The sequence below is a fragment of the Malania oleifera genome, chromosome 10 (genome assembly GCF_029873635.1).
Source record: "Malania oleifera isolate guangnan ecotype guangnan chromosome 10, ASM2987363v1, whole genome shotgun sequence".
Taxonomy (NCBI): Eukaryota; Viridiplantae; Streptophyta; class Magnoliopsida; order Santalales; family Ximeniaceae; genus Malania; species Malania oleifera.
In genome coordinates, this window is record NC_080426.1 from 92,356,508 (window position 1) to 92,500,686 (window position 144,179).

At 36.1% G+C, this 144,179-nt stretch overlaps 1 protein-coding gene across 2 annotated transcripts; it reads right to left on the minus strand.

Annotated features, from left to right (window-relative positions):
* Positions 1-52,946: 52,946 nt before the first annotated feature.
* Positions 52,947-119,520, minus strand: LOC131165989 (biotin carboxylase 2, chloroplastic). Of its 2 annotated transcripts, none has more exons than XM_058124192.1 (17): positions 119,222-119,520; positions 119,000-119,101; positions 117,658-117,983; positions 103,651-103,792; positions 101,082-101,180; positions 100,902-100,958; positions 91,942-92,013; positions 70,978-71,067; positions 66,239-66,298; positions 57,905-58,090; positions 57,697-57,789; positions 57,532-57,613; positions 56,706-56,812; positions 55,733-55,808; positions 55,123-55,169; positions 54,959-55,021; positions 52,947-53,231 (listed from the first exon to the last, which is right to left on the minus strand). In XM_058124192.1, exons 2-17 carry the CDS (start codon positions 119,084-119,086, stop codon positions 53,175-53,177), a joined length of 1,644 nt encoding a protein of 547 aa, XP_057980175.1. In that variant the 5' UTR covers positions 119,087-119,101; positions 119,222-119,520; the 3' UTR covers positions 52,947-53,174. The 2 variants fall into 2 exon arrangements, with proteins under 2 accessions (XP_057980175.1, XP_057980176.1); XM_058124193.1 differs by having other exon boundaries at positions 119,045-119,101; positions 119,222-119,516.
* Positions 119,521-144,179: the final 24,659 nt, after the last annotated feature.

Below are 144,179 nucleotides of genomic sequence, written 5' to 3' on the forward strand. Positions count from 1 at the left end.
GCCAGCAAGGGTCAGTCACCTGGACAGTTAAAAAGCTATTTTTCAATTTGTTTCCACAATCTTTTGTGCTCTTTTATGCTCGTCAAAATACTTTGAAACTCTTCAAAAATATTTTCTAGGGTTTTTGAAAATATGATCTCTAAGTCAATGATTTATCTTAATAAGCTTCAAAGATTCCATATTGACTTTTGAATGAAGTACTTACATAAACACTTTCTTAAGACTTAAAACATTCTAAGCTCGGAGTCTTCATGTTTGTCTTTTGTTGAGTTCATCTTAACTTGGAGCTTCAATACTCTTTTAAGCTTTCATTAAATCATCTTTGAATCCATGTTTTCATACTCTTTAAGTTTTCATTATTCAACTTGTCCTTAGAATGTAATCTTTCAATAAGGCTTGTAATCACTTAATCTTGAACTCATATACTTGATTCCTGAAACATCATCCCTTTAATCAAAACATGTTAAATACCCTTGATTTATTATCACCAAAATAAGATAAGTATGCCATGTTAGGCCAACAATCTTTCCCTTTTTGATGATGACAAATAAAGAGCAAAAAATTGAGTGAACCTTAATAAGGTTCCCCCTTACAATAAGCATACTTTTAACAATATTTGGAAAGTAAGATAATCATTCTTATGATGGTATATCAAGTAATATCAAATTCAGTTTCAGACTTCATGTAAGTCCATTTTTCAAGGTCAAACAATAATATATGTCTGAACTGTGCCATATTCATATATGTCATAGGTTTGTCTCAGTTTTGCTTAATAATTCTCCCTCTTTTGACATCAATCAAAAAGAGATAAAGTAATAAGAGTATGCATACTAAGACAAATATTAGATTTAAGCACAAAAATAGAGAATACCATGTGCCATGTAAGAATTAATAAGTCCTAAACATAAAAACATGACATATTAATAACAAGCTTTCAAAGAGATAAGCAATACAAGCAATAAGCAACAAAAGAACTCACAAAGCTGTTTTTAATACAAATTCTAAATAGTCAAATAAATCTAAGCATTCCCAGCATCATCATCAAACTCATCATATTTTCCTTCTTCTTCATCTTCTTCTTCACTTTCTTCAGAATCAGCTTCCATTGGAGCCTTTCCACGTGAAGAGGAAGTGCTGGTCATATGCTGCTTAATTTGGCCAAGTCTCTGGTCTAAAGAAACATAGTTTTCCTGAAGAGTGCTATAGTTAGCATGTATTTCTGTACTAAATTCTATGAACTTCTAATGATAAGACATAAACCATGAAGGTGCATCAAGCAGTGGAGCTGATTACTGAACATGAGGTGGAGCTGGTTCAGCAGCTTGTCTCAGTGGTCTCCGTCCTCTTAGAAACCAACCTTGCTCGTGTTTCGCGTATCCCATTTGCTTCAAAGTTGTGGACCTAAAATGATCATATCTAGTCCATTTGATGAATAACTCAGTGGGAGTGGTGACATCAAGATAAGCAAAGAGCTAGTTTAGAATACCACCATATGGAAGAGTAACTCGTCGAGAGTCCAATCTTGTCCACATCCATTTCAGAATCAAACTTGACAAGTTGAGTTTCTTTTCTTTCAATAAGCACCACATGATGAAGTAGTCGACGTAAGACATATAATCATGTGATCCAACTTGGGGTAAAATATTGTACGTGATAATTTTCTAAAGAATTTGCACTTGGAGGTTCAAATTTTTATACTAAGGAGGAGTCCTAAATTGGTCTGGCTCTTCAACAATAGTTAATGGTAGGAGTTCCTCAGGGGTAAAACCTTGGTCCATGATCTAATTTTGTGCAAATGCAAGACACTCGAAGTCTCCTTGGCCAATACGAAGAATGGGGACCAATGTTTGCAGAGTTATGCCAACTTTCTTTCCTCTAGCTTCGGTAGTGAGTATTGATTGTCGTTGAACCATGTTTACATAAAAGAGCTTAACAAGATTGGGATTTAGTCCTTTCGCTTGATATATCACAAAATTCTTTCAACCTATCTCCCTAAACATAGGTAGGATGTTTGGAAATTCCAACTCAAAGAACGTTGTATCAATGATCTTACCAAGTATTGGTTCAGTGGTGCGAAGATGATTTCGATATCGTTGTTTGGCTTAAGGAGCAACAAGTCATCAATCAATATTTTCATCTTCCTTTCCTGAAGAAGCACCACGGTTTGTCGTATTCTTTGTTCATGGCATTTTGATGGATGAATGATGAATAAAACCCTAGAAACCCGTAGGTAGGAGATGTGGGAAGATAATTTCCACACTTTGATTGAAGGATTTTAGGTTTGAAATCAAGGGAGATCAAAGATAAATGAGTTTGGGTGAGTTGATGGAACAGGGTCAGTTGACTAGAATGAAGAAAGTCAGGGTTTCGCGTTGGGAATATTTAAAGTGTCGTAACTTCAATTGACTAGGGTCCCTGAGTTCAATCACCTGACCTTTAGAGAAATTGAATTTCTTTAAGTCAGTGGCTTGTCATTCAACTGTGGTCCTAAGCCCAGTCGCTTGACCTCACTAAATTTTCAATTTCTTTTCTGTCACTTATCTTGTATCCTTCCTAAACCACCTCCCTACTGTGTAATAGGCCAAGTTCTCTTCTTATTGATATAAACCTATCTTCTGGAAGAGGTTTGATAAAAATATCAGCCCATTGGTCACCTGTATTCATGAATTCAAATAAGATATCTTCTTTTTGTACATGATCTCTTAGAAAATGATGTCTTATGTCCATATGCTTGGTTCTTGAGTGTGATATCATATTTTTTGAAATATTTATAGCATTGGTATTATCACACTTTATAGTTATAGCATAGTATTCTAAATTAAAGTTTTTTAATTATTGCTTCATATAGAGTGTTTGTACACAACAACTACCTACTGTCACATACTCAGCTTTAGTAGTAGATAAAGCGACAGAGTTTTGTTTCTTAGAGAACCAAGATACAAGAGATCATCCTAGAAAATGACAAGTACCACTTGTACTTTTCCTGTCAATCTTACATCCAGTGTAATCAGCATCTGAATAACTAATCATCTCAAATTTGGTATCCTTAGGATACCAAAGTCCTAAGTTAATAGTACCCATTAAGTATCTTAATATCTTTTTTTATGGTTATTTGATGAGACTCCTTAGGAGCTAACTGAAATTGTGCGCACATGCACATGCTAAACATTATATTCGATCTACTAGCTATCAAATATAACGAACTTCCTATCATACCTTGGAAGTATTTCATATCAACTGGTTTTCCTTTTTCATCCTTATCAAGACTTATGGAAGTACTCATTGGATTTCTTGTAGGCTTGCTACTTTCCATGTCAAACTTCTTAGGCATGTCCTTTATATACTTTGATTGATTTATGAAAGTTTCATTCTTGGCTTGCTTAATTTGTAGTCCTAGGAAGTAGGTCAATTCTCTCATCATGCTCATTTCAAATTCCTCTTGCATACATTTTTCAAATTCCTTACATAAATCGTTATTTGTAGCACCAAATATGATATCATCCACATAGATTTGGATAATGAGCATATCTTCTTTCTTAGATTTTATAAATAAAGCGTTTTCAACCTTTCCACTAGAAAATCCTTTTTTTCTAGTAAGAATCCACTTAACCTCTCATACCGAGCCCTAGGAGCTTGTTTCAACCCATATAAGGTTTTTGTTAATCTAAACACATAATCAAGGTTATGAATATCCTCAAAACCTAGAGGTTGTGCCACATAGAATTCTTCATTTATAAAACCATTTAGGAATGCACTCTTCACATCCATTTGATAAAGTTTGAATTCCTTGTGAGATGCATAGGCTAATAGCATTCTAATGGCCTCCATTTTAGCTACAGGAGCAAATGTTTCATCGTAGTCTATTCCTTTTTCTTGGTTATATCCTTGAGCCACAAGTCTAGCTTTATTTCTTACCACAATACCATTTTCATCCTTTTTATTCCTAAATACCCACTTTGTTCCAATTATTGAATGATCATCCGATCTAGGAACTAATTTCCATACTTTATTTCTCTTAAATTGATTTAACTCTTCTTGCATAACAACTATCCATGAATCATCACTTAAGGCTTCCTCAATGTTCTTGGGTTCTTCTTGAGATAAAAATGCATAATGATTACATAGATTCTTCAAAGAAGATCTAGTAGATACACCTCGTGAGGGTTCTCCTATGATTTGAAATTTTGAATGGTCTCTTACAAATTTCCAATCTTTAGGTAATTCATAATTTTCTATAGGATCATCATTTGAAGTGAATTCAGTTTTCTCTTATATTTCTTCTATGATTTCTAGGTCTTCTGGTTTTTGTGTAGCATCAGCTTTAACTTCTTCAACATTTATTGTTTTAGTGAATGGATTTTCCTCATCAAAGGTTGCATGTATAGATTCTACAATTGTAAGGGTTCTTTTATTATATATTCTAAATGTTTTACTCTTTAATGCATATCCTAAGAATATGCCTTCATCAGATTTAGCATCAAATTTCCCCAAATCATCTTTATCATTTAGTAAAAAACACTTGCATCCAAATACATGAAAGTAAGATATGTTAGGCCTTCTACCTTTCCACAATTCATAGGGAGTTTTTTTTTTTTAGGCTAGATCTTATGGATATTCTATTTATCACATAGCATTCGGTATTTACTACTTCGGCCCAAAAATACTTAGGTAGCTTATGCTCATTTAACATGGTCCTATCCATCTCTTGAAGAGACCTATTATTTCTTTCAACAACCCCATTTTTTTGTGGAGTTCTAGGTGCTGAAAAATTATGATTGATTTCAATTTCATTATAGAATTTTTCAACATCTTTGTTGTTGAATTCTCTTCCTTGATCACTCCTAATGTTTGAAACACCATATCCTTGTTTTCATTTTGAAGCCTCTTGCACAAGTTTATTAGCATCTTGCATGCTTCATCTTTGAAGGCTAAGAAAAGTACCCAATTATCTGGAGTAGTCATCAACTATGACAAACTCATATTGCTTTCCTCCTATGCTTTGTATTCTAGTAGGACCAAATAAGTCTAAATGAATAAGTTCTAAGGGTCTACTAGTAGACATATGTTTCCTCTTTTTAAAGTTTGTCTTAATTTGCTTCCCAAGATGGCAAGCATCACAAATTTTATCTTTTATGAATCTTGTGCTAGGTAAACCTTTGACTAACTTCTTTTTAAATAGGTTTGATAACAATTCCATACTTGCATGTCCTAGTCTTCTATGCCAAAGCCAACTGGCTTCATTCATGGCAGCTAAGCATGTAACTTCTTAAGAAATTAAATTTTTGAAGTTTATACAATATACATTTATAACTCTATAAGCAATGAATAAAATTTCATGTTTTCTTGGATTTTCAACTATTCATTTATCTTGTTTAAAGATTACGTCAAACCCCTTATCACTTAGTTGAATTATACTTAAAAGATTATGTTTTAACCCATCTACTAGCTAAACATCATCTATAGTTATGGAAGGTTCTTTACCTATTTTTCCAATTCCGATGATTTTACCTTTAGTGTTGTCGCCAAAGGTGACATAACCTCCATCTTTTTGCATTAGGGTAGTGAATTTTGTTTTATCTTTAGTCATTTATCTTGAACACATGCTATCCAAGTACCACTTGTCCTTTGATGGAGTGGTCCTAAAGCATACCTCAGCATTGTGAGCCATGAAGCATATGTTTGCCACTTCTTGTTCACTTGATTCGTTCTCTGATTCACTTAAGCTTGTATCATCCCATGTAGCTTTCATTGCCTTCTTTTTCTTCTTCTTGTCTTTCTTCGGTTGTGGACAATTAGGTTTAATATGTCCAACCTTTTTGAAGTTATAACAAGTAGGAGGTTCATTCTTGGTTTCCTTTTTATTTGTTTCTCCTTTATCAGCTTTTGATCCTTTAAACTTCCAAGGGAAATTCTTGTTCTTTTTGAAAAACTTTCCAAGTCTTCTAGTAATGAAGGGTAGTTCATCATCATCTAATTCATTGTTTTCGTCTTCACCACTAGAGTTTTCTTTGGCGGCCTTAAGAGCTATTGACTTCTTATTCTTGTTATTTTCATAATTTCTTTCATTTATTGTCATCTTATACTAGGATCCAATCAATTCATCAAGAGAAGTATTTTTCAAGTTTCTTCCTTCTGTGATTGTTGTGGCCTTAGGTTCCCATATCGGAGGAAGTCCTCTAATTATTTTTCGAATCATTTCATAAGTTGAGTAATTTTTCCCTAAATCATTTAAGGAATTTATTATATGAGTAAACCTAGTATACATGCTAGTGATATTTTCATCCGAGTTCATCCTAAACGCCTCATACTCGCTTGTGAGCATGTCGATTCTACTATCTCTAACATCACTGGTTCCTTCATAAGTTACCTCTAGTTTGTCCCATATTTCTTTTGCTAATTTACATGTCATGGCCCTATTAAACTCATTTACGTCCAAAGCACAATATAGTGCATTCATTGCACTTAAGTTTACTTGCAGCATTTTAAAATCAATGTCGGTCATCTCTTTTTCTTCTTTAGGCACTTCTTTGCCATCAACAGTTTTAGTAGGGAAGTGGTCACCATGTGTGACAACTTTCCATGCTTTCCAATCCATGATTTGTAAATAGATTCTCATTATTTGTTTCCAAAAGGTATAGTTTACACCGCCGAAAATAGGAGGTCTAGTTGAGGATTGACCCTTAGCAAAAGGAGACATACTTAGGTGTGCCATAAAGATCTTTATATAGCTTCTAATTAAGATTTTCTATAACCCAGCTCTGATACCAATTGAAAAGGAAGGTGTACTCCCAAGGGGGGGTGAATTGGGATTTTTAAAAAAATTTCTTTATAACCTCTTTTATTAATTCTTTTTCAATTCTTTTTAGTTTCAGCAATCAAACATATATAGTTGATTTGAATTTCAATCAAAAGTTCAGCTGAGAATTATTTAAGCTATAAATCCTTTATGAATGAGAATTCCAAATTGAATACTTTGTAGGTTTTTCAAGACTTCTTCTAGCACTTTAAATCATCACCCAATAAACCAATTCAATCAACCAAGATGAGCTTCACAATACGAAACAACATATCAATTCCAACAATGCTTCCAAGATTCAGCTTTTGAATATGATAACCCACTCAACAAGATAAGCTGGATTTCAATATGAAAAGAAATAAAGAATTCAACCAAGCTTCCGAAACTCAGAAATTAAATAAACCACTTTCAATATTAATGAGCTTTGGTATATATCAATTAACGAATTAATGTGTCTTGGGTGTTAATCAATCAATGTACTCCCTTATGGTTTCCGCAATATGTATTGATCAACCAATGTACTCCCTTTCTGTTTCCGCAATTCCCAAAAGCAAATTAATTTTTAGAAATTTAATATCCAATCCACACATTTTAAGTGTAACAAACCGAAAATTTTGCTATATATTTTTTTCCATATATTAAACTCTAATACCATGCTTAATATCCCGACCCTAAGTGGGTACCGGGCTGACCTATTCATCACATATATCTACCATGCAGCGGAATCATACACATAATATCCTAGATACAATACCAAAGTTCTAAAATTGCCATAATTACATACATATGTCCTCAAAATGTTATCCAGCCCATAGTAAACCAAAACATAACTATATATATGCATGTCACTAATACTTACTTCAAAACCAAACACTATCTAGACTCACCCCGAAACCTCCTAAGCTTGATTTCTTGTATTCTCTAAAATATTAAAATATTATTGGGGTGAGACACCTCCCAATAAGAATGAACATATTATTATCAGTGTGTGGCAGATGAGTTATTGCTTAAGCAAAACATAGCCATTAATTTAACTTTAACTAAAAAGGCATCTATATATATATCAAATCTCATACCTATACAACTTTAAATACACATTTCTTATCAAGCATACTTTTAGCTAAATAAATAATTCTATTTTCGTAAATCTACGTATATGTATTTTTGTTGACTTAATTGGTCATATCCCATTTCGATAATGACAAATACATTGGTTCTAATGTTTGCCTTGAGCTTGCATGTAGGTTCACTCTATGCATGGAATTGAAAAGAACATTATATCATGATGGTGTATGGTGAACTCAAGGAAGATTGAAGAATACTATGCTTTATTTGTAATTGTAATTTGTATATTATTCATGTTAGACTGTAACGCTATGTGGTATGTAATAACTGCATCATGCATGATAGGACTCTATACTTAGGATACCTTAGATTGACCTTAGGTTCTCACACTTAGTGCACAAAACCCCACTATAGTTCATATGTCATCAAGGGTAAAATTAAAATCATGTAATAGACCTTAGGGTAAAATCATAAGGGCTTCGGGCGACCGAACCAGGCAAGTCAAATTGCCTCAGTCGACCGAACCATAGACTAGTCAAATAGTTAACCTGACTTCAGGTGACCGAACTCAAAATAACTTGTGTCCACGGGCGACCAAACTTATGCCCTTACTTTTTCCAACAACTAGGGTGCCCGAACAACACGTTCAAATTACCCCTGGGTGACTAAATGTTCAAGTTTGCCAAACCGAACTTGAGTCCAAGCGACCAAACCTCGAACATAATGGAAAATCGCCTCGGTCAGCAAACCAAACCCCCATTCAGCCACTCGAACTTCAAAAGTTACCTTTTCCTATTGTGTCTATTCAGGCAACCGAACCTATGGCTCGGTCGATCAAAACTCTCGGGTTGGCCAAATTTTTACCACAGTTAATTGGGGGTAAAATAGGATTAATTTCTTAAACACATTTAAAATATTTTTAATAATTCCTTGTATCTCCCAAACGGTTATAATTTTGGCATTCTCTCTCTCTCTCTATATATATATATATATATATATATATATGGGTTCATTTGCAAAAATTAAGGGAGATTTAGCATTTTCAATTAGCCAAAAATCCTCTCAATTTTCAAGTGCATATTTTTCACATACAAAGCTCATACACTCTTTGTTTGTCATTCCTTTGATAAATCCAACTTCCTAAGAGTGTTCTTGAGTGATTCCAACTTGCATAAAACTCTCTTTGTGTTGATTGCTTTGTTGTCTTTATTAAGAGTTTTTGCTAAGGTGTTTCCCCCGATTTAGCTAATAAATCTTTGCGTGGGAAAACGTTCGTAGCTGGTGAGTCTTTGCATCATTGTTGCCAGACACATCAAGTTTGTGTATTTTTTATTTGCAAAATATTTTTCACAAGCTTACTTATTTTCAAATATCTCTTGAGCTATTATTTTGAGAAAATCATTTTTGAGATATTTTGAATACACTTGTTGGAACTCTTTGAAACTTGTTGTGATTGATTTACATTAATACTTTGTTTCAAATATTGTTTGAAAATACACTCTAGGACTTAATTGCACATTAGCATCAGATTGAGTGTTTAGCACACGTTATTGGCACTAAGCATATTTACTATCATCTGTGCGTGTATATTTATCTGGATTATATTGTGGTACATATTTGCTTGTTAAAAAGCACTTTACTCGTACCTAAAATTTGTATTTCATTGATTGTATTCTAGGCATGGATCTGAAGAGGGAGACTTGCCCTAATAAAAGTCCCGAATTGGCTTTGACCCGGTTAGGAAAGCTAGGTGCACCATCCTGGTAAGGTGTTGTATTCAGTGTCGCTCCACCCGTGAAGTGAGCCCTAGAGAAATCATTATGCTTGTGAGCCAAAGCGGGGATGTAGGCTTGATTGGCCAAACCGCATTATCATATTTGGTGTCAATTTTACATTTCTTGCATTATATTCTACTTTGTGCTTGATTTAATTTCCTTGCTAAATATACTTTATATCTTATTGGCACAGTATTGCATTTGATTGGGAAATACCAAAATTGCATTGTATGTGCTGAAAGGTGATTAATATATGGTATCTGCAATTTCATATATACTTAGAATGCCCCTAGGTTGTGTAATAGTACTGCTGGATTAGTTGAACCTAGGAGGAAATTTTTTAGTCTCCAATTCACCCCCCCCCCTCTTGGGATTGCACCAAAGTCAACAATTGGTATCAGAGCCTTGTTACCTAAACTTAATTGTTAGTTTGTAAAAAGATCATGATGGCTCATGTTGGTGCATCCCCTTCGTGTGAGGGAAGGTTAGTCACAAACTCTCTAGTATTTTGTGGTGAAAATTTCGTTGTATGAAAATTTAGGATGACTGTATTTGTTAAAGCTTAAAATTGGAGGTTCTGGAAGGTTATTGATTAGGGAGATAGTATACCAGCAAAATTCATTGATTGTGTTGATGTTCCCAAGTCTGAATTTGATTTGAATGATAATGATAGGAACTTAATGCAAATAAATTTTGATGCCATGAACACCTTGCAACATGCTTTAGATTCTAACGTTTTGCATGAAGTTATGGCATGTAACAGTGCTAAAGAGATATGGGATGTTAGCTTTGGTGTATTCCTAAGAGGGGGGGTGAATTAGAATTTAAAAATTTATCACCTAGGTTAAACTAATCTAACAGTAGTACATTCACAACCTAGGGTCTGTCTATGCAGTTCCAAATGCGCATATAGATACAACGTGCAAAAATTAAAATCATGTGCAACATTCACCAATTATAACATACATGTATGATAAATATAAAGAGCAGAAATATAAACAAGGCACACGATATGTTATCGGGGTTCGGCCAACTATGCCTACATCCCCGCCTCTAACTCGCAAGCCCAAGGATTCCACTAATGCTCACTTAAAGGGTGGAGCGGCACTGATTACAACCAGGTCAATTACCACAGGGCTGACCTCAACCTTAACTAGGTCAATTAAGGGGTTGACCTCAACTAACACGCCTTACCAGGATGGTGCACCTAACTTTCCTAATCAGGTCAAAGCCAATCTAGGACTATTTCAAAAGGCTAGTCTCCCTCTTTAGGCTTGTGCCTGGAAATACAACAGTATTTGAAATACAACGAAATGGTACAGTGATTATGCTTTCGTGTAAAGCAGATGTGCACCCAGATACGTGCAGTATACTTAATCAATCAAATGCACATTAACAATGTAGGTAAATATAAGCTCAGTGATGTGTATCTTTGTGCAAACAACACTCAACTAGATATGATAACAAGTATGCTCAAGAGTGTTCTAAGACAAGCTATATCTTTGAAATAATTTATATCAAATCTTAATAGCAAATAAGGGTTTCAAAATGCTAGTCAAACAATCAAACTAACTCAAAATATTTTCCTTCAATGTAATGAGCTCAAGAGTAGTTTGAAAACTATTATAACTTGTAGAAAATATTTTTGAACAACAAAATCAAAGCCATGGGAAACTTGCAATAACAATGAAAATATCCTAAACTTGCTAGTTTATCCCAACACAAGATTTATAGTATGAAAATCTGTGGGATAAACCTAAGCTAAACTCCCCAAAAACAATATCTCAATCACACAAGCATACTGGGAGTATTAGCAATACTAGTATAACCAATATACTCTCACAACACTAAAATGTATCAAGGGAATAGAAATTTGAGAGTATTTGGGTAAGAATAGGATTTTGAAATAGAGAAGATTTTGTTAATGATTTTATGCTAATCTCCTGCTAATCCTCACAAATGAACCCATATTTATAGACAAGGTTAAAAATATAACTGTTGGGACCTATTGGGTATTCTTAGAAAAGTTTCAAATAGCTTAAACACAATTAACCCAACTTAACCCAAATTTACCATGGTTAAAATATTTTAACCCTCCGAGGTTCGGGTGGCTGAACCTTGGTTCGGTCACCCGAACAAACTCAGTCAGAAAAGCCATCTTTGAAGGTTCGAGTGGTTAAACCTTGGTTCGGTCACCCGAACAGACTCAATCAGAAAACCCACCCTTGAAGGTTTGAGTGCCCGATTCTGGGCTCGGTTGGCTGAACCAAAGACAGAAACTCTCTGTCCACGGTTCGAGTGCCTGAAGCTGAGTTCGGTTAACCGAACCAGCAAGTTTGGTCGCCTGAGCCTCTTTTTGAACGTAAACTGTCAGTCACCCAAGTAGTTGAAAAGTGCCCTGACAGGCATTCCAGTGCTCGAGGAAGGTACGTTCAAAAAAGGTTCGGGTGCCCAAAGACCAAGTCAACATGTTGACTGGTTTAGTCGCCCGAGCCACTTTAAACAACATAGGTTCGATCGTCCGAAGATGGGTCAAACTGTTGACTTCTCAACAATTCGGGCACCCGAGGTGATTTGTTCACCTGGGGTTCGGTCACCCGACCTCACACATTTTATGCCTATAAAGTTCATTTTCACTTTGATTAATTCCTCTAATATGTTAAATGATATGGGGACTATTTTGTGCATTTTGTGTAGGGACCTAAGGTCTTTTCAAGTATGCCAAAAAACCTAGCGTCAATCGACCTTCGGTCGACCAAAGGATGCCCTAAGGTCATTCGGTCTCTATGGTTAGTCTATGGCATTCCTGAGCTTACACACCTACATGCATGACATGCAGAGATTATTATAGACGGATATACCTAGTTACTATTATAGACCTAGTGAAATGAAATATAGATTACAACAATTAAAGAATTCTTCAAGGCCTTTAGACTTTGAGTCTTCATATGCCATTAGTTGATCTGCAAATTATATACATGCACACAAACTCGAAAGTCATCAAATACCAAGAGTATTTGTCATTATCAAAACTGGGTGTGACCTATAAGGTCAACATGGAAGGAACTTGAAAAGAGATATGGAGGGACTACGCAAGAAAAGGCGATCACTCCTTGTGACTCAAGCTTTACGGATCTTGAAGGAGAAAAATGGTGCTTTATTAACCGAAGATGAGGTAAATCTGTCTCCTTCTACTTTAGTAGATAATCTAGGTAATGATTCATGTGATATGTCTAATGATGCATCTGATACTGAATCATGTGATAGTTCTGGTAGTGAAAGCATGCCTACTTATGAAGAACTGCAAATTGAATATGTTAGGAATCATAAGTCACTTGTTAAAGCAAACAAAAGATATACTGCATTGAAAGACAAGTGTGAGGCATCTTTGAAAGAATGTGAGTCAAAAGTTCTTGTTGAAAGTGAAAATGGATTAAAAATCAAACAGTTAGTAAACAAGAATGAAAAGTTGGAAAAAGAATTGAATGTTGTAAGATCTCAAACTTCAAGTGATAATAATAAAGTTCTTCTCATTGCAGAACTTGAATGTAAAGCAAACAACATGACTAAAGAATTTGTGAAATTACAAGATGTTTGCAAAGGTCTAAAGAACTTAAAAATGCAAGATCTGGAAAAGAAAGTAGAATACCAAGCTAAGATCATCTATACGTACACTAGAGGCAAGGACAACTTTAACAAGTTGTTAGGTTCACAAAAGATGACCTTAGATAAGGAAGGTATAGGATATAGTGGAGTTAGAAATAGAAAGAGGAAGAATTTGTACATGGGGTATTTCGTGAGAGAGTCTGATCATTATTCTAGTACCTCTTCCAATCCTTATACCCATACCTATTTTTCATTATGTAAAAAAAGGGGGCACACTAAGTTTGATTGCCCATTCAAATGGAAAGGGGTCAAAATGAAGCAAGTGTGAAGAGTCAAAGAAAAATCTGATTCCATCTCTCCTTTACCTAATCCATCTCTCCTTGACCCTAAAAATAATCCGAGTGTCAATAGGTTAGAATAGGGGGACTCCATAATCCTTAGGTCATGTATCTGAATCATAGGGGGTCATGTTATATGAGAAAAAGTCAAAAGTAGAAAAGCTGACTAGGTTCGGTCAGTTGAACATTTTCAGCTTAGACCATTCGGTCAACCGAACATGAAAGTTGACCAGCCCATTAACCACTTTCAAGCGCCTAAACTTTTCAGTTAAAAATTGGTTTGGGCCACCGAACATGGTTCGACTAACCGAATGGATTTTCAGGAAACTGAATCTTGGTTTAGCCAACTGAATTGAAATGAACTGCTAGCGAGGGTAATAAGATCAAGGGCTTGGGAGAGCAACTGAACGAATAGCTATGCATCCACAAACTATTAGTGGACCTATTTCTCTATTGTGCCCTCTACTTTTGTGAATCTATCTATAAGCCATACGGTACCATCTTCCCTTGCTCTCTTTTGATAAGTTCATTCAGGCTACTGAGCGTTGGGATATGAAAAAAACTCTTGAGATTCAGCCAACTGACCCAGTGTTTAGCCAACCGAACAGACTCAACTTCTGGGGTAACTATTATGGTTCGGGCATCCAAACCGCAGTCTATATATATTTCTGCCCGCAAAACCCGTTTCATTTTCTCCATTTTCTAGAGAGCTTTCTTGGGTTTTCTCTTTTCCTGCAGTTCCCTACACATATTCCAAGCCTAGTTTTCCTTAGAAAACCACTTCTAGCCATATCTAGGGATCGTGTATGAGTTGAATCCGGCATTGCTCTTGAGCAATGGTTTATTTTTCCTAAGAGAAGAATCAAATACAAGAAGGTCTTCCAGCTCAAGGAGCCTATTTTAGGTAAAGTTCTCGACATTGGATTTGTGCAGACTCATTTTAATAACGTACTTGAAATGTTTAAATATTGTTGACCTTATAGGTCATACCCGGTTTTGATAATTACAAATACTTGTTGTATTTGACAGCTATCTAAGGATATGTGCAGGTATATAGTTGGTAAATCAAAATGAAGGCACATAAAGTAGAGCTTGAAGACCCTAAAAACCATATTTGTATTGTACTTTAAATTCATTTTATGTAATGCGGGTCTGTAATAGTAAGTAGGAGAAAAATGGACTGTAATAATCAAATGCATTGCATGCATGATATGATAGGTAAGTTAAAAAAAATACCAAGAATGACCCTAGGATCCACATGCATGCATAAACATATATGCTTATATGAATAGGATGAATGTATAAGGGAATTGCAACTGAAATGCATTAAAAATGCATGTTCGGTTGACCAAATCGGCATGAATAAAAACATTCGGTCGATCAAACCGGTTAAAGGTCAACATTTTGACCATAGCTTGACCGACCGTACCGTGCCAAGCTCATACAACTTGGTCAACCGAACTCCCACCGGGTCAATGTTTTAACTCCTCGGTCGACCGATTAGATTTATACGGGCAACGCTCTGGTCGACCAAACCCCCACATAGGAGAATCCAACATTTTGACCATAGCTTGGCCGACCGTACTGTGCCAAGCTCATACAACTTGGTCGACCGAACTCCCATCGGGTCAATGTTTTAACTCCTCGGTCGACCGATTAGACTTATACGGGCAACGCTCTAGTCGACCAAACCCCCACATAGGAGAATCCAACTGCCCGATCGACCTAACTACCTAGTTCAAAATCACCTGGTCTACTGAATCACGCGGAATTGAAAAAATCGCCCTTGAGACCCTTAGTCTAGTTGACCGAACTCTCAGTTCATTTTTTGCATGGTCGACCGAACTTTGTCCCTTGGTTAACTGTTCCTTAAGTCCAGTCAATCAGTGCTCTAGGCTTGGAAAATTTTTTTACCGTGGTTAAATTTTTTAAACAGGGTTAATTGTGCTAAAATGTTTTAAAACAATCCTAATAATACCCTATGTGTCTTGGACGGTTATAATTATTGGGTAGTTTATATATACCCTCTCATTTGAAAAGATTAGCACCTAATTAGCAATCTTGATTAGCAAAAATTCTCTGAAACTCAAAATCTCCTATACTCATTTCCAAGCCTCCTACACTCACTCTTACTACTTCTTATTGCTAAAATCCTCTTGTAAGTGTGCTTGAGTGTTATTGTCAATAGGCTTTTTCTCTCTCTTGCTTGATTAATTGAGATTATTTTCTTGCAGAGCAAAGCATTAAGTTTTTCCTAGGAGATTTTATTAATAAGTCTTCCTTAGGAAAAACTTCATTGAAATTTCGAGTACTGCATCTTCATTGCAATATCTCAAGGAGTTCACATTGTATTTTGATTGCTAAAAATATTTTTCAAATCATCTTCAAATATCTCGTGTAGTTTACTTTGAGAAATATTTGTTGAGATATTTGTCCATGTGCTAAAAGATCTTTGTAGCAATATTCTTTGATTGGTTTTATCATTTTGAACTCAAAGATCAAATAACTTTTTCAAACTAAATCTGAATATCTCTTGAAGTTTATATTTTGAGAAAAATATTTTTTGAGATATTTAAACTGTGCTAAGGATCTTTGTTTGTGCATTGTGATTGAGATCATTATTTTGACCCAAAGATCATATCATTTATACCCTCACCCACTGATTGCAATATTGGCATAAATATTTGAGAGTAGACATTTAGACCATATTGAGCTTACTTCATCATATCATTCGGTGGTGTATTGATTAGATTGATACACAATCTGCTTAGATAAGAAGCATTCTTGTTGTACGCAAATTTGTTTAAGAAATATGTTGTATTCTAGGCGTGGTCTGAGAGGGCAGTAATCCAGTTCGGTAAGGATTGTTTGTAAAGGTTGAGGTGCTTGTTTGCCAAGGTGGGGATGTAGGCGGTTTACTGAACCTCGATAACATTTCTAAGTGTCATCTCTTATTTATCGCTTTCTAGTGCATGCTTGGTTAATTTTATTTTGAAATTTAATTTTTCCTACATATTTAAATTGATTTAATTTATTTGCATTAGATTGACCATAAGGTTGTGTAATGCTGCTATTAGGGGATTAACCTAGGGCATTAATTTTTGAAAATACCAATTCATCCCCCCTCTTAGGTTCACAGTAAAGCTAACAACTGGTATCAGAGCCATGTAGTATAGACTCAATAGTTATTTTGCAAAAGATCTTAGATGGCTCATAGCGCCATGACCCCTTTCCATAAGGGACCATTTGCCACACGACCTCCGATTTTCAGTTGTGTTAATTACACCTTCTAGAAATAAAGAATGCGCATGTACCTTCAAAATATAGATTAGAAGGTGTGGAGGATCATCTCTAAGGGAAATTATGTTCCTATGAAAATAGAGGATGAGACTAGGGTTCCTAAAACTGAGGAAGAATATAATGATGATGATGTGAAAGTCGTTAGTTTGAATGCCACTACTATGAATAATTTATATTGTGGTCTTGATGTGAATGAGTTTAATAGAGTAATGGCATGTGCTACTGCAAAGAAATCTAGGATAAATTAGAAGTCACATATGAAGGCACTAGGGATGTAAAAGATAGTAGGATAGATATGCTAACTAGTGAGTATGAGGCTTTTAGGATGAATGTAGGTGAGTCCATTCAAAGTATGTACACCAGATTCACACACATTATAAACTCACCACATGCATTAGGTAAGACCTATCCTACATATGAGCTGATTAGAAAGATCCTTAGAGGCTTGCCTCCTATTTAGGAAGCTACGACCATTTTTTAGGGTAGAGACCTTAATGCCATGACTCTAGATAAATTGATAGGTTCCCTGATTACCTATGAATTAGCTATAAATTAGATATAAATGAAAGACTCAATGAAGATAATAGGGCAAAAAATATGACTGCATTGAAAACTTCCACTAATACATCTAATGAATGCAGCGAACCTGATTCTGAGGATGATATGGCCATGCTAACTAGAAAATTCAGCAGATTCTTCAAGAAGAATAGAAAACCATACAAAAGATATAGGAAGTCTGCATCTAATAAAGGAGTGTCAAGTAAAATAAAGGATAAGTCAAATGCTCCTACATGTTATAACTGCAACAAGGTTTGGCATATCAAGCCAGATTGCCCGCTACTGAAAAAGGATGCTAGGAAAAAGAAGAAAGCTATGAAATCAGGAACTTCATGGGATAAATTAAGTAGCAGTGACTCAAACTCAGACCGTAGCGACTTAAAGGTTGCTAATCTATGCTTGATGGCACATGATGATGAGGTATCGTCTTCTTGCTCTTTATCTTCATATTATTCTTCTGATGATTGTGATTCTGATTGCATGCCTACATTTAGAGAATTTCAATTTGAATATATTCGTGTATCTAAACTATTGAATAAAATGACCAAAGAAAATGATGATTTGAAAAAGAAATGCGAAAATTGGTCAAAATTGTTTGGAATTGCAAAAACCTCTCATGCTTTGATTTTGAAAGAAAAATATGTGACTATTGCTGAGCTTGAGAGGAAATTGGAGGATAGCTCCAAAATTGTTTTTAAATTCACCGAGGGCAAATGCAATTTAGAAAAACTACTTGGTGCCCAAAGAAATTCTCCGAGTAAAGAGGGTCTAGGTTTTAATGGCATTGAAAATGTTATACGACCTAATCTTTACTTGAGACATTTCACACGTGAATCAAAATCTTAAATCCTACGTAAAGATCCTAAGTGTAGAATGAAATGTTTTAAATGCAAACCAATTAGCCATATTCAGTTTGATTGTCCACTTAGGAATAAGCATGTGAAAATTAGAAAGGTGTGGGTAGTTAAGGGTGATCCAGTCACTAACCACCATGGACCCAATAGAATTTGGGGACCATCGTTAGCCACTTAGTCTATCTTGCAGGTGTACTTGAGATCATCCTCCTCCCAGGACATGTGGTACCTGGATAGCGGGTGCTCACGGCACATGACTGGCGACAAGGCAAAATTTGTGTCAATCATTCCCAAGGATGGAGGTATATGACGTTTGGCAACAATGCAAAGGGACGCATCATTGGAGTAGGTAAGGTCGGTAAGGATCCTTCCCTAGTTATTGATAATGTTCTATTAGTTGATGGCTTGAAGCATAATTTATTGAACATAAGCCAATTGTGTGATAAAGGATATAAGATTTCATTTGAAAATGATAAATGCATAGTTGAAAATAAATCATATCATAAAATTCTTTTCACTACAGACTAGCATGAAAATGTATATACTACTACTTTTGACAATTTTAGCTTCACAACAAGTAACTTGTTTTTCTACAATAAATGAAGCTAGTTGGTTATGGCATGGGCACTTAGGACACGCTAGCATGGACTTATTATCAAAACTAGTAAAAAAAGATTTAGTAAAAGGCTTGCCTAAAACACCATTTGTGAAAGATAAAATTTGTGATGCATGTCAAATGGGCAAGCAAACAAAATCAAGCTTTAAGAAAAAGAAATTCATATCTACCACTAGACCACTTGAAATGCTTTACTTAGATTTATTTTGTCCTAATTCAGTGCAAATTCTAGGTGGAAAATCTTATGCTTTTGTGAGTGTTGATGATTATTCTAGATTCACATGGGTGTTGTTTCTCTCACATAAAAATGAATCATGTGAACTGTTTACCAAGCTATGCAGGAGAATTCAAAATGAAAAAGGCTATAAGATAACTCACATAAGAAGTGATAGAGGCATTGAATTCAAAAATGATGGCATAGAAAATTATTGTGATCTAGAAAGCATATCACATAACTTTTCTGCACCTAAGACTCCTCAACAAAATGGTGTGGTAGCAAGAAAGAATAAATCATTACAAGAAATGGGTAGGACAATGCTAAATGAACATGATCTACCTAAATATTTCTAGGCTGAAGCAATTAGTATAGCATGTTATGTAATGAATAGGGTTCTGATCAGACCATCTCTTAATAGAACACCCTACGAAATCTGGAACGGCCATAGACCTAATATTTCCTATTTTCATATGTTTGGCTGTAAATGCTTTGTGCTTAGGGATAATGAGCATCTAGGGAAATTTGATTCTAAATATGATGAAGGCATTTTCCTAAGTTATTCTTTTAATTGTAAAGCATATAGAGTATTTAATAAGAGAACTCTAACTGTCATTGAGAATATTCATGTTGTATTTGATGAATCCAATCCATTTTCTAAGAAAAATGATGAAGATGACATTGACATTAGAAAATGCTTAGACAAGTTATCCATTGAAAACAATGCAAGTAAAAATTCAGAAATTAATGATAAATCATCTGAAGATAATATCAATGACAATGAAATTTAGGAGTTGCCTAGGGATTGGAAACTCATTAGGAACCATCCTATAAATCAAATCATAGGTGAACCATCTCGTAGTGTAGCCACAAGATCTTCCTTGAAGAACCTAGTGAGTCATTCTACTTTCTTGTCCCAAGAAGAACCTAAAAATATTAAAGAAGCAATAAAGGATGTGTCTTGGGTGAGGTCCATGCAAGAAGAACTCAATCAATTTGAAAGAAGCAAAATGTGGACCCTAGTTCCTAGGCCTAATGATCATACAATTATAGGAACCAAATGGGTATATAGAAATAAGAAAGATGAGAATAGGGTAGTAACTAGGAATAAGGCTAGACTAGTTGCTGAGAGTTATAATTAGGAAGAGGGAATTGATTTTGATGAAACCTATGCTCCTGTTGCTAGGATGGAAGTCATTCGTATGTTACTTGTTTATGCCACTTTTAAAAACTTTAAATTGTTTCAAATGGATATTAAAAGTATTTTTCTAAATGGCTATATTAATGAGGAAGTGTATGTAAAACAACCACCTGATTTTGAAAATCATAAATATCCAAATCATGTATATCGGTTGTCTAAGGCCTTGTATGGTTTGAAACAAGCTTCTAGAGCTTGGTATGGGAGGCTTAGTGGTTTTCTTCTAGAAAATAAGTTTACCCATGGCAAGATTGACACCACACTTTTCATCAAATCTAAAAATGATGATATGCTCCTAGTTCAAATTTATGTTGACGATATCATTTTTGGAGCAATTAATGATGAGTTGTGTAATTAGTTTGTCAAATGCATGCAAAGTGAATTTGAAATGAGCATGATGGGTGAGCTTAGTTTCTTTTTAGAGCTGCAAATTAAACAAGCTGAATATAGAACTTTCATATGCCAATCCAAATATGTTAGGGATTTGTTAAAGAAATTTAACATGGAAGATGGCAAAATTCTTGGTACTCCTATGAGCTTTTTCATTAAGCTTGATAAATATGAATAAGGAATCACTGTTGATGTAAAATTATATCATGGCATGATTGGGAATCTCCTATATCTTACTGCTAGTTGACCTGATATCATGTTTAGCGTATGCATGTGTGCTAGGTTTTAGGCCCCTCCTAAGGAATCTCATTTATTAGTAGTTAAACGAATCCTTAGGTACCTGGTTGGAACCATAGAGTTAGGCTTATGGTATCCTAAGTTTACTACTTTTGAGATTATGAGTTATACAGATGCTAACTTTGCCGATAGTAAGGTTGATAGGAAAAGTACTAGCGGCACTTGTCACTTTTTAGGACAATCTCTCATTTCGTGGTTCTCCAAGAAACAAAACTCAGTTGCCTTATCCACAGCCGAAGCAGAATATATTGCGGCTAGAAGTTATTGTGCTCAAACTCTTTATATGAAACAACAACTTGTGGACTTTGGATTGCACTACGATACAGTCCCGATTAAATGTGAAAATACTAGTGCAATCAACATCTCCAAAAATCCTATCTCACTTTCATGAACAAAACACATTGAGATTATACATCACTTCCTTCGTGATCATGTGTAGAAAGAGGATGTGGCTCTTGAGTTTGTATGCACTAGTGAGCAGTGGGTGGACATTTTCACTAAACCACTTCCAGAAGATAGGTTCATACAAATTAGACGTGAACTAGGTCTCATGCATAGTAGAGATGCTTCCCAAATATTTCATAGTTTTCATAAACTTAAGGGGAGCTTTCTTATAATTTCAAAGTCTAGCAATTAATATAACAACTGGTATCTTTCATTGGCTTGGACTTTATGAAATTGGTTATGTTTTGCAATGCACAATTCCCATATCTACTGCATGATGATGATTGTATTTATGTTTTATGTATTGATCATACTGAAACTGTTTAAGTTGAGTAATTGTGGATAAACTGTTAGATCTTAAAAAATCAAAACAAGTTTTTTTATACAGGATTTTTTTTTTTTTGGGAAATGCCCTATTCTCAAACGGCATGCTGCCGAAATTTTTAAAATTCCCAAACTTATCTTGTATACTAATGATTTATACCCATTGCCTAAAGTTATTACTTTCATAGCCTTTTTTGTTGTTGCCAAAAGGGGGAGATGGATAAGAGGCAAAAATTGGGTTAGTACTTAAGAAAAATTATTTGCATTAACAAACTTTTATATAATGCATATTGTTAGGGGGAGCCTTCTAAGGCTATACCCACTTTTTGCATGGTGCATTTGTCATCATCAAAAGGGAGAGAATGTTAACCTTATAGGTCACACCCGGTTTTGATAATGACAAATACTTGTTGTATTTGACGGCTATCTAATGATATGTGTAGGTATATAGTTGGCAAATCAAATGATGGCACATGAAGTAGAGCTTGAAGACCCTGAAGACCATTTTTTTGTTGTACTTTAAATTCATTTTATGTAATGCGGGTCTGTAATAGCAAGTAGGAGAAAAATGGTCTGTAATAATCAAATGCATTACATGCATGATATGATAGGTAAGCTCAAAAAAAGACCTAAAATAACCCTAGGATCCACATGCAGGCATAAACATATATGCTTATATGAATAGGGTGAATGTATAAGGGAATTGGAACCGAAATGCATTAAAAATGCATGTTCGATCGATTGAACTGGCATGTATAACAACATTCAGTCGACCGAATCGGTTAGAGGTCAACATTTTCACCATAGATCGGTCGATCGTACCATTCCAAGTCATACAACTTGATTGACCGAACTCCCACCGGGTCAATGTTTTGACTCCTCAGTCGACTGACCAGATTTATACAGGCAATGCTCTGGTCGACCAAACCCCCACATGGGAGAATCCAACTGCTTGGTCGACCTAACTACTTAGTTCAAAATCACCTGGTCGACCGAACCTCGTGGAATTGAAAAAATTGCCCTTGAGACCCTTAGTCCGGTCGACCAAACTCTCAATTCATTTTTTGCACGGTCGACTAAACTTTGTCACTTGGTCAACCGAACCTCAAGTCCAGTCGACCAATGCTCTCGAGTTGAAATTTTTTTACCGCAGTTAAATTTTTTAAACAAGGTTAATTGTGCTAAAATGTTTTAAAATAATCCTAATAATACCCTATATGTCCTAGACTGTTATAATTATGGGGTAATCTATATATACCCCCTCATTTGAAAAGATTAGCACCTAATTAGCTATCTTGATTAGCAAAAATTCTCTAAAACTCAAAATCTCCTATACTCATTTCCAAGCCTCCTACACTCACTCTTACTACTTCTTATTGCTAAAATCCTCTTGTAAGTGTGCTTGAGTGTTATTGTCAATAGGCTTTTGCTCTCTCTTGCTTGATTAATTGAGATTATTTTCTTGCAAAGCAAAGCATTAAGTTTTTCCTAGGAGATTTTATTAATAAGTTTTCCTTAGGAAAAACTTCATTGAGCTTTTGAGTATTGTATCTTCATTGCAATATCTCAAGGAGTTCACATTGTATTTTGATTGCTAAAAATATTTTTCAAATCATCTTCAAATATCTGGTGCGGTTTACTTTGAGAAATATTTGTTAAGATATTTTTCCATGGGCTACAAGATCTTTGTAGCAATATTCTTTGATTGGTTTTATCATTTTGAACTCAAAGATCAAATAACTTTTACAAACTAAATCTGAATATCTCTTGAGGTTTATATTTTGAGAAAAATATTTTTTGAGATATTTAAACTGTGCTAAGGATATTTGTTTTTGCATTGTGATTGAGATCATTATTTTGACACAAAGATCATATCATTTACAAACTCACGCACTGATTGCAATATTGGCATAAATATTTGAAAGTATACATTTAGACCACAATGAGCTAAATTCATCATATCATTCGGTGGTGTATTGATTAGATTGGTACACAATCTGCTTAGACAAGAAGCATTCTTGTTGTACGCAAATTTGTTTGAGAAATCTATTATATTCCAAGTGTGGCCTGAGAGAGCGGTAATCCAGTCCAGTAAGGATTATTTGTAACGGTTGAGGTCATCCCTGTGTTAATTGACTTGGTTTTTTAGGTTCCGCTTCACCTATTAAGTGAGCTTTATAGTGGTAATCCTTGTTAACCCCTATAACATTTCTGGGTGTCATCTCTTTTTTACCACTTTCTGGTGCATGTTTGGTTAATTTTACTGTGCAATTTAATTTCCCTTGCATATTTAAATTGATTTAATTTATTTGCATTATATTGACCATAAGGTTGTGTAATACTATTGTTCGGGGATTAACCTAGTGCATTGATTTTTGAAAATACAAATTCACCTCCCTTTTGGGTTCACGGTAAAGCTAACAAATATCAAGGATGGTACGAGCTCATCAATTACTAGCCTAGAGAGATATAACCCATTCTTGTCCATCTATTTTATGCAAACCTTGAACAGGATGACTATGGATGCTACTCCCAGGTCTTTGATACTAATCTACGGTTTGATGACGGGTATCCAAGCGTGGCCCGAGGGGGCGGTAATCTGGCCCGGTAAGGATTGTTTTTAAAGGTTGAGGTCAGCCCTGTGCTAATTGAGTTGGTTGTTTAGGTGCCGCTCCACCTATCAATTGAGTCTTACAGTGGTAATCCTTGTGCTTGTTAGCCAAGGCAAGGACGTAGGCAGCTTGCCGAACCTCTATAACATTTCTAGGTGTCATCTCTTATTTACTACTTTCTGGTACATGCTTGGCTAATTTTATTGTGCAATTTAATTTCCCCTGCATATTTAAATTGTTTCAATTTATTTGCATTAGATTGACCATAAGGTTGTGTAATACTGTTGTTAAGGGATTAACCTAGGGCATTAATTTTTAAAAATACCAATTCACCCCCCTTTCGAGTTCACGGTAAAGCTAATAAATATCAAGGATGGTACGAGCTCATCAGTTACCAGCCGAAAGGGATATATCCCATTCTTGTTTGTCTATTTTATGCAAACCTTGAACAGGACGACCAGGGATGCTACTCCCAGGTCTTTGAGACCGATATACGTTTTGACGATGGGTATATAGTCGATTCCCTCAATATCCAGAGAGGAGATTTTGACTACCCTGACTCGGTCTCGACTTGGATTAATGAGCATGAATTAATTGTGAGTACGTTTGTTAATCTTGTGATGACTAACCATGTGGTTGATCTTAGTCACACCCCCAGCTACAAGTCGCTAACTCTAGAAGCTAAAGTTGTGCACCCCCTGATCTCCTACAATATCTTGCCGAAGTTTGGGTCTAGGGATCATGTTTCATACCTAGACTACTTCATGATGTGGTGCCTCTTTATAAGGAAGAAGCTGGACTTGCCTAGACTGATCCTAAAGTGGATGTTTGGGAAGACCGTGGGCAAGAGGATTATTCTACCATACGGGGGCATCCTAACTAAGATTTTTGTTAGAGAGAGAGTCACTAGGACTCCGTATGTAGTATTGAAGAAGATAAAGGGCACAGACACCTTCTCCTCTACTACCCTAAAATTGATGGGTTATAAGATGATTGGCAACATGTGATTGCCAACCATACCCGAGAGAGGACCAGCGCCTCAGGAGGTTCCTCAGGAGCAGCTCCACGTGCCATCCAATGTTGAGATTATGGCAGCCATCACTAGTCCCACTGCATCCTTTGGTGAGTTTAAGACTTCTATCTAAAGCGAGATTAGGGAGTAGGCCTCTTCATCCCAGGTGAGGCATTCTGAATTTTACGCCGAGTTCTCAGAGTTCCAGTCTATGGTAAAGGTGAACTTCCACATCCTCGGTGAGCGCCTGAGGGAGATGAATGATGAGGATGATACTGAAGAGCAGATGGATGACTCACTCTAAAAATGAGCAGCTCGGAAATTATCCCAAGTATAGGAGTTCTGTCATGTAATATTCAACTCAAAGGCTAGATCATCTCCTCAAGGAATGCGATTTAATCTCAAATTTTACGTTCTCCAATCGAAAATAAAAAGTCATTGAACTTAGTTCAAATTTGGATTTTTCAAGATTGTTTGAGATTTCTTTTGCCAAATTAAACAAACATGCAATTTAAACTCTAAAACCTTAACACGCGTTGAATTAAATAACAAGAAACGGAAATCCTACGTCTAATCAGGAAGGAATTTATACACGCATTTAAAATTCAGAATAAAACTAAAAATAGTAACTTTAACACGTCACTTACAACACGCAATAATAAAACTCAATCAAACACAACGCGAACAATAAAAATCGAACCTTTAACAAAATTAAAAACTTGAATCAAAATCAAATTTAAACGCAAACAAGAACTCAATAAAATTTAACGCTTTAACAACTTAAACGATAACTGAACATGATTAAAATAAGAACTTTAATAAGACTAACCCTAAACTAAATCGAACTTCAACAAAATTTAATTTTAAAGAGAACAACTAATTTAAATTCTAAAAACAATAACATTTTTTTTCTTTTTCTTTTTTTTTTTTTGTATTTTAGAAGATTAAACTAGACCAAAATTTAGGCTATTAAAATTAATTCAAGCACAATTAAATCTAATAGTAATACTAACTAAGAAGGAAGGAAATTAAATACTTCAAAAATAACACCCAACAACGTAATAATTAAAACTTTAAATAAATTCGACAAAGGAAAAAAAATAGCAATTATTCAATTCTCTAAAAGTATTGAAAAAAAACAAAAAAAAAACTAAAGAAACAAAAAAGAAAGGAAAAAGAGAGAGAAAGTGAAAGAGAGAGAGAAAACTGAGTCGTGGGTATGGATACTGCAGCAGAGAGAGGCTAGCAACGGCTACTAGTTGCAGGAGCACAAGGAGGCTGGCAACGGCAATCTTCGGGTCCCTAGAGCAGTAGCGGCAATGGCTCACGGCTGTGGTGTGGCAGAACTGTAGGTAGCCGTAGGGCTTCGAGTGGCTGGCTTCTCGACTGGGATGGCTAGGGAAGAGGAAGCTAGCCGAAGTAAGGACTGAGGAAGCTTCAAGCCTTTTCCAGCTTCAGCAACGCAATTAGACGGCAGCCATGGCAGCAACAGGTAACAGGCCAGAGGTTTCGGGCGCTGGCTGGTAAGGCTAGGGAAAGGAGAGAGTAAAGGAGAGAAAGAGAAGGGAAAGGGAAAGAAGAAGGAAGAAAAGGAAAAGGAGATAGAGAGAAGGAGAGAAGAGAGGAGAACCAAGAGTGTTAGAGAGAAAGGGAGGAAGAGAAGGAAAAGGGAGAGAGGGGGTTCGAATTGGCAACAAAGCTGCTGGGAGTTTCAGCAGCGATGATAGCAGGGAGAGTTTGGGGTGCAGGGAGAAGAAAAGTAAGGGAAAGGGGAAAAGTAAGGGAAAGGGAGAGAAAGGAGAAGGAGAGAAGAAAGGGAGCTGAGAGAGATCAAGAGCAAGGGAGAAAGAGAGGGGTTGCTCATTTGAAAAAAGAAAAAGAAGAATTTATAGAAGAATAAGAGAAGCCCTATGCCCAGCCACGAGACTCGGCTAAGAGGACATGACTCGGCTGCATGGCCGAATCACATCAGGATTTTATATGTATTTCTTTTCTTTTCTTTTTCTTTTTTCTTCTTCTTTTTATTTCTTTGCAAATGAGACCAATCTTGACCCTGCTAGAGCCCATTTCTCTCAAAGTTCAAAACACATAAGTTGTATATAATCTTCTCATCTTTCTCCAGAATTTCGAATCATCTCAATTAGAGCTCGAATGCAAAAGTTATGTGTAAATTACAAACTGATGCAGGTTTTAGCTCTCGATAATTTTTCTGCAATAAAAAAATACCAAAAATTCATAATTTGCTCAATAAAACCCAGAGATTATAAATAAGATACAATGTTAAAATATTGAGAGTAATTAGGTATTTAATTAAAAAAAATAAGCTCCAATGCATAAATTAAAAAGTCTAATTATGTAGTTTAAGCGTGTAATCGCACCCCCCAACTAACGTTTTGCTAGTCTCTAGCAAATAACGTGTGTTGACTCTATGAGTCCAATCCGATTTTTGATAATGACAAATCACTTGATATTTGATCTGTGCATTGAGTTTGTGAACAGGACTTATATTAAGCATGCACGGAAAGATAACGAGACATGAATGCTATAAAGTAAAGCTTATACATATTAGAAAGTACCATGGAACTCAAAGAGTATGAGAATCAAGATGCAAGCGGCAAAGTTCAAGAATGTCTTGGGAATGGGTATTTAGAACTCATGTATCTTCATTTTCATATGATTTAATTTGAGGCTCAACATAACTTAGAATGATTTTAGGATTCATACATTTCATGTATATCACTAGGGAACCTTCATGGGCTTATAAATGTTTTTGAAATCATGGAAAATATGTTTTATAAAAGGCCCAAGAAAAAGAGCAAAACATTTTCTAAAATTAGAAAAAGGAAATAAAAAATTTGGACTTCAGTAGCCTGACCTTCACTTTAGTAGCCTGAAGAATTTCTTCGGTAGCCTGAAGATTAAATTCGGTCGCCTAAAGAATTAAATGGGAAAGACAGAACCTGGCAGAGGTACCTCGGTAGCCTGACCTTGGAACCTTAGGCGCCTGAAGTTGACACTTAAGGAGCCTGAAGTCGAGTTCGGTTGCCTAAACTCGCGGGAAAGCCTAAAAATCAGTTCTTTATTAAAAAGACATGCGAGGTATCTTATTGATCCAATGGCTGAGATCAATTATAAGGGTAATATACTATATATTATGAATATCTAAACCCTAGAAGAGATAGAGACACACAAGAAAGAGAAGAACACACCTTGTTGCAAGTTTGTTGATTATCTACTCTTAGTACTATTCGTTTGCCTATACATCAATCTCATATCTTCAAAACTTGGGCAAATCAATTCATATTAACAAAGGGAACTTGTTTACTCTACAGTACTTCAATCTAGTATTAAGGTTTGATCTTTCAAGTTATTAGTCTTGTGATTTTTGCATATCATCTCATTGTTTGTTTCTTGACTAGTATTGAAAAGTATTGATCTTGAGTGTGCTTTTCGTACAAAAATTAATTTTCTAAGAGATCATTACTTGAGAAAGTTTATCTAACTTGGTAGATTAAATTTTGGTTCAAGAGTATATAAATATACATATATTGTCTCAAAGGGCTTCTTATTGAAAAACCTAGTTTTTGATTAAAAGAGTGATCTTGAAAGTATCTTTATATATACCAAGCCTTTTTAAACAAGATCATTATTTGTTTTATAGTGTGTGACTCATTGAAAGGTTTGATTCAAGTGTGTGGTTTCTAAAAGGATCTATCTTTAGATACATTAGAACTTGATTTAATATCCTCGATACTTATAAATATAATTTTAATTGAGGGATATTTTTCTGCAAATTAATATACTCAGTTTTGTGGTTGAGTACTTGAAATAAAACTTTGAGATTTTGATTGAGTGTATATTCAAGACAAAGTTTTTGCCAACAAGTTCACTTCAATTATATAAGTGTGCATTTTTTGCAAAGTGAACCAAGAACCCTAGATTATTCCAAAAAGTTTTGAATTTATATTTACTTGAAAGTTTTGGTTAAAAAGGGATTTGTGTGTTGAGGCAAATCATACATAAAACAATTTTATCGTTTTCATTCATTCACGAGCTTCAAGTTATATCATATGTCAATGTTTTAGGAATTTGAATTGTACTCACCAGCTTTTGTTAGAAGCATTGCTTTTGAGTGTATTTTTCCAAATTCTATTGTATACACGGTTCGGTGTGTGAACCGGTGTGAGAGGAGAGAGCTGTATCTCTTGTAAGCAGCGGAGTAGGAGGAAGTTGTACATTTTGTAAGCAGCGGATTGTAAGGGAAGCTCTGTCCCACTTTAAGGAGCAGGGTTAGTGAATCCTTGAGTGGTTGCTCAAGGCGAGGAAGTAGGCCAAGTAGGCTGAACCTCGTAAAATCGTGGTTGCATTCTTTCTTCCCTTATCTTCTTATTTTCCACATCATATTTCAATTTCTTGCTTGCTTGTGTATGTTGAATAATTTCACACCAACTTGATAAGTGACTAGTTAAACTTAGATATAGGAATTGATTGGTAAATAGGTTTCAAATATTTTTTTAAATACCCAGTTCACCCCCCCCCCCTCTTCGGATTACACCTTAATCAACAACGTGAATGAATTCCAAGGCGGTATCCACAATAACTAACTCCAGCAAACATATAATTATTGCCCATGCAACACAACCATACTGTTTCACATACAGGAATATAATTGAATTTCACACAAGCTTGTTCAATTCAATGCACACAACTCTAAAGCACCTCACTCATGCAAGTTTCATCATTATATAACACTTAAGAACAGTATACTCGCATGAAGTTAACCAACGGTACAATTCAGAGTTAATGCGGTCATATGAGTTCAAGTATAAACAGGTGAAATCTCGAGGAGTGTGTGATGTGTGTGACTTATTACACCTAAGATACCAGTGGACACCTACAGAATGGTCATTTTGACTCGGCCTAACTAGTATACCCTCAAAAACACTCAAAAGGAATGTGTTCGCTCATCATATGTGAGGAGGAGTGTCGCAATCAAATATCCCACATATTGCAAGGAACAAATGCTAAATATATGGAGTGGACTAGTCTGAAAATGATCTAGTCTATCTATGAGGTGTCGGGTCCTTCACCCTAGTATCTTCTCACATACTCGCCATGTCCAACCGAGACCACCCTAGATCAACTTATTCACAAACTTGGCATGAATACATCTGAGGCATTAAACGATTAAAGAATCTTCATATGTGGAGAACATGTGTCGTGTCCTTGACTTTTTATGGTATTTTTGTGGAGCTGGCATTAGCATTTCATTTCATGTGCATTTATATTCTTATTCTTTCTTCTGCTCATTCATCAATTTCTGTCTTTTATTGATCAATTAGGACAATCATTACACTTCTTTTGTTGTCTTCATACCATCTATAGGAATTAAGCTCGAACAGTGGTCCATGAACTAAGTCTATTTCTAGGGGTGGTTCAGCTTTCACATGTTGAGTAGGCTACAAGACCTAAGTTTCTATCTCTCCACTAGATGTCACCTCTAGGCTAGCAAATCAAAAACAAAGGCTAGTGTACAAAGAATCACCTAGAAGAAAATAAAATCGAGTTTCGTGAACTCTGATTTAATGTTAACACTCAAAAGGGTAATAAATAGCTCAAGGATATCTTAAAAGGTGTCATAGTCACCACAGGTGTTCTCTCAATACTCACAAGGAACCCTAAGGGCTATGAATCACATGAATGTGTCTATTCAGCCTCATGAGAAGTCATGTAAAGTTATATAGCCAAATTAATACGAGTGTACTACCAATCAATTTTTCATGGAGTTACAAAGTCACATAAAGAGAAACTACACATAAATGGCTATATGCAAGTATGTGATGGGTATAAGTTAGTGTTCATCATGGCATAGTTGTGTAATTCCTCAATGCTCTTTCTTTCTTTCTTTCTTTATTTTTATTTTTTTAATTTTTTTTAATTTTATATAAAACTCAGCAAATAGACATGCATAGTGTCACATGCAAATTGTTACCCCCCAACTAAATTGGAACATTGTCCTCAATGTGAAAGCATAGGGGAGATAGAAAAGATGTGCACGAGAGAAGTAGAGCATACCTGGGCAAAGAAGTAATGGAAAGAAAAATTGAACTACAAAAAAATGTACCTAAAAATTAACTAAAAGTAAAATAAGGTAAAACAAAATGAAAATAAGGGTAAGAAAAACATCACAGTTGTCTAGCGAAGGCTCTAGAGGAATTTTGTCTGGTGGGTGCAGGTCTATACATTGAACTAGCAGGTCTCCAAATTTGAGCCACCATAATGAATCAGTCTTCATACCAGCACGAAAATCAGCCTCAAATGAATTAATAATCTTCAAAATACTAGACACTGCGTGTGCAGATTGACTTTCTTGTTTTAACAAGAAAGGATCTTTATTCAACATATTTTTTAGTAAATTTACTTCTTTACAGACTGGTTTTTTAGGAAAAGTTGTTGGAACAGTTACTTTTAGTTCTTCAGAAGTATTAGCATTGAAAGTTTTACCTAGTTCCTTGAAAACTAAACATTCACTATTTTGCTCACCCTCTTTATCAGGTGTACCAATCATCTTACTACTGGGAGATTTGCTTCAGCATTGGACTCCTTGACATTTATTCTAGTCAAGAGTGACGGTTCCATGGCTACCAAACTCTGAGGATAAGGTACCACACGTTGGTACTCCTTATTAGTATCAGCCTTCTCATTAACTGACTGTCGCTTCCTCTAGTTTTTCTGTGACTTCATCTGTCTCAACCGTAACTTCAGGTGTCGGGACAACTGATTGTCTGTCGATGATCATCTTAGGTTGGGAAACTTTTTTCCCACTTCTCAAAGTAATGACAGCCTTCGCAATCTCAAGAGAAACATTATGTATTTTTCGTTGTTGCTTCTGGTGTTCTTCAGAACTAAACTGAGGTTCCACTGGAAATTCCTCTTTTTCTAAGTTATCCAACTACATGCTTATCACATTAACAGTGTCCCACAATTCATTTATATCATGAGTATACTAATTTATTTGAATTTGCATAAACTACTAGAAGGCATCCTCAAGAGACATCCCTACTAGAGCAGGTGCTACATTAGATTGAAATCTTGACGGCGCACAACTCTGAGGGATCTGTTGTGGCTGGTACTGAGGCGGAAGAGTGTCTGGGTGATATGTTGGCTCATATGTATCTCTGCCACTGATTGTACTTATAGGTTGTACTATCATGGGTGCTTGATTGTATCATGTATTCCATTGTTGGACACTTTCATCTAGGTAATCAAATAATGATAGCGCCTGATCCAGTTCCTTGCTGAAGAGTTCTTCATTGCACATGGTCTGGACAAAGTGCTTGCAATCAGGAGTAAGAGCTGTATAGAAACAATTAACTAACCTCCATGATTCAAACCCATGATGTGGACAAGTACTTAGGAGATCCTTGAATCTCTCCCAACAAGCCCGAAAAGTCTCGTCACCCTGCTACACAAACTGAATGATCTATTCCTGCAAACATTGAGTTCTCTGTGAGGGTCACCTATGCAGAAATTCATGCTCCTTATCAGCCCAATTAGAGATAGAGTGAGGTCTCAAAGAGTTAAACCACATCTGCGCCCTATCCTTCAAAAAGGCAAGAAATAAACGCAGTCTAGTAGATTCATCAGTTCTAGCACAAGAAAAAAAAAATACTGCAAGTCAACTCGAACTCCGTTAGGTTCCGATAAGGGCACTCAGATTCCGCCCCGTAGAACTAAGGTAGCAATGACTTCCACCCACACTGCATCATGAAATTAAGTTCGTCATTAGGTAAAGTAATGTAAGATGGTGCAGCGATGTATTGAAGCTGTAGAAAATCCATAAGCGTGTGTGGTGCAGGTGCAGCCAAAATTTTTTTTCAAAGCTGAAATTTTGTTTTCTTTTTTTTTTCTTTTTTTTTTTCTTTTTTTTTTTCTTTTTCATGAGACTAATTAAAATGATAGGAAAAACACTAATTTGAGACTAAGACCGACATTCCCCAACAACGGCGCCAAAAAATTGACTCTCTCTAAAAATGAGCAGCTCGGAAGCTATCCCAAGCATGGAGTTTTGTCGTGAAATATTCAGCCCAAAGGTTAGATCGTCTCCTCAGGGAAAGTGGTTTAATCTTAAATTTTACATTTCTCCAATCGAAAATAAAAAGTCACTAAACTCAATTCAGATTCGTGGTTGTTTGAGATTTCTTTTGACAAATTAAACAAACATGCAATTTAAACTCTAAAACCCTAACACACGCTGAATTAAATAACAAGAAACAGAAATCTTGCGTCAAATCAGGCAGGAATTTAAACACGCATTTAAATTTCAGAATAAAACTAAAAACGGTAACTTTAACACGTCACTTAAAACACGCAATAATAAAACTCAGTCAAACACAAACGCGAACGATAAAAATTGAACCTTTAACAAAATTAAGAACTTGAATCAAAATCAAACTTAAACACAAATAAGAACTCAACAAAATTTAAAGCTTTAACAACTTAAACGATAACTGAACACGATAAAAATAAAAACTTTAATAAGACTAAACCTAAACTAAATTGAACTTCAATAAAATTTAAATTTTAAAGATAATTTCTAAAAACAAAAACATTTTTTTCTTTGTTTTTTTTGTATTTTAGAAGATTAAACCAAACCAAACTTTAAGCTATTAAAATTAATTCAAGCACAATTAAATCTAATACTAATACTAACTAAGAAGGAAGGAAATTAAATACTTCAAAAATAACACCTAATAAGCGTAAAAATTAAAACTTTAAATAAATTCGACAAAGGAAAAAAAATAACAATTATTCAATTCTCTAAAAGTAATGAAAAAAAAAACTAAAGAAAGAAAAAAGAAAAAAAAAAAGAGAGAGAAAGTGAGAGAGAGAGAGAGAGAGAGAAAACAAAGTCGTGGGTATGGATGCTGCAGTAGAGAGAGACTAGCAACAGCTACTAGTTGCAGGAGCACGGGAGGCTGGCAGCGGCGATCTTCGGGTCCCTAGAGCAGCAATGGCGATGGCTCACGGCTGTGGTGTGGCGGAACTGCAGGTGGCCGCAAGGCTTTGGGTGGTTGGCTTCTCAGCTGGGATGGCTAGGGAAAAGGAAGTTGGCTGAAGCAAGGATTGAGGAAGCTTTGGGTCTTTACCAGCTTCAGCAACACAACTAGACGGCAGCCATGGCAGCAACAGGCAACAGGCCAAAGGTTTCAGGTGCTAGCTAGTAAAGTTGGGAAAAGGAGAGAGTAAGGAGAGAAAGAGAAGGGAAAGGGAAAGAAGAAGGTAGAAAAGGGAGAGGAAATAGAGAGAAGGAGAGAAGAGAGGAGAACCGAGAGTATTAAAGAGAAAGGGAGGAAGAGAAGGAAAAAGAAGAGAGGGGGTTCGGATTGGCAGCACAGCTACTGGGAGTTTCAACAGCGATGACAGTAGGGAGAGTTTGGGGTGTAGGGAGAAGAAAAGTAAGGGAATGGGAGAGAAAGGAGAAGGAGAGAAAAAAGGGAACTGAAAGAGATCAAGAGCAATGGAGAAAGAGAGGGTCTACTCGTTTGGAAAAAAAAGAATTTATAGAAGAAGAAGGGAAGCCCTACGCCTAGCCACGAGACCAGACTAAGAGGACCCGACCCGGCTTCATGGTTGGGTCACATCAAGGTTTTATATGTATTTTTTTTTTTCCTTCTTTCTTCTTCCTTTTATTTCTTTGCGAACGAGGCCAATCTTACCCTCCTGAAGCCCATTTATCTCAATGCTCAAAACACAAACGTTGTAAATAATCTTCTCATATTTCTCTATAATTTTGAATTGTCTCGATCAAAGCTCGGATGGAAAATGTATGTGCAAATTACAAACTGATGCCGGTTTTAGCTCTTGATAATTTTTTTGTGATAAAAAAATGCCAAAATTCATAAATTGCTCAATAAAACCCAGAGATTATAAATAAGACACAACGTTAAAATATTGAGAATAATTAAGTATTTAATTAAAAATATAAGTCCCAATGCACGAATTAAAACGCCTAATTACACAGTTTAAGCGCATAATCAATGGACGTGAGCGGCGATGAGGAAGGGCCTGATGATGGAGAGGCTTAGAGGAGGTTTTAAGGATCAGCTCTTATCCATCTTATCTTTTTCATACATACATTTGGGTCTGTAATAACTATACAGTTTTTATTTTTGCTTTTCTGCTTTACATTCTCACCACACTCACACACAGATTCTTATATTTACGATTTTGTGGTGATTGGTTTCAGTCTATATATGATGGCTTGCATGCATGGTTTTTTAGGTATATGTGATTATTATGTTTTCCTGATTGATGCCTCTTACATGGCAGATGCAGTTGATGAGTATTGTCTGCTGGTAGAAATGTTAGGTTCTCGCATGCTTAAACTGGATGATATACCGTTTGCTTGAATCTTTTTAAATGCAGGTCTTTATGGGAAATGTCATGTTTACAGACGGCATGCTACCAACTTTTCATCTGACGTTTCCCAAAATATTCAAACATTTGCCAAAATATTGATGGATGTGCATGCAAAATATGTTTTTCAATTTTAAATTACATGCTCTTCGCTCAAATTAACTTGAAACATTTGAATCTTGTGCATGTGTTTAAATCTTTTACTAATCATTAGACTTGAATGGCATCAGATTGATGCAAAATTATTGAGATTCATATGATGTATTCAGTTTTGTTATATGTAGGTTTCCATGGGAAAAGCTGTATTTTTAGACAAAATGCTGCCAAAATTTTTGTTCAAATTCACTACACACATTCAATGTTTTTATAAAAACTGAACATTTTGAACTTTGGTTGTGTTTCTAGAACATCATCTTTTATGCATCATGAATATTTTCAGAATGATCTGTTCTAACTTACTTCAATCTTTTTGCTGAACTTAAACTCTATATTTTGTGGTAAATTGTATCCCGAAAACACTTTTTGATTATTTAAAAATGGGGATTTCTTTTAAAGGTAAATTTGCATGAAATGATCTTAAAAGATAATCTTTTGTCATGCTTTGTATTTATAAATTTCTAAAAACACTTGTGTCATATGCTCAAGTTGTAAGAATAAAGATAATGCACAATCTAAGGGGGAGCCACTTCATTTAGAAATACACGGCTCTGAAATATTAAATGTTATCTCACAAATATCACTACTATACTCTATATCTTGTGGGAATGTGTTTCAGCTATAGTATGTTGCATGATTGTATCATTATTTGCGTTGATCAATACTAAACTATTTGAGTTGTTGGATGTAAATTGTTGTATATTATTTGTTGAGCTCAAACAGGTTACTTAGGTACAGATATTTTTGGGAAAATACTATATTTTCAAATGGCATGCTACCGAAATTTTCTAAAAATATTCCCAACCATATATTGTATTTAAATGATTCATACTTAATGCCTTGCCTATATACTTCCAATTTATTATAACCCTTTTTGCTGTTGTCAAAAGGGCGAGAAGAGGCAAAATTGGGTGCATTGGGTACATTAATTATAATTGAACTTTTAATTATCTTTATGCATATAGTCAGGGGGGGCCTTTCTTAGCTGTACCCACTTTTGCATAAAGTATTTGTCGTCATCAAAAATGGGGAGATTTTTTACCTAATTGGTCATATCCCATCTTGATAATGACAAATACATTGGTTTTAATGTTTTCCCTGAGCTTGCATGCAAGTTCACTCTACGCATGAAATTGAAAAGAACATTATATCATGATGGCGTATGGTGACCTCAAGGAAGATTGAAGAATATTATACTTTATTTTTAATTGTAATTGTATATTCTTCATATTGTACTGTAACGCTATATGGTCTGTAATAACTGCATCATGCATGATAGAACTGTATGCTCAGGATACCTTAGATTGACCTTAAGTTCCCACACTTAGTGCACAAGACCCCATTATAGTTCACATGTCATCAAGGGTAAAATTAAAATCAAGTAACAGAACTTAAGCTAAAATCATAAAGGCTTCGGGCGACCAAACCAGGCAAGTCAAATTGCCTCGGTCGACCAAATCTTGGACTGGTCAAATAGTTGACCTGACTTCGGGCAACCGAGCTCAAAATAACTTAAGTGTCCACGGGCGACCGAACTTATGCCTTTATTTTTTCCAACAACTTGGGCACCCAAACCACACGTTCAAAATAGCCTCGGACAACCGAATGTTCAAGTTTCGTAAACCAAACTTGAGTCCAAGCAACCGAACCTCGGACAAAATGGAAAATCACCTCGGTCAAAAAACCAAACCCCCATTCAGCCACTCGAACTTCAAAAGTTACCTTTTCTTGTTGTGTCTGTTCGGGTGACCGAACCTATGGCTCAGTCGATCAAAACTCTCAGGTTAGCCAAATTTTTACCACAATTAATTAAAGTAAAACAAGATTAATTTCTTAAACACATTTAAAATATTTTTAATAATTCCCTATATGTCCCAAACGGTTATAATTTTGGCCTTCTCTATATATATATATGGGTTCATTTGCAAAAATTAAGAAAGATTTAGCATTTTTAATTAGTCAAAAATCCTCTCAATTTTCAAGTGCATATTTTTCACAGAAAAAGCCCATACACTCTTTGTTTGTCATTCCTTTGATAAATCCAACTTCCTAAGAGTGTTCTTGAGTGATTCCAACTTGCATAAAACTCTCCTTGTGTTGATTGCTTTGTTGTCTTCATCGAGAGTTTTTACTAAGGTGTTTCCCCCGATTTAGCTAATAAATCTTTGCGTGGAAAAACCTTCATAGCTAGAAAATCTTTGCATCATTGTTGCAAGACTCATCAAGTTTGTGTGTTTTTTATTTGAAAAATATTTTTCACGAGCTTGCTTATTTTCAAATATCTCTTGAGCTATTATTTTGAGAAAATCATTTCTGAGCATTTTGAATACACTTGTTTGAACTCTTTGAAACTTGCTGTGATTGATTTACATTGATACTTTGTTTCAAAGATTGTTTGGAAATACACTCTAGGACTTGATTGCACATTAGCATTAGATCGAGTGTTTAGCACACATTATTGGAACTGAGCATATTTACTATCATCTGTGCATGCATATTTATCTAGAATTTATTGTGGTACATATTTGCTTGTTAAGAAGCACTTTACTTGTACGTCAAATTTGTATTTCATTGATTGTATTCCAGGCGTGGGTCTGAAAAGGGAGACTTGCCCTAGTAAAATTCTTGGATTGGTTTTTACCCGGTTAGGAAAGTTAGGTGCACCATCCTCGTAAGGTGTTGTATTCGGTGTCGCTCCACCCGTGAAGTGAGCCTTAGTGGAATCCTTGTGCTTGTGAGCCAAGGCAAGGACATAGGCTAGATTGGCTTAACCCTGATATCATATTTGGTGTCAAGTTTACATTTCGTGCATTATATTCTACTTTGTGCTTGATTTAATTTCCTTACAAAATATACTATTTATCTTATTGGCACGGTATTGCATTTGATTGGGAAATACTGGAATTGCGTTGTATGTATTGAAAGGTGATTAATATATCGTATCAGCAATTTCATATATACTTAGACTGCCCCTAGGTTGTGTAATACTGCAGTTGGATTAGTTGAATCTAGGAGAAAATTCTTTAATCTCCAATTCACCCCCCTTTTGGGATTGCACTAAAGTCAACAATTTTCACATCGAAATTTCCGTACTAAGCATACCTCCCCCTCCGACATCAGTACAAACTTCATAACATAATTTTTGTACTGAGCATACCTCTTCCACTTGCATCAATATAGACTTCATAACATAATTTTCGTACTGAGCATATCTCCCCTACCGGCATCAATACAAATTTCATAACATAATTTCCCTACTGAGCATACCTCCCCTACCGGCATCAGTACAAACTTCATAACATAATTTTCATACTGAGCATACCTCCCCCACCGGCATCAGTACAAACTTCATAACATTAATTTTCGTACTGAGCATACCTCCCCCACCAGCATCAATACAAACTTCATAACACAATTTCCGTACTGAGCATACCTCCTCCACCGACATCAATACAAACTTCATAACACAAATACCACAGTATTCCCAACTAATCAAGAAATTAGTATAATATCACAACTTTCATCGTATAAGACCATATAATGCTATTTATAAATAAAACAGTAACATGTTCTCATTTTCACAATTTGGCATAACCACGTACATTCTCTATATACAAATATAACTAAGTATAAAATCACAACTCTGTATATATTCATAATTCAGTATAAAATCCATACTCAGTATAAAATCACATTCTTGTATAAAATCACAATTTCACATGTAATCTCAGTATAAAAACTGTCTTTTCATTTCTCATTATAAAAATGTCATGGTGTATAAATCACATTTCCATAAAATCATTACCATTTCACCATATAATACCATAAAAATATTCTAATTCAATTATGCAATAAAACATATTATTCTCATGCCACACGATTTAAATTATAATTTCGGAATACTGTAAACTACCCGAGGAAAATATATTTTTGTTGAAAAATATTATTAAATCAACTTCCAGGGTTTACTCAACTCAAACACCTAGTTTCCCAAAAATATAATAACTCATAACATAATTATCATATGCCTGAATATTCCAAAAAAATTATATATATCATTTCTGTAATTAAATATTACGAATTAATCGATGAATTTTCTAAAAATACCTTATATAATCTATCCCCTTACCTGATTCGCGGAAAAATGCCTACAGGGATCCTAAAGTTGTTGTTGTGGCGTTAGCACAAATCCTTGTATTCACATACCCTAGTTTAACCAACTCAACCTCGGAATAATTACTATCCTAACATCTCTAAGCTCATACGCTCCCGTTAACCGATTAAATTCTAAAGAAAACGCGGGTATGATCCATTTCCCATATTTAAATTTAATTTTTAACATATTTAAAAAGACCAATATGATCAAATCTCCGCAGTTTAATCTAATTGTAAAATATCTCAAATCTAATCTAATCTCATCCTTGCAAGTTAATTTAATTACAGAAATATTCCCAAAACCTCAATCTACTCAAATTCCTACAGTTTAATTTAACTCCAAAAATATTTCCAAAATCATATACTCGAATTTAATTAAATTTTTTAAAACAATAGACATAGTTTGTACTCCACACCTTATTCCAGGAGTGGTACCTAAAAAGCCCAAATCACAAATCCACTCTGATTAAAATAACGAGGATGAAAGCTGGGACTCTAATATCGCGTCTAATTGTCAATTTAATTGAAAATCTGAAGAGAAATTGAGGATAAAGAGAGGGAGTTACCTTATCCATAGAGTGGTGCCTACGACCCTACGACAAATCCACTCCGATTAACTTATTGGTGATCGAATTTGGAACCTCAATATATTTTCCATTCTTCACTCGGTGCACGTTTGACCAAGAAAATCAAGGAGAGAGAAAGTGGGAGCAAGCAGAGAGAGAGAGAGAGAGAGGCGTGAATTAGGGGGGCTCTCTATTTGCAATTGCAATTTACAATTGTTTAGGAACTTGATTTCATATATATATTCTTATTACTTTACTTTATTATATTATATTAATATTATATAAATATATATATATATCTTATTATATAATTTTTTATTTATTTATTTCAGTTTAATAATATTTAATAATAATATTTTTTTTATTTTTTATTTTATTTTATTTTTTTTATACTTCCATGCATATTATTTTTGGGGTCGTTACATTAAGTGTACAGAATATTAAAGAGAGTAGGGAAGAGAGTGACACCGAGAGTTTACGAGGTTCGACTATTCCCACCTACTTCCTCGCATTAGTCAACACACCTAAGGATTCCACTATACCACTCCTTTACGGACGGAGCAAACCTTTTACAACAATCCTTCAATAAGATAGAGCCCTCCTCTCCAAGCGATACCCCACACTCGGTACAACGATTCAACAATGCTGAATTATCAACAAAACAACAAGAGAATTTGGTGTACAAAGACACTTTCAACAAGAGCTAATTAGTACACGTTTAAAGCACAGCTATATACTTCAAATCAAAACATCAAATATAGAGAATTCGAAGCTTTAGATATCTATCAACGTAATCTTCTTTCTTTGATTGAAAGATTCAGAATTTGTACACAAGTATTGGTGAGTAAATATCAGCAAGACTCAGTAGAAACTTCAGCAATTATGTGAGCAAGAGAGCTTTTGAAGATTGTAAGCAATAAGGCTTAATAGCTAATTTTAATTCTTGGTATATAAAATCCTTTATCTTGGGGGGTATTTATAGAGTTTAGAAAGTGTATTTCATGTTCCCAAAGTGACTTGGAGTGTTTCCCAAGTTTTCATAACGTTTAGAATTCAAAAACTCAATTTTGGAAACTTCTCGTTACTTTTAAAATTTTGAATGTCGAAGGGTCAGACGACTGGATTCAAGAGGTCAGTCACTTGGGCTTTTAAAATCAGTGAAAATTCAAAGTAATTGCAGGGTCAGTCAACTGGGCTCACCAGGGTCAGTTGACTCAGCCTTTACTGTTTGCCCAATTTTATTCTGCATAAATGTTCAGTCGACTAGGCCAACAAGGGTCAGTCGCTTAAACAGTTAGAAAACTATTTTTCAATTTGTTTCCACAATCTTTTGTGTTCTTTTATACTTGTTAAAACACTTTGAGACTCTTGAAAATATTTTCTAGGGTTTTTCAAAATATGGTCTATAAGTCAATGATTTATCCTAATAAGCTTCAAAGAATCCATATTGACTTTTGAATGAAATACTTACATAAAGACTTTCTTAAGACTTAAAAATGTTCTAAGCTCGGAGTCTTCATGTTTGTCTTTTGTTGAGTCCATCTTAACTTTGACCTTCAATACTCTTTTAAGCTTTCATCAAATCATCTTTGAATCCATACTTTCATACTCTTTATGCTTTCATTATTCAACTTGTTTTGGAATGTAATTTTCAATAAGGCTTGTAATCACTTAATCTTGAACTCATATACTTGATTCCTAAAACATCATCACTTTAATCAAAACATATTAAATAACCTTGATTTATTATCATCAAAATAAGATTCGTAAGGCATGTTAGGCCAACATTAGCAGTCACACAAATACAATGATATTGAACAATAATCCTTTGAACAATCCAAACTCAATCTTTTATGAATGAATGATGTTAAAGACTAGTTTGATTAAAATCTCAAAACTTCAATATTCAAAATCTGAATTTTCTTCACCAATGAATAATTTTAGAAGATTAATTTTATAAAGCATGAACTTTCCTTTAATTAATTAAGCAAGATTAACTTCAGTTGTGATATAAAAATCAATATTCAACTTTGAACTTATTAAATCGACCAATGATAACCAATATGTTTATTGATTTCAAGTATTAAAAAAATCAATACTTTGTTAGGACTCTATGAGCAACCAAAAAATATGACACCAGAAATTTAACGTGGTTCGGTCAATATCAACCTACGTCCACGGAGCACACCACGAAATTCACTATTCACTGGAAAAAATACAACTCTCACTCTCTTCCTCCTCTCTTTCACTCTCTAAGCTTCTCTTGTTGCCTCTCTTATTATTTTCATATTACATTCCTCAGCTCTCTATTTATAGGGCTGATATTTAATCAATATTTAATCACAATTAAATATAATCAATCACAAATGGTAAGTTACAATCAAGATAAATGGAGGATAAATGATTCCAACTTGCAACGCATTATTTATCTTCTTACACGTGTCTCGAACTCAGCGTCTCTTAGCTCCATCACAACAATCTCCCACTTGGAGACGGAGATGCCTCCTTAACCAATATCATGAATAAATGATGTGCTCAAAATATTTCTTCAGGCATGAAGAACAACTGAAGTTGAAAACAACTTCAGCTTCTTTGTAGTCACCACCTTCTTGTCTGCTCGATTCCTATAGACTAATCTGATGGTTGTCAGCTTCACAACTGTTGCAAAGATGTCGGTGTAGTCAATCTTGTTGACTTTATGAGTCCAATCTGTTTTTGATAATGACAAATCACTTGGTATTTGTTCTGTGCATAGAGTTTGTGAACAGGAACTATATTAAGCATGCATGGAAAGATGACGAGTCATGGAGCCTTCAAGTAAAGCTTACAAATCTTGGCAAGATCCATGGAACTCAAAGAGTATGAGAATCAAGGTGTAAGCGGCAAAGTTTAAGAACATCTTGGGAATGGGTATTTAGAACTTATGTACTTACATTGTCATATGATTTAATTTGAGGCTCAACATAACTTAGAATGATTTTAGGATTCATGCATTTCATGTACATCATTAAGGAACTTCCATGGACTTAGAAATGTTTTTAAAATCATGGAAAAGTTGTTTTATAAAAGACCCAAGAAAAGGAGCAAAGCAGAATTTTAAACTAGAAAAGAAAAATTGAGAAAAAGGGGACTTTAGTAGCCTGAACTCAACCTCAGTCGCCTGAAGAATTTCTTCAGGAGCCTGAAGATTAAGTTTGGTAGCCTGAAGAATTAATGGGAAACACAGAACCTGGCAGAGGCTCTTCGGTCGCCTGATCCTGGAACCTCAGGCCCTTAAACCCACTTCAAGAGCCTGAACTTACCTCTTTAGGCGCCTGACCCTGTATTCCAACTTGATTTTTCAAAGGTTTAAGAAACTTCGGTCGCCTGGGCTTTCGACCTCAGGTGCCTGAACTTGCAAGAAACTTAAAAACTTATTCTTTATTAAACGAACTCGCGAGCTATTTCTTTGATCCAATGGCTGAGATCAATTCTAAGGGTAAGACAATATATATACTGAATATCTAAACCCTAGAAAGTATGTTAGACACACAAGAAAGAGAATAACACACCTTGTTGAAAGAACATTGAAAATTTGCTCCTATTGCTATACGATTGCCTACACTTTAATCTCTAATCTTCAAGCTTGGGCAAATCAACTCAGATTCTCAAAGGGAACTTGTTTACTAAACTGTACTTCAATCTAGTATTGAGGTTTGATCTTTCAAGTTACTATTCTTAAGAACTTCTCATCTCATCCCATTACGTGCTCTTGACTATCATTAGAAAAGTTTTGATCTTGAGTGAGCATATTCGTGTAAAAATTGATTTTTGAAAAGATCATTACTTGATAAAGTTTATTTAACTTGGTTGATTGATTTTTGATTCAAGAGTATATATTACAAATATATCATTCATTGAGCTTATTATTGAAAAACCTATTTTGATTAAAAGGTTTATCATGAAAGTGTCTATACATATATATAGTTATTCTAAACAAGATCACTACTTGATTTAAGTTGTGTGATTGATTGAAAGGTTTGATTTAAGTGTGTGTTTTCTAAAGGAACTACATTTTAGATATATTAACGTTTGATTACATATCCTTGGTACTTATAACTATATATTCTATTGAGGGATATTTTTCTGAAAAACAATATACTCAGTTTGTGATTGAATACTTGATATAAAACTTTCTGATTTTGATTGATTTAATATTTCAAGACAAAGTTTTTGTTAACAAGTTCACTTCAAATATATTTGTGCATTTTTGCAAAGTGAACCAAGAACCTTAGTATACTCCAAAACATTTAAATATATCTTTACTTGGGAGTTTTGGTTAAATAGGTATTTGTGTGTTGAAGCATATCATACAAAAAACGATTGTATCGTTTTCATACATTCATGAGCTTCAAGTTATATCATATGTCAATGTATTAGGAAATTGAATTGTACTCACAAGCTTTTGTTAGAAGCATTGTTTTGAGTGTTATTTTTCAGATCTTATTGTATACACGGTTCGGTATGTGAACTGGTGTGTGAGGAGACAGTTGTATCTCTTGTAAGCAGTGGAGTAGGAGGGAGCTGCGCCTCTTACAAGCAGCGGATTGTAAGGGAAGCTCCGTCCCAATTTAAGGAGTAGGGATTTAGTGAATCCTTGAGTGGTTGCTCAAGGCGAGGATGTAGGCCAAGTCGGCTGAACCTCGTAAAACTGTGTTTGTCTTCTCTCTTCCCTTTACTCTTTATTTTCAGCACTGCATTTAAATTGTGTATATTGCATGTATAGGTTGGATAGCCTTACACATTAGTAATTGAGTAACTAGAAGTCATTCGTAAATATATAAGAAGGCTTTAAGAGGTAAATAATTGTCAAAGAATTTTTTTAAATACCCAATTCACCCCCCCCCCCCTCTTGGGATTACACCTAATTCAACAAATCTCTTCCTTCTGTTTGAAGCCTTTGACTACCAACCGAGGCTTGAACCTTCTAAAGCCGTCATGCTCCTCTTTGATTTTGTACACCCACTTGTTGTGAAGGACCTTCTTACCTTTGGGCAACTCAGCTAGTTCCCACATTTTGTTGGAGGCGAGGGATTTCATCTTGTCTTTCATCGCAAGCTCCCACTTGCTCGAATCTCCTACCTGACATGCTTCAACATAGCATTCAGGTTCTCCTCCATCTGTAAGAAGTAGTAATCAATATACCTTCTATTTGGCACGTGGGACCGCGTAGATCTCCTAAGTTCCGGAGCTGGAGTAGGAGGCGGTGGTGCGACGAATTACTCCACTGGTTCCTCCACCTGAGGATTCTCGGCATTCTGCTGTTGTGTCCCGACACATTCTGAGTGGACTAGTTCTAGTGTCTTCTTCTTTGGGGCACGAGTGTTTATCTAAAAACTGACCCTCTTTTGTTTCCCGATTATACAATGCTCACATATGTCAATCTGCACTGACTATAGACCACTCAATTTTCCCTTTAAGTGCATCACCCTGAGTCCCTTCTCGCATATGTAACTGAGTTGTTGGTGCCATAAGTTGCTATCATCATTTCTTGCAACAACTGAAATAGACATGGAGGCATTGGAGGTTAGAAAAAGTGTTCCTCTTTTCTTACCTCGCGCAATCGTTAGTGCACCCTTTGAAACTTTCCATTCATCGCCAATGAATTTCGTCATGTATCCCTCATCTTCCAGCTGATCAACTGAGATCAAATTCTTTCTCAGGTTTGGAATATATCTGACATCCTTCAATGTCCATATTGACCCGTTTATATTGATCTTCACAACTCCCTTGTCGGTTATGTCACAAGGTTGATCATTGCCAAGGTACACCTTACCTAAATTACCTGGTGTGTACTCCTCCAGGCAATATCTGCAGCAAGTGACATGAAATGAGGCTCTGAAGTCTAAGACCTAAGACTCCTGCTTGCTCTCCAAAGAGCAGATCAACAACTCATCATTTTCTAAAGCAACATTGGCTTCTGTCTTTGCCCTCGTCTTGTATTCTTTCTTCTAACTTCTGCACTGGTTCTTGTAATAACCAGTTTTTCCACAGTTCCAGCACTCAATAACTTTTGTGCTCTGAAAACCTGTGTCCTGAGAACCTCTAGGATTTTTGGATTTAGACCGCCTGGGCCTAGATCTGTCATGGTTGTTGGATCGTCCATGCCTAAACTCGAAGTGGAGCCATTGTTCGACTACATTCTGATTTCCTTCGTCAAAATCATGCTAACGACCTCATCGTATACAAGTTTCAATTTTCCTGCGGAGCTACTAATGATAGTAACAACACCATTCCAACTTTCGGGCAACTGACTGAGAATCAGTAAGGCATGAATCTCATTATCAAACATTATCCCGACTAAGGCGAGTTGATCCGACAACTAGTTGAAATTATTCAAATGTCTGCTGAAACTTTCACCTACAGACATGCTCATAGTAAACAGTATTTTCATAAGATGTACCTTGTTTGCGGCTGAAGGCTGCTCGTACATATTAGAGAGCGCATCCATCAGAAACTTGGTGGATGATATATGCTTGATATTGAACACCACAGACTTTGGCAACGTCATTCTGATGGCTCTGAGAGTTTTACGATCATGCAACTCCCACTTGTCCTCGTTTGTAGATGCTAGCTTACCCTTCAATGGTAAGTGCAATTCCTTTCCAAACAAATAATCTTCTATTTACATCTTCCAAAATCTGAAATTGTTGTCATTGAACATTTCAATTTTTGAGCTCTTTTCATTCGATATCTTGATTTACAGATCTAGAGATGGAATTAGCTCAAATGGATAGCGCGGTTGGATCCTAAACGATCAAAAACCTTAGAAATGATGGACCCAAAACGACTCCAAAAAGCTCGCTCAAAGTTTAGGTCAAACTTGGTCAACTCTGCTGACGTGGCAAGTGCTGACGTGGCCCAGAATGCTAACGTGGCACAACTCTGCTGATGTGGCAAGGATCCTATCAAGTCAGTGGGGCACCTACTGAGGTGTTAGTAGGGTCCACTTGCTGCCGTGGCAGTGGGGTCCACCTACTGACGCGGCAGGGGGCCTACTGCTGACGTGGTGGCTGACCCAGCGACGCTGCCGTGGCTGGGTTCTGAGACGGCGGGTCGAATCTAGATCGGGGACCAATTCTCAAGTTGATCCAATTAAGGGAGTCTCCGGGTCGAGTCGGGTCGGGTTTTTTCCTGGGTCGAATTAAGGTGGTATGGGCAAGGAAGACGCGTGGCAACGCGTGGGGTGCGTGAGCAACAGTCATCGACGCATGACGAGGCGTTCTGCTCCGACAAGGTGTGTGAGGCTTTTTTCTGAGCTCTGTTTGAGCTCTGGCTTGCACGGTTCTCTTCATCTTGGCAAGTTGAAGATGATGGTGGCCTCAAAACTCAATTTCAAGCCACTGGACAGAGCTCTGATTTCGGGATCACTTCCGATCTAACTTTTCTGCTCCAACCGAGCTTTGATACCACTTGTTAGGACCCTGTGAGCAACCAGAAAATATGACACCAAAAATTTAATGTGGTTCGGTCAATATCGACCTACGACCACGGAGCACACCACGAAATTCACTATTCTCCATAAAAAATACAACTCTCACTCTCTTCCTCCTCTCTTTCTTCTCTCTCACTCTCTAAGCTTCTCTTGCTGCCTCTCTTGTTATTTTCATATTACATTCCTCAGCTCTCTATTTATAGGGCTGATATTTAATCAATTTTTAATCACAATTAAATATAATCAATCAAAAATGGGAAGTTACAATTAAGATAAATGGAGAATAAATGATTCTAGCTTGCAACGCGTTATTTATCTCCTCACACGTGTCTCCAGCTTAGTGTCTCTTGGCTCCATCACAACATATTTCAGAAACTTCTAATATACAACAAGTTCTCAATAAACATACACGCAGATTATAAACTTGCAATAAAGTAAAGAGATTAGGGAAGAAGAGCTGAAGACCGAATTTTCTACAAGGTTCAACTAGAAGCATACGTCCTTGCGCCAAGCAACACGCTGTAAGGATTTTATTTTCCAACTTCATTACCTTGTGAAGTTACAACTTCTCTCCCTCAAAGGTGGAGTTCTCCTCTCTAACGAGAATCTCCTCTCACTAGGCAATGATCCAACAATCCTGAATCGTCAAGAAAACAAGAAACAAGAACAATCTTGGTTCATACAAGTAGAACTCTTAGTTAGAGAAAATTTGTACAATTGAAAAATAATATACTTTAACAATAATCAATATAGAATAGTAAAGCTCAGCAGAATATCACCAGGGTTCTGATTTGAATTGAAATTCTCAGTAGAAAAGATCAGAAAATCGTGGGTTGTTTTAGCAAAAATACAGCAATACTTCAGAAAATATTTCAGCCAGAGAACTTTGAATTTGTAATTTGTATGAGCTTGATTGCTTGTGTGTAATTTGTAGAAATAACAAGTATTTATAAACTAGTAAAGTTACTTTACGTTTTCCCCAAGTCACTTGCATTATTTCCCAAGTAATCTCTAAGTTTGGAGCCTAAGAAATCAAATTTGGAAACTTTTCAAACACTGTCTAAAAGTTAAAATACGAACTTCAATCGACTAAGGCCGAAGTCAGTCGCCTAAGCCTTTTAAGTTCAATGTATTTTGAAAACACAGTATTGAGTCAGTCGATTGAGCTTTAAGGGTCAATCACCTATCTCGATTCTGTTTGCTTTCTTAAAAATTGCATAAAAATGTCAGTCGTCTAATGATGGTTCATCAATCGTCTGTCTTTCTTTCAACGTAAGTGATTTCTCAAATTATGATTTCAAAACTTTACTTGGATCTTGGAAAAACATAAGTAAGACTTCAAAACATTTTCCATGATTTTGAAATAAGGTCTCTAAGTCACTTAAACTTTCCTAAGAGCTTCATGCATCAATATTGAATTTTCGAAGTACATACATAAGACTTATATATATAATAACTTCTATCTTAAGAACAAAATCTTCATGCTTTGGCTTGCTTTCTATATCCAACTTGAAGCTTTCTAGCTTCAATATACATTGACATCTATCATAGCTCATTTTCTTAAGTATAAACTTCATCAATTTTCTTCAAGCACATGAACTTGATCTTATAAGCTCTTTTTGAAGACTTGATCGATACTTAAACAAACATGTTAAGTATACCCTTGATTTGTTATCATCAAAACAAAATTCTAAGCCTTGTTAGGCCTACATCATAAGTTTTATACTCATGGTTTTCAAAGACAAAACAAAGATTTTAACAAAAATATCCTATACTCAAATGTATTTTTATATGGGACAAGTTTTAAATCATATTAGTATTATATTCTTTTAAAGACTTGGTCTTGATTGGGTTTAAACCTCTTTCATGCACCTTAAAATCAACATATTAAAGAAACAGGGCAAACCATTGACGGTTTGGCCAGGTGCATCAAAGGTTTCAGGCAAAGAGCTAAATGTTTTTTCGCCCAAGGAAACCGTCGACAGTTTGTGTTGGGTTCTGAACCCTAATGACCATAAAGCGGCTAGTTTTCAAAATAATAAATTATTTTATTAAGCCAACGACCATAAAACGGCTAGTATGCCAATTTGCCTATAAATATAAGTCCAAAGACTTGTTTAAGGATGGATCTTAGTGATTATCATTCCCAAGCACACTACATTTTAGTTCATCATTTTTGTGCTTAATCTCTCTTTTGCTCTCTAATCTTGTGTTGATTCATTACTTGAGATATTTGTGTGAGGTTTGTATTGTATCAAATATCCGCTCATTTAAGGAGCTTTGTTTGTAATTCATCTTCTTGCTGCAAAGGACTCTTGGTGAACCGAGTGGCAAAGGGTTCCTGGTGAACCGTGATTGAAGGTTCTTGGTGAACGAAATTGCAAGAATTCTTGGTGAACCTTGCAGCTCTTGGTAAGCGAAAGGGATTGGTTCCTGTGTGAAGGTTCTTGATAAACCTTGCGACTCTTGGTGAGTGAAAGGAATTTGTTCCCATTTGTAAAGACTTCTCCGCCAGTAAAGGAGGTTTATAGTGGATTGTGGAATCCTTTAGTATGTCTCAAGGCATGGACGTAGGCAAGAGGCTGAACCATGTTTATATCATTTGTCAAGCTTCTCTTCCCTATACTCCTTTACTTATATCTTGTGCATGGTTTATATTTTATATATTGAAATATAATTGCTTGCGTCTTGCCAAGTTTCTTATATTTTGTAGAGGAAAGATAAAATCAGCAAAAGAGTCCATTCCCCCCCCCCCCCCCCTTTTTTCTAGACTCAACTCTAGGGCCAACACGATTTATACACTCATTTAACTGTTGGTACAACTAGGAATTAAAATTATTTAATTTTGCTCATAATTCGAGTAAATTAAATATTATTTCAATAAAGTAAGCTCATGACTTATAGACACGAGAAACAAAAACAAAAAGTATTCTAATAAAGGTTAACGTTTCAACAAGGAATTAAATTTTATCCTTCTTATAGAGAAAACAGTTGTAAATTAATTATTAAATATTCTAACTTTCAAATTCAGCAAAATGTACCTTATAAATTAAATAACTACAGAGTTTTTATTTAAAAAAAATACAAATACAAATATGTTAAAAATTTTGTTAAAAATATCAACTTAAATAGAAAATGTCCTCAACCCGTAAAAATTTGCTATGGACATTTACTACATAATAACATATTATATTCGCATATGTATTTTAAAATATTGTATTTCTAATAATCTTTTGTATTCATTTATATTGTCACATAATAGCTCAATAATAGATTTTTTTTTAACTTCCATGAGTATTTTCCCATGTGATATATTGGTGGTCACTAGTTTATAATTTTTCATTAAAATAATTTTAAAAATAATGAAAACTATTAATAAATATGCTACAAATTTAAATCAAAAGAATATAATTATAATAATCCATTATTATCATAATTGATGCTCACACTAATCCTAAGTCATACAACAAAGTATAACACATCTCTTACTTCATACAGCTTCCCATCTTTCTTATGACTTGGATCGGGGATCTCAAATTTAAGCATTAAATTTTTTTTCTTAAGAGGGAAAAAAAAAAAAAGAAACATAAACACAAATTAAAATGAACAAATCACTTATCATTAAATATAGAATATGCATCCAACACTTTAGTTAATGCATTAATGATTAATTTTAATACATATAATAAAAATTATCTTAGGTGATTCAAATGATACATGAATAATCATTGAGTTTAAATAATATTATGATTTGTGTCTTCAAATAAAAATGAATTTACTTGAATTTGCAGTTAGTCGCTGAAGGAAAAAAAATTGATCAAGTATGGTAAGTGGAAGTGAAACAATATTTTGCACTCCGAAATTCTCTCCCATAATTTTCTGCGCATATTCACTTTTTCTACTCCAAGTTTAATCTCACCTCACGTTTAGCTGTGAGATAATAATTCATCTTTCATTTACTTGTCGATATTGTTTTATTTAGAATAAATGGTCCTGACCTCCTTTACAGTTTAATGACAAGAAAAAAAAATATTTTTTTTTTTGAAATTTTAAAAATCTCAAAACCTCCCTAAATATTTTAAAATTCTCTTTTAGTTAAAAAAAAAAAAAAAAAAAAACCCTTCCTTATATTTTACAAAATATTTAAATCTTTTTTGGAGGATATAACTGTCCTACAAATAAAACATTAAGATAAATATGAGAAGAGATGTTCACATCTTTTTTTCAAACTCAAGATAAATCAATGCCTTTTACTCTGTTCAGAAAGACCTTGAATTTGAATTTTTACTGAATTTTAGAAAAGTATAATATAAAATTATATTAAAATTAATCTAAATCCAATCGAATACAAATTCAATGTTCAATAAGGCAGTGAATATTTCTCATTTATTCAATCAAATTCAATGTTTTTTCATAGTTGTTTTAAAATTTTAAAATTAAATATTACTTTGTGCAACTGAAAAAATCTTCTTTTTTTTTTGATTTTCTGAAATCTTGAAAACTTCAAAATAAGCTGATATATTTATGAAATTTCTATAATTTTTGAAAGCTAAAAAATTGAAATATATATTATTTTTTCCAGAATAATATTATTTTTATGTGGTTTTTTTTTTTAAAAAAGCTAAGCTATTATTACCCGCACAGTCAGCCCCACATTAGGCGATCTCCCTATATGTTTAAGCTCGTTTAATTTTATGCTACTTATCTGAACCAAGTAGATGGATTAACAAGCCGAGTCTAAACTACTGAGTCGCAAATTCAACCCAACTCAACTCACTAAAAAAATCATTCCCTACTCATGATAATAATTAAGAAAAATGTTCCTGCCCAACATTCTGCATCAAATTGGGGGAAAAAATAAATATAAAAAAGAAAAAGGGGGGGGGGGGGGGGGATGAACATAATCTAAATATCTAATTAATCTCATAATAAAAAAGAAGGGGGTTGGGGGAACAAAAAATATAATAAAATGGAACTATTGCGATTGCTAACAGAAGTGCTCCCGCTAAGCAGCTGTTTTTGCCAGTTCTTTGACAGGGTTGGCTGGCACCATGTTTTGAGGCTGTCAGCAAATGTTCATATTAGAAGCAATTCAAAATAAATAAATAAAGGTAAGATGCTGATCTTTTCTTCAAGTTTAAAAGATTCTAGAGACCTCGGTTTTAAGAATTTTCTAATGTTTGCAAAAACGGACACAAACTTCTCCTTTTATTTCATAAAAAAAAGATTCACCTTTTGAGCATGCCCCAAAAATCAAAGGTCAGAAATCCCAGGCAAGATCTTGGGATATTTGAAATCTCAAGAAAGATCGATTGTTTTTTTCCCAAACCTCAAAGGAGATCAAGCCCATATATAAATAAAGCCAAATTTTTACACAATCAAAGTTATATTGATTGTTCTGATTTTTTTTTTTAATTTTCTTTATTACTTTCCTTGATAACCAAGTATAAAAAATATATAATCCTTCCTATTTTCCTTTCCCCAATATTTTTCAAAGTTCCAAACAACTCCAAGTTCCAAATAGAGCCTTAATGTTTTCAAATTCCAAACTAGCCCAATAGCACAAGAAAAGACAAATCTACTAATGAAGAAAATCCAACCTATCCGTGCTTTGAGTTGGTTTCCTACTTTAGTTAGGGCACCTACTAGAAGCTTTGGTGGGGAGGGAAAGTAGACCTCAAAAGAAAGGTAAGTGACATCTTGCAGGCAATAGGACCTGCGCCAGGCAAGGAATGTAAGAAAGGTTTTAAGGGCATATTGAGAGAGTAATCTTTTCAACTGAATTCCCAATTTTATCTTAATTATAAATTAATCTGAAGTTCTCTAGTACAATAACAATCATAACCAACCTTTTAAGTTCCACCAGATTGGGCCAGCTATATGAATCCTTTCCGCCATTCTGCACAATAAGGCAACGACCAAGCTTGGGCTATCTTTCTAGGGTATATCTGTTTGTAGGCTAAGGTTTTCTAGAAGTGGACTTATCTACAGCTTCTCGGATGTTTTTGCATTACTGCTATTCTCAAATAAGTTCTTCGCTGCTTTTGGGAAAAGTGGGCTTGTTTCTTCCTTGGATATCGGTCTCCCCTTTACTTTAGAACTTTTGGTAAAGGGAAAGAATAGAAGGTGCATTGTTTGCAACGATTTGGTGCATTTGGTTGGAATGCAATGCTCACATTTCAGGGGTACTTCTTTCCTCCTAGAGCCAACAACACCAACCCTGTCATTTCAAAGAGATCTTATCCCTTCTAGATTTATCAAAATATAATTTCATTCATTTTGTCTTTCTTCTATTTATCATGAATCCCATAGGTTCTAAAGTCTCTCTTCATAATTCTAACCTAGATCCTATTCCTCCTCCAGTTTCATTAAGACAATACCCTCCATAACAACATGCACAACGGAACCCCTCATCATGGATATATCAAGTATGTCAACCCAGAACTAAAATAAATAAGGACTCAAAGAAAATCATTGATCCATACCCGTGAATTAGAAAATCCCCTTGTTTCCCCCCTCCAAAGGATAATTCCAACACTATTCATCACCCCAATGAGCATATACTTAGTAACCTCTTACCTAGGTCTCCTACCATAAGCCTTCTCCATAAAAGTGATATCCAAATTTCCCCTCTTTTCTATATTTTCCATTATTCTTCTTAATGAATATATAGTGACAGTTAATCTCTCTAAAATAAAACAAAACTAGTATTCTGGAACTTTCTATCTTTATTTATTTTTATATAAGTAACAGGTAGAAAATCATATCTAGGTCATTTTAACTTCTTACCGGTGCCAACTCTTGCTCATGCTTTGGGATAAAGGCAGTATCAACCTTGCCATTTCTGAAGTCCTGTGATACAAAGGCAAGAGACATCAATCAAAATTATATCTATCCAATAACTTAAGTAAGAATGCAAAATCATATACATAGATGAGAGCTAAAGCTTATACCTCAACATCGAGGATAAGCTTATGGTATTCAATGGTTGTAGGTACTCCTGCCAAAAGAAGAAATAATTAACTTTAAAGTTTGAAAGCACAAAGAAAACAAATTTAAAAGTACTTAATATTTTCAAAAACAACATAATTCCCAAGTTTTGAAGATTGATGTGTGTGGAGGGTTAACTATCAACATAAAAGTAGTTCACTCGCCCTCCAACATGCATCTTTGGTCATAATGATTGGCTGCAAGAACTGAAGAGAAGCAAATTCCAGAGGCAATCCGCCAGTGAGACTAAACCGCAAATGGGTACATTACAACAAGAGTTGCAATTTGCAAGCTAGTTAGCTAGAATAAAGCAGTGACGGTGGTAACAGTAACTCTACAAAATGGATCCTCAACACATGGACCCTTTTTTCATTTTCATTCATTTCTTTTTTTTTCTTGGATGGGGGTGGGAGAGCTGCAAATAGAAATGCTGGTGGGAGGGGCGGGGGTATAAACAAAAGCAAGCACCCAATGCTCCTTCAAAAGGATTGAAACATCATAGCAACATATGAGTCAAGCAACATTGAAAATGGTCCCAATAGTTTGTGCTGTCAAAGTATAACATACACTTACCTATAATAATAGTGTCATCAAGAGCCCTCTTCATGCGCTCAATTGCCTTCTCTCTTGTTGGAGCCCATACAATAAGCTAAAACAAGGGATACCAAATTTCCATCCTTGTTAGGGGAAATCTCTATAGTCAAAGCCAAAAAAGAAAATTTTCCAAGCAGTAGCAGGAAGTATGGTAGCCATGCATAGAGAGAAATTTCTTGATGCATGTCAACATATATAGGAAATATTTGATGTAGCGTCATAGAAATAACTAGTAAGAATTTTGTGTGTGCGACCTTATTTCTGCAAGATAACAGCTATAACACAATTGGCTTACTTGTTCCTTCTCATTTTATGAATCCTCATATGCAATTTATGGTTTTTATCTATTGATTATAACTACTTGTCTGCTCACTAGCATATTGGATGCAAACTTGTAAACAGAATTAATTAATTTTCACTTAAAAAAAAGAATATTTTGTTTATTGCTTAAACAAGTCTCATGAAGTATGCTGGAGTAGATTTTATAGCCTTGGCTGTCCACAAAGCACTCACATTGTCGTACAAGGATTCCACGTTACTTTCTCAGCCAATTTTCAACTTTACCCAAGCCCTCGTGAGAAACTTAACAAGTTTCATACACTATCTAACAACTGTTCATCACAAGCCTAAGCACGTAGAAATCAATTTGAGTTAAAAATATACAGGCCTCCAGGATGATGAAGCAGTAACCTGTGCATATAAGTCTGCAGAAATGGCACAAGCATGCATGTATATATGATAGCACAATGGCACATCAATACAGATCTTCAGCGGTGCAATGTACATATATAATAGAACAAATGATCACACACACCTACAAACTAATGCAACTACACATGTTAACTTGCACGCAAGCAACTATTCAGCAATCCAAATGCACCTACCTACACCAGATATATATTATGCATCACACTTGCAAAAGCATGAACACAGGTAAAAAAATTTGACAAACCTTTCCAAGTAAAGAGTCGTAGCTTGGAGGAACAACATAATCAGGATAAACATGGCTATCCATTCTCACAAATGGGCCTCCAGATGGCAAGTATGCCGTTATTCTCCCTGATGTCCAGATATAATAAGAAAATTAGTTTCTCAAGAAGCTTTAGAGTCACATACACACACACAAACAATGATTCAGCAACAATTGGTAAGATTTCAAATTAAGAACAAAAATAGCAGTATTATTAATCAAGTTATTATTTCAGAATATATAATGAAACTGACAGAAGAGAAAAAGCTAGCACATGCAATTAATTTAAATGCCTTCAACACCCTCATCTCCTCAGGGTTGGTTCCACTCTCATACAAATGGAAGCAACCCATACTTGCGTATCCTTAATAGCAAAGAGAGCAGCATCCATCTGTATCTGGATGTTTTTTCTTTCTATAAAACATCTATATCTGGATGTGGAATGTGGCTCATCATGATGGGACAAACTAGTGGGGAAGAATACTAACAAGAAAACATATGGAAGAAAGCACAATATCTATATAATGAAGAACAATAATTTTACTAAAGTAGTCTAGTTATTATTAAAGAAACTAACAAAACATAAAATCTAGCACATGCAATTAGTACAAAGGCCTTAGTGATTGGTCCTACACTTGTACAGATGGAAGCAACATACTTCTCTTTCCAAGTGAAAAGACAGCAACAGTCATGTGCATCAGAAGGTGGCGCATCATGAGGAGTAACCAGGGAACTGGCACTAGATATGAATTAAAAATATCTATTTATGTGCGTTTGTATCCAGCAGAAGCACTGAGATGATAAATACCTGGCCCAGGTCTGAACCCTTTAAAAGCATCTTCAGCATTGATACGACATTCAATTGAGTGGCCCCTAAGAACAATATCTTCCTGTGATAAAAAACATAGCAATGGATTTGAATAAATTCTATTTTATGATAATAAGAAATACATTACATATCCCTTTTTAATACCTGTTTGTAGCGTAGTTTTTCTCCCATAGCTACACGGATTTGTTCTTCGATCAAGTCAACAGAAGAAATCATCTCTGTCACTGGATGCTCAACCTGAAATTTTGGAGAAGAGAAACAAATTTCACCACATTTTATAATTAAAAATCCCCGCAATATATATGTTAGAAGACCATTATATAAAAATAAAAACGAATTCTTCCTCTCTTACCTGAATTCGAGTGTTCATTTCCATGAAGTAAAAGGAACCTCTTTCATCCAAAAGGAACTCAACCGTTCCAACACCAATGTAACCAATTGATGCCGCAGCAGCAACAGCTGCATCACCCATGGCTTTCCGCAACTCTGGAGTCAATGCAGGAGATGGTGCTTCTTCAAGCAGCTTCTGGTTTCTTCTCTGTAAAAAAAAATAATTAAATAATATGTATGCATGTATGTTCAGCCTGGTACAGTGAGCCTGTAAATGGACCAAAAGAAAAAGAATATGTATGCACGTTGCATGTACGTAAGCATGTATAATGATTTTGTGAGGAAAATATTTACAAAAATCCCATTGGATCTATTTTGCCAAAAAAGAGGACTACAACAACAACAACAACAACAAACCAAGCCTTAAGTCTCACTAGGTCGGATCGGCTACATGAATCATTTTCCACCAATTTATGTGATCATGGACAACCTTCTTCGATAAATTCAGGTGTATTAAATCCTTGTCAAATATTTTGTGAATGGCCAAATGAATTGGCCTTGAGTTCTGTATATTATATATAGACTTTACAAGAATGCTATACATGGAAAGTAAATAAGGTTTATCATGATTCTAGCCCCATACAAGTAAACTATAATCTGTCAAACCCTATACATGTAAACTAAATATATGCTAACTGTACAAAATAATGACTTGAAATATAAGGAAAGAAATGTGGGCTGAAGTAAGGAAAGAAATCTTTTGCTTTGCCGTTTGCTGTTGCGTTGACAGCCCCCCTCGTATTATCGGCATGTAGAGGTGTAGGATTGGTCTCAAAAAAATCTAGCTCAACAAGCAAGCCTCGGAGCCAAATAATTTAAAAACAAGCAAGAGACATCGCCCGGTTTTCAGATTCCGTCGATGACTTAGAAACTCTATCTTGCTTCTTACTCTTCCAAGAGATCAATCATCACCTAAGAACACACACCAACCAGTGATGGAGCGACGTGTATCCGCACAACCAGCCCAATCAGCACCGCTATAAGCAGCAAGGCGAGTAGAATTGTCTGCAGGGAAGAATAAACCACAAGTAGAAGTGTCCTGAACATGGCATATGACCCTAGGGACAGCAGCCAAACGAAGATGACGAGGAGTCTGAAGAAACTAGCTGACTTGCTGTACAGCAAAAGAAATGTATGGTCCAGTAATGGTGAAATAGAAAAGACTACCCACCAACTTCCGATATAAATTGGGATCAGCAAGTAAATCACCCTCCTCTTTGCGAAGCTTGACATTTAATTCCATGGGAGTATCAACAAAAGTACCCTTCTGAAGGCCAGCTGTGGCCACCAAGTCACTAGCATACTTATGTTGATTGAGTGAAATACCTGAGGGACTACGATTCACCTCATGACCAAGAAAATATGTGAGAGACCCAAGATCTTTCATATGAAAGGACTCTGAGAGATGAGTCTTGAGCTAAGCAAGTAAAACAGAATCGGAACCAGAAATCACAATATCATCAACATAAACCAAAAGAACAACAATACCCATGTTTGATTTCCTAAAAAACAATGAAGTGTCATACTTGCTCTACTTGAATGAAAATTGTAATAAAGTGGTGTGGAATTTATCAAACTAGACCCTCAGAGCTTGTTTGAGACCATAAAGAGAACGGCAAAGCTTACACACATGTGAAGTCAGAAAGGGAAACAATCCCAGGGGTGGCTTCATATAAATACACTCTTTAAGATCCCCGTGAAGAAAAGCATTCTTGATATCCATCTGATGTAGTGGCCACTCACTGAAAGCAGCAATAGCCAGAATCATATGTACAGTAGTCATCTTAGCCACAGGTGCAAAAGTCTCTTCATAATTGACACCATATTCCTGATTATTCCCAAGTGCAACAAGGCAAGATTTGTAACGATCCAGACTTCGATCAGATCGGACCTTGATTGAGTAAACCCATTTACAACCCAGAGGGACAATGGTGGGAGGACAAGGCTCAATGTCCGAGGTGTGATTGGCCTCTAGAGCGGCAATTTCTTCCTGCATAGCTTGTCGCCAACAATCATGCTTGGCAGCGTGTGAGTACGAAGTGGGAATATCTAAATTGGACAATGCAACAGTAAGAGCTGAAACAAAGTTACCACAACTTGAAAAGGGAAACCCATACCTATCTGGGGGTACAGACGAAGAAGAGCAACGTAACAAAGGCTTTGGAGGTGCTACAGCTAACTAAATCTGGAGCATGGTAGGATCAGATATCAGATGAGCTACTGGAAGAGACTGTGGACGGGGGGCACCACGTATACACAATACCTGGTTTAAAACGAGAATTGACTGGATGAGGATCTAAGAACTGCTCCTCAAAGGAGGGGAGAATCATAGTAAAGAGAGGAGGGTACAGAGGACAAAGGAATGAAATGTTGATTTTCAAAGAAAATAACATTCCTAGAAATGCATGTACAATGTAATGTAGGATCATAGCAAACAAATCCCTTTTGACACACATTGTATGCACATCGAACAGATTGAGTAGATAATTTACGTCACTCATAAGGAGGTAAATCAACAAAACATACACAACCAAAGGTACGGAGGTTATCGTAACTAGGTTGCTTAGCAAATAAACAAAAATAGGGAGACTCCATGAGTAGGACTTGACAAGGTAAACGATTAATCAAGTAGCAGTTTTCAGAGCCTCAACCCAAAACAAGGATGGAACAGAGGATTCTAGCAATAGAGTACGAACCACATCTAGGAGATGATGATTTTTCCGTTTGGCTACTCCATTCTGTTGAGGAGTAATAGGACATGAATGTTGATGAATAATGCCTTTAGAAGCCAAAAATGTCTGAAACTCAGTAGACACATATTCACTACCAGAATCTGTGCGTAATGTCTTAATAGAAGTAGAAAATTGATTGTCAACATATGCTAAAAACTCAGCCTCAGATTTAGAGCGAAGAAAGTAGACCCAAGTAAATCTACTATGATCATCAATTAAAGTCACATAGTATTTAAATTTTTCATGTGAACTAACTGGGGAAGGTCCCCAAATATCACTATGGATAAACTCAAAACACTGAGAAGCTCTACTAGCATGCAAAGGGAAGGGAAGAGTTTTTCTTTTACCAAGTTTGTAAGAGGCACACTCAAGAGATAAAGAAGAACGTTCTTTATTACCAAGTAAACTAGAGTTCAATACATGAGATAAGATGTATTGATAAGATCTAAGTATTGGGATGACTTAAACGACAATGCCACATCATACTAAGATATGAAACATTATTACAAGCAAAAGACTCAATAGAAGAAATTGTAGAACATGCTGGAACAGGCAAAAGTAGCGGAAACAAGTGCCCGCTTTAGGGCCCTTCGCGATCGGCTCCCCCGTTACCTGGTCCTGCACAACACAACCATTACAAAAAAAATTAACAGCACAATTGTTATCAACTAATTGACCAATAGAAATAAGATTCGTGGAAAGCTGAGGAACAAGAAACACATTAGTGAACATAGAAGATGCATCTCCGACAACAGCTATTGGCAAAGAACTGCCATTGGAAGTCTAAATAGCAGATTGACCAGTGTAGGGACGAACATGACACAAGGTAGTGGGATTATTTGTCATGTGATTCGAGGCACCCGAGTCCACATACCTGAGATTAGTAGAATTGTTACCTTAGAGCCCCATTGCTAATAATGCCGAAATTAGCATATGTTGCACCATTTCAAGTGTGCAATAATTCATTGGAAGAGGTGGAGGAACAGAGAAGTCACCTGAAGAATAGCCAAGAGCAGCAAACGTCACTGTGGGGGGGTACACTAACAGAAGTCTGGAATGCTTGGGCCTGACGATTCTACGGGCGGATACGACATTCTTTGATAATGTGACCCTTTTTGCAATAAGAGCAGAATTTCTTGGAACAATTAGCAGTGATATGTCCAAATTCTTTGCAGCAAAAACACTGCAAAGTTCTAGAATGCGCAGGCGGTCCTCATCGTTGAGCAGCATAAGCCACAGTGACAGACCCGAAACTACCATGAGATTGTGCCAAAATAACTTGAGTACTAAACTGTTGTTCTTCACGAAGTAACTCATCAAAACAAACATCCATAGAAGGAACATGAGAGCGATTTAGCAGAGACGAGCGAACAGATTAATACTCAGGGCGGAGCTTCATAAGAAACTGATCATGACGACTAGTCTCGTGAAGACGTTGAATAATGGGAAGAGAAACCACAGGAACATCCGCAGTAACCAGATCAAAATATTCGTTCCAAAGAGTCAGAAACCCCGAATAATAGTCTTAGATGGAACGATTGTCATGTTGAAACATGGCAATCACATGCTCTAATTGAAAACGACGAACACCGTTATCTTGATGATATACTGTTTTTAAATAAGTCCACATGGATTGAGCGGTGAGATAAGGTCGCAAGTTGGGGACAATATGTGACTCAACCGAGCCAAGAAGCCAAGACATAATCCGAGCATCAAGCACAGCCCATGAAGGACAAGCTACAGACTCCTTTGATTTATCTGGATTGGGTGCACAATCCATGCCATCAATATGATCTTTTCCCTTCAGGAAAAGTTCAAACTGAAAAACCCATGTATAATAATTGTTGCCCATAAACTTGGCACACACGGGTGCGGAGTCCATGCTAAATAATGGAGAAAATCGAGAAGCCCCAAAGAAGAACAGATTTTTCCGAAAGAAACAGACCACCAGAAAATCTAGAAGCCCAAAATAAACAACGCAGGTACAAAGAAAAACCAACAACCTCCCTGCACTAAAAATTAAATCTTGAACCAAAAAACTGCACTAAAACTTAAATCTTGAACCAAAAAACTGCTGTGCCGAGAAGATAAGTGCCAGAAACAGCAACAAAAAGCTGTTGCCTGCTTGCCGAGAGTCACAAACAGCAACAGAAACTGGAGAAATAAGTGGCAAACCAGAAACCTGCGGTGCCTGCTTGCCAAAAGTCACAAGCCAGCTTGCCGAGAGTCACAAACAGCAACAGAAACTGGAGAAATAAGTGGCAAACCAGAAACCTGCTGTGCCTGCTTGCAGAAAGTCACAAGGACATAAACTAGAGGATAAAATGGCAACCCAGAAACATGCTGTGCCGACAGCCACACAACTACAGAAGTACCGAAAGAACTGAGAAAAAATTCCAGAATAGAAAACAAAACCCCCAACAGCCACGAAACCAAGAAGACAAAAAAATCGAAGGTGAAAAAAAACCTAGCAGTCAGCTGGCTCTAATACCATGTCAAATATTTTGTAAATGACCGAATGAATTGGCCTTGAGTTCTATATATGATATATAGACTTTACAAGAATGCTATACATGGAAAGTAAATAAGGTCTAGCATGATTCCAGCCCTATACAAGTAAACTATAATCTGTCAAACCCTATATATGTAAACTAAATATATGCTAACTGTACAAAATAATGAATTGAAATATAAGGAAATAAATGAGGGCTGAAGTAAGGAAAGAAATCTTTTGCCTTTCTGTTTGCTGTTCCGTTGACAATCCTTGCTATCTCATTTCAAGTTATTTCCGGTCAACCCTTAACCCTTCTATTGCCCCTCACAATTACTCACTCTTCCTCACTAACGCACTGTGTGGCCTACATTGCAGGTGCCCAAACCATCTAAGTCATCCCTCTCTTATCTTATATTCTACAGGAGTTATGCCTAACTTACCATAAATATGAAAATGAAACTGTTAATTTTACCAATATATTTCCTTGCCAAATTCACATAAATACCTGACATTTTGTTGGTCAATTAACATTAATGGTTATGGGGATTATGCATTCACATCCTTCAAAGTCAAGTCTCTTTGTTTTTATTTTGCATCACGAATCAGAAAAATCTTTCAAGAAAATTCAGAAGACCCTAGCTTCCATGAATCAGTGTTGTTCACATAAATCTCTCAGATAAAAATTTATTGAGTAGCTTTTTCCTTTGGGGATAGGCAACAAGTGATTAGCTTATTTTAACAGTTGGCAAAAAAGTCAAGTGCTAGTATGGAAGATCTGCACATCATTTTTTATTAAAATTTTCTCCTCATCAACTCCCACAAAGCTTTTTTGTTTAGATCTTTTTTCAAAATCATGAGTATCTCAGCCAAATCTTAAATCTGCTACCTTGCATGCAGTAAAGCTTTTGGACCAAAAATGTCATTTTTCATCATCCTTGAAACTCTTTGAGAAATTCCAGTTTTTTGTTCTACAATTTACAAGGCTAAGCTTAGATAAGCAGCGATAGAGAGGAGAGGTTCACTAGTGGAGGCATGCAATGCGCTGCACTTGAATTGCTAGAATGATTTAATTAAGATCCTTTTATTCCAGCTTTGTGAAGTATAGTGAGGAAAATGCAGTTTGGTTGATTTCTTCTTTTTTTCCTTTTCCTTTTCCTATGTGGAGAAGTCAATCAAAACCCCTTTTTGCAACCCATATTGAACTCAATTTGGACCTGTATGGATAATTTATAAAGGTAATTGCATTTATAAATAACAGAAATAATTTTTGTAATTGCATCCATTTTGTACATCTCAAATGTATTGAAATACCTGAACCAAAAACATAAACAGATCCAACTTTATCTTATCTAGATATCTACATGAATTATTTAAATATGTACACTAAAAACTCAACAGAATAATTTTTTTGGACCATCCATTTTCGCCATGTCACTACAAAAGTGGATAGCTTTTCCAAGAAATCATCACAGAAAGTCTTCAAATCAAATTGTACACCATTGTCAAACACTAAGGGGTTGTTTATAAAAAATTATGGAAACGAAAACTAAAATCCAGCAACTTGTTTGGTTAATATTCCCAAAACTATAAAAATTTAAAACCTAATTGAACAAATGTTCATTTTTGTCCTTCAATCAAATAAAAATTAAAAATATATGACTAAAATAATGAAAATACAAAAGAATACAATTTTAAAAAGATAATAATAAAAAATTGAAATTAACTATAATTTTTTTACTTAATTATTATATTTCAAAGCTCATTTTTTAGTGACCTAAGAACAATCCTATTATACATGACAACTGAAGAATGGTAAAAATATTTTCTGAACGACTCATTAATTTTTTCAAATGATTTGAAATTGTATGGATATTTTATTTTAATGATACTTGAAATTCACATGGCCATTTTCATGTAATTTTAATATGTGTGTGTATAAAAATGAATGAAGTAAATAGTTCTCCGAACGAATGGATCAGTACAAATTGGAAAATAGAACGATTTTTTAAACAAATGTGAATTTTGGATATTAAAATATTGTAGCGATAGTTTGCAAAACAACTAAAAACCATAAAATTTGATTTTTTAGTGGAAGGAGAGTAAAAAAAGCAGCACTTTCTAGTCCCATCATCCCCCTTTCAAAAACATTCCACATAGTTCAGTGTTAATCCTACTTCAAAGCTGCTTAAAGCAGTGGAATGGTTAGGGCCTAGGATAGGCATCTATTTAATGCCATTGGTTGCGTAGTCCAATAAGGAGCATGTGAATCGAGCATATAGATGACTAAAGCAATGATTGGTTTTCTAGTAGTTACTAAATAGTGAGCAACTTACTGGAGTATAGTTTACACAAAGCAAATTAGAGCTTAAAGCTCAAGGAGGTTGGATAAAAGATAGATTTTGGAAGCCCATTTTGAACATTGAATGAGTGAAACTTCATCAAAATTTCTTTTGCACAAACTAGCAAGTTTTGCACTTGAGACAACAAAGTTCTCAAACAAGTCATAGGGGCTATAAAATTTTGGCTTAATTTTGAAATATGTTCAGAATAAGTTTCCAGATTCCCTGACTTGGGAAGTAGCCAAAAGCCACTCTTTTAAAGAGAAAAGCCCACTAAAGTGTTTGTGCCATCAACAATTAAAAAAAATAACATTATAATAATTAGTTCAATTGTCTAATACGTGTCATGTGATACTAGTTCTTTTGTTCTCTAGTTCATGCTGCCAAAGATAATGAAGAATGCACTAGATTCACATACTATTCAAATAAAGCCAAAAACCTATTGAGCCATTTGTCATTGCAACACTTGACAACAAGATAATAATAACCAATTTCAGAAAGGCATTTGCTGTGATTTCCTTTGGTTCCTAAGTTCAAGATGGCAAAGCCAAGAATTCACCAGCTTCACAGTCTTATTCAGTCAAGGAAGATTCAGGTTTGACATTTAGAAATTCCAGAATGAGCAAGCTATATTATCAGACTAAGTTCACCAAGTTCTCCAGAATTAGTTGACAAGCCTTAAGACGGGGAAAAAAAAAATGAAAGGAGGAGGAATGAAGGCATTTTAATACCTGAATGCTGCAATCGCGCTCTCCAAAGTGAACAACATTACCAAACTTATCTGCAAGAACCTGCAGAACCATGTGAGCGAGAAAGATGGCATAAGTGAACAAATCAATACATTTGTAAAGAAATCAACACCATTAATAATTTCCCATCTACTTATTCGGTACATTTCACACCACTTAACAACTCAAAACAACTTGATTTGACGTGATATTTTTTCTGAGATAGTAACATACAAAAAGATAAAATGAACAAAACAAGATGGGTGATACAGGATTTAGCTTCCTGCCTCAAAAATTGTTGAGTGCTCTTACTGCCTATTTAAATTCTAATTTTCTAAATCAAACCAGCTAAGCAGACTCAGAATTTAACCAAGTCTTGTCAACTCAGCAAATATTTCCTTTCAAATTGTTGCTATGATGCAACTACTTCATCAAAGTCTAGAATATTCGACATTGAGTTTTTGTTTTCATTCATATTTTAAAAATAAAATAAAATAAACAACCAATGCGAAGGTCTTTTCTAATGCCTTTTTTCCCTGTAACAATCTACCAGTGGCCATTGCATATTTAGAGTCCACTTTGCTAAGAACTCAACCAAGTCAACTCTAACAACCTCAGGCAGCTAAAATGCAACACCCATGCACAAGGCTCCATCTTGGAGATACTGTTTCCATGATTTGAATCAGATTTGGATATAACACCCTTACCATTGATTCGAGGCTTGCGCTTCATTTCTGTAAGAAAAAACAAAATGGAATTATAGAACAACTACTTCCACTCTATTTTTCTCAAAGCCTACTTACTTAACATAAAGCTACCTAGCATTACAAACTAGCTAAAGTCCGGTGCTATGCACGGGTTTGTTTAACATATTCTTAAGAAACAAATCTGTTAACATATATAAGTTTTAAAATGTATTAGATATACATATCAAAATATGAAATATATTTTAATATACAGAATTCTCGCTTTTTATACACACTCTTCTAGTTTACCCACATTTATTTGGTGAGTGCATGTGTGTTTCTGTGTGTGTACATACGTAACGACATACGGTTGTATATACATTCACAAGTTTTTCACAATGCTTATTTACGTTAAAAGAAGTTGACTTAAAGATTGCATTTATTGCATAGAATTCAACTTCATAGCATAGAATTCAACCTCATATGCACACACGCACACGTTCACACACATATAATTTGAACTAGGTTTGCTCTTCTCTCAATGGATTATCTCAGGATGTCTGCTTTCTGCATCACTTCAACAGCATTGTAGTCAAGACACCTATTTTCTTGATTCACCCACTCCCTTGAGCTCCTTTCAGAATATTGGAATCTGGGACCATGAACCTATCAGCATCTATAGCATGTGTTAAAGGTCTAATACCATGTTAGACAAACACCTTACCTAAAAGCTTAAGCTGCTAAGTTGTGAGCCAACACCATGAAACTTTTATAAGAGATCCACAGCTCCTTACAATGGCTCAATAAATCATGATGCATCATTCACATAACCCATGATGTCAAAAGACAGTTTCCTAAAAGCCTAGCTAGTCAATTCACTGTTAGTAAGAAAATCATATCAACATTTTCCAATTTTAGCTTGAACACTCATGAATGAGTCAACCATTTTTTATTTAAATACTTGCAGCACCTGCAGCAGATAAAGGTTATTGCACCTGAAAATTTTTGTTTTGAAGAAAAAGAAATTTGTTTAGAAAGAACAAGAGTATACTCAAAAGGGAGAACATGATGTTGTCCAACAAAAAAGGAAAAAAATTACAAAAGAGCCACCCACTCCCATCCCTTCGTAGATCATTCAAATAAAACCCCCAAAAGGCACCAAAAGCTAAAGCCCAAAAGAAGGCTGGGAAAACACTTTCCCAAAGCAAATAATATTGCACAACTTGATCTTACTGCTTCTAAGGATATCCTTACTTCCTTAGAACCCAAGGAACAACAATCAAGCACATTGTCACCATCCCTCCCCCTTGCTTTCTCTTTCCAAAACCCAAAATCTCCAGTCTGATAAATTCACCCACATTTACTGAGGTCACCACATATCCTCACAAAAGCAAAAAACTTACACAAGAACTGCATGGCCATTTGGCGGTGAACAATAAATGATCACCCATCTACAAGAAAAAAAAACTCACCACACAAATTCACAGATAGAGTACCTTGTTAAACATCATTTGCAGCAAGAAATTACATTATTTCTGCTGAAAACCAAAGTTCAGGTGAATGCCTTAATTGTATGACGTACTTTTACCTTCCAAATTGCTTTTTTCAACAGAAAGATAAGAGGATTTCTCAACAGTTATATACAGAAGGGACTTACAAGGAAATTACCAGAGTGATCCTTTCCAAATTCTAACATTGCGTCTAAGATGATGACCAAAAGAATGAGAAGAAAAAATCCATCAACTTAGCAAATTCATCAATATCCTCTCATTGAGATTCCAAAAAAAATGAAAATCCCATGAGAAAAAAACTCTTTGCCATACAGGAAAAAGATGATAAAAGAAAAGGGAAAGATGTAGAAAAACGGTCATTGCCAATGCAAGTGGCTTCCTAGAAATAGATGAAAGAACTTTCTCCAACTTTATACCAAGTTAATGGAAAGAAAAGAATGTCAAACCTGAAAGTAAACTTCCTAGGACTCGCATGTGTAGCATCAATACCCCTGCACCGCACCGTTACAATGAAGAACATACTTACTCATCATAATCTTGTGCAAGAGGGAGTTTGTAAAAGAAGTTTTGGCACAAAGTTTCAAGACCCAAACCAACCAGTCCCCATCGACTTAGGCATACTAACCACATCCCAACCTCTCAAATTATCCCTCCTACCATCAAAAGTATCCAACCATAAGAAATATCACATCTTCTCATCTTCTCTAATCTCTCAGCCACAGCTCCACACCACCAAAGAGACAAAATAAAGGGGACACTTGGAAGACAAGAAATGTTTGAGTATTAAAACACCCCAAAGTATACTGCTGTTTTTACTTCAAGATTCGACTTTGAAAAGGCTTTAGATAAGATGAGCTTTTCCTATCCAATATAATCTGTCCACATTGAACCCAGCAAACACATCCCCCTCCACAGGCAGAAAACATATTTCAATGCAAAAAGCATATTGTTACAAAATGCAATAAGATGACTAATCAAAAATGCAGGCCCATTACTATTTCTATGGAGAAATAATTTTTTTAAGGAAAAGAATAGTTATTTCATTAAAGAGGAAAGAATGTACAAATAGAAGAATAAGATATCCACCTAGATGAAGACCTACTTGGGGGCGCTGTGAGCCTGTGAGAGAGGGGCCTTCCTTCAAAGTTAAGGGGCCATTGGGTATCACTGTCAAAAATAACAGGAAAGGAAAACCAAAAACCAGAAACAGAAACTAAAAACCAAAAACCAGCAACCTATTTGGTTACTATTTATAAAATTGAAATAAATTAACAACTTAATTAAAAAATGCTCATTTTTGTCTTTAAATCAAATAGTATTATAAAAATATGATTAAAATAATAAAATTGAAAAATAATGCACATTAAAAAATACTATAATAAAAAAAATTATTATAACTATTTTACTTAATTATGTTTTCAAATTTTACTTTACAATAAAAATTTTATTAAACATGACAATTGAAAAATAGTAAAAAAATAATTTATAATTAAAAAAATACTATAATAAAAACAAAAATTATTTTAATTATTTTACTTAATTGTTATGCTTTCAAAAAATTACTTTACAATAAAAATTTTATTGGACATGACAATTGAAAAATAGTGAAAAAAAAAAGTATTTTGTAATTAGCTTTATTATTATTTTTTAAAATTTATGTATATTTTATTTCAATTATATTTAAATTCATATGATCATTTTATTTTTATTTTTATTTTTATTTTAAATTGTATAAAATGAATGATTTAATCCAAAATACTTATTTGTAGATATCAAAATTTATAGAAATAGGTTTTTAGAAATACTTGTGAAAACACTAAAAACTAGATTTTAGTTTTTTTGCTAGTAGTACAATAGAAACAGAAAACTAGCAAGATAAACAAACGTGTATTTATAATTTTTTTTCACTGTGCAGAAACAAAAATAGAAAATAGCAACGATACCAAACATGCCCCAAGCTTCTTTTAATATATATAACTTAGGTCAAAACACCATGCTCTAAGATACACCATGAAAAATAGGTAGAAATGTAGCACCTTGTTCCTTTTTATCCAATTCTTTGTTTCCAAGACTTCATGATTTTGCCAAATTTTTTCAAATCTATTATACATTATTTTAAGTTCTATGATGCCTACAAAGTAGCAACACAATGAACAAGATTAAAACTCAAACCATGGCTACACATGGAGTTGTTAGGGACTAGCCTTCTACAGGGATCCAATTGATTCGCAGAGATACAACCTGGGAGCAAAGTTCAAGAATATCCTAAGCATGTAATGCATCTTGATTATCTCCATTGGTCAAAACGAAAAAAGTTTAATGACACTTCTATTTCTGCGCACACAAAATGAAATATATATATATATATATATATATATTCTGTTCTGTAGTAGATATTCCCAAAAAGTCCCATTGGATCGTGTAACTAGCTGCACAATCGTGTATTATGTTCCCTCCAACACTTGCCACAACTTAGCCTAAATCAACTTCCTAGCAAGTTCATATGATCATGAATTTGCTGAAGGGAATTAGTGGTACATTTTACCTGGAACTCAATATGCCTTGGATTCTGAATGTACTTCTCCAAATAAACACCATCATTTCCAAATGCAGCTGCAGCCTCACTCTTAGCTTGCTGCAAAACAAATTTGCAAAATCTAACTCAATTGAATATGAAATTCACCTTAAAGAGCCAATATAAAATTCTTGGTAGCGTATAAATACGACTAAATATTTCTTTGTAACATAATGTTTTGGATCCAAATAAGATAAATACAGTCAGCTAAGAGAGGAAAATATCATTAGGCACATTATGATAAAGGAGTTGATACAAATAACTTATATGCTATTTTATGTGGTATATCAACCTAGAAAAAGGAAAGAACGTTCTATAAAAACAAAGTAAATTATCCATATCCATAGATACTATTTTACATGGTCTACATATTAACATAGAAAAAAGAATGCTATATGACTAAGGAAGAAGCAAAGTATCCCACTTTTGTTCCCACTTTTGTTCCACCCCTTTCCCGGACCCCGCATACACGGGAGCTTTGTGCACCAGGCTGCCCTTTATGTTTTTCCATTAATCCATATGCCCTCATAGTCAGAGAGTAATCAATATGTAACCAACTTAGGTTCCCCCCCACCCCTAGTGTGCGACATGGCTGATGGAAAGGAGTTTATTTGAGTTTCAGTAAAAAAATGTTTGTCCCCTCCCAGGAACTACTAAAATGGAGAGACACCTCTGAGGTAGGGGTGTGGGGAGGGGTGGCAAGGTTACAAGTTATAACCTTACGGAAACATTATAAATGACCAAAATGGACAATTCTGCAAATTTACATGAATATTTAAATAGATAACTTTGTAATATTTGTAAAAGTTAAGGATACACATGGAATATGAAAATCCATTAAAAATATTAAGCTTTTCCTTTCAAAAGGTTCAAAATCCTGCCTAAAGCTTCACAAGAATGCTAAAATTTAGCTTTATAAAAACATGAAAAGTTGGTTGCCAAACATCTCAAATCTAGCTTTTGCTTTTAATAAAAGCAGAAGCTCTCCCAAAAAGAGGGGCGAAAAAGTAGGCTTAAGTTTCTTGGTTTGCTATGTAATTTTTTCTTTTACCCTTAAATGATTTGTTTTTTTTTTTTTTTTCATAGCAACCCTTAAATGTTTTATTTTATTCCATCCAAGTCCCATGTATATCAAAAATGATAATTGGAAGGTGAATAATTCCCTTTTTTTTCCATGCTTTGTCCTGAAAATTTTTTACATGAACTTGCCTAATTTCCATTAATTGAAAGGAATATGAGATAAATTGTAAGCGATACTAGAGATGATATTGAGCCCTGCTAGTGGTAAGACTATTGATGATGTGAGCTAGCAAGATTATTTCCTTGGACCTATAGAAACTCAAGTTGAAATTTTCCTTAAAATGCCTTCATTGTAAGGAGGATTATCTATGTTAAATAGTCATATTCAAACTGTTAAAGCACAAATTATTTTTGAGGAATTTATTTGTATGCTCAAAAAATCAAAACAAAATTATATACTCAAGCAATAAAATAATAATAATAATAATAAAGTGCAATAATATGGTTCTATTATAAGCTATAATAATTTTTGGAAATGACAGCAGTGTAAAACTTGTCAGATCTCTGAATATGAATCCTTAAATTACTCGCTACAGCATCCCTTATGAGCTACACATTGCATTTATACCAACCAAGTGTAACAAAAATGGGTGAGGGTGAGCTAGGTCATCGCCCCAAAGCCACAAGTTGTGTCGGCGCCTGACTACGACATCAAATATGTGAGGGTTCCCACATCATTCTAGACGTGGGTGATTAATGAAGTTAGTTCAAGAGACTAGGTTCAAATTAGCAACACAAAATGTAGGGACGCTAATGAGTAAAAGCATGGTGTGAGGGTCTAAGAGTTTTGCAGCCCTGACACATGTTTTAATATATGATTCTAACTTGAAGGAAAGATCAGTTAACCTAGATTCGACCATATGACTGTCATAGAGATGGTTCCAGTATGTCACTGTAATGTTGTGGTTGGGGCGGTTAGTACTAATGGTCGTGTCCTTGAACCTAAAATGTATGATCATTAGATCATTGGTGGTTACTCATGTCAATCGGACTACTTCGGAGACACGAATTTTGGGGCTACACCAAGTGAGCAGCCTACCTCTCCCGATATCACATTGGGTACTTAGTGAGCACCCTAAGAAACGCCCAGGGGCGGGCTCTTGGAATCCTTGAGGTATGTCTTGGGCATCTGTATAGGGTTGGGAGCCCCGTGGACAAACCATTTGAGAATGCGATCACAAAGTACTCTCAGGCTAAAGGTTTGGGTGTTTGCTCTTCTTGGTCATCGAATATATACTTGGGTGGTGTTATCTTAGACCTTGATTGCTATGGGGATTAGAGATACCCTCAGTACTAGTTGAATGTGAGTTTATCTCCCTAATTGTTCAAGAATAAGTTCCTTAGTGATGACCTTAGTTGGATCAATGGCGTTCGAACCATGAAACTTGACCACTAGATTAGACAGTTGAGTGTTTCTTTGGATGAGGATGAGTATGTTGGGCTGGATTTGGTATAGTCTTGCCACCGCACAAGCGTGACTCCTTGACACTTTTGAGTAGATTGAGATCTCCATGTCTGTGACAATTGGTATCAGAGCGGATCTCTCGAACGTGGATGAAAATGAGATTGATATTGTTGGCATCAACTCAATTGTGGGAGTTCAGTTTGTGACAATGAGTGGGGGGAAGGAGTAAGTTATCTTTGAGTAGGTTCTTGTCTCACACTCCCCACTTGTCACGTGACTCATTATGATTAACAAAGCGAGAGTTGGCCTTCAGTTCACTATCTTGTGAATCTCAGGTTGCTTGATTATGCCCTATACCCTTGTTAAGGGATGAGGGTTGATTAAGGGGAACTAAGTTTAGAACGCCTTGTTCTTTTAAGGTGGGTATTGTAGCCACACTTTGTGAGTTGTCCTACAATGGTTGGCATTGCAGCTCAGATGGTTATTGTTGGCCTCACAAGGCTTAGAATCTTATTTTGATGATAACAAAACAAAGGAACTTAACATATTTTGATTAAGTGATGATTCAGGACTTAAGTGTCCAAGAACAAGTGCTTGACAAAGTCCTTTGAAAGCTCGAAATCAAAGCTAGAAGATCTTATGAAGCTAAAAGACTATTGAAGCATGAAGTCAATGAGCTATGAAGGAAGTCAAAGCAAATACATGAAGATATTGAAAGCAAAGTAAATACATGAAGATGAGAGCAAAGCAAATGCATGAAGACTTAGTGACTAGAAGATTCAAATTTTAAGAAGTCTCATGTGAGTACTTCAATCGATTTTAATATGGATTCTTTGAAGCTTATTAGGATAAATCATCGACTCAAAGACCGTATTTTGAAAAACCACAGAAAATATTTTCAAGAGTCTCGAAGTGTTTTGACAAGTATAAAAGAACACAAAAGATTTTGGAAACAAAATGAAAAACAGATTTTTTGAACTATACAGGCGACTGACCCTTGTTGGCCCAGTCGACTGAACTTTATACAGAACAAAATTGGGCAAATAGTAAAGGCCCAGTCAACTGACCCTACACTAACTTTAAAATTTGACTTTTTTTTTTTTAAAGCCCAGGCAACTAACCTCTTGAGTCCAGTCGACTGACCCTTTGAAATTCAAATTTTTAAAATAATGGGAATTTTTCAAAATTGAGTTTTTAAAATTCTAAATGTTATGAAAACTTGGGAAACACTCCAATTCATTTGCAGAACACGAAATACACTTTCTAAACTCTATAAATACCCCCCAAGACAAAGGGTTTCATACACCAAGAATTAAAATCAGCCATCAAGCCTTATTGCTTACAATCTTCAAAAGCTCTCTTGCTCACATACTTGCTGAAGTTTTCTACTGAGTCTTGCTGAGATTTTCTCACCAATCTTTGCACACAAATTCTAATTCTTTCAATCAAAGGAAGAAGATTACGGTGATAGATATCTAAAGGTTCAAATACTCTATATTTGATATTTTGATTTGAAGTATATAGCTGTGCTTTAAACTTGTACTAATCAAGCTCTTGTTGAGAGTGTCTTTGTACACCAAATTCTCTTGTTGTTTTGTTGATGGTTCAGGATTGTTGAATCGTTGTACCGAGTGTGGGGTATCGCTTGGAGAGGAGGACGCTATCCTATTCAAGGAGTGTTGTAAAGGTTTGCTCTGCCCGTAAAGGAGTGGTATAGTGGAATCCTTAGGTGTGTTGCCTAAGGCGAGGAAGTAGGCGAGGATAGCCGAACCTCGTAAACTCTCGGTCACTCTCTTCCCTACTTTATTTAATTTTCTGCTCATATATCAACTGCGTGGATTGGACATCAAATTGCTGAAAATTAATTTGCTTTTGGGAATTGCAGAACAAAAGGGAGTACTTTGGTTGATCAATACATATTGCGGAAACCATAAGGGAGTACATTGATTGATTAACACCCAAGACTCATTAATATTGAAAGCAATTTATTTAAATTCTGAGTTTTGGAAGCTGGGTTGAATTCTTTATTTCTTTTCATATTAAAATCCAGCTTATCTTGTTGAGGGGGTTGTCATATTCAAAAGCTGAATCTTGGAAGCATTGCTGGAATTGATATATTGTTCCATATTGTAAAGCTAATCTTGGTTGATTGAATTGATTTATTGGGTGTTGATTTAAAGTGCTAAAATAAGTCTTGGAAAATCTACAAGGTATTAAATTTAGTATTCTAATTCATAAAGACTTATAATTGAATTAATTCTCAACTGAACTTGTGATTGCTGAAATTAAAAGAATTGAGAAAGAATTAATAAAAAGAGGTTATAAAGAAATTTTTACAATCCCAATTCACCCCCCACCCCCCCTTCTCTCTTGGGAGTACACCTTCCTTTTCAGTTATCCTTTGAGACTTTGTGGCGTCCTCATTCTACAAGCGAAGGTGATACTCTTAGATCTGGTGGAAGTGGATAGTTGGAGGAGTTTGGCAAGGGTGTCTTTCACGAAACTTGGGAAGTTCATAATTTTACAAAGAGGTGACATTCTTGGATCTATAGGGAAGTATGAGTTGTGAACACCCTGGACAAATAGTCCTTGAGCCACACAATTGTGGCTCTATGTTGGTCACAATGGTGATGTTTATTGAGCGGAGTATGGATTCAAAGGGAACAAGAACAACAAATGTTGCTCATTGGACTTCACTAGAAACCTAAGATGTTCTTATGATTGAGTTCCGATGGGAACGTGGTTGGAGACCGCAATTGTGAAATTGACAAGAGTGCACTTTCGCCGTGGGCCTTTGAGCTTGATCATGACCCATGCTAGCGGGCATTGGGATGAGTTTGCCAAAGGGCATTTGAACCATGTTACTAGCGGGCACATGAGTCATATTGGCCAGAGGGCCTTTCTGTTTGTTGTTGTGTAGGTTCGTGCAGCACAACCAAACTAGACCTTTCAAATGAAAGCTTGAGTCTAAGGTAGAAGGCAGTGATATCAAAATGTTTACCACAACAAATTGTGGTTAAGATTGATACTATTAGACAGGTGGTTGGGAATCTTGAGCTTCGGTTCGACGATTCGAGTTGAGCTCCAAGTGTCTAAGGACAAATACGATTGACAACAGTATTGAGGATGGTCACTTGATGGGTGATCTGAGCTTGAGCCTTGAGGACTCAAGGAAGTTCTTGTGGTTATTGTGTGGTTGGATTTGAGTCGGATGGTTAGCTTCAAAATTGTGGGATTCATGAACATGTTGGTTACCTCTTAAGGAATTAAGTTGTGAACCCTAGACGCTAAGATTGTTCATGTTTTAGGAGTTTACTTTGGTGTGACTCATTCTTGGAGTTGCGTTTTGTGAGACTTTCCTAGGGTGGGGACTCACCATAGTAGTTAAAAGCACGAGGCACAGTGAGGCGAAGAGGCTTACGCCTCATACAGCGTGGGGCGAGGCAACCTACAAGAAGCGACGCAAGGCACGATGAGACCCAGAGGGGCGACAGGAGCAGTGAGTCGCGCCTTGTAAATTTTGACTCTTTTAAATGAAAGAAATAGCCAGAGCCAGAGTGGTAGCCCTCATTCGACTCAAACGAACAAAAACCCTAGCTCTCTTCAACCCTTCGCGAGTTCGTCTTGCACATTCGAACCAATAGGAGCCTTCCCGAGCCTTCGAATCAGTAGCATGAGGTCATCTAGGAGCCTTCGAACCAGCCAGAAGCCTTCGCGAGCTCGTCTTCGAGCTTTGAACCATAACCATGAGTTTGTCTTCGACATTTCGAACCAGCACAACCCTTCGCGACTTTGTTTCGAACCAACAGGAGCCCTCGCAAGTTCGTCTACCAGTCTTCGATTCAAATCAGCCGTGAGTTTGTCACATCATCTTCGACATTTTGAACAGCAACGAGCTCGTCTTTGAGCCTTCGAACCATCGTAAGTCATCATCATCATCTTCTTCTTCTTCTTCTTCTTCTTCTTCTTCTTCTTCTTTCTGCTGCCTGCGTGCTGCGTTCTGCTGCCTGCTGCCTGCTGCTTCTTTTTCTTCTTCTTCTTTTTTAGTTCTTCTTCTTCGTCTTCCTCTTCTTCTTCTTCTTCTTTTGGCTGCCTGCTACCTGCTTCTTATAATATTTTATGTAATTACTGATTAAATATTTAGTTTAATGTAAGTTTATAAATCATAACTAATACATAATATTCTTTTTACTGAATTTAGCTAGTGTTTTTTAATTTGTTTGGAAATGCATTATACAAGTCTTAAATCTTAAAAGAGTTATTGCCTGTATTAGGCTATTAGCTACAAATACAAAATGAGTTATCGCCTAATTTGCCTAAAACATATGATACATTGTTTTTTCAGTTAGGATACCAAGTCTAAAATCTTAAATGGATTCTAGAAGTGGAAACTCAGCCTCCGCAAAGAAAGATCCTCCATGGAAGTATGCACATTTGGATTATCAAAAAAAAATAATTTGACTTACAACATATTGTCAAAGGATTTCGAAATGTAAAAGAATGTTCTAAGTGCCCTGCTCATGTACGTGAGGAGATTAAGAAGTATATGTTGAAGAAAGATATAGAAAAGGAGGAAAATGAGTTATTGCCTGACTTTGATGATATAGATCATTATGGTGAAGATGAAGAACGTGGTTCGAAATCGCGGTCGCGGGTAACGTCGCGAAACGGTCACAGGTGTCGCGGGTCGAGAGAGACGCGGGTGTTACGTAACGGGAAGCGAGCGTAACGGTCGTGAATTTTTTTCACGCATGCACAACCATGCCAAAATTAAAAAATAAGCATGAAATCCATTAATACATGATTTTTAATGAATTTTGAAGGCTTTCATTCAACCTACAAATGCTTTTTAATAGGCATTATGATTTTTATATTAATTTTAGTGCGCTGTTTACAAAAAAAAGCATATTTTTTTATAGTTTACATTACTTTAATGAGTGAAAAGATGTAGAAATGTAAGAATCAATTAATTAAAGTCATAAAGTTACTAAAAATGAATCAATACTCAATAGACTTAATACTCAATATACACATTACACATACATGAATTTAAAAAGTAATTAATATCAAATATCAATAAATAGTTGAAAATACATGAATACAATATTACAAATTTATAATATAACACATGTCACCACCAAAAAGAATGACGTGGAGGGTCTTCATAATTTGCATCTGTATCTTGAGATTGGGATGGGAAATTATCTCCCCATCCTTGTGGAAATACATAGTTGAATGAACCCAAGTTTGCGTCATTTTGTTGTTGCTCTTGAAAATGTACTGGTGATGAAAATTCTCCTGAATAATGTCTATAAGTTGGGGCAGGGGCTGGCTCTGGGTAGTGTGTAGAAGAAGACTCACTAGATCCTGAGATTCTTAATCCACTGGGATAAAAATGTGAGTCCGAGATGCATAATGTGGATATGCTGGATGAGATCCATATGATTGTGATAATGAACCATCTAAACCAAAGTTGCCAAAACTACGAACCACACCATATGAATCTCCAGTAGAATCGCTAAGGTCACCACGAGCACTCCTTCTCCTGGGTTGTGAAGATTGGTTCCCTGGAGGAATACCCAAGTCATAATTTTTAGGTATGTCATGTAGTCCATAAGGATCAGAAGGATATATATCCCTTCCAAATGATGTCACTGTATCATATCCATAATTATATTCTACACCGCCGCCTCCACCACCACCACTGCCACCCCCCCCCCCAACCCCAGCTCCAGCACCACTATTACCATCATCATCACTTGGTGGGCTCAAACAAAGATTGTCATGACTTTGTGTACGTTAGGGCTTGAACTTGAATCATCATGCGCGTTTATTGGTGGTTGATCACCTCCTTCTGTAGTACCACCAACCTCTTCATTTAACCAATTTGAATTGTCCTGACCGTCGAGTAGTGGTGTCTCTCTCTCCTCTAACCATTGACTTAAAGGATCATCTTCTTCGAAAATGTAGTCCAAATTGATAGGATTGAAACCCTCTTCAATTTCTCGTTGGCTTCTTCTCATTGTACGTCTTAACTTTAACCTCATGTTGTAATGTACGAAAACAAGTTTTTGTAGTCTCATGTACTTTAATCTATTTCTTGTTTTCGTATAGATGAGGCTAAAGGTGCTCCAATTACGCTCACAGTTCGAAGCTGATGTGGTCTGGCTAAGAACTCTAATTGCTATTCTTTGGAGCTCAGGAGCACACAAGCCATAATGAATCCACCATTCAATTGCATAAATAATTAAAAAGAGTTTTATGTTAGTATAGCGTATTTCAAAAGTCAAATTTGAACACAAAGAGAGAAAATAGAGTAATTCTCCATTATTTAGCTATATAGCCATATTTACCAGGATTTGTTTGTTTCACTGCCCTTTGGGCCAACGGGATTCCAAAAGTCTCCTGCCTATCTCGATATAGCAACAACTAAAAAAGGATGATTGTGAAATATAATTAATTAATTAGATGTATTAATAATTATTCTTAAAAGTATTACAGAATACTAGAACAATTCATTATTCAATTTAATGGAACCAATACTTACTTGATTAAAAGCCCGAATTTGAGTATCTATATCGCGTACCAACTTGGTTATCACTTTTTTAACTCCATCCATGACTTCTCTAGCAACTTCAGGAGAGGGTGGGACACCATAAAGAAATTGTGGGTTCAAAAAATACCCTACAATTAAATTTAGAAACATATTAATCAATAGTTTTCTAATGCAACTATGCATAATTTAAAAGTTAAAATAATAAGAAATTGTATTTGATTTACACTTACCAGCAGCATGCAAATCTTGGTGCAACTGAAAACTCAATCGGTTGTCAATAATTTTCCAATAGTCTTTGTAAAACCGGCAATCTTTTTGAATGGCCAACTTCGCCCTATCAATTGCCTCGTATATGAAGCCCATGGTTGGTTTTTCATCACCATCAACCAATTTAAGAACTTTCACCAAGGGTTCTTACACTTTAATTATATCAGAGGCATTTTGCCAAAACTCTTTGCCTAAGATAATTTTCTTTGAAACATATGCTGGGCCTGATTTTGCCATTCCAAACCTTGAGTTTTTCCAAGCATCAGATGTAAACATTTCCCTTAGTGCTTGTTTATGCCTGACAATAGTCTCTAAAGCAATGAAATTTGTGACAAATCGAGTGATGGTAGGGCGAAGTAACTCTCTATTATTTGTGAATTTCTTCATGAAATTCACTGTCCATGTGTGGTGGTAAATAAATGAGGTTATTGTTCTTGCATCTTCTAAGACCTTCTTCACATTACTTTTCTTACCAATATCTTCAAGAATAAGGTCTATGCAATGAGCTACACATGCTGTCCAATAGAGATTGGGCCTCTTCTGCATTAATAATTTTCCTCCTGCCTTCATTGCAGCTTCATTATCAGTCACTACTTAGACAACATTCTCCTCTCCAATTTCTTCAACCACCTCGTCCATTAATCTGAAATGAAATTATAGATTCAATAATTACTACTATTTAATTAAAAACATGCAAGTCCATAATACTATTTGCATATACAATTAAAATTAAAAAATTACCTGAAATAATATTCAGCTGTTCTGCTTGGCACATCAGAGGCATCAACTGATTTATGAAACACGGTGCCTCTATCGCAATAAACTAAAAAGTTTATAACATGTTTTCTAGTTGGTCCTGACCAACTATCACACATAAGTGTTACACCTCTCTCCTTCCAAATTCCAGCAAAAGAAGCTATATAATTTTTCATTTCTTGATACTCTTACTCCAAATAAATTTTAGATATCTCATAGGGTGATGGACCCTTCACCCCCTTTCCAAGCTCTGCAGCAATATCAAGCATAGGCTGCATAAATGGAGAGTCAGCTTCATTCACTGGATTCCGGTTATAAATTAGGAATTTTCCAACCGCTTTTCCTAATTTACTTCTTAAACCTTTCAGTAACTTTGTGTTGATTTTTGGTTGTTTCGCACTCTTGCTTCTTTCTAAAATAGGATCCATTGCCTTTAGTCTAGCTTCAGGGGCATCAGGATTGATCCATTGTCGTCCACTACCTCCAGCTTCTCGACCACTATAAGATCGAGCTCCTGCTCTATTGAAACCACTGGTAGCACCACTGCCAGAGCCACCTCCCTCTTCATAAATATTACCCATTCCGGTTGTTCTTGCTCGAAATCTTTGTCTCTCTTCCCATTGTTGTTGTGATCGCATGCTTTCTTGTCGAGCAAATCTCATACTTTCTTCTTCCAAGTCTTCTTCATCGCTCAAATTCTCAAAATCTCCTCTAATTTGGGCTTCTGCTTCTTCTTACCTTTTTTGTTTATCTCTTTTCTTCTCAGCATACTGTTGTAGATGTTTCATCATTTGTTCTCTTACTTGTGTGGCCACATTTGAGCATCCAGCTACTTGACCCTTTTTATGTGCCAAGTGTTGTTTCAAGCGTGTAATGCCCCCTTTGATTATCTTCCCACATAACTTACACATAATAACATGTCTATTACCATCCACCGCAGTACCAAAATGTCATCCAATATCCTCACTAGGTAAGTTTTCATTTCCTCTATCACGTGACATATTGATAGACTTAATTTGATGATCTCTAAACAAAATATAAAGAAAATACAAAGTTACAACCTTCCTACAATGACCGGAATAATATAATTAGTAATTTAGTAAATATTAAATAATAAGTACTAAATAGTCCTAATTTTAAATACTTATTACGTAAAAATAAAGTATAATATTTGATTAAAAATAATAAGTAATGTTTATTATTTTTATATTTAAATAAACAAAATTATAAAATATTAGATATTTTATTACAAAAAAATATATATTCCTTTATCTTTAAAAAGATATTTTCATTATTTTTTATAGCTTGATTTTATTTCATTTATAACTATAAGAAATTAACATTGTAATTTTAAAGGTGAAAAAGATTTTTGCTCTACTTTCATATACATCACAGCATCACAAATAGAGATCCATACATTACAAATTGACTATTTAATTTTTTAAGCATTTTCTCAGTATATGGATTAAAATTAAATTTTTCTACAAATTTCAGTAGTAATTAGTAAAAATCAGATTTATTAATGTATTAACTATTAGGTTAATTTTTTTTTATTAAGTTATCAATTTTTACTTTATTTGATAACTAAAAACAAAAAATAGATGTAAACATTTATTTTACCTAATTTTAAATTTAAGGTTAAAATAATGTTTTAAAACTTAAAAAATATTAATAAACAGGGTCACCCTACTCAAGAAATGGCAAGTAGATACACATGTAACATAAAATGGGTGACAGATGTTATTTAATTTTTTTTTTTTTATAATATGAATATTATTTAATATTTTTTCAATAGATGGGAGTGAATATGATATCTTCTTTATCAAAATGACCACTTTGTCCTGCTGACATAAATAGTATGTTAGCCAATTGGTGCCATGAATTAATTTTATTTCTATAAGTTTGGCAAATCCTAAGACTAAATATTATAATAATTGTGCAGAGTATTCCTTGGAATTCTTTAAGAATGGTGAAAAATATAGCTCAATTAAGCCTACATAATATAAAATGCCATCACATGGATGTCTTGTGTACATACATTATTTTAATGCTTTGTTTAGATGGTGAATGCAGTAGTGGATAATAGGATATTCAAATATTATTATAAAAAAGGCTTCAATTATTATTGGTAAATATTAATTATTTACTAACCTTAAAAAATATTAATTATATACTATTAATAATTGCTTGCTATGTCATGGAATTAATTTTCATAATTATCTTTCAAAAAATATAATACAATTAAAATATTTATAAATTAAGAAAATTTTATTTGACATGATTATTAATGATTTCTAATTTTTTACTCTATTAAATTACTTTTTTTTTTAATTCAATTTAGCAAACCTATTTTACAACAAAATATAATTTTAAAAAAAAAAACAGAATGAAAAGTGCTATGGGTACAACAAAATATAATTTAAAAAAAAAAAACATAATGAAAAGTGCTGTGGGTGTTGAGTGTTAGTGTTAGAGTGTCTCATACGCTGGGGCCTGGGAGTCGAGTCAGACCGAGAGAGGGGAGGGATTCGAGGGAACTCGGAGGAGCCTCAAAGGAGCGAAGGCTGCGAAGTACAAAGCAGCGATGACTTCAAGCTCCGAAGCTGAAATTGAGAGGCTGGCTGGTGGCGACTGCGACAACTGGCGGAGGAAGGTGCCGACTGCGACGACTGGCGGAGCTGCTGTAGACCTGTCGCCGTCACCGGTGACTCGCCAAGTTGCTGGAACTGCAAGTCTGCAATTCCTGAGTCCTGGAAGGCTGCGAAGTGCGAAGATGAGTAGATCTGCTCGGTAGCCTCGGTGTGCTCACTCTCAGGCTTCGAAGCCTTCTTATTGCTTCAGCCAACAAATTTTCAAGGTCAGTTTGTAACTTTCCATTTTACCCTTTGAATGGCAGATGGGTGTGGGGACTGGGGAGAGGGGGAAAGCAGCGCTGCTGCCTACTGCCTGCAGCAAAAAGCCTTCAGCGAATCTGCGACCTGTCGGCCATGTAACGGTCCGTAACGGACGTTACCTAACGTTGGGGTATCGGCCGTTACGCTACGTAACGGCCATTATTTAAAACCATGATGAAGAAGATGAAGTTCAAGAAATTAACACTCGTGGCAAAAGAGTATTTACTGATGGAAGTAGAAGTCGAAATCAAAGTTCATACCAATCCAATTTGAAGAAACCAAAACAGAAGGAGGGGCCTATGGACTTTTTTTTTACTCCAGGTCCAAAGAAAGCGATTGAAGCTAGGAAAGAAGGGAAAATGAAGCAAACATCAATAAATGAGGCGTGCAAGAAAGAATTAAGAAAAAAGGCAATGGGAGATTTTTCTAGGTGGATGTATGATGTTGGAATACCATTTAATGTTGTACGTTTGAGCAGCTTTGTAATGGCACTTAAATCGATTGGACAATATGGTCCTGGAATAAAGTCACTTAGCTATCATGAAGTGAGAGTTCCTTTCCTAAAGCAGGAAGTTAGTCGAATGAAAGAATTGTTGAAGGTCCATAAGGAGGAATGGGCAAAATATGGCTGCTCAATTATGTCTGATGGTTGGAGCGGTTGCTAATAAGGACATAATAAACTTCTTAGTGAACTCTCCAAGGGGATCGGTGTTCATCAAGTCTATTGATGCTTCTAATCTTGTCAAGAATGCAGATAGAATGTACAAATTACTTGATAAGATGGCAGAGGAAATTGGAGAATCAAATGTGATTCAAGTAGTAACTGACAATGCTTCAAACTATGTTGCAGCAAGTAAGAACTTATTTCTAGAACTACATTCTATAGTGTATATATTGTTTATTTTAATATTTTAATGGTTTCACTCCTTGATTTTTGAACAGGGAGATTATTGGAAGCAAAGAGGCCACATTTATAACAAACACCGTGTGCTACACATTGCCTCGATTTAATTTTGGAGGATATTGGGAAGATGCCTTCAATTCATGCAACTTTGAAAAGGGCAATGTTTTTGAATGGTTATATTTATAATCGTGTTGGTGTGGTGAACTTGATGAGACAGTTCACTGGAGGAAAGGAGTTACTAAGGCCTGCAGTTACAAGATTTGCAACTGCCTTCATCACCCTTCGTTCAATCCACCTTCAAAGGAACAACTTGAGGAAGATGTTTACTTCTGAAGATTGGAATACTACTAAATGGGCAAAGGAGGCAGCTGGCAAAAGAGCAGCTAGTATTGTTTTGATGCCTACCTTTTGGAGTACCATCGTCTATGCTCTTAATTTGACAGGCCCACTTGTCCGTGTACTCCGTTTGGTTGATGGGGAAAAGAAACCTGCAATGGGATACATTTATGAAGCAATGGATAGGGCTAAGGAAGTCATAGCTAAGGCTTTCGGTGAGAGAGAGGACAAATTCAAGGAGGCATTTGAAATTATTGATACGAGGTGGGGATGCCAACTCCATCAACCGTTGCATGCAGCTGCACACTACTTGAACCCAGAATTTTTCTATTCAATCCCCATCATTTTGCAAGATGAAGAAATTATGGCGGGTTTGTACATATGTATTGCAAGGTTAATGTCAACGCTTGAAATGCAAGATAAAGTTGTACAGGAGTTGCCAAAATACAATAGCGCTGGTGGCACCTTTGGAATTCCTTTAGCGGTGAGACAAAGGACGATACAAGCACAGGGTGGTAAAGTGACATTTTCACTACCTCTTTTTTTTTTAAATTATTGTTTCTATTTACCTAGTAGGTTTTCATTTAAAATTTATTTTATAACAGCGCAATGGTGGATGTCATTTGGATCATCAACTCCAAACTTGCAAAAGTTTGTTGTGAGAATTCTTAGCCTCACGTGTAGTGCTAAGTATATCGTGGATTAATTATTAAAGAACAAGAACTACCAATCTATTGCTTTTTAGAATCATTATTTACCACATTACTTTAAACTTTTTGTAGCTTCATAGAAAAAGGAGAAATAGGCTAGCCCAACAATGCTTGAATGATTTGGTGTTTGTGAAATATAATCGAACTCTGAGGCATCGATATGAAAAGCGTGACACCATTGATCCCATCCTCCTAAAGGACATTGATGATAGTAATGAGTGGTTGATTCGTAGGATGGATGGCAATTCCGATGAGGATGAGGAACTTGTGTTGGAAGATGATATTTTGACTTAGGATTCCATTGCTAGAGCTTCTAGACTAAATAAACCCCCCGCATCACACTCATGGTTTTAAATCGCGGTAGCAGGTAGTGTAACGTAACGGTAACAGGTGTAACGGGAAGCAGGAGTAGCGGATGTTACATAACGGGAAGCGGGTGTAACGGCCGTGAATTTTTTTGAAGCACACACAACCTTGTGCATATTAACGTACTTGCATGTTTTAAGCTTTTGGCCATTCTTAGAAAGGGTTTTAGTGTATTTTGGATCCTTTAGTTCGAGTAACTAAGTTATTTGGTAAGGGCAACAAGTTTACATTTGTTTTAAACCATCATTGATAGAAAATTACGTGTGCGCGCGTATTTATACTTCTCATTGTTCTTATCTGTGATAAATTCTTATGTGTGCTAAATGAATTAATAAAATAAAATACATTATACACTCCATTAGTCTATTAGACACATAAGACATACAAATAATATAAATATAAAATAGCTAGAAAAGAAAGAAGGTTGAAGTTGAAAAATAAAGAACATAAATATCACATTACTAATATTATTATAAAAAAATTCCTTACAAGTTAGTATTTTGAAATTGTTAATTAATGCATCTATTGTGAGTATTTAAAGAAAAAGCAAATTTTGTATCATTGTCATCCTCATTATAATCTTTTCCCCCTCTTGCCACTTGGTATATTGAGAATGATATATGAAAGAGAGAGAAAAAGTGAGAAGAAAAAGTAAAAAATAAAATATTTTTTTGGTGTAACAGTCTTGTAGCGGTTACGTAACGGCCGTAGCGGCCTTTACGTAATGGTCGCGGTCCGTAACGGCCGCTAAGGCCGTGATTTTTCTTCCCACTGATTTCGCGGTGTGTAACGGTATCGGTAACCCAAAAAACCTTTACGTAACGGCGTTACGTAACGGTCGCGGCCTTTATTTAAAACCATGATCACACTAGATCAAGAATAAGTGCAAATATGTAATCATCGTCTAGAGAAAGAGCTTCATCTAGCAGTGCAGCCAATGCTAGGGGTCGAACCACAATGTTGGAACTTGTTGATGAGGATGAAATCCAAGTGGATGGTGCAAAGGAGACAGAAGAGGAAAAAGATGTTGGAGAAAACAATTATGATGATGAAGAGGAAGATGATGATATCTAGGCAGACTTAGTTGATGATGAGTGATGAGTGATGATTGACGAGGATTTTTAGATTTTAGACTTTGAAATCTTTTGTTGTACTCTTTTATTTTCATGTTGAACTATGTTGAATTGTTGATGCTTTTGGCCTTGGCAATTTCATTAAATTCCAATTTTGCTATTGATTGTTTTGGCATTGTAAATTTCCAATTTTTCTATCAATTACCCCAAATAGGCATTTTACAGCATTTTAATAGTTGTGCGCCTCACCTTCGTGAGACGCGCGCCTTCATCTCGCACCTTGGCTTCAAATACCCTTTGCGCCTCGGCCCGCCTCGCGCCTCTGACTACTATGGGACTCACCCTTGGAATGGTATGTTTGTGTCACCCTTAGATGTCTTGCTGGTAACTTCAAATTTTGAGACTAGTTGTATGTGAAGAGATTATTCGTGGTGAACCTCCAATTGTTCCGTCTCTAACATTACCCCCATCATGGATAGTGGAAGATTCAAATTCAATTCCTCCCCTTTCTTAGTTATTTTCCTCCTGCCATACCCACAAGTATAAACTAACATCTTCACCTCCTCCTAGGTAGGACTAACCAACTAGAAACCTACATTATTTAGAAAAAGGGAAGGGCCTCTAGTGTTTCCCACACCCACCCAAGAGGCTTAATAGTTACAACTTCCCCCTTAGAACCAAATCCCCATCAACAAGTTGATAAATCATTGGCATATATGGCCTCTTTAGGAGTGACCAGGATCCCTTGACCAAGACTAATAGCACCCATACCAGAGCCCACTAAATTACCCCTCCGATTTACACGGTGAGTCAGAGGACTAAAATCAACTGACCCAAAGAAGCAACGCAGTAAGAGGAGCAGAATGAACTATAAAAGAATTAAGGGCAAGATTGCCTTCTTCACAATGCAGTAAGAGGAGCAGAATGAACTATAAGAGAATTAAGGGCAAGATTGCCTTCCTCCCAAAAGAATTTGGTTTGGTGAACAAGATTGTTTAACATTGAGCTTGGAGACCTAAGAAAAGCCACCAACACCCAGACAAGCAACTCACTCCCTAGTTCTTTTCCCAATAAACTCTTGAAGAACTGCTCAGGAGTTCCAGTGCAATCATTCATGATTTATATCATCATGTTTTCTCAATTTCTCTAATGAGAGTCCATTTATATTATCACAACTTCAGCTTCGTCAGCATCTCCAGAATTTGTTTCAATCACATCTGCCCAGCTTGCCAGTTTCTGACCCAAAGCCTCTTGTAAGTCCCAAGCCTCAAAATAACTTAGACACAGGAACTAAACCATCTCCAACAAAATCATATTTATTAGAGGATCCCTGCCCTATTTGTCGCAATATATCACACCCACCTACACTTTTAGGCTCAAGCTGAACTAACATCCCATCTCTTTAGATGCTCACCTCATCCAGATCCGCCTCTACGTCCATCACACAACAATATCCAAGTGCCTTTTCATTTCCAGCCTCGACTGGCATTCCAAATGCCCTTCCGAAAAGTCAGAGCTTTCTCAATATCACAGGGTCTTGCAAAGAACAGCTGAAGGGACATCTGCAATGTCAGAGCAAGACTTGCGGTGTTGAAGCAGTTTTCATGGGCTTCCCCATCATCCAGCTGTTCCCTTGTTATCAACAGAGCTTCCTTCTTTCTCAAATTAGAGCAGTCCTCTAGGGTGCATTTGTTTTGGTTCCTTGGCTAGGCTAAGCAAACTTAGTCTATGTTTTCTGCAACACAGGTATGGGGATAGAACTGACTAAGAGGGAGGGCCTTAGCCCAATTACATGGTGTAAGGCTGGCCATCCCTCCCCCCCCCCCCCCCCCCACCTTTTCTCCTCCTGGGACAGTAGTGCCTAAGCAACAAAAAAGACTACATTACCTTTTTTTTCTTTTTTTTGGTTATATTGTTCTTTTTATTTCGATGGTAGTCCAAACATGGGATGGGATAAATATTATGACCAATCCAGTAGCCATTAAAATAAACACACCTCTGATCCAACAAAAGTATGGGTTTATCAGCTAATTTCCACTATTATGACCAATCCAGTAGCCACCAAAACAAACACACCTCTGATCCAACAATAGTATGGGTTTATTAGTTGATTTCCTGATCCACATTAAAGCAGCCCTCCTTTTAAAAAATAGCAGCCCCACTTTGCTTGACTGGATATGTAGGCTGGACTAGAAGACCCCAAGGACCAAAAGAGGTAACAATGCGATTAATATCAGAACATTTTCCATTGATCCATTTCTTTTCAAATTCAAAATATGATGCGGTGTATTTGGGGCAATAAACATGCCCATTGAATCTCCTGTCACCTAATTATTTTCCCCATCGAGCAATTGTCCCCTCCCCCCTTTGTCCTAGAAAAACTCCATTGTCGCTTGCAACCAAGGTCTTAAATTTCGATTTCGACTCAAATTTCGAAGCTCCAAAAGTACGGAAATTTCGATTTCAATTTGAAAAAAAATAACGGAAATTAGTTTTAAAGCATGGAATTCTTTCTAAAACTTTAGAAATGGTTAACATAATAATGTAAGTTTTAGGACTAATATATTACAAGTTAAATACATCTGTGTTGTGTATGAGGTGGAAAAGTTGTAATATAGTATGTGTATCAAACATATTTGTAAGTTAATTTACAGTAAACATGTTCAGCTAATACAAAAGAAATTCATAAATCATTTAAATATTATTTATTATGCAAATAATGATAATTTAGACATAAAAGGTTAAATAAGATGCTGCTGTAAGTTTATATTTTCATATAATTTCAAAAGCATTCGTAATAATATTTTGTTTCAATGAAAATAAATAAAATAAATTAAGGGAGAAATTTCAATTTACTCCTAAATCTCTTATTTGAATTTCAAGGAAATTTTATTGTATAGTTAAAATTTCGACAAATTTCGATATTTTGATAAATTTCAGGATGATTCGTTGAGATTTCAATGGGAATTATGCAAGATGGAAATCGACTGCCATTTCGATTTCGAGGGTGACGGAAACCAGAAATTTCAACAGAAATTTCAACAATTTTGTGGAAATTTAAGACCATGCTTGGAGCACACACCTTGCTTCAAAAGATCTCAGCATATTTCAGCTTCTTTACATTGGTCGATCTCTCAATAACTGACCTCCCCATGTCCATCTCTCCGCTGTTTCCTGATCATTTTGTATCTCCACCACTTTTCCAAAATCCTTGTGTCTCATTACCTTTGATTAGAGCTTCAGAGGATTGAAATAATATATGCCATCATGTTGCTTCATTCCCATCTATAATTTTTATGGATTGAACAACCCTGATCCCAGAAACTTCTTAATATATAAGAGACAATCCCATTACTTGTCACAATATCCTCAGGCCCTGGGTATTTTGACCCACGGTTTCTCCGATTTGGATGTCTAAAAAATCCTCCACTGGTTCTACCACCCATCTGTATACATATTCATCCAGCATAATATGTGAGGTTCTCAGGCCAGCAAACACCTTCATATGCAGAAGAACCTCTACATTACCCAGTAAATCAAAATTGAAAGTTTTCCTGACAGCCTTAAAACATTTGGTGAAACCCCATCCAGATTAAACAAGTTACTTCTTTATCAGGAGACGAGTTGCATCATTAAACACCACACTACTAAAGATCACTAAATTAGCAAAAGATTGTTGCATGACTTTTTCTGAATGTGTTGACACTTGAAGGAAAAGATGTTGCATGACTTTTTCTGAATGTGTTGACACTTGAAGGAAAAGACTCAGCGACTAGTTGTGTTGAAAGGGCTGACTGTGAAAGATCTAAAAGACTCAAACAAGTAAATAGTAGTAGACAGGGAGAAATATAATTATGTTATAATAATAAGATATTATTATATTAATATATGCAATACATAATAATATTAAGTATATTTATTATGTCTTAGTATCAACTTATGTCATAATAATTACAATAAGATTATGCGTAATAATACTATAACTGAATGGCACAATAGCATAACATTATGGCATTATACTAATGCAACATAACAGCATGATATATAATGTTAAAATAAATATTTACATATAAATATATAGTATAATCATATAAACTATTACTTTTACCACTATTGTGATTATTGTTGTGAATATATTATTAGTCAAATCAATACTTAATTTTCTATTATTACCAAGCACTACTTTTAACTTTCAGAACTTACAGCTGAAGTACATACTAAAAGTACTTATTAAGCTTAGTACTTTTTATAATTCAGCTCTTATCAATGAGGGCTGAGCAGTGCAATGAAATCTAAATATATGAAAGCAGCGTTTCTTGGGGTTTTTATTAATTTCCATAGTGTAACAAAAATTTGTACTGCACATGCAACAATACTGTTCCCGTCAAACATAAAAACTAAATGGTTTTCCAAGAACTAATTTTTTACAGTATGTCATACTAGCAAACTTTTGCATCTCTTCAACACAAACCACTTGGTATTGGGAAAATGATTAATTTCAACATTATGAGAACATTATGATTGCCTTAAAAAGATGGCATCCACTTTAGTACATCAAAATGAACAAATTTGTACTGAAGGAAATACCTGCAATAACTTCACAAACTCATCCGGTTCTTTAGCAAGACGCATTCCACGTCCTCCGCCACCAGCTGTTGCCTTCAGTGCATATAATGTTAGTTAGCACATAGAAATTCCAACAGGGTTTACAAATAACATTAATTTTTACACTCACCTAGAAATCATTGAACAAGGAAAAAAAATAATTTAGAATTAAGACGACAATCACTCAAACACCAATTTTGTACAGAAGTGCAGAAATTTGGTTAAAACAGACATGCATTTGATTGGCAGTGCTTTAAATGGTGATTATCCTTCTGATCAGACTGGTATCAGACATGAATGAGGTACTGCAAAACATGTCCAAAGCCATGTCAAGGAGGGTTGGTTTATCATGCTCCATTTGGTAACCCTGACTTCTGTCCTTATGCTGCGACTCCTTCCTTTTCCTCCTTCTGCAAAGTAACTGTGAATGAGCTTTCAAGTGTTGTGGTAGGTGATGTTAAATCTAGCAAGGGCATTTTAGTATTTTACCTACATCTGAGATAGCTGATAATGATTCAGGTTATTTATATTGCCTAACGGAGTCAGATTTCAAAGGATTAAACCAAATTGAGGAATCATTGTGGGGTTGAATGGGCAAATCTTGACCAACAGGTGTTGTTGGATATCATGGGCCTTAGGTTAGAGACTCAAGAGGTGAAGGTTGTTGCTTGCAGAATGTGTTAAAGAAAAACAGACAAAGGTGGAATTTCAGAAGTTACCTTTCTTTTCCACTAACTTCTATTTTTTTTGAGTTGTGAAGGGGGCGAGGGCTTTCAACAACTTCATCAGACTGATTTGGGTGATATTCCTCATTCAAATGTGCAATGTTAGTTTGCTGCTAGTCACAGTTCTCTAGATACGACTAATAGATTCTGGTTTTCCCCCATTTGATGCACAAGGTGCTTCCTAGAATAGAATCAATCTTCCTAAAATTCTTGAGTCTAATTCAATGCGGAGGAATCCCACTCTTTTTATATTTGAAATATGTGGTTGCCTCATCCATATTTTCTTATATTTTCTAGGGATTGGTAAAGAGGGTGTGAAGTAGAGGGCTGGGAGAAGTTGAAGTTTATGAAGAAGTTAAAAGTATATCAAATATAAGTTGAACATTTGGAATGTTGACATGTTTCATGATGCAAGGATTAGGGAAAGAGATCTTCTCATTTTTATAATATTTTACAGCAAGTACTTTAGATGAATTAGAGGAGGCCTCACTTTCGGAGGATTGCGTCCATGGAAGAATTATGTTGATAAAAGAATTTGAAGAGATTCTTTGAGGAAAGAACTAGCTGGAGACAAAAGAATTAGGTTGACACGAGTTTAGCCCCGGGTTGGTGTTTTCCCCCGTTTGATGCACAAGGTGCTTCCTATAGTAGAATCCATCGTCCTAAAATTCTTGAGTCTAATTCAGTGCAGAGGAATCCCACTCCTTTTATATTTGAAATATGTGGTTGCCTCATCCATCTTTTCTTATATTTTCTAGGGATTGGCAAAGAGGGTGTGAAGTAGAGGGCTGGGAGAAGTTGAAGTTTATGAAGAAGTTAAAGTATATCAAATATAAGTTGAACGTTTGGAATGTTGACATGTCTCGTGATGCGAGGAATAGGGAAAGAGGTCTTCTCATTTTTATAATATTTTACAGCAGGTGCTTTAGATGAGTTAGAGGAGGCCTCACTTTCGGAGGATTGAGCCCATAAAAGAAATATGTTGATAAAAGAATTTGAAGAGATTCTTTGAGGAAAGAACTAATAGGAGACAAAGGAATTACATTGACACCAGTTAAGCTGGGGGTTGTAATACTAGGTCCTTCCATAGAATAGGTTGTGGCAGGAGGGGAAAAATTTTAGTAAGAAACTGGAGAATGTTGTGGGCATGATTATTAAGGATACAAAGTTCATTATTGGGCAGATTATAGACATTTACAAGGTTATTTATTTTTACTCAAGAGGAAATTGATGATAGAGCTATGTTTGGGGGGCTATTGAGGAGGAAGAAGCCACAAGGGTTGTGTTTGAGATGGAGAAGGAAAAGGACCAGGGCTTCATGGTTTCACTATGGCTTTTTTTTCAGAAGTGTCTAATAAGTTCTTTGAAAATGGTGCAGCAGTTGAGTATTAACTCTACCTTTGTTATCCTCATAACTAAGAAAGACTGATCCACTAAGGCCAGAGATTTTAGACTACTAGCAAGGTAACCAATGTTTATAAATTCTGACTAAGGTTCTTTCAAGTAGGTTGAGTGGAGTTTTGGTTTATGCAATTTTTTTAATAGCAAAAGAAGAATATCATTAGATTTTGGATGCAGCCTCGGTGGTTAATGAGGTTGTAGATGATGCAAAAAGGAGTAGATATGTATTGTTTTTGTTAGATTACCCCTTCACCTAAAAGCGTAAGATGTTAGTTCGTGGCCAACAATGTATCAAGCTTTAGCTCTCCCCTGCACATGCAGCCCAAGAGCAAGTGGAGAGATAAACAAATGATATATACCCATTAGAGAAAATGCAATAATTTTTTTAACACCACATAATTAATGCGGGCAACAAGACTAGAACCCAAGACCTCCTGATAACTAGTTTTAATACCATGTTCAACAACCACTTTACCCAAAAGCTTAAGTGATTAGGCTGTGGACCAACAATGTATACCAAGCTTTAACGCTCCTCCCAACATGCAACCCAACAGCACATGAAGAGATAAACAAACAATACATACCCATTACGGGGAATAAAATAATCTTTTAAACACCACGCAATAAACACGGGCAACAAGACTAGAATCCTAGACCTCTAGGTAACCAGTTCTGATACAATGTTGGATTACCATTTTACCTAAAAGCTTAAGCTGATAGGTTGTGGGCCAACAATGTATAGCAAGCTTTCACAGCTTTGAAATCAAATTTCGAGAAGGCATATGATTGAGCTTGTTTGGGTTTTTTTCATTGTGCTTTAGAGAGAGGGTTTTGGGATGAGTAGAAGGAAATGGATTGGGGGTTGTATTTCCAGCTTTTTTTTTCTTTCATTGTGAATGAGGAACCTAAATCTTCATTTAAAGCCTCTAGCGTTAGGCAAGGAGATGCTTTATGTCTGTTTCATTTCAAACTTGGGGTTGATGTTTGAGTCAGATAATTGGTAACAGGGGCATATGGAGATCTAGTGAGAAGGATGGATATAGCAAATGTGAATTTGGGAGAGGGATGGTAGATGCTGGATCATAGTTACCCGGTTGCTTCCCCTCACAGAAATTGCATCCCGGATCAATGGGGGTCAAGATCCAAACCACCAAAAGCAGAAAACCAAATTTGTTAACTATTCAGATCAAAAATCATATGAAATTTGAAAATGGATAGAAAGAGAGAATGCGACAAAAGAGCTGCTGCAACAGTCGAATGATTCGAAAAGGATGGCAAGAAAAAGAAAGATCCGCAATGATGGTAGCCTGGTTCGAAAGGAGAGAGAGAGAGAGTGCTTCACACGTGTTTGTTGGCTGTGTTTTTAATCTGCAGTGAAAGGAATGCCAACAATCCCATTTAACTTTCATCCTTTTGTGAAACTGTAAAATATTGAGTTACCAGTGGTAATTACGGATTCCAATTTTTGTAATATTAGCTTGTTTAATTGAAAAGCCCAACAATTTTTTTGGCTAAACAGAACCTTAAACCCTGCGATACTCTTTCCCCTGCGCAGCTTCGTCCTTCATTCCCTGCGACTATGGGGGTCCCCCCACCCTCAGCCTCACCTTCCTGCCTTCTTCCTGGCAGGCATGAAGCTCTCAGTGTGGACCAAGAGGAAGACCTTTGACTTGGCCATCGAAGGGGAGAAAACCCACATCCTGAGAGTGACAGAGCTTTGTAATGTTTGTCGCACATCCATCTTTTTGGATTTGGACAAGCTTGCTTGGTTCCTTCGAGCCTTGGAAGACTTCTGGAGCTTGAGAAGAGGGTGCCACTCAACCTCGTGGTTTTGTAGAATGCGGAACAAGGAGAAAACCTTGTCACTTCTCCTGAAGTTGAACAAACATGGCAGGTTCATCCCCCTTTTGGAATCCAACAGCGGAGGCTGGAGGCATTTGGTCTTCCTGGAGAACTTCTATTTGAAGGGGCGGCACAAAATCTATGATGCTGTAACTGAACTGGGTCGATGCCTGCGTCCACCCTCTTTTTGGAAGCCCAAAACCAGGCAGCAACACAGACCCTTGTCCCCCTTGAGCTGGGAGGTATTGAAGACCTCAGTTTCTGTTGCAGCCCCTGGGACCTTGTCGAAGCCAGCAACAGCTCAGCCATGTACCCACTGCACTTGCCCTTGCTGCAGCAAACCCCTTCTACCGATCCTGAAAGCTGACTAGCTGAAAGAAATTCATGGATTGGGGAAGTTGTCCAGTTTTGGGCAATATTTTGTGAGCATTGTTGAGAAGAACAGCATGGGCCTGGCAAACCTAAACTTTCTGCTCCTTCGTCGAGCTTGGGGCAGAACTAAAGGTGGACAGAGGCACTCTGTTTGAGGGGGCTCTTCCCATTGGCCTCCCTGCTTCTAAAACTTCCCCAACAACCAAACCAAATGCTTTCAGTACCATTATTTTCCACAAAGGCCCTTCCTTGTCAGCTGAGAAGACTTGATGTTCTGTAAAAATCCTTTGATTGAGCCCCACTCTCAGGTCTTCGCTTCTAGTGACACCAAGAAGGAACCAGATTCAGGGCCTCCAATTACACAGGCTGATGCCACTAATTTATCCTTAATTCCAGCTCCTTCAAACCACCTGGAGGCCTTACAAACCAATCCCATTCCGGCTGATTAGAGGGCACACCTGACCCAGAAAGCACACATTTTAAGGAGCAGGTCTCTGAGTGGGTGTTACGGAAAATGAAAATGATCAGTAAAGCCATCAGTGTGTCTTTCAATGGCTTTGAAGACGGGGCTTGGAAGTTTGAAGAGATTGAAAAGAAGAAAAAGAGAGGAGGCACAACTTAGCTCCAAGAAAACCTATGGGCAGTAACAAGAAACTGGACACAACAGAGGGCTGAAATGCCTGGAATGTTCAGGAAATTATAATAAACTGGGTGGATGCAGAGATTTGGGGGAGGCAAGCAGTAGTCGGGTTTGCACAACTAAATCATGTTAAGGAAACTCACTACCTGGAATGTGAGGGGATTAAATGACAAAGATAAAAGGAGTCTAATCAAATCCTTTCTTAAAAAATGGATAGGTTACATTTTCTGTTTACAGGAAACTAAAGTGGAAAATACGGATCAAGTCTTAGTCAGAGACCTTTGGGGACAAGAGAATTTTGGTTGGATCTCCCTTGGTGTTGTGGACAACACAGGAGGCATCCCTATTTTTTGGAATCTCAATGTTATGGAGATGATCGATCACACCATCAACACCTTCTCTGTCTCGTGCTTGTTTGAAAATCTGGATGAAAACTTGCTACAGGTTCTCACTGGGATCTATGGCCTAGGCGAAGGATCTCTATAGACATTTTTTTTGGACTGAACTCTTGGAGATTAAAAGCCAATGGGATGTCTCTTGTATTACTGGAGGAGACTTCAACATGTTGCTGTACCCCAATAAAAAAAGTGGGGGCAGAGTAGAGAACAACTGCATGAGAGAGTTCCTAGACTTCACCAATGTGAATGCCCTCATTGATCTCCTGCTCATTGGTGGTGCTTTCACTTGGTTCAACTCTATAGATCCACCTTCCTTCTTGAGAATTGATAGGTTCCTTATTTCAGTGAATTGGGATACACACTTCCCCAAAAAACCACTGATGCACGGCGCAGTCAGGAATCTCTCAATGTCATGTTTCCAGCCATTTACAACTTGGCTTGTGACAAATATGCCAACATCAGTCAGTCGGTACCTCAAAACCTCATATCATGGGCTCTTTCGGAACATCCCCTTTTGTAGAAATGTGGAAGATTGAGAACTCAGCCAGCTCAAAGAACTACAGCTTTCTCTATAGCTTCCAACACCTAATAGTATTGTCTTCCAGTTTGGGCCTAACATGAGAAGGGGGTCTTCACTGTTAGATCCTTCAATAGAGAGCTCTTTTTCTTTTGGATTCAAACAGCTTTAATTTCCCTTGGACTCAGATTTGGAAGACAGCTGCCCCCACAAAAGCTGTCTTTCTTGCCTGGGAGGCAACATGGTAAGATCTTGACTTTGGATAATTTGCAAAGAAGGGGTCTGTTAGTCACCAACAGATGTCCCCTTTGCATGCCTGATGCAGAATCAGTAGAGAACATTCTCCTTTATTGCACTTGGACCAGAAACCTTTGGAATATGGCGTTGACTCCAATTGGACAACGGTGGATTATCATTAACTCTGTGGGAGGGAAACTTTGAGCCTGGAAAGGGATTCGAGCAACAAAAGAGAAGAGAAAGGCTGTGTCCCTCATTCCCCTCACAATTTTCTGATGTGTTTGAAAAGAGAGGAATAAGAGAGTGTTTAAAAATTCAACCTCAGCACTCCAGATGAGCAAAGAGCTCTGGTTTACTGCAGTCAATAGCTGGCATGGTGGGACTGCTAATGACTATAATAATATTTGATTTTCTTGACTTGCTGTACCATGGGCTGGCATCCCCTTGATGCCTTTTTAATAATTTTTCCTTTATTTATTATTAAAAAAATCTTTGTTTGCTTAAGAATTTAGTATTAATATTAAAATTATTGATAATAATTTTTCATAGTTTACTATGTTGATCTTTTAAGGAAAACAATTTTTTAATTTTAGATGTACAATATTCACCTACTCACCTCTCATAACCAAAAGAGCAATCCGGCATGACTAAGCAACCAAGGAAGTGGCTCAAGCGTACCCTGGTCTGCATATACCCTGTTCCCTATCCTGTACTACAACCTGAAATGCACTGTGCTCCAGGCATGGTTTTAAATAAAGGCCGCGACTGTTATGTAACACCGTTGCATAATGGTTTTTTGGGTTACCGACACCATTACACACCGCGAAATCAGTGGGAAGAAAAATCACGGTCGTAGTGGCCGTTATGGACCGCGACCATTACGTAAAGGCCGCTACGAGCGTTGCGCTATGGCCGCTACATAACAGCTACAGGACTGTTACACTAAAAAATTATTTTATTTTTTACTTTTTCTTCTCACCTTTTCCCTCTCTTTCATATATTATTCTCAATATACCAATTGGCAAGAAGGGGAAAAGATTATAAAGAGGATGACAATGATACAAAATTTACTATTTCTTTAAATACTCACGATAGATGCATTAATTAACAATTTGAAAATACTAACTTGTTAGGAAAATATTTTATTTCGATAATATTAGTAATGTGATATTTATGTTCTATATTTTTCAACTTCAATCTTCTTTCTTTTCTAGCTATTTTATATTTGTATTATTTGTACGTCTTATGTGTATAATAGATTAATGAAGTGTATAATGTATTTTTTTTTAATAATTAATTTAGCACACATAAGAATTTATCATAGATAAGAACAATGAGAAGTATAAATACACGCACACACGTAATTTTTCTATCAATGGTGGTTTAAAACAAATGTAAACTTGTTGCCCTTACCAAATAACTTAGTTACTCGAACTAAAGGATCCAAAATACACTAAAACTCTTTCTAAGAAGGGCTAAAAGCTTAAAACATGCAAGTATGCTAATATGCACAAGGTTGTTCGTGCTTCAAAAAAATTCACAGCCGTTACACCCGCTTCCTGTTATGTAACATCCGCTACTCCCGCTTCCCGCTACACCCATTACCGTTACATTACGCTACGCTACCCGTTACTACGATTTAAAACCATGGTTCCAGGTAACCGTGTGCCAGATTTATGCTTCTGGGAATTTGACTGGCTAATCAATGTGCCCAACTGACTGAAGCTCTTAATGCAGTTCCTTTCCTCCTGCACTTTTTATTTGGAAAACTTCTTTAAAAAAAAAAAATTAAAGCTTTCACTTGGACTGTCATCCTTAATAGGATCATAATAACAATCTGCTTCAAAGAAAAAAGCCAAATAAAGCATTATCTCCTGACATGTGCATGCTTTGTTCTCACAATGGGAATGCATGTACGCATTTCTTCTTGCATCGTTCCTTTTCTCAGGGTATTCAGAATGATTTGTCATTTGTTTGGTATTTTTCGGGAAGCACTAGGCTTGTTCGTTTTCTTTAGAAAGTTGAAGCCTCCATCAGTTAAGTCGAGAGGAAGGAGAGGAAAGCTCTTCATAAAGTTGTTTTTGCAGTCATTTCGTGTATTTGATCCGACTGTAATGCCAAAATCTTTAAGGGCTCTAGCTTGATTTGGAGTAGGCTTCCTCGATCATTTTTATTCTTTTCTGTTTGCTTCAAAAGTGCCATGTTCTCCTCTTTGCATCTTTTTTCTTCTATTAATGAATTAATTGTTTATGAATAAATAAATTAAAGAATTGAATTCCAGACAACATTCAACTAACACAGAAACTCATGTCTGGCAGAGCTCAAACTTTAATGGATTTCTTATTTTATCTAACAATTTTCTTATTTTTAATAGGAAAAGGACACTAACAGGATGTGACACAATCTATGCCAAACCTAAAAGGTTATTAAAACAAGTTATCTGTCTTCTGAAAGAAAAAAAAAAAAGACAATTAATGCTTATGAAGAACATATATAAACTCTGCCAATACCCATTTGTACCACCCTGCACAGCTATTCTAAGTTTGATAAGATCAGCAGATACTAGTCACTATGGGCATTGGAAATTATTTAGGCAGTAAGAATAAAATATATAGAAATTCAAGACAATTAATGCTCATAATTACACACAAATTTTCATATTATTTCATATAAAATTAATTGTGAACAACAATAAACTCTGCCGATGCCAGTTTGTGCCATCCTGCCCAGCTATTTTAAGTTTGACAAGATCAGCAGATACTAGTCACTGTGGGTATTGAGAAATTATTTAGGCAGTAAGCATAATATACCTTGATCATCACAGGAAAGCCAATCCCATTAGCAAGCTTGACAGCTTCTTCTGCACTCTGCAATAACAAATTAATAACAAATCAAACTGTGAACAAAATGATGGCAAACTGATCATAAAATTATTAAATTGCCAGCCTGTGCAATGTTATACTGCCCAGAATATTCTTCAACAGTGATACCTGTAACAATCCATCACTTCCCGGGACAGTTGGGACACCAGCATTCTTCATTGTCTCTCTAGCAGTTGATTTATCACCCATAACACGAATACTGTCAGGCTGCAAATTCAAAAAATAATAAATCTAAAGCTTTTTGTCAAAGTTAGGTAGAAGAAATATGAGTGGCCCTTCTGAAAACAGATAAATTGTACAATCAGCCAGTAATTCCAACTAAAACTGGCAATGCATTTGGGCACATTAGAAAACTTCAAGAGATTATAGAAGTAACAAAACGAAGTAAAACAAAAGGAAACATTCCTATCAAAAATTAATAAATGATTCACTCGTCCAAATCAAAATCCACCTTTTTATCAAACTTCACTTCAATAAGTGGCTCAATTTTTTAATAATACATACTGCTATTAAAATTTTTTTTCTCAGCAGTAACAAGGTCAGTAGAATCGGGATCCTACATAGGATCATTGGGAGAGTCCACAGGATCGGATCGTAGGATCAGATCGTGGATCATAAGATTCTAGTTACAATGTAAAATAAATTAAAATTTTATATATTAGGCAATTTATGGCAACTTCCAATAAAATAATCCTTAAAACTTGGTAGTCAGTTCAAGAAATTAAAATAAAATTCAGGAATGTAGCTAGCTTGCTAGCGAGCACCTAGCAGGTTTTTCCTTCAACAATTTTGAACCTAAAAAAACAAAATCTAAATCGCCTGAACTGCAAAGTGCTCTGCAAAGGGCAGACTGTTGCTAGCGAGATCACGGGTTCGAGGCATGGAAATAGCCTCTTGGAAAAATGCAAGGTAAGGCTGCATACTATAGACCCATTGTGGTCTGCCCCCTCCCCAGACCCAGCATATGCGAGAGCTTTGTGTGCCAGGCTGCTGTTTTTATTAAATACAAAGAAAAGAAAAAAGAATGAACATATGAAGGAAGAAGAAATTGCTAATCTTAATTCGATGAACTAATGTAAATTTCTCAATTTCTGTGGTTTTGTCATCAGACCATAAGAAGAAGGAGATAAAGGAAAAAAAGAACGAAGAGGAAGAACTTTTCGTTAGTGGCAAAGAAAAGAAGAGGAAAAAGAAAGCTATACGCTCTCTGCTTTGGGGAAAAAGATAGGTCTCTAGCTTGTCAATAATAAGAGAGGAAAAAAAAAAAAGAGGAAGAAAGTAAAAAGAACTACAAAGATAACGCATAAGTTCTCAGCCTAACCCTATTTGTTGAAGCTCTCTACTGATCTCAAAGCTCTTAGCTGACCTCTACTGTTGCTGGAAGAAGGTACAGTCCAAGCCTACTGATAGACAACCTAGGATTTGTCTCTAAGCTCTCAAAGAGCTTTCAATTTTGAAGGAAGAGAGCTTTCAAGAGATGCTCGGCAGCTCTCGACTTGGATTAAACAAATCTTAGAACATGCTCGTGTGTTGCCCTAGTTTTGATGCATTTGAGCCAACTAGACCAACTTTTGTGTCTATGCAAAAGTAAAGTGTTTGGGCCAATAAAAATATATATTGGGCCTTTTTCTTTAAAATCCTAAATAGGAAAAATCCATATTCCATTGCAAAAGTAGGATCAGTAGGATCGCAAATAGGATTGAGATCCTAAGATCCTAACGATCCAGATAAGATCCTACTAGGATCCTACTTTATTAAGATTCTACTTAAGATCTGGATCAGTTAGGCAAGAATGTATCATAGGATCATAGAATTGCATGATCCGGATCGGGATTTTGACAACCATGCCAATAATACATTTTTAAGCTAAAACTTGAATAGGTGCCTCATGAGATGTGGTTGACTGGTTGAGGTACAACTCATAACCGGCGCATTTTGGCCATGATTCAGACAAAAGAAAGTCTGCAGATGTTCGAGAAGTCCTGAGCTGGATACAGATACTCACTTGTAAAGCTATTTCTGTGACTTACATCAAGGAGAAACTTGCACAATAGTTTCAATGGGTTGTTGAAAGAGTAGGTTCTTCCAAATAAAGACTGCTCTAGAGAAACTACTGTGGGACTGCAGACTTCTATTCAAAAATAATCATAGGGAGATTTGCAAATCCTTGAAACAACAGCAATCTAATTTGAAAGCTTTGTGAATCAAATCAAAACATAGAAGAAGCATCTATTGAACTACTGGTGAAACATCGTTCATAGATCAATTGGCAAACAAGGAGTGAATGAAACAGGAAACAGCTTTTATTGCATTATTTTTGTTTCCCTGCAAATAGGGAAAGAAATAATTAAAATGGAACATCAATGCATCTGTGAAAGAGTGTCCCTCTAAATTATCAGCCTCATCATGTATTGCCAATGCTAGAATAGCAGCTTATATTGGCAAATTAATTAAAAGTCAATGAATGCCACAATATGCAAGTTATTATATAGCTCCAGTTTATCTCCACCAACCAAAAAAGGGAAAGGTGGAGTCATGCCAACTGGTATAGAAATTTTGCATACTAGAAGTTGTTATGCAAGTCTATGAAGAAGATCACATGGGATGATTTGACAATTCTACAATAAAATTCTGATCTATGGGAAAACAGGATCAGAAGAATAAAATCATAAATTACATTAGGCCCGATAAAGTTGATTCCATGCTCTCTGCACATCTCAACAAAAACTGCATTTTCAGCAAGGAACCCATAACCAGGATGCAGCATTGTACATCCACGGCTGATGGCAGCAGATAGAACATTTGGGATCAATAAATACCTGTAAGAAGACAAAAAAAGTATGGGTTATGCGATAAATGTGAAAAGAAACCACTTCAAAAAGGAGTATTATAAGGTCATACAATTTGCAATATGTCAACTTCATAGCACAATGTTAAATAAAATCTAATGCACCTTACAAAAGATAAAAGAATTTAAACTTGTCAGCACCATCTTAGTTTAAATAAAGATCATATCTGGTTTAGAGGGAGAAGATATGAAGAGACAAACCGACGAACATTACTAACTTGCTAAATTCACAAACATGTAAAAGGACTGCATTTGATGCCAGGTTATCTGAGAAGACCACAGAACAACAATGCATCAACTCTTCAAGATGAATGAAATGCTAATGTTCTTGCCCAACATTCCATGAGTCCAAACAGAGTGATGGAGCACCACCCTTTAAGAAATATAGTTGCCAAAGTGGAGTAGGGTTTATGGAAGGAAAGAGGACTGGAAAGGAATGTAGTTTGATGCCTTAATTTGACGAGTAAAAATAGTAAAACTTGTGAACAGTATCGTAAGCAACACTTGAACAGCAATGAGGCCCTTTGAGATTTGGAATATCTTGGAGTTATAGTTAATATGACTAAAGAGTTCAGAATTATAAATAGAGCACTTTGTACGCAAAAAAAATTAAAAAAATTAAAAAGTGCTGGTTGAGGTTTGTAGTGAGCAGTAAAGAAGAAGAAAGAGAATATGGAAACTTAGAATCTCAACAAGACCTTTTGGGAGTCTCACATAGAAGAAATTAATGAAATCACAAATTCACATCATTAAAAGAATGCCAAAAAATATGCAAAGAATTTTATTAAACTGTGAGTAGCTGCAATTATAAGCTTTGTTTATAGAAACATAGGGCTTATTTTCCAAATCATAGGGTCATAATTGTTACAAGGAGCTCACACGGTCCAATGATCTTTTATATATTTTTCCAAGAGTAATTCAAGGAATTATTGCATGTAACACGGGCTTAGCAGTTCTAGAACCATTAATGATTGGTGAACCAGAAGATAAATTAGCAACTCCTTTAGAAATTACAAATATGTTCAATTTATCTATCTCAAAATTTGATGCCACGAGGCGGGCTTTGGCAAGTTTTAGAATAAGCAGGAGGAATTCGCAAATCCTCCAAGCACAAAGTACACAGGGCTTGAACCCAAATACATTACCCGCAATGGAAGTAAACATGTTAGTAACATAACCTTCTTCAAAAAGGCCCAAGGGGTAAGCAATATATTGTTTTTCTTCTCCAGAAACAGTACAACACACTCAATGTGCTTGCATCATCCTCTATAATAATCAAGGCTGGTAAATCTGTCAGTCCACCCAGTTGTCCATGGACCAATAGCAGATTTGGCACTCAAACAAAGAAAGGATTTTTCAACCTCCTACTTAAAAGATGGAGAAGCAACAGCTTTCTAAAAAGTAGGCAAAATCCAACAAAAGAAACTCATTAACCTTATTTAAACATCAAGCAACCTAATAATTTGAAAACTGAAAAAACAATATAATCTCTAAATTACACATATATCTCTAGAAGTAGCATTTTCTAATACTAGGATCTAGAGGAAATCCATTTCTATATGTAATATTGGCTTTGCAAATCCTCAAGATTGTTCCACATCACAATGACTCCTCAATTTCCTTTTTCTTTGTTAATGTACACTTCATTATGCCCCATTATGAGCCAATTGTGTAGCAACTAAGCATCTGCTCTGGCATAATGATCTTTATGTGGTTATGTATTATGTAACATCTTTATGTCTGAAATTAATTTGTTTCCTTAGTAATTTCCTCAACAATTGTTGACTGTACTCAAATAACATTTTTTGACTGAATAGTAGTTTCTAACCCAGTGTTCCATTGGCATGTCAGATCCTAACACACATTCATATACCAGTGCATCATACATTAATAGAAATAAAAGGACAAAAAAGAAGTATAGGTAGACATGTTGTAAGCAGAAATGACTAATAACTCTTCAGGCACTACAAAAATGTCTGCATTCAAAGCAAAAAGGGTCTACTTATCTTTACTTGAATTTTCAGTATGGAGAAAGATCAACTAATGCAACTGATGGATTGAATGGCTCAAAATCTTTCAGGCCCAAAACCTGAAAAATGTGAACCCAAACCAATCACACTACTAGGAGCAAAGCAAAGCTTCCATAGGTGCAAACGCAAGTTGTGCAGCATGAGCCAAGAGGTAAGAATAGAGAAACAGCCTCAAGACTAAAACTTCAAAAATTATGAGTCCACTGCTCCTCACTTGATAAGAGCCAAACGTTAAGAGTGTGTGCCGTTATCTATTCATGCTGCACACTCATTTTGCTTTTTTTAGCTTATAATATTTGACTTGAAATTGAACGATTGGAGCAATAGAACTCCAACAGGTGTCATCTCTTCCATTAACTTCTTGAAAATGATTTTCTATACACATTTGATGTAACCCTCTTGGTGCAATGTTTAGAGAAGAGATGGACAAGGCCGCATACTGCACTTGTGGGCTGAAGGAGCATCCATTGCCCCATGGAGATTTGTATGTTTATGTAGAATAGCCTGGTCACCACAATAAGAACTTCAAAACCAAGCAGTTTGGGTGTAAAAAGGATTGGAAATGGCATATTGCAATGGAGAATATGGATCTGTAGGGTGTGGGGTGTGGAATAGGAATAAAAAAGGGTGAGAAGACTGTATGCAACATGTGAAGCTTGAAGAAGGTAATGGAGTGCTTTAGTTTGGCATGAAAAGCAGCACAAGAAGCACCTTCCCAAGCTACAATTCCTTGATCTCTTTGGGTTGGAAAGAGACAAGGATGTGTTGGTTAGCTCGTGAGCATGACATGCCATGGGGTTGATATTTCATGGAATGTTGCTTTTGATGGGATGAGATGGAGGGTTACCATGGAGGGGAGCTTGAAAGAAAATTCTTACTGCCAGGATATTGCAAAACTGAAAACAAGTGACGGCTAAATAACATTCTCTGAGAAGGCTTTATGTAAAGTTGTAGTCCTATTAGGGTTGAATCATTGCTTGGCAAGTAGGCTGGGAGACGATCTTTTCTTTTTAAAATATAGTAAGGAATTCTCACAGAAAAAGTGAAAAAGGGAAAGAATTACAACTGTGGAGAACAAAACATCCTCCAAACGAACAGCTAAAATCAAAAGTGCAGCTCTCCAATCTCTTTGGAGATCTGACAGTGAAATTCCCCAGAAAATTCAAAGAGTACCCAAAAGAGGAAGAAAATAATTCTATCCCATAACAAGTGGGATGATACTGTTTAGGCATCGAAAATCCCTCCATTCCTCTCAAGGAACGAGTCTTAAAAAATAGCATACACTACCCAAACCCCAAAACTGCACCAGCATAAAGTCATCCACAGCTTTGTGGTGTTACCCATGCTTCACCAAGAACAAAAGAAGTGCAGTCCAAAACTGCCTAGACCCCTAGCAATCTAAGAAGATATGTGCATTGGTCTCACTGGACTCTAGATACATCATACAAATATCTAGGCCAATGGCCTAATGGGGTCCCCTTACCTATAATGAGTCATTCATATTCATAGTTGTCAAATTGAGATCCGATCGTGAATTGAAATTCCAATTTTGGGACTAGAGAATAGAATTGAATCATAAGATTCAGCACAAAATTCCAAAAAATAATTCTAAATGGCATGCATATATTGATATACAAACAACAAGAATAATAGTAAAATACATTTAAATTTTGACAATAAAAAAACCATATTTAATGTGTATTAGTTTCCCTAAAAAAGTGAAAAGTAAGAGAATGAGCTAGGAAATATTATTAAAATAATAAATTTTACGCTGTTTAAGAGAAAGAATCAAGAAAAAATAATTAGAAATTGAACTTTTGGTGTTTATCAACAATTTTTAAAAAAATAATAATAATATTTCATGCCTATTTTTTTCTCAGATTAAAAAAAAAAACAATTAACCTAAAAAAATGATAATAATCAAACAAAACTAGTAAAAAAACTAACTTTTGAGTCTTAACAACACAAGGAAACATGAGTACTACCATAGCTGATAAGTGTTCCGCCCCTTTTTCCCAATAGCAAAACACTAAACTCCTTCTAGAGTGAGGAATGATTTTGTGAAGACAACATAAGACCTAAATTTTATTTTCTCCTCTGTCTAAGCACAAAACTGACATACAAGGAATAGAAGGTAATCGTGTAAAAATAAAAGCAGTAAAAAAGAGAGAACTGCTGTTTCAGGGATTTTAAACCAGTCAGGTTTGTCAGGATATGACAGGTCCAGAATCGTCTGAATAGATAGATTCAAATCAATTTGATAGATTAACTAGATGAATTGATAGATTCATTTAGTTTCAGATACGTTACTAAGATTTGAATCAATTTAGAGCAGAATTGATATGAATCATATGAATCAAATCGTGAATCGTAAGATTCTAACAACTATATTTGTATTAAATCTTATTAAGAGTCCACATCAAATGAAAGCCTTAAATCTCAAAAGGAACTTTAACTTCTAGCTGACATTATTCAAAGGAAAAGGACAAGAGGTTGAAGGTTTCAATAAATGAAGGAAAAAAGACTTTGAAGAGAAAGAACCTGATGAATCCCCTAACCAGACCCTCAAAAATCACACCCATATGGGAACAAAAGAATCTAAGACTCTCAACAAAATAGTGAGCTAATCAACCTCTCTTTCATTAAGACTTCTAAGGAAATGGAAATACCATAAAAGAGAGCCACACTCACAAGGAAAAGGGGATGTGATTGGAGCATTATGAATGGAGGATAATCTGAAAAGGTGAGGCATCAAAATCCAAAAAACTCCTACTCGAAGATCCTTCCATACCAACCCTCATTGTTGTTACGAATTTTGAACCAGGTAAGAGTAAAGAACAAATGAGCCACCTGCAAGACAAACTTCCAGGGTCTCACATGAGAAACATTGCCACAATCATCATCCCAATGAACATCATACTTTGTTCTTATAACCTTGTTCCAAAGGGAGTTAACCTCCAAGGCATTCCTCCATAACGATTTCCCAACCAGAGAGACAATTCCAAAACCCCTCCTAACTTAGGTAACCACATCCCAACCAACAAAATTAGCCCTCTTATTATCACCTGTCTTTCTGCCAAGAGGAGGTGGAAGTGTCTCATCTCAAGTTTGCAGATGATAATATGCTGTTCCTCAAGGACATTGTTGTGAAATTCCAAAAGGCAAAGATTACGCTGAAAATTTTCAAACAAAAATTGGGATTGAAGATTAACTTGTCCAAAAGTGGAGTGGCAGGTATTAATGTGGATGGCAGGGATTTTAAGGGGTTTAAGGCCTTAGGGTGCACTACCTTGTTGCAGCCGCTCTCCTACCTTGGTCTATCACTTCGTGGCAATCCCAACTCCATAGGTTTTTGGGATCATGTGATTGAGAGGGTTGGCAGGAGGTTGGATATGTGGAGAAAGATGTATGTATCTTTAGGTGGTTTTAACACCCCATTAGTGCTGCCCTTTCTAACATTTTCCTTTATGTTCTATCTCTTTCTAGAGTGCTCAAGTGCGTTGCTAGGATCCTTGAGAAGATGATGTCTTGAAATTTGGGGAGAATGAGAGAGATCATCTTGCTAGCTGGCAGGTGGCTGGTAGGCCAAAATCACGAGGAAAAATGTTGCTTGGTAATGTGGTTTCCAAGAACATCTCTTTGGTTGGAAAATGGCTTTAGAGATTACCCATAAAGGTTAACTCTTTAGGGCACAATGCAATAAAAGTAGGTCCAAGGCTCATCAAAATGAGTGAGATTCTATAGGAAGTGGCAATGTCTCCCACGCAAGCCCATGGAAGTCCCTGTCCCAAGTTGCCAGTCTTTTTTTCCCAATCACCCATTTCAAAAGTTGGGAATGGCAAAAAGGTTTGGTTTTGGAAGGATGTTTGGGCAGGTGGGAGTTCTTTGGAGCTGATGATGCCTTGCCTATTTAGCCTTTCCACCATTCAGAAGAAGAATTAATATAATTTTCCTTCAAGAAACTAAGTGGGTAGGGGATAAAGCTAGAGAAATTGATAAATCAGGATTTAAACTTTGGTACACTGGAAAAGAAAAACATAAGAATGGAGTAGGAATTATTATAAACAAAAACTTAAAAGATAGCGTTGTTGATGTAAATAGAGTAGGGGATAGAATTATAAAAATCAAGATGGTATTAAGACAAGAGATAATAAATATCATTAGTGTTTATGCTCCTCAAGTCGGCTTAGCAGAAAATCTTAAGAGACAATTTTAGGAAGACATGGATAGTATTATACAAGGCATACCAAGGACCGAAAAAATATTTTTAGGAGGAGACCTAAATGGACACGTTGAAAGGAATAATAAAAATTGTGAGAGGATACATAGAGGATATGGATATGGAGACAAAAATGAGCCTGTGGAGATGATCTTAGACTTCGCTATGTCATATGATTTTAGTATAATGAATACTTGCTTTAAGAAGAGAGAAGAACAGTTAATAACCTTTAAAAGTGGACAAAATAGAAGTCAAATAGATTTTTTTTTTTAAACTAGGAGGGTTGATCATTTATCATGCAAGGATTGTAAAGTTATTCCAGGTGAAAGCCTAACCACACAACATTGAGTCTTAGTGTTAGATATATGTGTTAAAAAATGGAAGAAAAAAGATAAAATAAACTAGTGTAAGAGAACTAGGTGGTTGAACCTAAAAGGAGAAAATATAATAAAATTTAAGGATAAAATGATCAAAGATGAGGATTGGACTATAGAGGATGGGAGAGATACAAATACTCTTTTGGAGTAGATTAGCTAGCTCTATTATAAAGACAGCAAAAGAGATTTTAGGTGAATCAAAGGGAAGATTCTCGAATAGCAAAGAAAGTTGGTGGTGGGATAAAGATGTACAAAAAGCTGTAAAGATAAAAAGAATTTGATATAAAACGTGACAAAAATGTAGAAACATAAATAACTTTGAACAGTATAAGGAGGCCAGAAAAGATGCAAAAAAGGCCGTTAGTGAAGCTAAATACAGATTATTTAATAGTTTGTATGATAGATTAGATACAAAATAAGGGGAAAGAGATATATTTAAACTTGCTAAAGTTAGAGAAAGGAAGAGTAAGGACTTAGGAAATGTAAAATGTATAAAAAGTGAGGATGATATTGCCTTGGTAAAGGACGAAGACATTAAAGAAAGATGGCAAAGTTACTTTAGTAAGTTATTTAATGGAAACCAAATAGAAGGCTTAAACTTAGAATTGTCAAATGAGGAAAAGACTACAAATATGAGATTTATTCGCAAAATTAGAGTTAACGAAATTAAGTTTGCAATAAAAAAGATGAAAAATGGGAAAGCTATAGGACCAGATAACATCCTAATTAAAGTTTGGAAATGCTTAGGTGATAATGGAATTATATGGTTAACTAATTTATTTAATACAATTATAAAAACTAAGAAAGTGCTAGATAAATGAAGGAAAAGCACGCACTTTAATACCTATATACAAAAATAAAGGAGATATTCAAAATTATAATAACTATCGTGAAATTAAACTTATGAGTCATACAATGAAACTATGGGGAAGGGTAGTTGAACAAAGATTAAGGTTAGAAACGAAGGTCCCAGAAAATCAATTTGGTTTTATGCTTGGGAGATCTACCACAGAAGTTATATATCTTTTAAGAAGATTAATGGAAAAGTTTAGGGAAGAGAAGAGGGACTTGCATATGATATTTATTGACCTAGAGAAAGCATATGATAGGATACCTAGGGAAGTTTTATGGTGGGTTTTAGAAAAAAATGGTGTATGTAGTAGGTATACTGATGTCGTTAAGGATATGTACGATGGAGTAATGACTAGTGTAAGAACTATAGATGGAGAAACTAGAGAATTTCCAATCACCATAGGTGTACATCAAGGATCTGCTTTGAGCCCTTATCATTTTGTTTACTGATGGACCAACTGACTAAGAGTATTCAAAAGGAGGTTCCATGGTGTATGTTGTTTGCATATGATATTGTATTAATCGATGAAATGTAATTTTAGAAATGGTAAGAGGAATATTGGAGATAAAGTTAAACTTGATGATGAAGAAATAAATAGTACTTGTAGATTTCAATACCTTGGACCTATTATGCAAGCTGAAGGAGAAATTGAAGATGATGTAATGCATAGAGTTAAAGCAAGTTGGGTAAAATGGAGAAGGGCTTCAAGTGTGATTTGTGATCGTAGAATACCCTTAAAATTAAAAGGGAAGTTTTATAGGACAGCTATAAGACCAGTCATGCACTATGGATCAGAATGTTGGGCGAAGAAGAAACAAAATATCCAAAAAGTAAAAGTTGCCAAGATGAGAATGCTTAGATGGATGAGTGGTATAACATTGAAAGATAAATTAAGGAATGAACATATTTGCGGTAAGTTAAGTGTAGCTCCTATAGAGGATAAGATAAGGTGGGGACAACTCAAGTGGTATGGACACTTACAACGTAGGCCACATAGTGCACCATTGAGGAAGAGTGAGTTAGTTACTATGGGGGGCAGTACAAGAGGTAGGGGTAGACCTAAAATAACTTGGGAGGAGATAGTGAGTAAGGATTTAATCCCTAAATCTGTCAAAAAAAAATGGTCTATGATCGCATAAATTGGCAAAAAATGATTCATATAGCCAACCCCACCTAATGGGACTTAAGGCTTCGTTTTGTTGTTGTTGTTGTTGTTGTTGTTGTTGTAGAGTGCTCTCTTTCCTGAGACTTCAACTTTCTTCAGGGATCTAAATGAAAGAGAGGTGGATGAGCTATCTATCTTACTCATCTCTTTGGATTAGTTTGTTCTAATCAATAGGGGATATGAGAGGGTTTGGGAGGGTGATTCTTCAAGCCTTTTTTTCCACTAAATATTTCTTCCTCTCCTTAAACCTCCTTACCCCAGCCTTTTCCCTTGGAGCCACATCATTTGGAAGGCTAAGGTTCCTTTCAAGGTTTAAACTTTTGGATGGTGACTCTAAACAGGATTAACACACACAATTTGCTACAGGTTAAAAGGCCCTTCAAGGCCCTCAACCCTAACACATATGTGATGTGCTGCAAGCACATCAAAACGAATGCTCACCTCTTCCTTCATTGCAAGGTGGCATCTCTATCTCTGGAGTGCTCTCTTTTTTTGTCTTGGAGAAGGTTGGGTGTCTCCGCAGGTAGTGGTCAATTTCCTATTGGTGAGATCTTGTGGTTTAGGCAAGAGTAGGAAGAGAAGAGTTCTTTAGCGTGATGCAAATTTTGCTCTTTAGAGAAACCAATGTTTTAAAAGGCGTAGGCATAATGCAAGGCATTTTAACCCTCAAAAGACGTAAGCCTTAAGGCAGTGGGGCATAAGCCGTTTGAGAATTTGTTTTTCAAGATAAAAATTTGTTAAATAAATTAAATATATTTAAAATAAAGTAAAAGTTAAGAAAATCACAAATATAATGTAAAAAAAGAAAAACTAGATGTACTTCACAAAATACTTGTTCGCCATTCAAAAATTGCTAACTTGAATACATGACATAAATCATGACAAGAGATAGCTATACCATTACAAAGTTCAAACTATTTTCATGACTTGAGATACAAGTCCACTTATTTTCAAAAGGTTGAGGTTCAAGAGTTTTAGAAATAAACTCATATTATGACATTCCTTTTGTACAAACATGTAGTTAAAATTTTCTAACCAATTTTAACTTGAGAATCACACACCCAAAATGTGTAAGCCTCAACTAAAAAGGCGCAAAAGGCATGCTTTTTGCAAAAAATGCATAAGCCTCAGCATGTAATGCGTTAGCCTTTTTGAAATTTGGTATTTTAGATTGAGCCTCAAGGCATTTTAAGCATGCCTTGCCTTGAGGCGAGCCTTGATTGAGCCTTTTAAAACACTGGGAGAAACTCATGCATTTAAAGGGTGCAATAATTTCTAATGATAGTACTACCTCTCCTCGTTTGTTGTGGGATAGAGCAGCGTAATTGGCCTCTTTTTTAGCCCGTTCCTCTGGGTTTTTTCAGGGTGTGCTGCTGCCTGATCTGGTTAGAGATTGGATGGCAGCATTATTGTAAAACTCTGTTTGTTTTCTTTTTTGTCTACTTTTGTTCTTCAGAGGACATTTTGTTCTCCCCAGTCGTACTCTTCTGGAATAGCTGTTACTTGAGCTCGAGTCGATTGGAGCTCATTTCAAATTAATAAACAAGTCAAGCTTGTGTATAGCTTCATTAGCTTGAAAGGTTGGTTTCAAGCTTGAGCTGAGCTCGACCTCAAGCTCAAGTTGGTTCCACCCATAAGACTGTTTTATCAGATTTTGTATTTATAGATTGTATTTTTGTGTTACGAAAAATAAAGTTTTAAATAATTTTAAAAAAAATGACAAAGATACTTTGAGGGAAAATATGTTTTAAAATTTCAAATTGTTGTTCAAGTAGCTCATGATTGACTTGACTCATTTGTAACTCTACTTCCACCCCTTCAACCGTCTCTCCAATCTCTAACCCAATGAATCCCAAGTGGCAATGGAATTAGAATCACCCCTAAAGGAAGATCCAAGTAAGACAAAGGCCAAGCCAAAGAAATATAACTGGCTAAAGCCTTAAACCCATCCAAAAGCCATTAGCAAACTTCAAAAGAGGGGAAAAATATTTGGATCAGCAAATACCTCTGCAAGGAAGCAGATGAGACAGCTAGCCATTTCTTCCCCATCGTAAATGGATTAGAGATTCTTGGGGCATAGCTCTTTTAATTCTGAGCATATCTTAGATGGTAGTGGGTTCTACAATTTAGAAGTTGTGGGTTTGGGCAGATATTAATACATGTGTGAATAAAAAGTCATTCGATTGATCCCTCACATCACCTTTTGGGTTGTGCTGAGGGGAAGGAATGGAAGGTCTTTTGAAGGAGGTTAGGCCTCTCTCTCATAAAGTTCAAAGATATGTGGTTGAAGTGTTTTCATTTTGGTATATTAGGACGGATGTGCATGATATCTAAGATTAGGTGTATTTCTTGTCATGTAAAGGAGTTTCCTTTGCACATGGGATGGCACACCCTGTCTCCCAAAAAAAAATCTTTCACGTGGTCTGAAAAACATCACATTCAAAACAAGATATGTAGCTAGGAAAGGAGCCACCTGGATTTTTTTTTCCAGGATTCATCATGGTTATCAAAATCTCGATCTGGATCATGCAATTCTATGATCCTACGATCCCGTCAAATCAATCTAGATCTTAAGTATAATCTTAATAAAGTAGGATCCTATCTGGATTGTTACAATCTAGGGATCGCAATCCTACTTGCGTTTCTACTGATGGATCCTATCTGGATTGTTACAATCTAGGGATCGCAATCCTACTTGCGTTTCTACTGATCATACTTTTGCAATGGAATATGGATTTTTCCTGTTCAGGATTTTAAATAAAAAGGCCCAATATATATTTTTATTGGCCCAAAAACTTTACCTTTGCAATAGACACAAAATTTGGTTTAGTTGGCTCAAACGCATCAAAATTAGAGCAAATAACAAGCATGTTCTAGGATTTGTTCAATCCAAGTCAAGAGAGCAGCTGAGCATCTCCTGAAAGCTCTCTTCCTTCAAAATTGAAGGCTCTTTGAGAGCTTAGAGTTCTTGATAGACAGATCCTAGGTATTCTATCACTAGGCTTGGACTTTTCCTTCTTCCAGCAACATTAGAGGCCAGCTAAGAGCTTTGATATCAGTAGAGAATTTCAACAAATAGGGAGTTGAGAGTCAGGCTGACAGCTTAAAGTTGCAGGCTAGTAGCAGTTATGATCTTTGTAGTTTTTTTTTACTTTCTTCCTCTTCTTTTTCTCTTATTATCAACAAGATGCAGACCTATGTTTTTTCCCAAAGCTAAGAGCATATAGCTTTCTTTTTCCTCTTCTTTTCTTTGCAACAAACAAAAAGTTCTTCCTCTTCCTTCTTTTTTTCCTTCTTCTCCTTCTTCTTCTTCTTATGGTCTGATGACAAAACCACAAAAGCTGATAAATTTACATCAGTTCATTGAATTAAGATTAGCAATTTCTTCTTCCTTCTTCTCTTCATTCTTTTTGCTTTTCTTTTTAATATTAATTATTAAATAAATAAGCTAGCAACAGTCTGCCCTTTGCAGAGCACTTTACACTTCAGGCTATTCAGATTTATTTTTTAGGGTTAAAATTGTTGCAGGAAAAACCTGCTAGGTGCTAGCTAGCAAGCTAGCTACATTCCAGAAATTTGTTTTAATTTCTTAAACTTACTGCCAAGTTTTTAGGATTGTTTTATTGAGAGTTGTCATAAATTGTCAAATATATAATTTTTTTATTTATTTTACATTGTAAGTAGAATCTTACGATCCATGATTCAAACCTAGGACCCTCCCAAGAATCCTATGTGAGATCCCAATTTTTCCCATGGTAACTTTGAAAATGAAACCCCGAAACTGTGTGTGGGGAATCATGAGCATAATGATGACATTAAGAAGCCACTCACCAACATCTTCAAGAGCAAGTTGAGGTGGCTCGCAAGACATGCAAGCAATATCTTAACCATTATTTCAGTTTTGACATTGTCAAAACAATTTTGGATGAAACAAAAGAATACATGATAGTGCGCATTTTCGTAGAATGAGGCAACATTTACAAAGAAAAAAGAAAATGAAAAGAAAAAGCATATCTCATCTGGTGATCGTTGTCTTGATTGTGATTTTTATTATTTTGTTCTTTTCTTCATTGTAGGAGGATTTCTTATCTTTCTGTTTGTACATGCCTTTCTTTTTCTATCAAACTAGAAAAAAAAAAAAATTGTCACCTATTCAATTATTGTAAACTTACACATGAGATGTAAACAAATTCAAAATGACATCTTCATGGGACCAAACGGAACTTCTCTATGAGCAGGTTTTACTCATCTTTTCTTTTCTTTTCTTTTTTATGAACAAAGAAATTTGTTATAGAAGGAGCAACTTTTTCTCATCTTTTACACCTAATCATCTCCAACATTCTTTAAACTCCAGGGTTGATTGCCTCTCGCTCCATCTGGATAATTTGGAACATCAAATTGTCAAGAGAATACAGATAATAACAGATCTTATAAAGTCGTATGCAAAGTTTTTTATCAATGTCATCCCCATTCACACTAATGCAGATTCCAGAGTTCTGTCATTTGAACCTACTGATATTTTCCCTCCAGATCTTACTTCACAATCATCACTAATCCATCATCCTGTTCATTTTTTTCAATAAAAATTCAGAAACCAATCACCTTCTTAAATCATTTGCGTGAAGCATTTAACATCCTTAAAAGGCAGAAAAATGATGCTAATCTGCTTTACCCTTTCTTAGATGAATATGCGGCAAGGGAAAAAAAATCCATAATCACTTCAAAAATCTATAAACTGCCTCTTTTTAACCAGGTGGTGATTTCAATATCTATGTGTAGCTTAATTTGGCCCTCCCACATCATATCTTAAAACTGATCTCTTAATGAAATGCAAACCCTTAGAGTTACTTTGGTGATTTATCTTGGAAATGCTTCTTGCGTTATGAAGATGTCAAGCATATGGACAATTTTGAAGACCCCCAAATTTTAAGATATTTCATGATAAAACTCCTCTGTAATAGTTTTGCATCATCATTCCTTCCTTTTTTTCTTTCACTCTACACTTTGTTTTACAAAAGGATTACTCATCTCACTACCATGTCCATGAAACAAGAAATTTATGAGATGTAAGAACAGCAATTATATTATATATCCACATGAAATTTATTAATGACAATAATGCATGAGAAGAATAATGATAATGATAATGTTAAAAAGAACAAGTTGAGCAAATAAAAGATTAGGCAGCTTACGACTGACTGCTTGGTGCTTCACCTATACAAACTGATTCATCAGCCAACTTCACATGAAGTGCATCCTTGTCTATTGTTGAGTAAACTGCAACACAAGGTATTCCCAGCTCATGAGCAGTTCGAATCACACGAACTGCAATTTCTCCTCTGTTTGCTACCAATATTTTATCATCACGACATGTTGCACCAAGAGCTCCCCCATGCTTTTTAGACCTACGACTCACTTGAACAGCATGAGCTCTCTGCTTAGGAAAGTTCACCCTATTTGCCACCATAAAGGAACATTGAGAGATCCTGATTCCTTTAGCTCTCCCCCCAAATAAGCCCTTGCAGTCAAACAAATATGAAACATAAATTTAGATAAATTATAAAAATTCCAACCATTCATGGACATAACCAACTTCATCACAATAAAATTAACCATTCCTGGACATAACCAACTTCATTACAATAACATTAAGTCATAATCTCTCCCTTCATTGGCATGTACATCTGTTAGGACAGCCTGCAACTGGCACTCGTAATTAATCTAAATCAGTAATCACATTGTTCAGTTCTAAAATGCATCATGATCTGGATAGTCTAATGTGGATAACAATGGATTGTACTCTGTTGTACTCTCATCTGTTTGCATTGTGGCTGTGTGTGTTTTGGCCATGTGCTTTAAGCACAGGGATACAGCAGTTGGCCCACTGAAAGCAATAAGAGATCTCTTTCATGAACTTGCAAACAACCAAAAGTTTGTACAACAAACAAAAAATTGAACATAACATACAATGCAAAATGTGAATTGAAATATAACTGACAGTTTTTAGTGTTGAATTAACCATGGAAGGCTATTGGAAGTACACTTTTCTAACCAACGTGTTTCCTACACCTCAGTCAAGGCATAAAGCTAGCTTGCTCTTAGAAACATCCTATAACAGAAAACAATTTCGTTTTTCCTTTCCAATAATATGAGCTCCAGAATGAAAAGAAAAAAAAAATAACTAAAAATATGAATTAACTCAATCACAGAAATGGGTGCACCAGATGACCAAACTTCGAAGCGCACAAATTGTAGAAGTTTTAACTATGATAAAATAGATTCAGCCTCCTTTCGTTCATAAAATATATAAAAAAAAAAAAACATACTTTATGCAAACAGATTAGCGCAAATGCATGTGTAGTTTGTAAAAACCATTGCGTAAATTGTAAGATAAATTCAAACACCACTCATCAGTGGAATCTGTTATTAACACATGCTAAGTGAAAACACCATGCAAAAGCTGAATTCAAGCCGAATTAGATTCACTGGCATGAAATATAATCCAGATGAAACAAACAAAACATAAAGCCTCACATCCCAGCCGGTGGAGCTCAGAAAGAGAGAAGGAGGGGAGCATACGGGAGGTGAAATGGCGGATTTGGTCACGGTCATGGCGTCCATTTTCAAATTAAAAGCCTGAAACACATTGGAATGCTATGAACTATTAGAATATAAGTACAGGAAAAATAAACAAATAACAAAGAGGCATGCAAACTGGGAAACATTAGATCCGAGGGAACGCATAAGCAAATTTACCTTCGGAACGTGAGTCCAAATGGAGGCTCTGATCAAAAATGCTCAGAGAGAGAGAGCTGATTGTGGAGGAATGGAAGTAGAAGGCGGAGGTGAAGGAGTTGAAATAATGTCGATGCAAACGAGGAGGAAGGCAGATTGAAGACTCCGCCAAAGAGGGTGGGAATGGGATGCTGAGAACTAAGTCGAGGTGTGATGTGATGCGTTCTGCGGTCCCTTCTGTTATTTTTCTTCTCTGTTTTTTTTAACGAAGGCAAACCTAAATAATTAAAATGAGATGATGGTAGAATTCAAAAACAAAAGTCACGCATAAACAAAATAATTCATTATATATTAGTCGTGTAAATTGTATAATTTCATAATTGAAGCAAAAAAATAATCTTCTATATATATTTTTTTTTTTTAAATAATCAACTTGAATTCGAGACAACTATTTGAAATCTTAGTGAAAGATTGGATTTCTTATATCACGTCTGCTTTTCTTGAAAACATACCAATTGAAGTGGAGGGTTTCTTCAAACAACAAGGAGCTAGAAAAAAACATAAGATAATGATCTTTTATATTATTTTTGGCAGCTTTCATGATATTACAATTTGATGAAATTTTAGGAAAAGATAAATGTTAAAATTGAAACTTCATGAATTGAATTGAAGCATGATCAACACAAACTTTATGGACACACAAAGACATGCCTAATTGTATTCACAATATGTCATCTCCTCAAGTTTTTCCTTTAGGAGTGTTTTCTATTACTCATGGCAAGACGTTATCTATTCTTGAGAGGGTAAGGGTTACATAGTTGTTTGCAGGAAATAGGAGCTAAAGAAGTAAGATTTGGCTAATCTATATAAGAAATTAGCGCTTAGCTAGATGTAAAAAGAGGGTGCTTTTGCAATTCTACTGACAAATGAATGAAAAATGAATTTGCTGTTGGTGGATTGATTACTTGCAAGGAAAAAAAGTTTAAATATTAAGGCCTCTGAATCAACAAAATGAAGGATTTAGGCTTTTAAATCAACATAATATTATGAATATATAGGTTTTTGTCCATCAAATAAGTTAGGAAAAACTTCCCTAAATGATAGATGGGGAGAAAATAACCACTCATGTGGAACTCAAGAAGTGTTCATTCTTGGTTTGTATAGCTAATCTACCATTACTTGTATATGAGCTTTGAAACGAGGAAGTCACTTGGAAATAAAACGCTATATGAGAACAATTACCTTGTTGTTTTGACAATTACCTTATTGTTTTTTAAATGGTAGATGGGGAGAAAATACCCTCTCAAGTGAAATAAAAATAAGTGTTTTGTTTTGGGTTTGTATATCTAATTTACAATTGCATGTATATGATCTTTGAAATGGGGATCTCACTTGGAAATGAAATTGGTACTTTTAAAGGCATGAACTCAATTAGGAAAGCATTTGCGACCATATTCTAATCGACAACCCTCTTCGAGTAGGCATTATATCAAAGATAGTAATAGAATATGTGTCATTTGCTAGTTTAGCATTATGTTAGGGAATTTTAGATACAAGTGTGAATTGTGTCTATTGGGGATGTGACTCATATTCTGAGTGGAACACATGCACCGAAAAAAGCAACGTGAAGTGAGGAACAAGAGAAAGATTTGCAGAGTGCAGCCTTGAGGGCAAACCATCGACGGTTTGGGGTGTAACAATCGACGATTTCAAGCAGCTCTGCAAGGTGTTCTACTCGCCTTCAAACCGTCGACGGTTTCACTCGCGAACGTCATGAATTTTCAAATCCAAGATCAGTAGATTGAAAGTTTTTGGAGGAATTTCCTCCGAGGGATCGCTACAGAAGGGTTTTAGGTATACTATAGGTCTTCTATATGCCATAGATTAGTATATAATCGTTATTAAGTAATCCTAGATTAATTAAGCTTGGTGTAAGCTTCAAGGGCTTTGTAAGCTTCATTTTGATAGTGAAAAACAATTGTTGTTCCCATGAATGTGGGCAAATTGTCGAACCACATAAATTCTTGTGTTTTGATTGTTGCTTTCATTGATTCACATTGTTGAGTGTTTGCTAGGTTTGCATAGTTCATCATCGAGTGCTTGCTTGCTTGTTCCATTGATTGTTCATGAGAGTTTGTGTGAGTCTTCTACTATGCACATTTGGCACCAAGAATTGATTTCTGATGGTTGTTTGTTAAGAACAACAATTGGTATCAGACCTGGGCGATTGTTGATGTGGTGAACAACAAGTGGTATCAAAGCTATTGGTTCTTAATGGCTAGGATTTCTTTTGCTAAGTTCGAGGTTGGTAAGATCGATGGAATGGGGAACTTCAGGCTTTGGCAAGGGAGGGTGAAGAACTTGCTAGTGCAGCAAGGGGTAGTGAAGGGCTTATACGGAAAGAAGCTGGAAAGCATGGATGATGCAAGTTGGAAGGAGTTGGAAACGAAAGTTGTGTCCACTATCAGACTATGTCCAGTCGATGACGTGTTGTATCACGTCATGGATTAGGAATCGCTGGCAGTGGTTTGGCTAAAACTGGAGTGCTAGTACATGTCCAAGTCATTGACAAACAAGTTGTATTTTAAGAAAAAATTATATTGGCTTAATATGGCAGAGCGTTCGGACTTGACTCAACACATCAACATATCTAATCATATCATTAGTAATTTGGGGCAAGTTGATGTGAAGTTTGAGGAGAGGACAAAGCGTTGATGCTACTGAATTCCCTACCTACGTCGCCTACATACGAGAATCTGGTTACAACGCTAACTTGAGGAAAAGAAACCCTGGAATTGGAGGACATCACAAGTGCATTGTTGGGGTTCCATCAAAGGAAGAATGCTAGCGATAAGGGTTCACATGGTGAAGGGCTCGTGGCGGAGGGTAATTAGGATCGTGGGAGAGGCAAGTCTTGGAGCAGATTGAATGGTAATAAAACTCAATCGTTGTCTAGGAGGAGGAAGGACGTTTGCTATTTTAAATGCGGAAAAAAAAAAAAGGGCACATAAAATCGAAATGTATGGAGTGGGAGAAAGGAAAGGCAAACTCTCAATAGGGCTCGTCAAAATATACTAATGTAGTGGAAGAAGGGGACTCAAGGAGCCATGATTGTGAGATGCTTTCTGTTTCATTAGGTTTAGAATGCCTCGCGGGTTCTTGGATCCTAGACTCGAGATGTTCTTTTCACAAGACATCCAACAAAGCACGGTTCACCACTTACAGATTGGTGACCCCTGATTCCGTTCTGATGGGAAATGGTGCGGTCACCAAAGTTATCAAAATGGGGGATATTAGGATCAAGATGTATAATGGTGTGGTAAGGACGTTGTGTGGGGTAAGGTGTGTACCTGATCTACAGAAGAACGTGATATCAGTAAGTGTTTTGGATTATAACGGGTATAGTTACAAGTTTTAAAGTGGGACGATAATGGTGTGTCATGGCATATTGATGGTGATAAAGGGACATAGGATAGCAAGGAATCTCTATACGCTATAGGGTAAGACAGTTGTAGGTGGAGCTGCAGCTGAGAATTCTGAGTCAGATAATGTCGTTTAATTACACACAAAATGGTGGGTACTTTTAAATATATTGTTATGGATGTTTGGGGACCGGTGAGGACGGCATCGCGGGTATGACATGGGTACTTCGTGAGGTTATCACGAAAGGTTTGGGGGTATCTCATGTAGCACAAGTTGGAGATTTTTTCCAGGTGTAACTTGTGGCCGAGGTGGAGTACTAGATCGAGATAGAGTTCCTTAGGTCAGGTATTGTTGCTGAGTACACTAGTGTTCAAGAAGTTTTGTGAGCAGGGCATGGTGTATGCAGGGCTTACAAGGGACTTCTTAGTGAAGTCAGTGAGTATGACGTGTTTCTCGGTTAATCGATCGCCAAAGGTATCATTAGATAGGAGAGTTGCAGGAGAGACTTGGATTGGTTATGCAGTAGACTTTGGAGGTCTAGCTTTGCACATTTCTAGTGAGGTGGGATCTAGGCTTAGTGTGATGTCCAGACAGTGCATCTTTCTAGCATATAAGAAAGATGGGTTCAAGTTGTGTGATCTAATGGCAAACAAGGTGGCGATTGATGGACATATGGTTTTAGGTGTTAAAACAATGGGACAACATACTTAGGTAGATGAAGAGAAATAGGTGCCAGAAGCTGCAATAGAAGCAATGAGCATATTGTGCATGGAGTTGGAGACTTAGGGCAGAAATGTAGGGAGTTCTAACTTAGGAGACTTACAGTATCACAGGATAAACTGGAGCAGAAATGAGATTATGATGCAGGTGAAGTTTCAGACTCAAGGCAAAGATGACATTGGTCATGATGCAGGGAGTTTAAGCTCAGGAGACCAGCAAGATCACAATAGGCTCAGGTGCACTATCAGGCCACCGCCTAGGTGTGATATGATGTCTTATGCAACCATTACTACCAGGAAGGATCCTAATACCTTTTAGGAGGTGGTGCACGACCAATAAAAGGGTAGATGGACAGGTGTCATGGTAGAGGAGATGGAGGTACTGTATAAGAATCAGATGAAGGTCTTGGTGGTGCTCCCAAAGGGGGAGAGGGAGATAGGCTGCAAGTGGATAGGTATTTAGTGATTTTATGTGAGTGACATAGTGATTGCCAGAAATGTTCCAACTGAGATAAATCAGTCAAGGACTCTATTGAGAAAGGAACTTGACATGAAGGTGTTGAGTGCTGCCAAGAGTGTTCTTAGGTTGGAGATTCGGAAGGTTAAAGTTATAGGGAGATTGGGATTATCTTAGGGTGATTTTGTAGTTGCAGAGAGATTGGTGTTATCTCAGGATGCCTGCAAGGACAAAACTACATGGAGATTGTGGTTATCTTAGGGTGGTTTTGGGGATCGGGTGTTGGTGAGGTGTAGCATGGTTAGTGTTAACCTGGTTATCGATACACCGTTGGCAAATCTAAGTAAATAGTCTACCACTCAGTTCTCGGGGACGAACGATGATGTTCGGGTCATGTCTCCTACACCAGTACAATTGGGTACATCGGCGGGCAACAGAGGGTTCTGTTACTTGTGAGGTTCGTAGATGGAGACTACACAAGGGGCTTGGATGACAGGAGGCTTACCACGAGGCATGTTGTAGGAAGGCCTAAATGTTGGAAGTTCGGGGTACAGTCTTAGGGTACGTTGGTTACAACTAGATCAGAGTTCTTAATAGAGGCTGAGGTTGTCAAGGCAACATTGTGGTTCAGAAGATCGTTCAAAGAGTTGAGTGTTCAGCTAGATGGAGTTTCTATTACCACAGTCAAGTTCTAGCAAGGCTTGGACTTGGTTTACATCTCCAAGTGTTAAAGGAGAGGCGAGTACCGATCTATAGGCCTAGGCGGAGCAGCGCTTGTGCTTTCAAATTTCCAATGTGGTGAATATTCACCAAGATGGAGATTGTTGGGGATGTGGCTCATATTCATAGTGGATCACATCTACCAGAGAGAGCTACGTGAAGCAAGGAACAATTGCATGAGAAGAGGTTTTAGGCAGTACGCAGGAGGACCTTTGCTCAGCATAAAAACGTCGACAGTTGGGTCAAACCGTCGATGGTTTCCATCGGTGCAAATTACGTAATTTGAATTTGGGGCCTTGTAGATTGGACATATTTAGAGGATTTTCCTTCAAGAGATAACTATAGATATAGTTTAGGTTTACTAGAACTCTTGTATAGGCATTAGATGGTTATATAAATATGAATATGTAACCTAGAATAGATTAAGCTTCAAGTATACTTCAAATATTGTAGCTCTAACATTGATCATAGTGGAAACCGAGGTTGCTACTCCTGTAGACGTAGGCTATTGCCAAATCACGTTAATCTTGTGCATTCTAGTTGTGTTTTTTATTCTTATTATTATTGTTTGATTGCTTCTTGAGTATATTTCATTATCAAGTGATAGTACTACTGATTGTTGATTGTTTTGTGATTGATTGTGTACTTCCGCTGCGTGTGTTCAAGTTCAACGAACGCCAACATGTTGTTTAAACTTACATTTATTAGCAAAATGATCTTTATTTCCACAAATAAAACATCTTCCTTTTTTCTTCTTATACTTGGGAGAATTATTTGGCTTCTTTCTTGTTTTCCTATACTTCTTGGGTCATTACTTTTTTTTTCTTATAATTCTTATACTTTCTATAAATTCTTGGCTTAAATGATTTTATCTTTTGTCTCTTTGATTTTCTTTTTCTTTATTAATTCGTGGTAGCCTATCAAATCCAAATTGTTAGCACCAATTACCTATTTCATTTCTTTTTGTTAGTCTTTGCTTTTTAAGAAGATTTTTGAATCATAAATCACTACACATGTCAGTTCTGTCAAATTGATAACATGTATGATTTCCCCATAAGTCCATTTACTTAAATCCATTTGATTATAAAACTCAACACTTTTGTATTCAGTCATCTTTTTTTCTAACCATATTAGCAAATAGAGTAGGAAGAACACTGATAAACTTATTTTTCCAATACTTTGTATCACAATCATCTTTAAACGATACTTGTTAAAAAGGTATCTTTATATTATTTGAAATAAAATAATCTTCTACGTATATGGTTTTGTAAAAATTAGTTTGTCTTTCTTCAAAAAATGAGGGACTACCAACAAAATGCAACATGATTGAGAGACTTAGAGTAGTTATTCCCACATATTCAATTTGTCTATAATCATTAAAAACTAATTTACCTTCTTCATCTTATTTTTGTGCAAGTCTCTGTTCATTAGTTAAATAATTAAATCACCATGAGTGTAATTGGCCTTCAAATCCTATTACTAAAGCTTTAACTTGCTTTAGGAACTAGTTGCTTCTATTTTAAAACATAAATATTACCTACCATAAAACATGTGTATGTAGACATTGACTATCTGATATTTTGAAATAGCATCAATATTCCATTCATAACATATATTGCCAGAATAAAACTTATAGGTATTGTTTCTTCTTAGTGTAGATTTAGAGCAGATGATTTTGGATAATAATTTTTTGTTTGATACTAGAATTGTATAATTATCAATTCTTTTAATAAATCCTAATGGATTAATAGTTGTTAATTCTAATCATTTTTCAATGTCAAAAATATTTTTAGATAATGATTCATACTTAGAGAAATTTAAGCATGTCTTAGAGTTAGTAATTAATTTATTTAGAACCTTAATTCCTTTTGAAGAAGATGGCATGTCTTTATTTTCTTCTTCAATTTCCATTTTCATACTTTGCACTTGTTCCTCAACTTGTTGTGTTGGGTAAGTTGGTTTTCTATCTTCTTTTAACTTATCTAATTTTTCTTCAATTTCATTTAGGATTTCATCCTTATTAAAACAAACTTTAAGATACGAAGGATCTGGAAAATTGAACTTCTTTCAGCTGTCACGACCTGCTCATTTTACTCATTTTTTTTTTTATATTATCAACATTATAAAATCATTACTACATATCCCACAATCCAGCTCAGCAGGTCACCATCCACTTAGACCCGTGGGTTCCAGGGATACAACAAAACATACAGCAGAAGCCTACACAGCAGAAAGTATAAAATCATATACAACTCATCATAATGTGCCCAATACATACCAGAGTACTATAAACACTAACTCTCAGTATATATACATCCCAAAAATGGAATCTAGGGACAATTCTCACAAAAACCTAACTGTCCCTACAAAAAAACTTACCCTTCGCAGAGGACAGATAAACAACACTACTTCTGCGGGGCTTTTCCCGCTTTCCTATCCTGGGCTCCTGAAAAGTTAATAAAATTTAGGGGTGAGATACCTCTCAGTAAGGGAAATAAACTAATACTAGTATGTGGCAACATGAGTATCCCGTGTTCTACATATACCATACATATCATATTCAGTACTTTTTATCAAATCTGGGAAAACAAATGCATATCAAAACATAGCAGAACATACTGCATTTTCATAAACATTTCTTATCTCATATCATAATAATAATAACATAAAACAATCCCGGTAAGTTAGCTGGCTGTTGTCATGTATTACCCCCACATGACTGGGTTGTGTGGCCCGAAGGCGGGACCTGACAATGGTTAGCCGACCACTGCCAAGTCAATAGTCTAGTCTATAGGTCCGATGGGTCTACCCAGACTGGTCCGTACACCAGGGGTGATAACAGCACACTCCTCGAACATAACCACATCGACCATCCAATCTCACACCACTCCATACAGTGGCGTTAACACAAATATCATGATCACGAGGACCATGGACACATAGCAACGGTACCGTGCAAGTGCTAGCCTAAACCAAGCCGACCAGGTTCTGATATCATATACATATACTAAAATCGTGATACATAGATATCTCATATCAATCATTTTCACATCGATCATATCATTTACATATATATACATATATATATATACGTATATATATATACATGAAAATCATCGGCCCGTACGCCGGTATTTTACATTTTAACATAGCACGGCTCGTACGCCAGCAAATCAAATAGCACGGCCCGTAAGCCGACAAACCACATAGCACGGCCCGTACGCCAACAAACCACATAGCACAGCCCGTAAGCCGGCAAACCACATAGCACGGCCTGTACACCAACAAATCGCATCCACACACACATATATATATGAAAACATCTCAGCCCGTACTCCGATTTTCCATCATAAAAAAAATTCATCTCATCCACATTCCCAGAAAACAGCATTTCACAACATTTTTACTCATGCCACACAGTAGGTTTTCCACATATTCAACATACGATCATTTTCACAGTATTTTGCAAATATAAGGCATATATATATATATATATATATATATATATATATAATCATATACATTTTTCATAAATCAAATGATAACTATATATATAACATTTTCCAAAACAATACTAACTTAGTTTATCCCCTTACCTGATTCTTGGAAAGCCCCTAATAAAATTACCCCGCACCCGCAGGGTTCCTAACTCAACACCCTGAAAATGAAAAATCCCAGAATTAAAGTTCAGTATTTAGAAGTATACAATATTCTCCTCAACTGTCAAAAACTCACATATTAAGTAGAAAGTTTTCACCCAAAAGCATTCAAGTTTAACACCTGAGGGGTTTCCTTACCAATACTCCGAAACTGAAAACCCCCAGTATTAAATTTCAGTATTTTCATGCACACAACATTTCTTCTAACTAGCGCAAGACCAAATATGGCTTAAAAAGCCTTACCTGAACTTTGGGATGATTTCCAACTAGCTTTCTCCCACGATCCGCTCCAGCAGATTTGGAGAGAACTCTGCCAGGAGCGTCGTGGTGGCTTTGGATCGTCGATCTGACGACTGGTGGGGCCGAAAACATAGAGAGCAGGGAGAGAGAACCGTAGAGAGAGAAAGGTTTCGTAAAAAAATGATATCTCTCCCGGATTTTTCATGCTTATAGAACAGGATTTCGTCGACGAGCCCGAACTTTGTCAACGAGTTCTTCACAAATTTCGTCGACGAGACTCTGTGTTTGTCGACAAAATTCAGGCTGCCTCAGAACCTCTCTCGGTATTTTCTCGTCGACGAGGCCCTGTGTTCGTTGACGAATTCTCTTAAGTCTTCGTTGACGAAGCCTTGAAACTCCCCCTTTTTGTTTTTCTCTTTCAAAATGCAATGTTGTTGACGAACACGGAGCGTTCGTCAACAAAGTCTACGGCTTCCTTCTATTTCCGATTTCCATTTCCCTTTCCTTATTATTTAAATTTCATTTTTAAATTCGGGTCGTTACATCTTTCATAAACTTTAGTCTGGAACACTTTGTTTGAATCTCAATTTTCTTTATTTTTATCCTTATAATTCCCTACAAAATTGACTTTGCAAATGAAAATTTTGTTGGACTTGGAAAACTTGAAGATTGAGGAGAATGATTGATCTAAATGGACTTCCATTCTATTTAATTTTTCTCCTATTGTTTAAAGATATTCATTTGAAAAATTATTTTGTTTAACAATCATTTCCATTTGTTGATGTATAGCTGGTATACTTGGACATTCAAAATCAACTTTTATAAAAGGAATACCTTCAACTTCAAAATTTTTAAATTTAAAGTAAATTTTCTCTATCGATGGGTGAGTACTTGTTACTGTACTAGTAGTTGTTTTATAAACTTTTCCCGTCTAGTCAATAGTACTACAATTCTTTTTTCCTATTGCAAAATCATTCAAAAAATCTAAGATTCTTTCATCTTCTGTTCATCTCATCATACCATTCTTGTTTATATTTTTCAAATTTATCTTGTGAATATTTATTAAAAAAATTGTTATCTTAAATTTTTATTTTTTTCTGAATAAAAATATTCATTTATTCTTTTCTTGTTTATGATAAAAGTACCTTTTTCAATAATATTCAATTCATACGTTTGAGACTGAGTAGGACAAGAGAATTTTGGATTTTCAAAAACTAGTTAAGCCACTTGATCTTCTATTTTTATTCCTTTCATCCTTTCGGGAACATTTGGCCTAAGGGAGGAAGATGAAGGATGAGATTGTTCAAATTTAGAAGATATTTTCCGAGGAATAGAATATGATCTTGTTTTAGAAAAATATGGTTGAGCTGTTTGAAAATTTTCTACAAATTCGACATCTGAGAACTTATTATTTTTTTAAAACCTAATACCTAAATCTCCTATAATATAATCAATAAATCCTCCAAAATTTCTATTTGGTGTTTCATTTTAGGGAATAGAAACTTTTGGTTTAACCCATTCATCTAGAAATTCTATTTCCTCCCTTCGTGAAACTCTTGGAATCATTATATTAGTTTGATTTGCGTCTTCGAAACAAATTGTTTGTCCTGTAGGTATACTAAGAGATAAAAACAAGGGAATTATTCTTGATGTCATATTTCTATAATGATGTTTGTAAATTAACTTGTATGGTGAGGCTCTATGTCTAAACATATAATTATGGGTTTGGATATTCAAAACTAAACATTTTTTTTTTTATGTTCATTAGCATTTATACCTATGGTAAAATTAGGATAACATTTAAAATAAACTGGTCCATTAGTCAAGGACGTTTCTGTCATTCTAGAATACGAGCATCCTTTAAAACTAGAAGAAGAGAATTGTTTAGCCCAATTTTAGCTAATGGTTTGAGACCGATTTGAGCACAACCAATGTGTAAATCATTAAATCCTAACTTACTATAATTTTTACTGATTTTTGGAAAAAATATTTTTAGAATAAGTTTTATCAACAAATTTAACATTTATTTCCTTCATTTTTTATCCTATTTTAGATTTAAAATTTAATAATTTTCTTTTTTTATAAATTGTTTTTTTAATACTAAATTTAGGTAATTTCCAATTTGCTAACTCTTTATCATCCTAACAAGTTTCATGACATAGTATTGTCTTACCAGTTTCATTACCATGAGTTTCACTAGTTCTAGAAACATTAACCATAAGGGAAAAAAAATCAATTATTTGCTTTTAAATCACAACTCCATAACACTTTGGTCTTATTGCCCTAACTCTTTCTCATAATAGGACTTATTGCCTCGAACTAAGAGTCTCCTAGTAAAAAGCAAGTAACTAAATTTTCTACTTACTAACTACCAATTCTTCCCAGAATTACTAAAACTGGATAAAATAATCAATCGTAAAACTTAGTTGAAAAAATTAAGAGAAAGTTTAGACAAGATTAAAGCTATAATAATTAAAATTAATAATACACAATTCAGGGCACAATCAATATTAAAATTAAAAGTTTACTTGAACCATATCGAAATGCAATAGTCACCAGTTTGGGTGTATATTATTTCTTTAGAGAGACAACTCTTGAGATCAGATGATTATTGCCCATTTCCAAGAGTTAAAGAAATATAAACAAAACTTTTTATATAACACAAATATTTTGCAAGAGTACAAAATAGAAGATATTATAGAAGGATTGTTTACTTACTAGTACGTTTGATCTCTTAAGAGATAAAAGATCAAAATCATGAAAACTTTTAGAAGAACTTAATGAAGGAATGGTTGATGACCCTAATGGGACTCTTAATTCACAAGTTTCCCCTAGAAGGTAGTGAGTGAAGGAATTAGAGAAATGCCTTCCAAGGAAGAACAAGTGTTCTTGTACTGGCAATGAACTTGAAACGACTTACAAAACAAATAAACGAACAGTACATGAATATACAAAACGTAAAATAAACAGTAGTTAAACAATAGGCAACACAAGATAATGTATTGAAAGCTGTATCTAAATTTGATACGTGGGGTCCAAATGATTAAGGATTGAAAGCGATCTTGTTGTTATCCAAATTGTTAAACATTTAGATCCCAAAAATACTATAGCAATCATCTTCATTTTAAGAGAATCGTCTTGGGAGTTGTCATCTGAAGAGATTGATATTTGAGAATCTTCATTATTTTCTCAATCAATTTAGCTTGTGCCAAACGAGTATAGAGGAGAGACTTGGAGGCCAAAAACTTAGTAGGGCTAGAATCTTCAATATTCTTTGCAAATTGTGATTTGTTTTCAAACCATTGAACAAAATTTTCCTTGTTACAAAGATCTTTGGACATTCATTTCCACCACCAAACTTTTGGTTGACGTCCAAATATGTAATTTGATGTTCTCCAATTGTTTTGGAAGAAAATTGATAGTCAATCATGAGAATCCAAGTAAGACTAAAGAATCGGAAGAAGAGTAATAATTTTGGAAAGTCGACCCAATCTTCAGGCAGGCTTAAATTGTAAAGCCAATATTCATAATTTCCTTGGACTTCAACAGGCAAGATTTCTTTCTGACCATACTTGTCCCACCATTCATGGAACCGAATTGGAACTATTTCTATATACTCTTTATCAAAATAAATAAATTAGGAGAATGGAAAAGTTTGGTTTTAGAACAAAAGGGCTTTGAACCAAGCATCCTTATAATCCCAATACTTAAAATAAGGAGGATCAAAATCCTTTGAAAACTTTTGAAGATGAGATGGATTGCCCCAAGAAGACAAAGAAATAAATTTATTAATTTTAAACTTTGAAAATGAAATTTTTTATTATCATATTTGTTATATTATTCAAATATTTCAACTGATTTAGTATTAAATAGGATAAACTCGTAAAACATTTGTGTCTTTTTAGGATCTTCATAAATCTTATGGAAATCATGGTGAATAAATTTTTTCGTATAGTTGTGAGGATCTAGATCTTTGTCTGACCATACTTCTTCAACTGGGAAAAAATTTTAATTTTTTTTATAATAATAGTTAAATAATTTTGAAGACTGATGAGAAGCTTGTTTTGAAGGATTGGGTTTAGAAGAGGAAGCTTCTTCTTTACCCGTTTTAGAAACTATTTTGAACGATGATTTTGGAGAAATTGAATTTGATAACATTGTCAGAAAATCTCCCTTGAGAGGAGAAGAATGATTAGCTTGATTAATGGTCGAAGAAGCCTGAGATATTATTGCAAGGGAAGGACCCCTAAGAGAAATTGTTCCAGATATTGTTCTTGAGATTGCTGGAGTCTGAACTCTTGATTGGGGAGACGGAAAGATTGTTCTTGATATTGTTGGAGAAATTGTTATTAGAGCTCTTGCCAAAGGAGCTCTAGGAATAACTCCCAAATTTGTCAAATTATTGTTCTTGTTATCCTATTGGGTATATTTATCCTTTCCAATTTTTCTATAGGAAAATGATTCCATTATTTGACTCCCTACAAAAACTCTCTTGTTATAAAATCTGGAAGATGATTATTCTCTCCTTTAATAGGTTCAACACCTGGGGGGCTCCCCCCCCCCCCCCACTCTTTTATTTTTAAAAATTTTTGGCATGACATCACCCCAACCACATGTCACCCACCGGGTGGCCTTGACTGATGACCTATGGATCACTGACGTGGCATGATTTGGACCATCCTAAGAAAACACAAATCCGACGGTCCGGAGATGGCCACGTCGCCCTTAATTTACACGAACTAGAACCTGCCATGTGTTACCCTTTGGTGGTGACACGTGGCCCACTAACCCCATATATAAAAGACAAAATTTCTTACTTTTTTTTTGTTTTTCACTCTTCTCTCCCTCTCTCTCTCTCTCTCTCTCTCTCTCTCTCTCTCTCTCTCTCTCTCTCTCTCTCTCTTTCCCTCTATGGTCTATAACCTCTTAGATTTGCAACTTCTTGTTCTTGTTCTTGTTCTTGTTCTTCTTCTTCTTCTTCTTCACTCTCTTTTGTGACCTATTCTAACCCATTTTCCCTTTTATTCTTCTTCTTTCTATCATTTTCCTCGTTTTATGATATGCTCTAATCCTTCTCTCTCCTTTTCTCCCTCTGTTTCTCCCCCGATCTTTCTATCTCTTTTATTTTGTTTCTCTCCCAACCCCCCTTTATATTCCTCTCTTTTATTCTTTCTATAGTGCTTTAAAACCCCCTCCTATGGTTTTCTCCCTAAGATTCGTGAAGGATCAGACCCTTAAGTTTATGGTTTCTCATGCCTCCCCTTTTCCCTCTCATTTTTTTTTGCACTTTTTAGATTCTTATTTCTTATTTTGCTTTTTTTTTACAGGTTGGAACAAGAAAAGGGGTGGGGGCTTGTATAATTCTGTGGTTTGCTAAATAAGTACCCTTACTTTTTCTTTTTTTTTTTTGTGTTTATTTTGGAGTGTTACTATTTCTGTGCTTCTAGGTTTCCTAGATGCTTTCTCAACATTTTCTCAGGAGCCAAACAACCTTCTGAGCTTGGCCGGGGTTGGGTCAAGCAGTGGGTGAAGGATAGGGTTTGGTTTTGGGTCAAGTCAAGCCTACTTAGGCTTGACTAGGGATTGGTCGTTGGGTCTAAGTCAGTGGGCCAGATTTGTTTTAAAAGAAAGGTGGGTCGTATGTTTGGTCTTCAGTTTGGACTTGGGGGTTTGGTTTTCAGTATGGGTTGTAGGTTTTGGCTTTAGTGTTTGGGCTTGGGGGGGGGGGGGTTGGTCTTCATGTTTGGGCTACGGGTTAGGTTAGACGGTTCAACTAGACACAACAATTTGGGTCAGGTTACGGGATGTTTTAGGGCATCAAATCCTGCACGAAGTTTATTCTTTCCATGAATTTAAGCAGAGGGAACTTAGTTAGAATTGAAAAACTTACTTCCTATCTTCCAATCCACTAACTTTGAATCCTCTTTTGTTGCAATCCCTCGGTCTTTCTGGGTTAATGTTGCAACTTTGAATGCTGGTTCCGGTCTGCTCGTGTGTTTGAATTGCTTTCTGAGTAGCTCCTCTTTGCTGGTATATGGGGACCTCCCCTGAACGTGCTCTCCTGTTTGAACTTCTCGCAAATTGTCGCACTATTTGCGTGGGAGTCACCCTATAATACCTACTACAACTTTCGTGTCACACACTAACTTTAAATGCTCTCTATTTTCTTTTATCTCTCTCTTTTATGAGTGTTGGTCGCCTCTTTCTCTTGGGCGAGACCCCCTATTTATAGAGTCTAGGTCCTCAACCGACTTAGGTAATAATCCCAACTTCCATTCCAACCCTTTCCTTATACAGATTTCATATGTGCATGCCCTTCATCTTCTAGGGAACTCCCTCTCTGTGTGCGATTTGGCCTATTCTCCCCTTCTTTGTGAGTCTTTGGCCGAAGATAGGAGGGACACAATCTAATCTTTGAAATCTCTCCAATTAATTACATGATTGCTTCAAATTTTGTTTCCTTTATATGCTTGATCTACCTTCTGTTTTCAGGTGCAGGTACCTTCTGAGGATGCTGGGGATATTCTTGTGTAAGATGCTTATTTTACTGTTCTTTATTTCTGTTTAATGTAGGGTCTCCCAGAATGTATTTCGATGTATTTTGAATTTCCTTATATTTGAATTTCCCTGTATTTGTACTTCCATGTATTTTTATACTCCCGTATATTTGTACAATCAATAAATAAATAAAAAGGAATTTCCCCACACACTTGATTGCAATAATTACCAGGGACTTGGTGAAACAAGAATGCAAATAATTTGTCAAAAGGGACTTCATTTAAAGGAATGAGACTTAATTAAAGGGCCTATTTGAATAAAAAATTCTATTAACTGGGATTTGGGTTAAAAAAATAAAAATGAAATAAAATATTTTCCAAAGGGACCCTTAAATTCCTGAAACAAAAATGTTATAAAATTGACCTCATATTGCAAAGTGGTTACAAAGGACCCCATAAGTTTATTTCATTTTTCATGAGATGAGGAAACAAATAAAGAGATCCTATTTAAAAGAGGTCCAGTTAAATTTGGGGTGTCTATAGCTGCCCCTCTTTATGACTTGGTTGCTTTAAGGTAGCGGTAGGAGTCATCCTTTGTTATCTTTAGCAACAAGTCTATAAAGATAAAAGACATAGATTTTATGTCAGGCCACAAAAGGTAAAGATGCCTACGATTTTAGATTGACTAGGCATTGCTTGCTTCTGCTGCTTGACAATCTGGGATGAAAAAGGATAACTAGGGCAACATTGGAATGTTAGTGATTAGTGCTACATTGGAGTGTCAGTGGTTAGTACAACTTGGAGTGTTAGTGGTTAGTACAACTCGAAGTGTTAGGGGTTAGTGCAAGTTTGGATGTGACTACTCAAATTTTGGGAACTACCAATGCCACATGCCTCTGAAATGGTCAAAAATAACTTGAAGATGACTACTTGGATTCTTAACCTCAGACATAGCCAGAGCATTTTTGGAAGTGACCATTCAGACTTCTGAAATGGCCAAAACAACTTGAAGATGACTACTTAGATTCTTAACCTACGAGATAGCTAGAGCATTTTTTAGAAATGATCATTCCAATTTCTAAGATGGTCAAAATAACTTGAAGATGAGTACTCGGATTATTAACTGATGTGTCCCTAAAATGCTCTATTTTAGGCTCCCATTTACTTATGTTTTGTCCTCATTTATCTTGCATTTATCCTTTCTTATCATAGTTCGGAGTTATACGTGGTTTACTCATGTTTCAGGAAAAAGAAGTTAAAATCGAGGAGTTAAGCAATGTAAGAAGCCAAGGGAGTTTTTAGGAAGCACAAGGCTTAACCAAGTGCTTAACCAAGTCCCCAAAGCCTTAGTTCATCAAAGCAAACAAGACCTTGCTTGATTATATGATGCGACTAGCAAGCACAAGGGGCGACTAGGTCATAGAAGGAAGACTCCAAGGTTCATATTGAAATCGAGATGCTAAGAGGTTCGACCATTAGCGCGACCAAGTGACACTGAGGGGCGACTAGGTCGCCGAACCTGAGACTGACTGAAGTAGAGATCCCGTGAGGTTCGACCAGGAGCGTAACCAAGAGACCCTCTAGGCGCAACCAATTGAGTAAAGTTTGAACCCTAGAATTCCCGCAACTCTTGACCAGGGAGCGACCAAGGGAAGAACATGGTGCGACCAGGTCACTAGGCGTGAGCTTAGCAATCTCCTTCGCAAGATTTTTGCTAAAAGTTTTCTGATTTGAATTCAAATGCCTGTAAGCCCTTTTGGGTGTAAAACCTTGCTTCGAATATATGATTAGGGTTCCCCTTTGGCCTCTATTTGATTAGTGACAGACCTAGAGTGTCTTTGGGTGCCACTTAGAGTAGATTTACAGCTTTCTTTTCAATTCCATGTTTGGTTCGTGTTCAGATTCTTAGAAGGCATGCGACAACCTTCAAGTTCTGAGTGCTGCCGCGTAGATAGTTGGTTCTCGATTGTAATCCCGATCGCTAGTGAGAGGCCTTCGAGACGCAATTAAAGTCGTTTTCAATACGTGTTCTTTACTCTACTTTGATTTCTGCACTTTAAATACCCTGTCTTTAATTTCTATGCACCTTTACTTCTCTAATTGTGATGAAACCCTAGAGGATAGGATAGCATAGCTAGGGATTCAGTCACTTATACGTAATAGGTTCCGATTCTTGTAGGGTGTTCTCGTGCTCACTGGATAGGGTACACCCCGGTTCTCGATTGTGCTTCGGACGATTGGTGCACCTTCGTTACCATATGTCACTCGAATGGTTCACTTGACTGTTTAACCTAGTACGGATAGTTGACTGGACATAGCAATCGTGAACAACAACCTAAGCTGGATTCATGATTTGAGAATTGCTTTGTAGGAGTAGTATTAATATAATTTGATGCACATCCTCATCGACCCGTCCTTCTTCTTCACAAATAACACCGGTGCACCCCAGGGCGATACACTTGGTCTGATAAATCCCCTATCGAGAAGCTCCTGTAGTTGTTCCTTTAGCTCCTTTAGTTCAATTGGAGCCATTCTGTATGGGGCTTTGGAGATTGGTGCTGTCCCTGGAATCAACTCTATTGTAAATTCCACCTCCTGATTAGGAGGCAACCAAGGTAAATCCTCTGGAAAAACGTCAGAGAACTCCCTTATCACTAGGATATCCTCTAACTTGAGCTCCTCTTTAGGCACTTCCTTCACCATTACAAGGTAACCCTGGCATCCCCCCAAAAGTAACCTCTTCTCTTGGATAGCAGAAAGGATTTGTGGTGCGGAACGCACACACGACCCAACAAATACAAACTCTTGCTCACCAGGAGGTCTGAATACCACCTCCTTCCTGCGATAGTCGATGCTCGCGTAGTTGGATGCTAGCCAGTCCATGCCCAGAATAATGTCAAAACCATGCATATCAAAGACTATCAAACTAGCAGGAAACACTCACCCTTGAATCTCTACTGGATAATCCCTGATCACCTTGCTACATACTAACATTGACTCTGTCGGTGTGCCCACTACTAACTCTGTCTCTAACAGTTGAGCCTTTAACCCACATAATTTAACAAATCCCTTAGACACAAATGAATAGGTTACACCTAAATCAAATAATACAATGGGACTATCTGACAGTATGTAAATAATACCTATAACACATCATCGGCGTTCTTCATATCACCCGGCGTAAGGGAGTATACTCGCACCTGAGCCGTACCCCGCTGGTGACCACCTTGGGGTACCTAGTTACCTCCCCGATAATGAGGTTGTGGCGGCACGTAGTTTAACAATGCGCAGCAATCTCACATCCAATGTCCTGCCTCTCCACATCAGTAGCAAACGACTGGTCCTCCCCCGCACTCGCCCCAATGCCTCTGATGGCATCTGGAACAGATAGGATGCTACGGACTCCCCTAATGGCCTCAGTACCCCATCTCTTGTCACTGGCCTGCGACCAGGCCGCTTCCATGAGCCTTGGATAGAGCTGGTCTGAAACCTCTAAGGCAAGGGCCTCTTCTTCTAGTTCACTACTTTCTCCCCCTCCTGAATGCTGGCCTCAACTGCCATGGCCTAGTCCACCAACTCAAAAAAGCTCTGAGTCAACAACGCCACCACCTGTGCACGTATTTCCCGTCTCAGTCCACTCTCAAACAATCAGGCCTTCAGTGGCTCGTTTAGAACCATGTGTGAAGCAAAACGGGATAACTTCATAAACTTGGCCGCATACTGCTGCACAGTCATGAGCCCCTAAGTCAGCTGCAGGAATTCCTCTACCTTAGCTACGCGGGTGACAGCGGGGAAATACCTGTCAAAGAAAACCTTCCTAAATCGGCTCCAAGTGATAGCCTCCGGCCCTGGGCGCTGCTCCTCCTCCAGTTTCACTGATCGCCACCATCTCTTTGCTTCCCCTACTAGTTTGTAAGTGGCATACTTCACCTTTTGCACCTCAGTGCACTCCAACACCCCCAGCAACTCCTCTATTTCCTGAACCCAATCTTCAGCTACGATCGGGTTTAGTCCTCCTGTGAATGCCGGTGAATTTGTCCGAGCAAACTACTGAAATGTGCAACCCCTATCAGCCACTAGCTGATCCTACTCTATAGAGTCCCTCCTGTTCTCCTTTCTAGCTTGCCGAGCTATATTTCACAGCACAGCTGAAGCGTCAGCATCATCCTCACTAGAGGTATCCCCTCCAACCACAATATCTTTTCCCCTGGAATCCATCGTGTAAATAGGATATAACCCGACTTAGAAATCTCACATTTAACATAATTAATGCAAATAATGGAATAATGGAATTGATATAATATACAAGTTCTAATTTAATAATTCATATTCCAATTCTATCACAAAACCATTAAGGTAGAAATCTCCATCCTAGCATTAACTTCACACACACCCACCCATCCTAACATTCCAACCTAAATTTTCTGAGTTCCAGTCCCTTAACCCAGAAACGAAAGCATTGATGGATTTACCATGGTTTTCTAAAACTCGCGACTGATTTAGAAAATCACAGAAGTCCATCAAAAGATTTCTGCCTCCAAGCTTTCAGACCAAAACTCATCTTAACCTACCCACTCCAATCCCTATCTTATCTCAACCTATACTTTGGTAATTATCAATCCTCAAAGTCTGCAGAACCTAGCAAACCTAGGCTCTGATATTGTGACGACCTCAAATTTACATCATTATATATATATATATATATATGTATATGAACTACTCTAATACCTCCTGCTATGAAACTCAAACCTCGGAAGGCACCGGGGTAAATCTGAATATAAAATCATACCTATGCAGCGGATACGTAATCCGTACATCCATACACATCATACAATACCAGAAATCTGTATTTCTAAACCATAACTATGTAATACATTTCTCTCCAAAATACATGTCCCAAAATACAAAACTCTACACAAACTTACCCTCTAAACCAGGGTAATCAATATATTCTCTATCCGCGAGCCTGATCTGCTCGCCCAACTGGCTCACTTAAAAAATATTAAAGTCATGGGGTGAGTCGACACTCAGTAAGTGGAAATATGCTATTACTAGTGTGTGGCAACTAAGTTAGGAATACTGTTTAAATAACAACTGAACTATAGTAAATCTATAAAGCATATCTTTCTTTTCACAATTTAAAATATAACTATATCATCTGTGTTTTCTACTTTTCATACTGTTAATATCATACTATACTCATCATATACTGTAAAACTGTATACATATACATAACTGTGCTTTATCCCTAGAACTCTGTACCTCATGATTTGACCCCTCATGACATGGCTGTGCGGCCCGTAGGCTGGACTTAATCTGGTCGGGCCTCTAGATAAATCAATATACTCTACACTACCTCAGCCCGGCCAAACTGCATCCACTCCTAGGCTCGGGACTGGCTGCTGCCTCGTCAAATCGGTCCCCTCCACCTAGCCAACTGGGGAGCTGCATACTCTTTGTGCACGGTCGACGGTACCCACACACTATCTGAGATATGTCGTTGCACTCTATCTACATTTAGCAACGGTACCGTGGTCTATATTCTTTATCTGTATCTGTCTATAATCTTTCCTCAGGGATCTGATACTATATATATACATATATACTCTTTTACTATTTTCATCATGTTTCCAAAATTACCATAACGCTATCTTTCTATACTATAAATACTGTAATCTCTATATACTGTATCTGTAGCATCTTAATGCTATCTCTGTATATCTGTATGTATACTATGTATGTTATGGTAATAGGAAACATGACATACTATAAATACTATATATATACTGTTCTGAATAAAGCTGTAATATACTGATCTGAGTAAAATTGTAATATACTATTCTGGATAAATATCTGTGATATACTAATCTGTAGAAAACTATAACATATTGATCTGAGTAAAACTATAATATACTGTCTATATCTATGTAATCAGTATAGTATGATAGACTGTAAAAACTATATAAGTTCTTTATCACATAAATGTCTACTCAGGCCACACAAGCATTTAAAACTCATATTCTGTAAAACTGGGTAATAAGATGGTATATAGATGTGTGTAAAATCTCTGATAACATTATAAAAATTCCTAACATAGCATATTTCTCTTACCTTATCTTTGAAAAGCCCCTACTAAATTCTGGCCTTATACCCGCGGGGTCCTCCACTTAATACCCTGAAAAAACATCCCCCAGAACAAAACATTATTTTTTTCTTGCCTAGAACATTTCTTATAACTGCAAGGAAGACATAATCTGAAAGAATACCTTACCCTGAATTTGGGATGATTTTCAAACCGATTTCCCTTACGATCAGCTTCGAAAGACTTGTAGCGAACTTCGCCAGAAGTGCCGTGGTGGCCTCAGATTTTCAATCCGGCGAGAAACAGAGCCGGAATCAAAGAGAGAAGGGGAGAAGGGCATAGAGAGAGAAAAAGGAAGTTTCTTAAGCTAATTTTTCATCAAAAATCTGGGTTTTCACTATTTATAGAGCCGGATTCGTCGACGAGACACGTCACCTCGTTGACGAATATTTTAATAATTTCATCGACGAACTTCCTCCCTCGTCGACGACTTTATGACTATCCCAAAACCCTTCTCAGCATCTTCTCGTCAACGAGGCGTGGCTTCATCGACAAGGCCCCCTTATGCGCTCGTCGACGAACTCCCTGTGTTCGTCGATGAGACCTTGTGGAAAAATCTTTCGGGTTATTACAGATACCACCTGTAACAACCCCCGACCCGTCATGTGGGCCCAAAGTGCTACTTTAGTGACGTATGTGTACCTGATACCCAAACTCATCATATAAAATGCAGCGAAAATAAACGATACAATCCTCAAATTACATTACCCAAGTTCTAACTATTTTTACATACAAATATCCCCATTTTCACTTAATTACATCCCTTAAAACTATACAAAAATAACATCTCTATACATACACACCACCTACATAAATTTACACCCTTACCCCAGCTACTCTAGCTTGCTAGACCCGATCTTTAGGATTTCCTAATAAGACAATTTGTAAAGTAAGGGTGAGGCATTACTCAATAAGGGAAAGGCTAAGTTAATGTTAGTGTGTGGCCAACATGCATTTAGTGTACAGAAAATAACCAGTTCACTAAATAAATAAACACATTTATGAAATCATTCTTATTTTACACTCACACACACAATTAGTCGAGGATAGGGAAGATTACCCGCCCATACAAGTAGCTTCCCTCTGCTCTAATACCATTACTGCTACTAGGGCACTCACCTTTCTCAGCAAGCCCTCGAAGAAATCTTATTAATTATCCGTATTCACATAAATTAATATATATACATATAAGACACTCCTTGTGACAAAAATGCCATTTACTTCCCCCATGGCACGAGTTGTGCAGCTTGAAGGCCGGACTATTGTCCTGGGGGATCCACGTAGACAATAGTCATCTGTACTCTCTGCTAACATACTCCGCGGGTTTATGCAACTCCAACTGTTGGTCCGATTGCCCTCACCCAGGGGAGTACATTCACCTCACGTAGGCAAATCATACAAGGCCACCCTATACCTCTCAGCACAGGTGTGGACGCACACGACCATATAACAAATCCCTAGCAATGGTACCGTGCTCACAAAACACTGGTCCCCAGGGTTCCTAAAGCATATCATGCAATTTAGATACTGGAAATCACCATTTAAAACATCAATTCACATATATTCCTGATTATTCCAAAAACCTGGCCCCCGGCCACAAATACAATTCGGCTCAATCATTTAAACAAAACCCCGGCCCTCGCCCGTCATATCAAATCCCTGTATTATTCATAAGAATTTCCAGTATTGGGCCACAAATACAATTCGGCTCACAATCATTTAAACAAAACCCCAGCCCTCGCCCGTCATATCAAATCCCTGTATTATTCACAAGAATTTCCAGTATTTCGCAAACAATTTCAATATTTCACAAACAGTTCAATATTTCAAAATCTCAAATCCAGTTATATAATAATTCATACCAATTAAATCATTTGCCACACGATTTCCACATTTTAACATAACCATATAAACAAACAAGCTTTCCACCGTTCATTTTATTCAAAAATACCATACCATATATCTTAGGTTTGTAAAATCCATTTCGAATGGTTGGTTTTCAAAATAACCTTTAAATTCTTAAATAAATAAATAAATAAATATATGTGTATATATATATATATATATATATATATATATATATATAAACATAATAATCAAATTGATTCAATTTTCATAAAATTACTGACTTAACTTAATCCCCTTACTTGATTCCTGAAAAACCCGATAAAACCCTGACCTATGCCCCACGACGTTCAAAACCCTTGAAACCCTGAAATTCAAATTTTACCACATTATTCATCACAATCCTTAGAATAACTTTCCCTAAAATTCCCCTAGATTCTGAATACCCTAAATAGCCTATAAAAGTCTAAATTGTGAAACTTACCCCGATTTAGGGTTGGTGCCCCGGAGCTCCAACTCGAAAACCTGCTCCACCTAGATTATAGAGAATCTCCCCATGAATCTTCTGATAGTTTCCATTCGTTAATTGGATTTAAGATTTAAGAAAAATTGAGGTAAGAATGAAAATTGGCTTTACCCTAGGAGATATGCCTACGCTGCTCCCACGACAATTTCGCTCCAGTAGGATTGTCGGTGGCGGTGATAGGAATCCAACGATATCTTCGAATTTTCGATCAGCTGAATATTGAAGAAAAGATTGAGGAAAGTGGGAAAGAGAGACGGAGGAGATGAAGTGGGGCGGCGACTCTTCTTCTTCTGCAATCTTAATCTTGAGATTTCAATCTAAGGAGTGAAATCTTCCCTTATCCATATAATATATATTATTATAATATTATATTATTATTATATTATTTATTTAATTAGTAATAATAATTATTTAATTAATTTAAAAATTTTTAAATTAAAATTAAAATTTTAATTTTCACTTTCTTTCTTTTTTTTTAAAATTTTTTTTATCACTACATTAGATATCACTAGAAGTTCTTTAGAATTTGAGGAAACTCAATTGTAGATTAGAATCGTAGGCTTATGAATCAACAGCAATTCAGTAGAGTTCTCCCAGTAAGAGTATTTGAAAGAGTGAGTTTTGTCAGAGATTGAAAGTAGGATGCTTGATTGCTTGAATGAATGTTTGGTGATTTGATTTCTTGGGTTTAAAGGAGTATTTATAGACTTTTTCAGATGAGTTTCCTTGTTTCCCAAGTAACTTGGAGTGT

Coding starts and splice junctions, on each gene's coding strand:
- LOC131165989 (XM_058124192.1), bottom strand. CDS start 119,086: ATGGACGCCATGACCGTGACCAAATCCGCCATTTCACCTCCCGTATGC. Junction 103,793..117,657: donor GAAGCACCAAGCAGTCAGTC/GTAAGCTGCCTA, acceptor GTCTTCTTACAG/GTATTTATTGATCCCAAATG. Junction 101,181..103,650: donor TCAACTTTATCGGGCCTAAT/GTAATTTATGAT, acceptor TTGAATTTGCAG/CCTGACAGTATTCGTGTTAT.